Consider the following 144,179-nt stretch of genomic DNA (forward strand, 5'->3'; position numbering starts at 1 on the left):
CAGAGGAGCTGATCCCCTATACCTTGTGTTGAGCTGGAGGTAACATAAGGAAGTATCAGATGAAGTCTGTTTTAGTTTATATGAAAAGGGTGTGTATGTGAGTCTCATACCGTAGTGTTTGATGCTCATACCACACTCCTGCCCTCCTCTACCGCCATGTCTCCCCATCTTGTCTTCAAGAACATCCACAAGGATCCAGAGGGTACAAGAGTTCCATTTGTTATCTTTCTGCCATCTGGAAAGAGGAGATGGTATGTGGGTCTCCTCTCAATGTGGGGTGTGGGGGGGAGAGTTATTCTCGCTTGGGCAGTGCCCTTCTGGCTCCAGCTGTTGTGACTTGCTGTCCTCTTGCAGGACCTGAGGACTTGCAATGATCCCATGCCTCATCCAAGGGAACATTTCATATGAGAAACAAATAGTAGCCATGGCATTAAAAACAAAAAACAAAAAACAAAAAACAACCTCTACTTCTCCTGTATGATCAGTCTAGACCATGAAGATCATCAGTGAAGCAGAAACATCCCACAATGCCAGCCCAGTGAAGCTTACCTCTGTACCAAAGAGTTAAATCCTAACCAAGATATAGTTATACACTTATACACTTTATATACTTGTGCCCCTAGGTGAGCCGCCCACCACAGCAGGGTGTGGGCCTCTCTTCACAGACTGGCGAGAGGTTTCTCTGAGTCATCCTCACTCTTATTTGGTTCTATTCCAAGAACTAGTATGTGCACATTTGTTCACCAAGAGCTCTCTGGAGAAAAACAGCTTGTTCATTCTCCCTGTGAGATGCCAACTGGCCTCTGTGCGTATTCAAACTGTTCCACAGTCTGTCCATCCATCCATGTACCATCTTTGACTTGAGAGACCCTAAGCACTTCACATGGAGAGACTCTGTGGGAAAACCATAGAGATTTAGTCTTTGAATCATTCAGAAATACATAATAAAGTTCACATGTGTGGTCAGATCTATTGTAGATGAATCAAACCAACTTCTAGAGTGTCCAAAAGCTCACATCCTAATGGAGTCCTAATGGAGAAATAAGGCATTTATAAAACACATAATACAAAGAGGGAGACTTGGGAAGATACAGGTCACACAGTGACACAAAGGAGTCAGAAGTGCCTTCAAGACAGAGGGAAGGTGGAAGTCACAGAAAGCCTGGAGTGAGGGCGGGCACCTGAGGAGTACAGGTACTGGGAACTGGGCATTGGTCCCTCGAGTTACAGGGGCGGGTGAGTCAGTGGGAAAGAAAAACTACAATTCCCAGGTTTCCTTACCGCCAGGTTCAGGAGATGATTTTTTTAGGTCCTGTTCACCCAATATTCCAGTGGAACCCAGGAACGCTGTCCTTCTTTGGAAATGCTTACCAAGAACCCAGAGAAAGTTCTGGGGCCAGCCTCTTGGGCCTCTGTCCTTCCCTCCTAACCCAAGGATGATAGGCAGAATTCTTAAACAAACCTAGGCTGTGTTTCCAGGCCAGCAAATGATAGCAGACTTAGACAGCCTTCAAAGCATGATTAGAATTTCGCCTCTGGGGACCGTGCTAGCCTTTCTTCCATGAGACATTTTTATCAGTGTCTTCAGTGCATGGAAGAAAAACTACGGTCATGGAGAAGGAAAAACACAGTCAGCTGAGCAGTGAGGGTGTGCCCTCCTAAGTGAACTTCACGGTTCTCCTTTGAAGTTAGGTGGGCTGTGCAACTGTTTTGGCTAGTGCAACAAGAGTGTGGGCAAACTGTCCCTGACTTACAGACGCAGGCGTGCGGTTGCCACCCTGTGGACTCGTAACTCACCAGAAGTGCCTGTGGGAGCAAGTGTGAATGTGGAGCCCCGTCAGCCTCAGTCTGTCTCTCCCTAGAGTCCTTCACTGGCCTCTGTGGGCAGGTGATATGGACAAGACATAGACTCTACTCACTGGTGCCAGAGGCCTTTGCCACTGTGACCCCTGCTAAGCCTTTCCCTAAGGACAAAGGGTTGTTGGGAAAAAAAGGTTCTGGCCTCTTAAGAAGTGAAAGCACCTGATTCTAGAAGCAAAGATAATTTGGGCAAAGCTTCTCCATGCTTGACCCATGTTTTGACATGTTCCAGAGCTGCCTGACCCTTCAATGGGCAGCTGAGGAAATGATTGTCAGTCAAGTGCCTGCCACAAATGCAGGAGCACCTGTGTGCAGATCCCCAGCACCCATGTAAAGGCTGGGTGTGATATGTTACTGTGACCCTGTTGCCAGAGGTATGGAAACAGTCCTATTCAGTCAGTCTAGCCAAAGAATGAGCTGTGGTTCAGTGAGACACCTTGACTCAAAATAAAGATAGAGAATAATTGATGAAGACACTTGATGCTGACCTCTGGCCTACACACACACACACACACACACACACACACACACACACACACACACACACACACACGAAGCTGCAATTACAGCATGAAACTGGTAGGGCTGGCCTGGGCAGGAATGAAGTGTTGGGAACTGGACCTTTGTCTGCTAAGAGCTACACAGGAAAACAAAAACAAAAACAAAACAACAGATCAGTTGGGAAGAAAAAAACTACAATTCCAAGGCTACCTTGCAGGCTGATTCCAGAGATGGTCTCAGGCCCTACCCACCAGATGAACTTACGGGAAGCTGCTTAAGTGGGTCACTGGAGGTGAATCTAACAACTGTAACATCAACTTCCTGGCTTGGCAGCTTCATAACCATGAAGAAGTGAGCTGAGATTTTTGTAAGGTTAAATAGCCCAATGGACAGCATACTGGTAGACAGCACTGTGAAAGCTCACCAACCACCTTGTGTTTGCTACCTAACCCTGGGGGGCCCTGGAGGCAATGTGGGTAGGATGGTGTGTGCGTGTGTCTGTGTCTGTGTCTGTCTCTGTATATCTCTGTGTCTGTATATCTCTGTGTGTGTGTCTGTGTATATCTGTGTGTATGTCTGTGTGTCTGTGTATATCTCTGTGTGTATGTATATGTGTGTCTCTGTGTGCCTGTGTATGTATGTGTATGTGTCTGTGTATCTGTGTATATGTCTCTGTGTGTGTGTTTGTTTCTGTCTGTGTTTCTGTGTGTGTGTATCTGTGCATGTGTATTTGTGTGTGTGTGTATGTGTGTGTCTGTGTGTGTATCTGTGTATATATGTGTGTGTTTGTATATGTCTGTGCGTGTGTCTATGTATCTGTGTGTATGTATGTGTGTGTGTATTTGTGTATATGTCTGTGTGTCTGTGTGTGTGTTTTGGTATCAGCATGGGAGGGTACTCTGAAGTGGTTCTTACTGAATAGGTCAACAGGATCAGGCACGTCAAAGCTTTCCAGAGAGAATGGCACAGGAACTTTCAAAGGGTTGGGAGATGGTTCAATGTCTAAAGGGCTTGCCACACAGGCATGAGGAACTAAGTCTGGATCCCCAAAACCTATGTAAAAATGATGGTACAGTGATGTACACCCATGACCCCTAGCTCTGGGGAGCTAAGGGACAGAGACAAATATCTTCCTGGGGCTCACTAGCCAGTCTAGCTAGCTGGCAAGCTCCAGGTTCAGAGTGAGAACTTGTATCAAATAAGGCAGAAAGCAACTGAGGAAGATATCTGATGTTGACCTCTGACCTCCACACATATGTGTACATACATGCATGTGCACCCTCACATGCATGTGAACAACATGAATTATATTATGTATTATAATAGTCCGTTTCTAAGAACTGACTGAGACAGGACACTCAATACTGTAAAATAAGACATGTTAGAAACAGTGGCTCTATTTACTTCCCTTAGGATTTCATGAGATAGGGCCCTACCCTAAGCCAAAAGACATCACTGAAGCATCAAGACATTCCCTTCCTTTACCCCATTTACTGCCTATGCTGTCCCAGGATGCACCAGTCCTCTGCTATCTGGACCTTTTGTCCGGCAGGGAAGTTGAGAGATGTCGGGCTAAGCAGGCATCTAGGAACACCCCTCCCAAGGCAGCACTTACACGCAGAATTCCCTTAGGTCTTCACCTACTTGCTAAATGCCTCCTCAGCTTTTTTTGGCTGGAGGAAGCAATTCCTCTCATTCCAAAAAAGTCTTCAGCAATGTGTAATGGAATGAAAAGTCACAGCCCCCTGCAGGGAAGCCAGCGGGTACTCCGTGCCCTGAGCACAGTGACCGTTCTCCCCCCGGAGCAGCTGCAGCTCGTCCCCTCCATACCCCAGTATGTCCAGAGGCACCGGAACTGAGGCCGGAGATACGGATGGCCATGACCTCTTCCACAGTGCTTCCTGGAACTTCTGGGGGTAAAGAGAAAACAAGGACACTGATTCTGAACCTCAACACTTGGCCAGATGTCATCCCTTAGCTGTGGGGGCTCATTTAGCTTCCAGCCCGATGTCCTAATCTGGAGTTTCGTGTGAAAGAAGTCCTGCTTTACTCACTATGTATTTCAACTTTATCCTTTATCTGACGGATGACAAAGATCCTCAGGCTAAGCGTCTTCTAAGACCCAGTGCAAATGCTCCCCACGTGTGATGTCTTCACGGCCGCTATCCTGGCGAATGCCTGAAGTACCAGGCATTCCCTCCACCCGCCGGGTGCCACTCCAAGTTACATCACGTGCATGCTTGTTTAATTCCATCCTTGCTCCCTGCGCTCTTCACAGATGCCTGTGAGCACAGAACACACTCCGCTCAGGGCAGCAGACACATCACTGTGCCTTTGAGGCTCGAGAACGTCATTCCCCAGATGGCCCCTATCTTTGACAGCTGACAGCCCTCGACCTCAAACTGCCTCCAGAACTTTCCTGCAGAAACAGAGATCTGCCTCCTGGGCTCATGGTCAGGGGCAGTTATAGTCAGTGACTGCTCAGTGGAAGCATAAAAGACTCAGGCCCCTGCCTCATCATGGAAGGCTCTACCAAGTCCCATAACTCCCTATGGGGCCAAGCTGAGGCACTGTGACTGTGACCCAGGCACACTTTCTAGAAAAATTCCCAACAACTCAGCTCAGAACTCACTCTCCGGCAGCCCAACCTGTATAAAGTGTCTGGCAAATAGGAGATGCTCAATAAATACATGTTTGCATAATTGAAAAACCAGGAGCTTGGCAATGAAGCCACTCTAGGATGACCTCGTGGGAATTAGCCGACTATGCAAATAGGTGCTGGGACTTTGCCTGAGCGTGAGTGCTATATGGCACTGGATTCTTCTTGGAAGGTTGCTGTGAATTAGCAGGAGAGTTTAGAGTCGTGAAACACAGGAAAAGATTAAGAGTCAGAGAGTTTTGACCTGAGCAAGGGGGAGCTCACGGACACTAGACTGATGGCTGAGAGGCCAGCATGGGACCCACCCAGTGGGTGTCAGTGCGGAAGCCATGGCAATCTATGGGGCCTTGGGTAGTAGATCAGTATTTATCCCTGGCATACAAATGGACTTTGGGAGCCCATTCCATATGGAGGGATGCTTTCTCAGCCTGGACATATAGAGGGAGGGCCTAGGCCCTGCCTGGGATGAATTGACAGACTTTGGAGATCCCCCATGGAGGGCCTCACCCTCTCTGGGGAGTAAAGTAGGGGTTGGGTGGGGGATTGCGGAGGTTGTGGGAGAGGAGGAGAGGGAGAGGGAGCTGGGATTTACATGTGAAACAAGTTTGTTTCTAATTTAAACAAAAAGATTTAAAAAATAAGATAGATCTGCTTTGATCACATTTGATATTTAAATGAACGTCAAATTTTGTATTCATACATGTAAGCCAAAGCACTTGAAATATTATTCATTATGTATTCATCTGATTCATGACCATGACCACTGATATATTGTCCATTAGTATATGTTTTCTTCCAGAAACACTTGTAACCTTGACATTTTAACATCTGTGCCTGTTGTTATGACAATTCCGGCAAAACATATTTTATATGCACGGGGAAAAAGAAATTGTCAGTCAAACTATTGAATTTATTTAGAATAAAATGTGTAATAGCTTTCCAAAAAAGAAAAAGAGTCAGAGAGTTTTACTTTGAACAGCCCCAACCAAATCTGGGTTAACATTAGTGACTGAGGCAAAGAGCCACAGGACTCATACTCTGTGCAAAATGAGAATTTTTTCTCCAGATGTCTCAATATCTGTTTCTTTTCTGAGGAAAGCAAGACCCCACTTCTGAACCATGACTAAAAAAGGGAAAGGTTGACAGGTGAGAGGGAGTTTGCATCCCTAGGCTCAGCTTTACAAAAATTAAGCATTATAGCCTAAGGAGACTTCCCTGAGAGTGAAATTAATACTCTAATGATACTGTTCTTAAGCAGCTGTCTAGATCCACTTCATATAGAGACATCAAAGAAAAAGAAGTCAGTGCTGCACACTGAAAGGGGTTGTTTCTGTTGTGAGCTGGGGCTTCCAGGCCCAGACAGCTCATTAATTACCTGTAACAGATTCAACTGTATAATTAATTGTAGCTAATCTGGAGAGTGCCTGATTTCTATGTATCCAGCCCCCCACACACACTCTGTACCCCCACTTCAGCTCCTGCTGAGAGCCTGCCTTCTACCAAGGCCAAGCTCTGAGATCATTATGTCCCAGCATCTCCTTTTGTTCTCATTCGATCCACATGTGGAGAAAAAAAAATAACCCAGACTAACTTATTGTTGGAGCGAAAAGAGATAAGTCACGAGAAGGAGGAAGAGATTTTTTTTCCTACAGTTCAGGAAATGCAACTCTCTAGATAAGCTTTTAAAAAGCATACTCTTCAACTTTCTTCCAATGCAAAACTAAAAATTTCCTTGAAATTTGATGCATTATTCGCGTATTCCAAGGCACAGGTCATTGCTTTTCCCAAACTAAACAAATAAAGGGAAGAAAAGAACAGAAAAGTGCTGCTTTGCAATGGGGGAAGGTGGTTGGTTTCAGTCCACCCTCTTCTCTGCGAACATTAGTTAAACATGCATTAGTTAAGAAGTGAAATAAACCTTCCCATGTCCTTCTTCTGCCTTCCTGCTGCTATTCTATTATGATAGTCTCTAGCCCTACTCCAGCTTCTTAAAAAATATTGAGAACACTGCAATGTTTGCAGAACTTCTCTGTGTGCGTATGTGCATATATGTGTGCATGCATGTGTGTGTGCATGAGAGAATATATTTTGCATGTGTTCTACATATGTTTCTACCTGTGTGTTTGCCTGTATATCCGTGTGTGTAGTTTGAACATACTTGTGGATGTGTGTGCGTGTGTGTGTGTGTGTGTGTGTGTGTGTGTGTGTGTGTGTGTGTGTGTGTGTGTGTGTGTGCTTGTTGATTTCTTCAGTGATGTACCAGTTTTGGACAGTACCTGTAAACTACTTGGGAAAGAAACTCACCAGAACCTTCCCACCCTGTTTCTAGTACACACCCCAGCTTTGGAGTAGAACATTAAAACATGTAATGAATAATTTGAAGGTTCATAATATTGTACTGTTCTAGTATCATTGAGCAGCTTTCTCTCAAGGTCAAAAAGCTCGATACTAGTGTGCCTGCAGCCTATCGCCTAAGAACATCCCGGTCCTTTCTTTGAACCATGTCTACAACATGCAGGTAATGAAACCCACCAGGTTCTGATGAGAACGGAAGAGACAGTGCCTGTGATGCACCCAGAGCAGCTGAATAACATGTGTCCTCCTCTCCCTTCCCTCTTTGAGATCCTAGGATCTCACTTCCTCCAACAGTCTCCCATGAAGGGCAGGCCAGGAATGAACTTAATATGGCTATCACCATTTAACTCTTTCATTCAGTCCCACTCAAAAGTTCACAGTGAGCAACCTGTTTTCTGAACTTGGGAGTGAGTACCTACAAACTGAACACCAAATAGCATGAGACTGATTACTTGCTAAGGGTTCCAAGTGTCTTTATTTTGTCTACCAATAGGATTTAAGCTAGGGAAATCAGGCTAGTGTTTCCTGTTATTGATGTTTCCTCCCACTTGTCTAGAATAATCAGTAGTTATCTCAGGCTTTGGTGCAGGATTAACCTGCATAGGCCCTATAAGTGACAGCTCATAAGGTAGCATCAGATATACTCCCAGCCTTGCATGGCTGTGCAACGATTGTGGAGTGCTGGTGAATCTACGATTTGGCCTTTCAATAGAAGTAAATCTATCATCCTTCCCATTTCTAAGCGTCTGCCTTCCAACAGTGAGGCACGCAAGTAGAAGGCAAAAGTGTGTCTGGTGTGAGGTGTTCACCTTCAGCTTCTTTTCCTACTAGGGCCTCTCTATGCCCAAGATACCATGGAGACTTCATGTAACCTCAGCTTCTGTAGCCATCTCTTGCTTCCAGACTATTTCACAATCTGCCTCCATGTTGCAAGCACATGCTTGTGTGATGGGAGAAACAAGGCAGAATGATCAAGGAGAAAGTGCTTTATCTTTGGTATCTGCAAGCCCCAGTTGAAAGCCCACATTTGCCATGTCTTGAGTAACAAAACATGTTTTCTCAATCTAGAAATGAAGGTAATGTCATCAGAGACTTTTGTTGAGTATTAAGTTTACTATTTGATATTATTTTTCTTATTTAAAGTAGTCTTTTATTTTGAATGCATGTATTATATGTAAGTTTATTGTTTAAGTTATTAATACTCATATGAGAGAATGGCTCTGTGGTTAAGAGCATGTACCACTCTTGCAAAGGATCTGAGTTCAGTTCTCAGCAGTCATGTCAGGCAGCTCACAACAGTCTGTAGCCCCAGCTCCAGAGGATCTGAAACCCTCTTGCAGCCTCCACAGGCACCTGCACAAATGTGAGCACACACACATACACATGCATACACGTATGCATGCAAGCAATCGTGCATGCACACACATGAATAAAAATAAATAACTCTCAAAAATATTTGTTAAGTGCACACCATACACTTATCTCAGTTCCTAATGTGCTTTCTATTCAAACTTTTGAATAATCCTCTAAGGCAAGTATTGTCATTATGTTCCCATGGTGCAAATGAAACCTTGAAGAGACAGGCTTAGATGAGATATGAGAAATAAATTACTTGCCTGAGGTTATCATCCACTAAGCATAGACTTGGGGTTAACAACAGGAAGACATTTCCATTGCTCTTAGGTATATCTTGTCTTCCCAGCTCTAACAACAACTTATCAAGGACACACACTGCTACTGCCTTTATACCCAGCTACATAAACTTGAGAAAACACACACACACACACACACACACACACACACACACAAAACCACACAAGGGCAAGTCTTTAGGGAAATAATAAAAATTGAAGTATGGAGACTATGATGTTACTTACATATGCAAAACCAGAAGAATAAATTACTCTTCATAACTCCTTTCTAGACTTGTGATAGTTAAAACTAAAATAGCTAAGAGAGTCAAGTTGTTGGCCTTGTTCATGTCTTAAACTACCTCTTATCTATCTATTCATTAGCTGCTGACCCTGGGCTCGCTGATGGCTACACTGTGGCCTCTAATTGCAATGGAAAGATGAATGAATCTGTGTTGAGTGATGTAACCTTCATTGGCTAAGAGGACTTTCTTTTTAGCACATTAGAATGTTTCCAGGACTTAACCAGCTGATCCTCACATGCTTCCATCAAGGCTATGGCTGCTCAAAGATGACCTGTGTGAACAGAAACTTGCTGGTAATTCACTAAGAAGTGGGGAATGATACAAACAAAAGCCTGTGAACATGGAAGGCATTTCAGATGAAGCAAAAATGCCCAACAGGCTGCATTTTCTACCCAGTTCTGGAAGGCTTCTGTGGACACCAGTGAGAACATGGGAAGAACAGCTAAATCTTGAATGGTGTCCCGAGTGGACAGTATAAGAGAAGGGACAGTTCACTCTCCAGACTTAAGCTGTGAGGAAAGCATGTGATCTCAGAAACCGGTGGTACCAAATGTGATTGGGCAGTTTCCAAGAGAGTGTGTTTGTGATAGGGAGAGGGTCAGGAGCCATCAGGAAGACAAGGGAACACAATGACAATGTAGCCTATAACCAGAAGTTCAGTGATCCATACGTTTAAAAAAGAAGTGGATAGGGCCTCAGGGGAAGCAGGACTGTTTAATAAACAATTTGCTGACTAGGACGTGGTTGAGGGCTAAGAAAGGAAAAGACCTTTGGGATGACCTACTGTCCTCGTTTATTCATGATCTAGGGATGTGTTGGGACCTAGGACTTTTAGTGCTAAGACCGGTAAAGTCCCAGGCCAAAAGGAATGGGTAGGGCATTCTACCAAACCCAAAGACAAGAAGGCAGGCAAAGAACAAGATAAATTACCCAATCCTGGAAGGAGGTAGAAAGGTTAATCCAGGAAACAAAGATAGATTTTCATACACTCCTTTTCATTACACTGGCAATGACAGATGGGTTGATAAATTATAGAAACAGTCTCAGTTGCTCCATTAGTTTGGCTCAGGGACCAGTCTCTACTAGTGCTAACTCATGTTCACGGTCAGCTTAGTCTAGTTGTCTAGCGCCTTCTGGTCACTGACTTTCAGCCCTTTGTCCTTCAACCCAGTGTCAAGCTACCACTGTGCTGTCCACAAATTTACAAAAGTAAATGCTTCTAAAACCAGAGTCCTTGGCTGGCCCCCTTCTCCATTCCAAAGCATAGCCTCTAAATTCTGCAAGTCCCCAATGCTTATGCCCTAAATCTTCAGATTTTGCTTTTTCTTGGAGGGCATCTGGAGACTCCTCTTCTAAATGCATTTCTTGTCCTCCTAACCAGTACTCAATGTCCATGGCCTCACAAAGCCCTTTTCTGAAAACCTTCAGTCCTCATCACAACCCTCAGAGGAGGAAGCACCCAGATGTGAGGCTTATGCACCAGCTTCCAAAATGTGCCTCATCTTTTACCTCCTCCCACCAGCTACATCCTCTCTGATATTTCATCTCTCCTAGACTCGCTTATCCTGGGCCCACTATCCCTGGTGTTTCATGGGAGTTGAGGTGCACAATTACTTTTCTTTGAGTTTAGGAATTCCAAAAGCTGCCAAAACAAGTCACAAGCAAACAGAAGGCCAGAAAGTAGAACCAGATGACCATGGAATAGCCACTGGCTATTTGCTGGTCACCATGTGACTCTGGGAAGAGAACTGAAGTCCTCTAAGCTTCTTCCCACTGCAGGGGTCAGAGTGTTAGTGTCTTCCCAAATGTCACATGTTGAAACCTAAACCCCAAGTTTAAACAGTTTGGGGAACATAAGTCATGAGGGTAGACATCATTGAATGAAGTTTAGAGACTGGCCTTCCCACTTCTATAAAGCAATGACTATGAACTCAGAAACAGGCCCTTCACTGGGCATTGGATATACCAGTGTCTTGGTTCTTGGACTTCCAGCCTCCAGAACTGTAAGGAATACAGTTGTATTGTATATAATCCAGACAATCTTTGGGTTTGTTTTTTGTTATAGCACCCCAAATACACTAAGACAACCATATCATGCCTACTCAAAACATTAGCCCAAGGGTTGGGTTAGAAGGGAAAACAAAGAAGTTCATGAATTCTCAGATACACAAAAGAAAAAATGTAATAGAACATGATCAATAAATATTTGTTGAATACATAAAATTAGAATTAATTAATTAATGAAGGGTTACTTAGGTTATTCAGCCCTGTGATAAACCTAAAAACTAATCAATACTAACTATTCCAGGTCTGAAATCTAGACCCACAAGATACTGGTTTGGGAGTCTCTGGATGTAAAAACTTAAAGAATCTGTAGGCATAAAGACAGGCCAGGTGCTAGGATCTCAGGTACGGAGCACCACCAGATGGGGGCCTCTTCTGAAGGAAAGTACTCTGTTGGCTAGAAACCCCAATAAAGATGCTGGCCCGGGTGAGTGGACTTGATATGCTGTGTTAAAGTCACATATTCAAGGACTGTTGGCACTGGAAAAGCCATCTTGCCTGAAGATTTACATTCAAATGTAAATGAGTCAAGCAGACAAATTTAACCCAGTCATAAGCTCTGAACCTGTGATCATATAGAGCTCATGCGACCTTTTAGATAAAGACATTTTAAAATTAATTATAAAGAAAGTCTTCTGCTAGCAAAACAAGATACATGTGAACAACAGGCTAAGTGCCAGTGAATGACATTCCTGTTTACTGCCCCCCACCACCCCGCCTGCTCAATATACACATACACTCACACACATACACACACACAGACACACAGACACACAGACACACACACACACATACTCCAAAACACGTGATCAGGACGGGGGGGGAGGGCTAAGGAGTATGAACAAGGCAGACATAACACAGACTCTCACTTAGCATGAACGGCCTGTCCTAATGCAAGATCTGAGACAGAGTCCTATAGGAATTTAAGGCAATAACCTAAAAGCCAATATAAGGTTATTATACCAAAAAGATAATGAGAGAGGGAGAAAGAAGTAGCCAACCAGGAAGCCTCTGGTGACATCTAACCATCCCTCCATGCTTCCCTTAGACCTGTCATCTTCGGGTTTCACAACACTAGAATGATTGCAAGTCCTCATGGACCTGGTCTAGGAATATCTCGAGGTCTAGCACACTCCACTCTCACAACTTACGGTTTTCAGATAAAAACTGTTTTCTCAAGTCCCTCCTGCAGTCCAAGAAGTTGACCAGGTCACCTGCCAACACTGAAAGCAAACTTCTCCTGGTTCAACCCATTGATATTTATGGGACTTTGACCGGTGTGCTTAACCTCAGTGAGCCTCAGTTTCTGTATCTGTGAGATGAAGAAAATAATACCTGTAAGGAGATAACTCAATATAAATGTAAGGTCATAATAGACAGAATTCATATCTTGAAAACGTGTGTATCGCCCCTCGGTCCTATTCCCTAGGATTCACACACAAAAGCAGGTATTAAAGAGTGATACTTCTCAGGCTCTAATGGAACATCTTTGCTCCTGGATTTAGCACTTCCTATCCCAGAACAAGACAAAAACAGACTCATATGTTACTTGTGGACCTCGTTGTCAACAGAAATGTACATTCCAAGATAATGCAGAGCCAGCTTCCCAAGACCTGCTGTGTCCTTCCCTCTCCTGTACCAGTGGGTTGAGGAAGGACTGGCGCCATCTTGGACCATAAATCAATTCTAAACAGTTCCTGGAGGGTGCAAACCCTTGGGGCAGTACCTTCCATGCAGCTGAGGAATTTCCGGACAGAACAGATAAGAATTTCCTGTTTTGCTTTTCATTATTACTTTAAATAATCATATTCTGAGTCTTAAAGGAGAATCATAGCAGCAGGGACTGAAGGCACGTCAGCATCTTTTCTAGATTAATTTGGAGTGATAACAGTAGCTTTAGAAATGCACAAAAAGACCAGCTGGGACACGGGCCCTTGTTGGAGGGACAGTCTGGAGCCAGCCCAGTTATCCTGCGAGCTCTGATCGCTGAGTGTGTGGTTTTTAGGGATTCCCATTTTGTCAAATGGGGACAGATGTTCTGCCAGCCACTCATGCTGGGGACTTGGTAGATGAATTCATAAACTTCTTTTGCCACTTCTCTTTGTCTCTAAGGAGCATTTGGTGTCTCAGCATGGAAAGTAGAATGCTCACAAATAATTCTTAGAGAGATGGGTGACTGACATTTCCGATCTCCATCTTGGTTTGGCACTAGATGTTGCCTGTGCCTTTGACCAAGAGTCTGGACTGAGTAGAGTGTCCTCCTTATATCTCATCCTGGTTTGCACTGGGGATTCAGTAAGGAGCTCCCATAGACTATAATATGAGTAGAGCTGTCCCCTTCCTATTCTATGACCCTGGAAAATGCTTCTGTCGGGACTGCCTAGGCAATGCCCTTTGGGGATACCACAACCACTAGATTTGAGGTCCAATTTTGGAAAACATTGGCTGGATGTTTTCTTCTAGCCTTCCTGAGGAATTTCTGGCTTGAAATTGCGCACCTAAAAAGACTACTTCAGCCCCACTGAACACTCTAGTAACTAGCTGCCCTCTCCCTACATCCCCGTGCCCAGGGAAGGCCGCTAAGAGACTAACTCCGGGCTTCTGGAACAGAGACTCCCCCTCACCTCCTTACTCCCAAACAGCCTTTCTTTAAGTCCGTCTTCCTGTCAGTGGCAGGAATCTGGGGGAAAGTGGGCCCTAGACAAAATCTTGCTGTGCACCCTCCCATGCCTCTCCTCCTTCATAGCAACTGCCTTGATGCTTTGCACACAGCAGGAGCTGCTGTCCAAAGACCCTCTGGCACTCTCTCATATGCCTCATTTTACTATGGGAATAACCAATCCTACATTTCCAAAATGAGACAAAATCTAGACAGACTGATCTTGAACCAACTTTTAAACCTCTAAATTTGGCCTCTTCTTGTCCGAGGACATCTAAATTTTTGTCTGACTCTTGTTCATCCAGACCTGGGGTTTACTGTCACTTTATTCAATTAGTATACAGAGTCCCCAGCTGATTCCTTGAGTAGCTTGCCTTTGGCAATGACATTCACCCTCACCATTAGAGGTGTGAGCTGGGTTTTATGCTGTGCCCTAATTCTTGAGTATTTATTTTAAGAGCTGCCAGACTTTTGACTTGTTGTTGAGTTTCTACCCAGGAAAATTATGTCTAATTATTTTCTTTTGATCTCCTTTCCTTGGACCGATTTTGTGTGAATGAAATCAATTCTTTGAAGTTAAGGAATTTACTTATTGAGGTTGTAAAATGTGGCAGATGATCTCTCAATCTTGGACAGGGTCCTTCAAGTTGAAAATCCCAGTCTACTGGTGGCCAAAGTCCCAATTTCCTTTAGGGGTGGGTCAGCCCCACTGCAGGGATAATCTCAGAGCACAAATGTTAGTAACATTTGTTATGTTGATGACAGAGAAGATGGGAGCCTACGGTATTTAGATATGGGGTTGTCATGGACTGCTTGTTCATGTCCCAGAAAAAAATCACATATTAAAACCCTAAGGCAAAGATGGGACTTTCCAAAAGTGACTGGACCACGAGGGGATGGTCTTTATAAAGGGACTAATAAACTAATAAAAAGGGTCCCAAAGAGATCCTTAGCTTTCTGTTCACCATGTGAGAACACAGCCTGTTAGTATGGATGAAAAGACGCAATATATAACAGTAAATTTTGTAAAGAGCTCCACTGCAGAACAAGGTTCAAGTCCAGGGTTCCTGCAATTCTTATTTTCTTAAAAAAAAACTAAAATTACATTTGTTTGTTTATGTCATCCCCACACTACGTGAAAGTCATATTAAAGCTTGCAGCAGTAGATTCTCCCCTTCCACCTGTCCCAGGGATTAAACCCAGGTCACCAGGCTTGGTGGCCAAGGCCTTTAATTGTCAAAATGTACTGGAGTGCTGGTGTTTGTCTAGGGGCACAATCATAGAATTGAATGTCCAGTAAAGACAAAGAACCAGGTCAGAGAGAAAAGAAAGCAATAGGTTTATCCCTTTGGGATAGAAGAGGCCTAAAGTTTGAAATCTGCTAAGTGGACACTGGCTTTGGTTTGGTCCTGGGCCCTCCCCTTGCCCCCTATTGGTCCCGTTTAAAAACTCACCTCCATGCCTCCCTACTGTTTCTCCTACCTTACAATGTGTTCATAGAACAAAGCCACTTTCTCAGAGAGCTCCCATCACTTCTTTGTCTACCTATGTCTCTCTAACTATCCATTTCCCCCCTCTCAGAGAGTGACATCAACTGCTTTATGGGAGAGGAGCAATGGCCACTCTAGCTGCTTAATAACAACAAGGTGGAGGTGTATAGGGGTGTTAGTCCAAGAGAGGGGGGATTTTTGGGAGGCAGGCTGGTTCACCAGACAAGCTCAGAGGATTTGTGGTGAAATCCTGGTGGTGGGCAGTACATTTAGTGTTCTGTCTCCAGAACCATCTGTAGAAGTAGAGGGGCTGAAGAAATGCAGAAGGGAAGTCAGAAGCCATCACAGTATTGCCCAGAGTTGGATCACCATTCCTAGGAAAGTCTACAAAGTAACAATGAAAGACCAGTCTTGAGAGTAATGAACCCAGGATCTGCTTTGAGCCACTTTGGTGGCTACCAGGGTGACTAGCATTCCGATGTGAGATCACTCCCAGATGGCTTCTAGAGAAGAAATTCAACCATAATTTGATTTTAGGTTAAAACAATAGTGGGCCTGTCTCTCTTGGCTGAATATAGGTGCTACAGCACTTAATTGAGCCAAAGTCATGATTTAATATATCTGGGAAGTATTTTCTTTATCAAGAAGAATATCATTAGTGAGAAATAGTTGTCTAAGTAATGTCTCATGGTTTTGAGTCTAATATATCTAGGGAGTGTGATACCTTAAACTGTTAGAGAAACACATCAATCAATTTCTTTCTTTCCACTGTCAAAGCCGTTTGATGACCTGGCCTACTAGGGTCACTTGACTTGGTAGGGACCACTGGCTCCTTTAGCCTTCTTTTTTCCGAGGCATTCCATCTATATAAGGATAAGTCCAAGGCTTTACTTGGAAGCACCGTGGAAACTTGTCCCCTGTATCAATATTCCCCTTGGTAGACTGGACACTGGTTTCTACAGCCTCCCTGAATAAGAAAACAGATGACTCCCCACAGTTACGGAAACTTGAGAGATGTCCCACAGTTCCCCTGGAACCTAGCTGACTCCATTGGGAAAAAGAAGTGGATATTTGTCCTTTCAATTCCTCTGACACAGTAGTGTAGCCTCCAAGAAAAGTTATCAAACACCTAGAAAGTCATTAACACAAGTCTGGAACTTATAACTCCTGTGTATCAGATAAAGCTTGGACAAAAACCAAATAAATAAAATTTGATTAGATATAGTAACATTAACAAATCAACAAGCTTAGCCACTGGATATTTTGCCAAGTCAACATGGAAATATCATGGCCATTGTTTAACTTAAAAAATAATGCTATATAACACCATCTCACTAAGAGAAAAACTGAATTGAAACTGCATACATAGTAAGTCACTATTACCTATGTAGAGACTCTTAAACCGTGAAGCTCGGTAAGTTCCCAGGTAAATCTTAAACAAAGCAAGACAGACTTCATAATGTAGAGTGACTTCTATAACCACACTTTTGGTCTTGAATGAGTGTAAGTTGCAGATATAGGCAGAGCTTTTCATTGTGAGATAAACAGTCATGATGCCTTTATTCTTTGGCTGTTTTCTTGTTCTCTTTTATTCTTGACAAAGAGTCAGGGGCCAGCCTGACTCAGGAAATAGGACTTTGGAGGACATTTTGAGACAAACAAAGAAAAAAGAAAAACTTGCGTCTGAAGCTTGGGACATTCCAATTCCATCTGCAGAGCCAGCTTCTCAGTGATCTCTTACAAGTGACAATTTACATGAAAAGCATTTTTTTCTCTACAAAATGGTCTACACTGAGCATGACCCTTATTGTCTACACTGAGCAGGAGGAGCCTTACTGTTGAGTTCAGTGACAACTGACTGGACCCAAAGCATCTGTCTTCCTTATAACCAGTGCAGATTTTTCCAGATGAGTCTTAACTATTGGGTCATGCACTGGGAACAGGGATTCATAAGAAACAAAACATGTTTCTCTCTGTATGAGGTCATGGGTGAGTACAGTGAGACCCGTGATCAGGAAGGATTGAGGCAACAGAAGCTCCTGCCTTTCCAACCTGAGACTCTCCCTGTAGTGAGGGACTATGGTGAAAATCTCCCTCACATTCTAAGAAACTGAAACTCTTGCTAGCCTCACCACCAAAGGCAATAACACATCTTGAGATCACTTAAGAAGTAAGACTACGGTCCTATTGTGTCCACAGTCTTTTTGTTTAAGCTGCCTTCAAGATAACACTGTAAAAAGCAACCTTACTTTCCTTGGATTTCTCATGTAGTCAACTTTTGTAACTTGTGCTAATGTATGGTTGTGCCTTAAGATATGTACTCTTTTATGTCCCTGACCTAGAGGCAAATGTGTGTTTTCATGTGTGCTGTGATAATCATGTGCTGAAAACAGCAAATAGAGGTTGAAGCCAACCTTTTAAGGTTAATTGCCATAAATATTGCAGACAACATACAGATATTTCTTGATAAACAATGTTTGTGATTGTATTTGTTATCTGGGTTAACTGGGGTTAGTGGGAGTCAGTGACTTAATCCCACTGAACTGAACTCCTGGAATCCAGTGACAGAAAGGGAGAAGTGATGGGCAAAGGAGTTAAGACTGGGCTGGTTTAACCCACAGAAACAGTTGACCTGAACAAGGGGAAGCTCTTGGACCCCATAATGATGGCTGGGTAGAAAGCATGGGATTGACCCAGACCCCCTGAATGTGGGTGTCAGTGAGGAGGCCTAGGTAATCTATGGGGCCTTGGGTAGAATTTATCCCTGGCATACAAATAGACTTTGAGTGCCCATCCCACAATGAGGGATGCTCTCTCAGCCTGGACTCTTGTGGGAGGGCCTAGGCTCTGCCCTGGATGAAATGATAGACTCTGGAGATCTACCATGGAGGGCCTCACCCTTCCTGGTGATCAGAGTAGAGGTTGGGACAGGGGTTGAGGGGCCTGGTGGGGAGGGTGGGGGAGGAGGGGAAAGAGAGGGAGCTGGGATTGACATGTGAAACAAGCTTGTTTCTAATTAAATTAAAAAAAACTAACCAGAAAAAAAGATGTAAATTATCCCATTCCTTCCCTATGTGATGCTTTCTGGGCTGCTCAATAAAAGAGAACACAAAGCCCTTTGTGAGGGTCAGACACACAGAGACAGACACAGGGACAGATTCAAAAGACAGCCTTAAGGCTGGCACAGATTCAGACTTATACACCAGACAGGCAGGAGGCAATGGAGAACATATGGAGAGGAACACAGAATTCAAATCAGAGCCCACTCTTGGTTAAATGACATTGGGGGAAGTGCTATGATTTCATTCCTTAACATGACACCAATGTGCTATTGGTGACTCTGAGTTTATCATCAATACATTCAAACCAACTGAACCTCCCGGCTACAGTTGGGTGACCAAGTGCCTGGAAGCCTTTTAATACCCTCTGTTTTTAGGCTCTGCTAATCAGAAAACTTATATGACTATGAGTGTGTCCAAATTCTTCTAGCATTTTCTAAAAGAGAAATATTCAGGAGATATTGTGACCATGCCTTATGACAAAAGAAATCAGGTTTATTGTTTGATGGTTTGAATGTCTGAAACTGCCCAGTGTTTGAGAAGGCAGCTCAGTGGCAACTTTGGAAGCTTCTCGGAACCAGTTTATCCTGTCTACAACAAGATAAAGAAGAGATCAAGGAGTCTCAGGTCGGTAGTTACCCTTTCCCTACCCATCCAGCTGAGTGGCCATGTCCTATTTGTCAACATGGAGCATCTATTGTGGTCTAGTCTGTCCCAGGGAGAGGCCAGACTCAGTCCCCCACCATTCCCCAGTTTCTTCCTTTAGTCTTTCTTGAGACCATATTGCTGTCTTGTTACCAGCCACTGGGACACAGTCTCCACTTACATTCCAAGACATTCAATGCCACCAGTCCTCTAAACACTTGATTTTCCATTAGAGCTACTTTCTGTATAAACCACACAAGCTCCAAGAAGCAAAAGAAAACCTCACTCCCTGAGCACATGCTATATGACGGGCACACTAGGTGATGGCATGCTGTGTGATGGGCTTGCCAGATGGTGAGTGCTACCTTTTCCAGTCACCCATGACTTAAGACATTTCCTATACTCAGGAATTCATGCAAGTTCACAGGGCTGGAGAGAGATCCAGATGCAGAAAGGGGGGCAGGTAGGCTCCAGCTCCTCACCCTATTGTACAAAAGGCCAAGGTATACTAAGGAGAGCCCAGGAGCCAAGATTTATCTGCCTTGTTCTGGGACCCATCTACCTATCAGTTCAGAAATCCTTCAAGTGTTAGTCATTTGCAAAAATTCTACAGAACGATTAGAATTACATACTTTCTAATTCCTAGGGCATAGTTGCAATCAGAAATAACTTAGTCACATAACCAGCCCTGAAAGAGTGTTTGCTTCCCTCTGGAACTTCATAAGCCAGAGTTACGAGCCCATTGCCAACCACAGCTGACAGAAAAAGTTGGCCCTCTCTCCCAGGTTTGTCTCTTGTGCCCATCACATTTCTATCTGGTCCCCAGATGGGCAGGCAAGAGGCATTTTGGGGACCTGTGACTTGGCTCTGAGACTAGTGTCACCCAACTAAAACAGGCTACATGTAGCTCCTGGGCCCTTTGAGACTCTGACAGCAAGGTGTCAGACAGTATGCTGGGCTTGCATGGGGGCCATTGCTACTCTGCCCATTCATACCCACCTTTCCTGTCATGTCTCATTGGAAAACCATGAGACCAAAGGTTCAAGGTTGCAACAGTATACTCCTATCCTAATTAGGGCTACTCTTGCTGTGAAGAAACACCATGACCAGAAGCTACTTGAGGAAGAAAGGGTTTATTTCAGCTTACACTTTAGGTAGAAGTTCATCGCTGAAAAAGTCAGGGCAGGAACTCAAACAGGGAAGGAACCTGGAGGCAGGAGCTGATGTAGAGGCCATGGAGGATGCTGCTTACTGACTTGCTCCTCGTGGCCTAATCAGCCTGCTCTCTTATAGGACCCAGAGCTAGGAGCCCAGGGATGGCCCCACCCACAATGCACTGGCTCCTTCCCCATCAATCACTAAGTAAGAAAATGCCTTAGAGCCAGGTCTGATGGAGGCATTTTTCTCACAGAGATTCTCTCCCTTCAGGTGACTCCAGCTCATGTCAAGTTGACATAAAATTAGCTAGTACCAACCTATATCATATAAAGCATTCACAGAGAGTGGATCCTCAATGGGAAGAGGTCAAAAGCTATTCCTGGTGGGGCAGGGACTGTGTAATTAAGAGCAGAAGTGGCCATAGTCCCAGGGATCATCAGAATACAAAGGGTCCATGACACAACTAGAGGGCATCAGAAAGGACTCTCTTGACCGCTAAGATAATGGCATCCTCTCTGACCTATAGAGATCCACTGGCTACTGCAACCAGGCCCAAGGTCAGGCCAAGATGGAAACATATCACTAAGAGCAGTGAAACTAGACACCTCTCTTTTATCCAGAGAAAGACAATAGTGTATTTTTATTAGGAAGCACATGCCAAGCTCAATGTTAGTTGCATATTTTTCTCCATAGCACTGAAACTTAATGGAAAATAGAGGTCAACGGCAGACTGTGGTCTTTCCTTCTGCTATGTGGACCTCAGGAACCAAACTTGAGTGATTGGGCATGGTGGCAAACCCTCTTAACCATGGAAAGCCAGAACCGAAGAGACTCGGCCCAAGTGCTAAGAACATGTCAGTAGAACTCCAGAACTTCTTGCTCTCCTGACCCTGTAGTGGTGAGTGGATTCCTCTGTACCTAATGCTCCCCCCATCACCTCTGGAGCCTTTCCTGGGAGTGCTTCCTTTACACTTAGAAGAAACTTGATCCTGTAATAGTCCATCCAGCTTCACCCAGAGAGAAACTAGCCCACCTAGCTCTCAACCCCCGCCATGTCTACTTACAGCTGTGCAGATACTCTACCTCGTTGGTTCTCACATAGTCTAGTGGGTGTTTTCCACTAATGGCCACTTTCTAGGCCACACCAGTATACAGAAAATACACTGGGTGCTTCTTAAGTCCCATGGATGAAAGAGATTCCAACGGGCAAGATCACAGTCTAGGGGACCCTTTGATGATGACTACTCATCTGTAAGACAAAATAACATATTTGGGGATGTTTTCCAGACTTTCTTCATCTCCCTCTCCAGAGCATCCTCTGGAGATTCACTGACATGGGCACGGATACCTGCATCCCTCCTTCCTCAGTAGTGACCAAGAAATAAGGGGAGCCTATTCTTATCAATAAAACTCTAATTTAATACACCGTGACATCAGTGAATTCCTAATCATTTCTTACCTGTGCTAGATCTGTCATTCAAAAATCCTCCATAGTAAACATTCCCTTTGACCCTTCTTCAAGGCCCTCAGGGTGGATAATTTAGAAAATAATAGATGTTCTTTGTCCTTTGCCTTTTTTTGTCACAGCAACTGAAAAGTGAAAACAAAAGCAGGTGTCCCAACATGAGGGGCAGAAACAAAAGGGGGAAAAACTAGATTAAAGACAAAACAGGTTTGGAGACACAGGGCAGAAAGAGCAGGCATTGAGGCTGGGAGTCTGCTAAACAGGCACATGGTGCTTGGGTGTCCCACAGGGTTCACGGGGGGCTCCTTTCCCCCTGTTGGTCCCATTTAGAATCCCCCTCCCACACCTTCCCACCATTTCTCCTTGCACTGTCTTCTGAAAACAAGAAGCTGCCATCTCAGGGAACCCACTTTCTCTCTTTGTCCACCTACGTCCTGGAGACTCTCCCTAGCAGCCATCTCTCCAGCCCCTATAGTGGATGTTGTGTTTGTTTCACCACAAAACACAGATAGGCAGAAAACACTCAGCAAGTAAGGTGTTGGTTTACACAAATCTCAGACCAAAGCTTAAGGATCTATTAGCAGGTTTGCAAGAAGCTGTCATGTGACTTACAAGTTGAAACCAGCTAGGCAGTGAGGGAATTTCTTAAGTACAGTCTAAATGTAGTGGTGATTTGTGCTGTGGTTAAAGCTTGCGAAAGCAGCTGAACTTGTAAACACATCGGTGCACTTTGCAAGAGAAAGGATTCGTAGCAGACTGTCAGCCATTGGACTACTACTGTCCACACTAGAAGAGCCTGGAGCCATTTCTTTGCTTTGACCTAGAGCAAGATGAGAGAGAGAGACAGAGAGAGGGAAAGGGTGAGGAAGAGAGGGAGAGAAAGGGGGATAAGGAAAGAGAGCAGAGGGAGGGAGGGAAGGAGGGAGGGAGGAAGGGGGGAGGGAGAGAAGGGGGGGTCTATAGCCAAGATGGCTGGGGCCAGGGTGAAGGTGCAGGGATGTGACTCAGCTGGTAGAGACCTTGCCTGGCCCTGCAGAATGTTATACGACCTGAGCACTTGGAATGTAGAGGCTAGAGGATCAAAGTTCAAGGTCAACCTGTCTTCCAGTCTTGATGAGAAACCTCTGCATCTAACTCTGCAGATTAAGAAAGATGCTGACGTCACCAGTGATAACTCCTCCTGGGTGTCTGCTATCAAGAGACAGTGGCTTAGCTCTCGGTAGCCAGTATTAGGCACACTGTCAGGGATCGGTCAGCTTCATTTTCTCCTAGCAGCTTGGTATAAGAACCAGTTTTGGCCAGGGAAGCCGTGAGCACTTGAAGTGCTGCCATTGGTGTTGTCTTGTTTCCTCAAGAGCAACTCTGGAGCCGTTTTCCAAGCCCAACCTTGCCTCCCAGGTGCCATCTTCTTCTGTCCCCTTCATGAGCTCAACAGCACTGCTCCTGGAGTTAGGAAGAAACAAAGATGAGGTATCCAAGTGCTTTGTCTCCTCTGCCATCGGCGGCCGGGCTCAGAGGGAGCAACCCTTCATAGCAATAGTTGGGAGACAGGGCTTTCTAGTAAGGGATAAATTTAGTGCATGGCTTTGATAGAGAAGATCTCTCTCTCTCTCTCTCTCTCTCTCTCTCTCTCTCTCTCTCTCTCTCTCTCTCTGTGTGTGTGTGTGTGTGTGTGTGTCCATGATATTTTTAATTTGAACATCAAGTAAAAATAGAATTTCCTGTTGATCAGATAAGAAATTCCTGTTTTTCCAGGGAACAGGGCAACTTCTGTTTGTGGGCACAGACAGTGGGGGTTACCAACTATTTCCGAGATAGAAGAGTTAAAGAAAGCAGAGGCCGGGTGGGCCTGGCTCACATCTATTTATTTTTGAAGTGCAAAGGCAGCTCGTCAGACAGGGTGTGATGAATAATTCCCTACGTGCATTATTACACAGAGAACTTGGGCTGACTTCGGAAAAGCTCACTTTGCTGGTTCCCTGGAGCCTGGATATTTTTAGTTGTTAAATGCAGTTGGTTTTAGACTTTTGAGGCCTGAACTGCTGGGCCTAAAGTGTGCAATGTAAAATGAGAGCATCTTACAGGGACATATAGTCATGGGCCCTCAAACTTGCCCAAGTCCCTTGTCACTCCATCTTGAGCTCTTCTCTTCTGGTTGGGACCCAATGCCCTAGACTCAGGGTACCAGCCTTTATTTGATTCTGCAGATGGGGATTCAAAGAGCACATCTTCAGTGGACCACTGAGGCTTTGGAGTCTCTAGCATCTGAAAAGCAGCCTCCTGAATTTGGGTAAGGCAATCATCTCTTCCTCAATATGTAGTTTGATGGAATTGTCAGTCAAGGCTTCTCAGTTTCTCCCTAGTTAGGCCTGCCCATCAGTCAGCCCTTCTCCTGGAATTTTGAGCTTGGGTGGAGTGATGCAAAGACAGGAAAAGGACCACAGCTTATCCACTACAGCAGCCAGTCCTGCCCTGGGGCCCTAAGCCTTGTTTGGTCCCTGCCCTTCTGGACCAATTATTCATATCCCCACCAATTTCTGAGGCCTTCTGGCAGATATCCACTTAGTAACACCCACCGCAAAGAAAATACACTAACACCAGGTGACTAACAGGAAAACCGTTGCCATAAGTCAGATTTAGAAGTAGCACGGCATGACTCTTCATGGGATTAATAGTCATAGCACAGATGTGTGATCTTGTGGCCACTGGAGAAAACACCCACACATGTGACTGACTGCACCTTGGCCCTTTTACAGCTGTGTGAGAAAGGCAACATCCGGCCCCGTGAGAGAAAGAAGGAAGCTGGGATCTAGAGGCCTACTCTGCAGCCTGCGAGCTCTAGCACTGTCCCTTAAACTCCAGCGTATTCACTGCTCCGACCCAGAAGGCTCTCGATCAGATCACACTGCCTCTCAGGCTACGAGAGCTTGGCGCAAGCCTGGAGTGAGTTCCCTGGCTTTCGGGCTATGCTGTCTTTAGCCTATGCTGTTTATGGAGACTCATGGTTCACCACTATCCAAAAGTGGGATCCTGACTGGTCACGTTTCAAAAAGTTTGACTTGTCAAAGCATCCAAGGAAGGAACATTCAAAAACATGAAAACATTTAAATTTCTCTTTAAGATGTCACCAGAACAGTGTATACAAACATATATGTTTGTCCTATTTAAGTGGCCAAACATAGAGAAAACGCCCATTAAGATGTTCATGAAATAACCATAACGTGGTATATCCACACAGCAGAATGGCTTTCAGTCATGAAGGGGGATGGAGTATTGATGCATACTATAAACTCATTCTCAACAACGTCATACCATGCCAAAGAAGCCAGAGACAAAAAACTGCATATATTATATGGGCCCATTTATATGTAATGTTCAGATTATATCATAGAGATCAAAAACAAATTGGCAACCTCCAGAGCCTGGAGGGAGGTATAATTAGAGACAAAGTATGTAATGACAAAAATTTTACTCTCTGGTAATGTTTTGGAGCCTACATAGTGGTGATGGTTGCCCAACACTGTGCAAATGCTAAATGTCATTCAAAAGGATTGATTTTATGTTATATTAATTTCACTTGAAATTGTGTGTGAAATTTAAGTCAATGATTCATAAGACAAACTAAAAACAAATCAAAAGGATGCCATCAAGGTCTTTCCCACAGAGTGTATAGAACATCCATCCAGGCCCTTGTGGCTTTTGGAGTCCCTGTTGATCAGTCAGGTGTTATTCTAATGGGCCTGCCTTTATAGATGAGTCGGCTCTTTTCCCTTGTAGCTTTGAATATACTTTTTGTTTTGTGTATTTAGTGCTTTGACTATTGTGTGCCATACATAGGGAATTTCTTTTCTGGTCCTGTCTACATGGTGTTCTATGTGCTTCTTGTACCTTGATAGGTATCTCTTTATTTGGTTTGGGAAACTTTTCTTCTGTGATTTTGTTGAAAATATTTTCTGTGCCTTTGGTCTGGGTTTCTCCTCCTTCCTTTATATATGCTATTCTTATGTTGTGTATTTTCATTGTGTACCATATTCCTGGAATTTTTCTTTAGATTTATCATTTTTCTTTAACTGAGCTATTCATTTCTTCCACCTTGTCTTCAACCCCTCAAATTTTCTCTTCCATGTCTTTTAATCTACTGGTGAGTATTACCTCTGAGGTTTTTATTTGACATCCTGAGTTTTTCATTTTCAGGTTTATTTTTCAGTTTGAGTTTCTTCTGACGAATCTTTTTCTTTGTTAAATTCTACTTTCTTTTGAGGAACATTTGTTTAACTATGCAAAGATTGCTGTACTTGTTTAATTATGTAAAGATGTGTTGCTGTTTTACCTTGCCTGCCTAAAGCAGCTGATTGGCCTAATAATAAAAGGCTGAAAGGACAATAGAGAGGGAGGAGGTATAGGTGGAATTTTTGGGCAGGGAGAGTAAGTAGAAGGAGGAGGAGTTTAGGCTGAGAAAAGAAAGAAAAGGAGACACCATGTAAATGCCAGGGGCCAGACAGACAGACAGACACAGAGGAAGCAGGAAAGTAGGACATACAAAATGAAAGAAAGGAAAAAAAGCACTGAGACAATATGTAGATTAATATGAACAGGTTAAATCAAAAGAGCTAGGGGAACAAGTCGAAGCTATGGCCAAGCCTTCATAATTAATTAAAAGTCTCTGTGCCTTTATTTGGGAGCTGGTTGGCAGCCCAAAGAAAATACCAGCTACAACTTTCTTGTCTTGAAGTGTTTTCATTATTTCATTCAACTGTTCATCTCGTCGTGATCTTCACTGAGACATTCATTCATATCCTCTTTAAGGTCTTTGAACATATTCATGGCTGCTATTTTGAAATCCTTGCATTGTGCTTCAACTAAATTGCTTTTCTCAGAGTCTACTGAAACCGGGCTGCCGGCTTCTGAAGGAGGTGTTTCTCTCAGCTGTTCCTGATCGCGGTTTTGCCCTGGGATCTAGGCAGCTGGAGTTACGATATTTGAAGTGCCTTGAAGTATATTCCTGGTCTCATCTCTATTGAGTGACTCTTTCATTCTTTGGTTGCTGCTCACTTAGGTTCTAGCCAAGTGTAGCAACTGTGAGATTCCTGAGTCCCAGCCAAGTGTCATAGCTGTGGGTTCCCATATAGAGAGCTATACTGCAGCTCAGTGGTAGTCACAGAGTGTCTCAGTTAGGGTTTCTATCGATGTGAAGAGATACCATGACCACAGCAACTCTTATAAAGGAAAACATTTCACTGAGGCTCAGCCCATTATCATCATGGCAGGGAGCATGGTAGTGTGCAGGCAGACACGGTGCTGGAGAAGTAGCTGAGGATCCTGCATCTTGCAAGCAACAGGAAGTAGACTTGGTGTCATACTGAACACGGCTTGAGCACAGGAGATCTTAAATCCCATTCCCACAATGGCACACTTCCTCCGACAAAGCCATACCTCCTAATAGTGCCAATCTCTATAGGCTTATAGGGGCCAATTACATTCAAAGGACCACACAGAGGACTAGGAGATGGGTTAAAAGGAAAAGTCGAAAGGGACAGCAGGGGAAAACTAGGGGGACCCCAGGTCCACACCAAGAAACCAAGTGCCTAGGGAATGGAGATGGGCTAGGAGAAGGCACCAACATTGTTTGTTCTAACTAATAATGATAGCTATTTTTCAGTGCATGGATCTGTCCATGTGAAACTAAGGAGTTCCGGGGAATCCTCTGGACCTGGTAAGACATGGCAGTGTTAGAGTCCTTCCTGTGAACATTTCCCCCCTCCTCTTTACAAACTGTAGGAATCAAGCAGAACTGAACTCACCACTTGTGAGAAGGGCCAAGCATTCATTCTGTTCTGGAAACTTCTTCCACTTTCCCTTCCATGTCAGGTCTCTTTTGCCCTACGTGTCTGCCAGAGATAGCCTTTTGACTTTTATTTCCCTTTCACCCCCCCCCCCCAGTAGATATACAGATTCCTACAGTTTGGTTGTCTGTGTGTCCTGCTAAGACTGGGCAATGACATGGAAACCAAGATCCTAGGACAGTCACCCACCACAAGAACTTAGCAGGGGTGGTGCTGTGTTGTGTGGAAGCCAAGCATCCTCAGAAAAAACAAAGGGAGTTCTCCCATAGCAAACCTTTCTGACCTGAAGATAAAGGTCCCAGGAGTGAACCAGCTCCAACTCCCTACCACTGGACTGAGGACATGCCTTAATAGAGCTATGGAGGGGCTGGGTAGGAAAGGCTTTTCGTGTGTTGCCATGAGTTAGGGGGTCATTTGTATGTGTTTTTTTTATTTTGGGATTCTTACATGGCTGTTTTTTTTTCTTCCTGATTTACACACTGTTTTGGGGCATATAGCTTTTAAGCCAGCCTGTAAAATGCCCAGGTGTGGTTCACAGGCAGTCTGGACTCAGTAAGAATGGAGATTCTATAGCCAAATTCCCAAGGACTGTGGCTGCTACAAATAAATAAATGAAAGAACACTCTGGTATTTATAACAGCCATGGTTTGTCAGATTTACAGCCATCCCTGTGGTGCAAATGAAGAAACGGAGGCTGGGGGGTGGCTCAGTGGTAAAAAGCACGAGCGCTCTTGCAGCGGACATGAGTTCAGTTCCCAGCATCCAGCAGTTCTCAACGGTCTGTAACTCCACTTCCAGGGGATTTCCCGACTTTTCTGGCACCAGAAGCCTACATGGTGCACGTACATACTGGTAGGCAAAATATTCGCACATAGAAAATAAAAATAAACATATTTTACAATTGAGGAAATAAAAACATAGAAGATTTAGTAAAGTTGTCCAAGTCACATAGTTAAATAGATGGGGAATTAAAATTGAGTCCCTAAGTCCTACTTCTCTCTCCACTCCATCCTTAGTTTCTCTTCTCTCCTTTTATTTTTCCTCTGTGTATGTGTGTGCGCACACGCGAATGCACATGAGTGCAGGGAAGAACACGTGTGTACACGCATGTGCAGGCCATATGGAATGACACTGGGTGTTATTTCACACTGCCCTCTTTGAGTTAGTGTCTCTCATTAGCAGAGACCTTGCTAAGCAGGCTGGACTGGCTGCCCATCATTGCACCCTGAGGATCCTCCTGCCTCTGCCTCCCCAGCACTGAGATTTCATAAGCACACCACTATGGTCAGCTTTTTATTTACAGGAATTCTGGGAATAAAACCCAGGTCCTCCTGCTTACACGGTAATCACACTACTAGGAGAGCCATCTCCCAGTCTCCCTCTTCTCTTCTTTCTCATTCATCCATCCCTGGCGGCTCTTCTAGGCATTATCTGGCCTTACACTACCTCCATGACTCGGGCTCCCTTTTCTGAATGCCCGTGGAACCACCATCATTTTTGCTCACTTGAAAACTAACATTGTGCTCTTCTAATATTTGCTATCCTAGTCTAACGTCTAACATCTTACTACTTTCAAGTTTTCATTTCTTGAATCTTCAAAGACAACACAAATTTCTTAAGGGAACACAGTTGTCCTGTTCCCTCTGTCCCAGCCTAGCCTTGCAAAACTCTGGACAAAAAGGAAATAGTGAGGGAATCACCCATTACCACAATTGGGGAATTGAAATGGTTCTTAGAGATTTTCTCACTCAGGACTAAGCCACCTATAGAAGTCCTCCTAATGATGAGGCAATGAACAAAGATATGTACTATTTCAGTGGACTTTACTCTGCCCAACTCTTTCTGCCCTTAGGCAGCATCTATAATTTCTTAATGCAGATGAAGCAGCATTCATTCTTTGAGAGTTTGGGGCCCTCACAGTTCCTAAATTGATAGATACTACCTTTAAACTTATCTGGGGGGAGGCATGACACTATGCTTTTTCAATTAAATTTTTATATACCATATATTCTGATCATATTCTTTCCCCTCACCCTCAACTCCTCCAAAAGACTGGGAATTCCAAAATTTTCATATTTTATATTTTATATATCCCATAATGACCCAGCAACATCAATAATAAGACCACACCATTAACATTTCCACAGTGAAACATGTGCATTCATATTGCCAGGGATAAATAAAATCACACTACAGCCATGTGCCAGGACAGGATTTTACTTCCAAATATGTTTGACAAGCACACGATTTCAGAACTTTTCCTCACCCTTAACCAGGCAGTAACTATAACATGCTCTAACATGCTCATGTTATGTCAGGTGCCCTGCTCAATGCCTACCATGACAATACCTCTAGTAACCCACCACCAACACTGTAAGGGTCTTGCTTGACTCCTACATCACTAATGATGGAACCAGATTTAACAGGCTTATGGCTTGTCTGAGATTATATCAAGAGGAGCATTGAATCAAGACTCCACATACACATTAACCCTCCCCATCTCTGTGATCCCGTCTGGAGGCATTTAGATGGCAGGCTGAGAGATTCGGGTGTGGTAAGTGACCCCATAACATTTCTGGGCTTTTGATCTGGACAGAGGCCTTTCAAGAACAGGAAAAAAAGTCCAACCACCTTTTTGAATTAACTAAATGACAGGTTCCAGGACCAAGCTCAGACAAACTGTGACAAAGGCTCTCTTGGAACGAAGGGCCTAACTAGCACAGCTGCTAAGAATTAGGCTCAGGCAGTGAGGACCCAAAATTGTAACAAGTTGGGGTGTCCCTCACAAATGTATTTCTGGCCAAGTTTCAAGTCCTTCTGAGGAAGGCGGTTTTCTGGTGCTTCTCTTCAAGACCACTTTGAAGACTAAATAAACGAGCCAGGTTAAGCTCAGAGCCTGGCAAAGAGTGAGCTCACTATGCCAACTCTCAGAGAAATCATGCCACAGAGGAAAACACGGTTGCAGAGGCAAGCACACAGAAAGACTGGCAGTCTGACCCTCCAGGGCCCTTGGGTATAGATGTAGGTGTGTCATCCAGAGGTAGACATTGGGTATCTTCCTCAATAGTTCTCCACACTTATCTGTCTATCTACCTATCTGTCTATCTATCTATCTACCTATCTGTCTATCTATCTATCTACCTATCTGTCTATCTATCTATCTACCTATCTGTCTGTCTATATGTCTAGAGACAAGGTCTGTCACTGAACCTGAAGTTCACCAAATCGGCTAATCTGGCTAACCAGGAAGCCCCAGGAATCTCCTCTCTATGGCCCCCTCCACCTGATATTACAAACGTATACTACTTTATCACTTGCATGGGTGCTAGGGATCCAAACTCAGATTGTCATGCTTGCACAGCAAGTGCCTTACCAACTGAGCCTGGGTTTTACAGCTCAGCACTTGAGCACGCTAGACAGGTGGTTTTAGGAGATAGGATATGAGTGGAGAAAGTCAGATGTGGCCAACACAGGCCATCAGAGGGATGGCTGTTTTGTGGGGGTGGGCGGAGGGTATCTTCATCTACTTTCTGTTACTGTAACAGAATACTGAAAACTGGGAACTTGCATATAAAAGAGGTTTGGTTTCGGCTCATCTTCTGGAGGCTGGCAAATCCAAAAACATGGCACCCACATATGCTTTGATTCTAGCAAAAGCTTTATGTTACTGTAACTCGTGGCAGAATATGGAAAGGTAGGTGGATATGTGTAGAAGACAGAAATATAAAGGATTCCTGGCCCTGTACAATTCACTCTTTGGTGATTATCCCAGTACTGAAAGAGTGAGAATTTCAAAAAGAAACACAGTGACTCCCACTAAAACTTCATCATTTCTTAAAGGCTCCACCTCCCAATACTGCCCCAGTGACAATCGCATTACAATACGAACTTTAGAGGGGTCGGCCACTTAGACTGAAATATGGTGGGTTAAGCCAGCCTCCACCAAGACCTTGGTCTTGATCTTTTAATACAGATGGAAATTCATTTCTCTTGTTGGTTGCTGCCTGTCAAAACTCTCGGGGAGTTACTAACTGCCTGGGATTTTACTCCCACACTCCTGAGACTAAAGTAATTGTACATGGTGTCAAGAAAAGCCATCTTGTGCAGCCAATATGATCTAAAGAGGATACAGTGGAAGACACACATCTTCAATGTAGGCTCCAGGATCATCCCTAGGACTGTCTTAGGCCTGGGTTCAAATTACACATGATGCCCATGGAGTCACAGTGTCTGTGGAACCTCTATAGACTCCATAAACTCAGGGCCAGCCCGAGTACCAACTAAGATGAACAGAAAAGATCCACAAAAGACAGAGCATTTTACTAAATTACCATTGTATCTTCCTCCTCCTCCTCTTTCTTCTCCTCATCCTCCCCATTATCCCCATCATCCTCCTCATCATCCTCATCCTCATCATCCTCATCCCCCTCATTATCATCCTCATCATCCTCCTCATCATCTCCATCCTCATCATCATCATCCTCATCACCCTCATTATCATCCTCATCATCTCCATCCTCCTCATCATCATCCTCATCCCCCTCATTATCATCCTCATCATCCTCCTCGTCATCTCCATCCTCCTCATCCTCATCATCCTCATCCTCCTCATCCTCATTATCATCCTCATCCTCCTCATCCTCATTATCATCCTCATCCTCACCCTCATCATCCTCATCCTCCTCATCCTCATCCTCCTCATCCTCATTATCATCTTCATCATCCTCATTCTCCTCATCTTCATCATCCTCATTATCCCCATCATCATCTTTCTCATCATCATCCACATCATCCTCATCCTCATCATCCCCATCATCATCCCCATCCTCATATCATCCTCATCCCCTGGAACTAGAGTTACAGGCAATTGTTGAGTGACCTAATATGGGTGCTGGGAACTGAACTCGGGTCCTCTGCAAGAGTACCAGGTGCTCTTAAATGCTAAGTCATCTCTCTAGCTGACCCCACACCTCAATGTTTTAAGCCAGCTCATACTTTTGTGTTGGGTTGCATTTATAACTATCCTGGCATGCACAACCTTTGCACACTGATTTGAACACACCTAGAACTTAAGTTCCCCAAGGTTGAGGACAGCACAGTGATGCTCTCAAATGATGCTCTGAGAGTTTTGTAAAAGTGGGGTAACATCCCAGAGTTTGTGAGAAGCTCTGCTGCTGAGGTCCCCTCTTTCTGGTTCAGCTTGGCCAACTCTTCAGCATCCTAGCTTAGGCAACAGCCTGGAGGAGGCAGGAAGAAGTGTCTCTGTGCCCAGGCTCCTCAGAAGAGAGGTCAATATGTCACTTTCCTTTCTCAAGACACCCCGCAGCTTTCCGTAAATACATACAGCCTGCAATTCCTGTCCAGTTGGCTGTCAGGAAAAGAAAAAACAAGCAGAGAACCCCCCCTACAATCCTCACTGTGTTTCAGGTCTCATAAACAACAGTGCCCTTGAGGGCAGCTCACTGGAGGTCTCCAGTCTGAGACAAGCGAGAAAAGCTCCACTGAGGTAATCATCAGCCCCAAAGGGACTGCCAGCAGTCTTGGTAAAAGATTCTGGAAGCAGAATTGCCTCCACAAGCTGGAAAGAAAATCATATAAGAGGCCTGGGAATGCTAGAATTAAACCCATCCAAGGCCTGTCATGTCTCCTTGTAGCTGAGGCATGGAATCAAAGGATGCATGAAGAATGGCCTGCTGCTATTACCAAGTGGGAAAGCAAGCTGTATTTCCTTCTCTAAATGCTCCCTTCACAGCTCTGCCTGCCAGGCTCTACCTCCTGGGTGCTTTCTGACCTTTCGGCATCCTAAGGAATGGATAGTTTGGGTTCTTGTGACGTGGCGTCAGAACAGAAGAGTGGCACAAAAGATGGACCTCTAGAAACACAAGGGTGAGCTGCCCAGACCTGCCCCGACCCCTAGAGCTGAAGGACTCTCTCTGGCTTCTGGAGGTGCTGCTAACGAAAGCCCCTCCAGAATGGCTTTGACAGACGAGAGTTACCTGCCCCCAAAGCCACAGCCCTATCCCGGGTGACCTCCGTGCAATGAGTGGTGGCACAGAGCAAAGCCCTATACTCTGAACTGCGTCAGATTCAACGGTCCAGCCTCTGCTCACGCAGCCTCCCCCTCTGCAGTATTCCCAGCCAGTCTGGCTCAGTTTGTTCATTTTTACAACTAATGAGCTTAAAGTTACACATCATCACTGGCCATAGTTGACATTAGGGCTCATGCTTGGAGTTGTGTAGTCCGTAGGTTTCGTTAGGTGTCTAACACACACCCCACACTATAGTGCTACACAGGACTTTCCCGCCCTGAAAATCTGCCTCCCCTGGCTTCGCTTGTGTGTCCTTTGCTGCCTCCAGGCCTCTAATTGCCAGTCCTCATGTTGTCTCACAGCGTCGCCTTTTCCAGAAGGCCACAAAGCTGGACTCGTGCCACAGGTAGCCCCTTCAAATGCGTTTTGCTCGTTTAGTGACAAGCAGAAGGTTTCTCTGTGTCTTTAATGGACTCATAGCTCCCTTCTTTATGGTGCTGGATGATATCCCATTGTCTAGATGTATCATGATTTCTTTATCCGTTCGCTTACTGAAAGGCAACTTGATTTGCTGCCAAGCTATGGCAAGTGCTGATGTTTCAGCAAATATCCCTATGCAGGCTTTTGTGTGGGCCCAAGGCTTCTCAGTCGGTCAAACAGCAAACACCCAAATTTGTGTTTACATTTACTATAGCTTTCCCGACCTCCATCTTCAGGAAAGATAGTAACCCTATAGGACAGTTTTGAAGTTGACTTACGTAATGCACATGAGCCTGTATCCTGGTGTGCACAGAGATGCTTTCCCTGTAGCAAGCAGGGTGGAGACACAGCCAGACCCTGTAGTACATGTAGCTCTGTCCTAGTTTCTTTTCTGTTCCTGTCATAATATGCCCTGACAAATTGCCACTTTGGACAGAAAGGGCTTGTTTGAGTTAGTGATTCCTGCCTTGACTCCCTTGCTATCCTGACCTGGAAGCAACTGGCTACATCTCAACTGAGAATGCATACATGCACATTTGTGCTCTCCATTAGTATAGCCCATGACCACACGCCTAGGAAAGGTGCTGTCCACAGCAGACTGAGTCTCTCTACATTGATTAACCTAGTAATTGAAGCAGTCCCGACAGACATGCCCACAGGCCAGGCTGATCTAGACAATCCAGCACTTCCTTCTCACGTGACTCTGGACTATGTCAGACCGACCACTAAAACTGCCACAGGCCCCATCCCTTGTCAGCAGCTTCGGAAATGACCAAAGGGCCAAGAAAGGTCAAAAAGCTGTACCATCTAGCTACAGCTGGAAGGTGTGAGGACCAACTCCACGTGATGCAAGTCCCCTGAGTTTCTAGATTTGAGAAGAACAGGGAGATCTGAGTCAGTTTACCTGGGTTTCTGTCTTGCTCAGCTACTAACCCACCCAATTCATGCTACACCTCTCTTTGCCTATGCCCTTGTCCAGCAGACAGGATTGATGCTTGGATCACGAAATTACTGTGAGATAAAGCTGCTCATTTAAAAACAAAAGTATTTGTGAGGTTTAAAAGATTCCAATGGGGGAAAATGATGGGAGAACATGGTATTCACCATTGAAGAGCCTTCAGCTACGAGTAGCCTTCCTTGTTGTTCTGTTAAGTGTAGTGACAATTTAAATGTAAGAGCAATAAACCTGAGTATTGACCAGGGGGTGTAATATATGGGATATCATAGTCACAGCTCACCTGTCCACATCCCAAGAAAGCACAAGGAATAGGAAATGCTCTCCATAAGGTAGACTCAAGTGTCTCCTGTGAATCATTCAGTCCTGAGCAGCCTAACTTAGGGAGAGGAGGTAGAGATAAACCCGTTGTCACACAGAGAGGCTTACAGTGGAGGCCTATTATCAAGACAGGGTGCTGGTGTGCCCCCAAACATGCTCCTTATTTCCACTGTCTGTCCATCTCCCAGAGCTGCCTCTACCACTCACTCACATGAAATAAAGCCATGCCCCATAACTGAAGCTCACAGGAGTGGAAAACCAGGCACACCTGTAACCATGGTGATGGCTAGATGGGAGGAGACAACAGGAAGGTCCATAGAAGCTTGAGGGCCAGGTAGCCTGGCTTCTATGGCAACAGTCCAAGCCAATGAGAGACACTGCTTTAAACAATAGAAATCCTCATGGAACAAAACTTAAGGTTACCCTCTGACCTTCACACGTGTACACCACCATGAACGTTCACACGCACAATACAAACATGCATGTATATACATATGTCAAAGTTAATTGGCATTCAGTAGGAGTGGAAAATCCAGCTCCTCGGTCACATTGGACATAGTTCAGTAGCCACATGTGCTGTGACCATCTGATTAGATGGCATGATACAGAATGTTTCCATCATCGCAGAAGATTCCATTCGACGGCCAAGTTCTGGAACATTCTTCCCCTGCTTTCGTATCCATCCTTCAAGTCTTCCCTTAAATATCACATTCCCAGAGTTCTTCTCTGACCCTCCAGGCTAAATTAAGTTTCCCTGCTTTCTTTCTCAAACAGCCAGCAATTTTCCTCTTGAGATCTTACAACTGTTTGTCGAGTGATGGTTGAGCCTCCGCTGATTTCCACGTCCAGAACGTACTCCTTCCCGGTGGCTACACCAGTGGCAGCCCCTGGCTCCGTGCACTTAGTAAGGGCCGATCATATGGTAGATAAGTGGAATACTTGTGATTACACAGCAGCATCTTGATTAAGAAGTACCTGGTAAGAAGCAAAGGCTTGGAGACTGCGTGCTCCTGGACTGTAACCCTGACCTTTGGAAGGCAGCCTTTGGAAGCCAGCACCTCCTTCTGTGGAGAAACAGAATGTTCTTACCTGTCCTGGAGTGCTGTGTGGGAGTGAATGGGACGGCATATATACAGCCCAGGGCACGGAATCGGTGCCAGAGGTGTGTGCACCCCCCCACCCCCACATGCTGGTCATGTTTCCTATGCCCATCCATCCTTCCCCCAAGGTCACTTCCATGCTCTCTATGTCTCTGTCTCAGGCTAAGTCTCACTCTCCATGCCCGCCTACGTCCAAAGGCCTTCATTTCCTTTTAAGTTGCCACAACTGAAAGATCAAACCCCAAATTTCCCCACTACAGACAGCCCACTCACACTGTCTAGACCCTTTTTCTTTCCGTGGCCTCCCTGTCGCTATGGGAACCAGCCTAACCCATTTTCTCACTCAGAATGGGCAGAGGCAATCTTCACTCCTGGGCTTGTTCTCAGAATAGCCAGTACCCACAGCACCTGGCCCATTCTCCCTAGGCAGTTTCATCAGTTTATATTTGTGAAGCCCCTGGACCAGCACCCCAACCAATGCCCCCTTAAAATGCGGCCTCTCAGACCCCAGTAGACTCATTGGATCCGAATCTCTGTAACAGGACCCGGGAGCAGGGTTTTCAAACATGAGCTCAGCTGACTCAGCTGCTCTCATCAAAGCTTCTCAGAATACATTTAGCCCCACAGAACGCTGTAAAGATTCCTTTAATAAAGCACTGATCCTTCCTCCATTTTCATTAAGAGATCATTTGCAAAATGCCTCTCTAGTGGGTTTTCAAATTTGTTTTTATTATTCGGAACTCACAAGCTCCCAGGCTGGATATAGTCTCCTCTCAAAACATCCTCCAAAGGTTTGACCCCAAAGCTGAGGCATTATGGGAAGATGGCAGGACCTTTTAAGGGGTGGGGCCTAGTTGAAGAGAGTTGGTCCTTAGTGGTGAATCGGGGATGTTGAAACCCCGATGAGGAGATTTCCTCTGCTACATGACCCTGGCACATACACACATACGTGGTAGCCACAGGCCCAGCTACCATGTACTGAAACTATGAGCCAAACTTAGCCCTTCCCTTTTAAGTTAAGGATGTCAGGTGTTTTGTCCCAACAGTGGGCAGACGATATACTACATGAGGGATTTAGCTAGCTTTGCAGTGGACTCCAGCTTACTAGGAGAAAAGGCGGCAGCCATGCCGTGTCAGGCCCGTCTGTGAACCTCCATGGAGGCACGTGTCCACAAAACTCACCGCAAACCCCCTTTAGCATTGAACGTCCCAAGGTAATGCGAGGGCCCTCACTGCTGTCCAGCACCCTCATTCTTTCTCGATGTTGCTCTTCTTGATGGGACCTGATGGCCTATGGCCAGTTCCTCACTGTGGAACCCTTAACATTATAACAAACACAGCGAGTGGACTTGAAGAGAGACAGCTTCCTCCTTGTCTTAGTAAGGGTTTCTATTGCTGCACTGAAACACCGCGACCAAATGGCTCAGACTTTCACATCACAGTCCATCACTGAAGGTAGTCAGGACAGGAACTCAAGCAGGGCAGGGACCTGGAGGCAGGAGCTGATGCAGAGGCCATAGAGGAGTTCCGCTGCTTACTGGCTTGCTCCCCATGGCTTGCTCAGCCTGCTTTCTTATAGAACCCAGGACCACCAGCCCAGGGATGGCCCCACCCACAATGGACTGGGCCCTTCCACATCCATCACTATGAAAACACCCAACAGGCTTGCCTGCAGCCTGATCTTAGGGAGGCATTTTCTCAGTTGAGGGTCCCTCCTCTCCAGAGACTCTAGCTTGTATCAGGTTGACGTAACACTAGCCAGCACAATTGACCCCTTGTCAACCTGACATACAAATGCATCACCATTAATCCACAACTTTTTCTTTCTTATTCATCCAGCAAGATATCACATGAATATGAACATGACAGTAAAAACATATTCTTTTTAAAAATGATTTATTTTTACTTTATGTATACTGCTGCTGTTCTTGGTGGTCATCCCATGACACTGGCATCTTCAAAATGCTGGGGTCTCTGTGGCAACTGGGCTGCACTTTTACCAATAGCCTCTCACAGGCTCCCTTCAGGGACTCCAGCCCTGCCCCATAGTGCCAAGCCTGCTCTCCATGATCCCTTCATGCTTTCAAAACTAGCACCACCTGGGTGACCATTACACGTCATGAAGTTCAGCTGACAGCAAGAGCGGCCTCCTTGGCCTCCTCAGGAACCCAACTTCTGTGTGCTGACCCTAAGGAAACATTTTCCAGAACATTTCACCTCAGTGACGTTTGTCTCTTCTTGGTCAACTCTAATTTCTTATCCCCAGCTGACTAGCATCTATTGTCCCAATAAAGCAAAGGTTTCACTTCAGTAGTTCTGGTCTCTTATTAATCACAGCTGATCCTTAGCCCCAGCTGACCATAAACCACAGATTATCAACTCAAAATAGCAAATGGTCCTGATGGAAGTTTTTAACGGGCTCTCAAGCCTTCCCCGTGGAACATCACAAGCCAGGCCTCCTCTTCTGCACCACCGTCCACATTTTTATCTTCCAAAGTCCATCAGAACACAGCACCAAGCATTGAACACTTAATGGTTTCTCTTGCTCAAAGTTCCAAAATCCTCCCAGAGTCCTCCCCAGACCACATGGCCAGGTCTATCACAGCAATACCCTACTATCCTCAGGCCATTTTTCTAAGTTAGGGTTACTACCGCTGTGGTGAAACACCGTCACCAAATCAAGTTGGTGGCAACTTACACTTCCCATCTATAGTTCATCACTGAAGGGAGTCAGGACAGGAACTCAGGCAGGGCTGGGACTCCAGCAGGTCTGGAACCTGGAGGCAGGAACTGATGCATAAAACTAGCCAGCACACTGCTCAAATACAAACAGCACCAAAGCTACAGCAAATGAGTGTGTGCACGATCATTCCAAATTGCCTTTACATTCATGGTTCATTACAGGAATCAGCCATTTTCTACAGGGAGCTATACAGGGGGGAACAGAGGAAGCAGACAGAAGCCTTTTAAGTAGTCCTGAGTTGGATTCTGAGTGTAATTATTGTCACTCCTTTCTTTTAATGCCCTGGGAAGAAAGAGAAAAACAAGCATGTTTTGTTCCTTAGGCCAAACCTCTTCCTTCACTGCTCTGCGCTGTCCTGGCTGTCGGAATGCTCTATCAACTCTGTCTTCAGGCACCACGCTGGACAGGCACAGCCCACTGAACTGGTTGAGGTTTCTCTGGTCCTCAGAAATGAGCAGTTACTAGCAGCCCCAGCCCCTATCTCCTTTCCCTCCTTGCCCAGAGCTGGTTGACTCACTGCCTCCATACTAGGGAAACCACAGAGAGCAGTGGCAGCCAACCACTGCCTGCAGAGCTCCTGGAATGTTTCTTCAGATCCCGGCTAGCTGCCATGTGTCACTCTTGGTCCCTAGTCAGGTCCACAGGGGACTTTCACACATGGAACTCTCTATGAATTCTGCTCTCGGGCTCCACGATGGATGGACAGAGCCCACTGAGCTGGCTGAGGTTTCTCTGGATGCAGGGGGGAAGAGAGAGGCAGGCGCTGGGATAAAGTGGGCACAGGAGAGACACCGTCTCCACCGTCTCCACCGAATCCACCTCCGCGGCAACATGGAAGCAAAGTAGCCTTTAGTGTTTATTTTATCTTGTGAGTCTGACGACAACCAAAGCCACAACCTTGCACATCCTGAACAAGTGCTTCCACAATGACCCCCCCCCAGCCCTGCAAACATGCCCATTGCCACATCCTTCCATTCCAAAGGAAACAGCCTCCCAGCAGTCTGCCAATCTCACACCCCGGGCCGGTCCCAACCTGAACCCACTGCACAACCGTGCCTCCTCCTCCAAGGACCCCTCCCCCTGATAGCACAGCACCCCGAGACTCAGCACCTTCTCCTTTTGTACGCCAAGGGTCCCACCTGGAGCCTGCAAGAGTCACTGGATCAAGTTAAAGACAGAACAGTATGTGGTGGTTCTACCAAAAGCCCTCTGCCCTATGGAGGCACAAGGCAAACAGCCCTAGGCTCTGACTACCTCCAGGCACCTCTCCCACATCCCTGCTGAGGGTCTGAGGACATCCTGCTTCACGTGTCTGTAAAAAAAACCACATCTTTGTTATGCTCATCTCAGTCTTGTTGATGATAACAGGACAACTTGGGAGCAAGCCAAATGTCAACACTGGGAGAGTTCATTAAATAAACTATGGTTCAATCTATACAATGGAAAATTACGTACCCATTAAAAATAACATTGAGGAAGCGTATAAATAGGCATGGAAAGCTAGGGAGATACACTGCCAAGTTTTAAAGGCATCTTACAAAGCATCCCGGGGTTAACAGGTTTCCTCTCTGAAGGAATGTCCACATCGCGGGTCTCCATCTCATTCATGTGATAGACTAGCGCTTTGCGGGAGGCATGAGGGTTAGCAAATGAAAGTTACTTGTGGGAGGTGTCCGGCTCGATGCTGTAACAGCTCGTGGGAAGAGGGAGCGCAAGCGTGTGAAACGTTATGACAGCAATCCCCATGCAGAACTGACCCCAGTGTCTCTGTCGTCCGAAGCTGCCCACGTCTCCTTGAAGTCTTTCTCTGTCCAAGGGCTTGCATGCACAGCTCATTGTTTGGAGGAAGGCTGATTGTTCTCTTTGCCTCTCAGGGACGGCTTCTCACTCCACGGTTTTCTATGTTCCCCTCCCTTTCCCAAAGAGCCCTTCTTCATGACTCAGCGGATGTAATCCGGCCATCCACAGCAGGCAAGTGAAAAGCTCCTCAGGGATGTCTGGGCCCCAATCCTCTGGGTCTGCTAACTAGATTGCACAGTGTCACAAAAGTGACTTTGCAAATGTGATGAAGGTAGCAGGCCCTCAACTACTTGAGGCTCTTGGGTTGTGTAGATGGGTTCATGAGATCCAATCACGTGAGCACAAGAAAGCACAGAACACTGGGATCAGAAAAGAAGCAGCAGCAGGGGGCCAGGGAATCGAGAGAGAGAGAGAGAGAGAGAGAGAGAGAGAGAGAGAGAGAGAGAGAGAGAGAGAGAGAGAGAGAGAGAGAGAGAGAGAGAGAGAGAGAGAGAGAGAGAGAGAGAGAGAGAGAGAGAGAGAGAGAGAGAGAGAGAGAGAGAGAGAGAGAGAGAGAGAGAGAGAGAGAGAGAGAGAGAGAGAGAGAGAGAGAGACTGTTGATGGGGAAGTCCTGTGTAAACGTCAATAAAGCACTGTTGGCCAATAGGGAAGCAAGATAGGTGGGACTAGGAGTCTAGGAGGATTCTGGGAAATGTAGTGAAGGGAGTCGTCGAGATGTGATCTCTGGAGGAGAGGGCGCAAGTCTGGCGTTCTCGGAAAGTTAAGTTCTTATAAAAATATATATTGGTGATTATGGGTTAATGATTAAGTCAGGGCTAGCTGATTAGAAACAATAGCAAACGCCCAACAGCTTCATAATTAATATAGCGTCTTCTGTGTTATTTGGGGGCTAAAGTGTCGATGGGACCCAGGCGGGAATGACACAACAGACTTAGAGGGGCACAGGGACTGTGTGTGAGGATTGTGGGTAGCCTTATATGATAGGCAGAAAGGAAGAGGGACTTTTAGTCCTACAGCCACCAAGATCCAGCCAACAACCTAAATGGGCTCAGGAGCATTCACAGAGTGTTCCACAAAGGAGCACACCCCCACAGAACCTGGATTTCAACTCTGTGAAGTCCTAAGAGGGGGACCAGCTGAAGCTCCACTGCATTCCCCCTGCAGATAAGTAGGTACTGTGTTCATCTGTAGTAATATGTTACACTATTAATTAAGGGAGGAAACCTAATGCGCTGTGATAGTTTAGGTCCCTGTCCCCTAAAGCCGTGGTTCTCAACCTGGGGGTCAAATGATGCTTTCACAGGGGTCACCTAAGACCATTAGAAAATGCAGACATTTGTATTACAGCTCATAACAGTAGCAAAATTACAGTTATAAAGAAGCAGTGAAAGTACCTTTATAGTTGGGGGTCACCACAACATGAAGAACAGTGTTAAAGAGTCACAGCATTAGGAAGGTTGAGAACCACTGTTCTAAAGGTCTGTGAAAGCTTGTTCCCCAGGGTAATGGTATTATAAGTTCTATGGAACTTTAAAGGATGTGTCATGGAGGCTGAAGAGATACTTCAACCATTTAGGGCCCTTGGTACACAATTATGAGGATCCAAGGTTGGATCCCAACACCAGCATAACAAGCTGGGCATCTCTTGAACACTTGCAACCTCAGCCCCAAGGTGTGTGAGGACAGGAGGGTCACCAGGACTTGCTGGCTTCCATTCCAGCTGTGGAAACATGAGCTCCAGGTTCTGGGAGAGATGCTGTCCCAAAGGAATAGATGGAGAGTGGCAAAGGACAGTCGGTGTCTTCTTCTGGCCTCTGTGTGGGCTCCTAGGCCTGCATACTCACACACACACACACACACTCACACACACTCACATACTCACACACTCACATACACACTCACACACACTCACACACACAGACATATACAAATACATAAGCAAACACAAGTTCTAAGATATTTTTAAAATAAGTAGGTCATAGTAGGAGGTCCTTTATCGTTGGAGCTATGATAATGGGATCCCCTCTCTCATCCTTGCACCTTGAATGCTGACATTTGCTCCAACACACATTCCATCCACATCCCCTGCCAGAGTCCCAAAACAGTAACACTGCCCAGTTCTTGGACTCCAATCTCCCAAACTGTTAATTAGACAAACTGCCTCAGGTATTTCGTCATAGTAACCTGAAGGTGATTGAACCACAGATGTCAATTAGCATCAGTACAAGTGCCACTTCCATGAGACCTCCTCAGCCCTTCACCTACAGGGGAGGTTTTCTCCCTCCGATTTGTTTGTTGAGACAGGATTTCCCTATGTGACCAGGATGTAGACCAGGTTGGCCTCGAACTGAAGAGATCCACCTGCCTCTGGCTCCCAAGTGCTGGGATTAAAGGCGTGCGCGCCACCACACTCAACTTTCCTCCCAATTTTTCAACCAGTCAGAGCTCCTGAGTATCCCCAGCCATTGCTATAGTCTACTGAACTTACTACTTCTGCACAGGACATAATTCTCCTGGATGCTGTGATACTTTGAGAGATATATGCAACTGGTTCATCTTCATTTTCCTTCCAGAGCAGAGCATAACAGCTAGTATTCAGTCAGCGCTAGATTTTTCACGGGAGGATGGCTGGCTATCTGGATGGATGATTATTGTTTAATAAAATGAATCTCTGTGGCAGTTAGGAGTGGAAATGTAGACCTAAGGATATTACAGGTGTAGGAAAGAATAGCTAATTTGTGATGAATTGTGACAGCATACAAAATAAATGGAACAGGAAGGAAAAGAACCTCTGAATGTCCCAAAGGAAGCTAAAGGTGCTTGGAATTTCACAGTGCTTAGGTACCTGGCCTTATGATGTAAGTTAGTACATAAGACAAATAGGACTACATGCTGAAATAACGGATTTTGAAACTGAACAGGTGAGGCCCATGGGCTCCTTGGTCCAGTCTCATCTGTGCCACTTGGCTGTGTGGATCTGAGGAGGTGTTCCCTCCTACCCAGTGTGCTGAGGAAGTCACTGGAGCTAGCATGTGATCATCCATCACTGTTTACGTCACAGTCTAGTGACAGAAACCAGTCTCACCTGGCTCGAGGCCCCAGTTACCCATGCTTGCCTGTTCTCCATTCCTGCACACCTCCCGACGCTCAATAGTATGCCTCCCTCAGCTGGCAGATTCCTTTTCACCCCAGTTTTGAAAAGCTTATTCACGATTGCCTAGTGGTCATCTCTTTGCAAACCATGCTCAAAGGCCTGGAAACCACGAGAATTCTGCTCCCTACAAAGTGTGTTTGGCTGGTGGGTACAGGGTTGTCCTGGAGATCATAAGTGTAACTTTATACGTACGCCAGGCAGATGTACTTTACCACAGAGCTATAACCCCAGCTCCCAAAATGCCCTTTGACCTCACTCACTCCTCACAATGAGCAGGCAAACCTAGTGACCTCATGTTACTCTTTCACATGGGGAGACATTGTTGCAGATGAGCAAACAAACTTCTCATGTGAGAGAAAGTCAGGGGAAGGAGAAGGGCTTAGGTGGCCATGGATGTTACACCAAGTCCCCAACACCAAAGCCAGCGATCTTGCTGTGTCACTGCCCAGGGACAGGTGCTCAGCCTCGCCCAGGTGAAAAGGAAAACAAAGACGTGCCTGTGACAAGTCTTCTGTCCTACCAACCAGCTCCCAAATAATGACACAGAGACTTCTTATTAATTATGAAAGCTCGGCCTATAGCTTAGGCTTGTTCTTATAACTTAAATTACCCTGTATTTTTATTAATCTACGTTCTGCCACGTTTTACCTCTATCTCATTCTGTGTGCCTGACTCGTTCTGCGTCTGGCTGGCTTCTCTGCCTCTCTTCTTCCCACAGTCCTCTCTGTCTGGAAATCCCACCTATACCTCCTACCTGACTACTGGCCATTCAGCTTTTTATTATATCAGTCAGGGCAATACATTGTCACACGATGTACAAATATCCCACAAGTGTCCACAAAAAATGTCACCAGCTTGGAGGACACCTGGAAATAGGTTACCTGATGGGGACCACAGGCACACACACTTGGGCCAGTTCAACACTTAGCAAACAAGGACATGCTACTCCCATTCTCAAAAAGGCACTCCAAGGGGAGAGGGGAAGTGGGAGACTGGGAAGAGGGGAGGGAGGGGAAGCTTTGGCTAGGATGGAAAAGCAAGAAAAAAAGGCAGTCTGGGATGTTGGACTCATGCAGGAGCATGTCAAAACGGTGTCACAAGGTGAGAACCCTTGGCCTTGGTCTTGTTCATGGAGCACCAGGAGAGAGAGAGCTGCTACCTTCCTCCAAACTAAAAGGGAACGGGACAGGAAGGGAAGGCATCAAGTTGCAATAGAGGACACAGGACATTCCTAGTGGGTCACAATGGAGTAAGAGGCCTCATGCAGTGTTCCCACCGGGATGACATTGAGTCTCAACATGGTCCTCCTGGAAGGCCCCCTCCACCATGGAGTGCTCCTCACCCCCGGCCTGGCGCCTCTCACCGTCCTGATGCCTCAAGCTGACCTGACCACAGCCCCCCAAGCAAAACATTTGGTCTGGACTTCCAAATGGTCCACATGACTCTCTCTCTTCCCTCCATGGTTGGAGAGATAGCCCCCCAACACACACACACACACAAGCACACACACACACATGCACACACACACACACAAGCACACACACACACATGCACAAATACACACACACCACATGTACACGCACACACCCACACCACATGCACACATAGAAGCACACATATGTACCACACACACACACACACACATGCACACACGCACGTGCACACACACATATGCAAACACACACATGAATACTGACCTACATATTGGGGCTCTAAAATGTCGTAAGCCACTGCTTTATCCTCTGATGTGGATGACGGAGTTACAGGAGGCAAAAATCCATTTCCTGCAACTCCTTCCACAAGTCCTTACGACACTTTGGCGCTTCGCTTCGGGAATGAGATCATATTTCTGCACTTAACGTTTTACTCTCCACCTGTGGCTCACAGAGGAGTCCCATCTGAGCATCTCATCCCAGGAGGCACAAGCACAGAGACACAGAAGGCAAAGATCCCCTTGTCACAGTGCTCGGTCCTTCACCTCCCCCTGAGCAGGGCAACCCGGATTCTGTCACCAGTGAAGGCTGCAGAAGAAAGCACATCTGACCAGCAGATGCATGGTTTTGTCACAAAAGCATGGACTTGGAGCAGAGAGGCTTTGCTCCAAGCCTGGCTCTGCCATTAAGTGGCTATGGGGACCTAGACAAAGTCAGTTACCCTCTGTGAGCTTGCATTTCTCATCTCATTAGCAAATGAGTGAACTGGATGGTCCCCAGCGTTCTTCCAGCTTGAGGATGCTAGGTTGGTCTGGGGGATTGTGCAAGGCCAAGGCCTTGGTAGGTCAAGGACAGGGACAACCTCAGAATCCCCTTGGGCAGAGGCTGCCACTTCCAGACTGTACCGGGCCTGTCTCCTGACTTAGGGACATGTCCTTTTCTGATTCAGGACAGAGACAAAACAAAGGGGCAATTTCCTGGGTCTGGGGGCATCAGGCTGATCACAGGCCTCAGCCATTGAAGGGAGCTGCAAGCTATGAATAGGCTCATCCGGGGCTCCAAAATAGACAGCAATGGGAACACTTTCCAAGTGCTCCCTCAGCTAAAGATAAAAATACCCCGGGCGCGGGGATGTTCCCAGTCATAAATCAATCAGCCAGAACTATTTCTGTCTTTCTCCTCTGCCCAGGGTTCCCCTCCGTATGACCTCCACCCTGTCCTGTCCACTCTGGCCCCAGCCACCTCACCCCTGGAGTAGGTGAGGGTTACCAGCTCCCTTACCACAGGTCGCCATCTGGTGCCAATATGGGAGTCCTTACCCCACCTACGAGTGAGCGGGTAGGGATTCGTATGCCTCCGTCATTCTGCACACCAGAGGCCATTCTGACGGGCAGACTGGCTCCCCCAAGGCATTCAAGAACTCTCAGCCCTCAAGGCAGAGGAACTGCTCCCAGGTTGTGCTGGGTTTCTAGGAGTAAGCAATCTCGACTTAGCCCCTTTCACCCCCCCGCATGGCTACAGGAAGGCTCCTGGTACCTGTGCCTACAGGGCTCAGAGTGCCTACCCCTTAGGGCCACTTGGGGTATTAAATGAGGCTCTGTAGATAAAGCAATAAATTTGGCACATGGCATGTTGCAGATGTTCAAAAACCAAGAATTGCCTTCCCCTGCTGGCCTTCCATCTGGCTCTCATCCTCCCACGGTTGACCCACGTCTTGAAAAAGCTCCTTTGAGAAGATTTTGTCAGCCTGTCAGGTTCAAATCCAGCTCCCGGGGAGGCCCTTGAGGATATCTGATCTACTCTAAGAGCCTAAATCAGTCTCCTAGTAATAATCACAGATGCCATGCTGCTGGGCCATCTGGAGACGTCTGTTTAAAGTCAATCTCCTACCGCCCTCTGCAGGCTGCAGTGCCACAATGCAGGCAATGTTTGCTAGCCCCAGAAAGTCCAGGGAACCTCACTCCTGCAGAATTGAGGCACCCTGTGGATTAAGATAAGAACAGCAGGCAAGAAAAGATATCTGGGGACATCAACACTTCAGAGTATCATGGAGATTTCTAGTTCACAAAGCACTTGCTGGGTGAGTCTCCATGAACACTGTCCTTGCTTCAACCAAAGCACACAAGGGAATTCCCAGTCATTCATCGCTCATTCGGTAAAACCTCATTAGCAAGTGGTCCTACCTCTATTCCAGAAAATCATCTGAAACAGACCTGTATAGTTCCCTGTAAATGCCAGATTGGTGGTTAAAGCGTTGTCAACCATACCCATGCAGCAAATGACAGCATATCTAGAATACACTGAAGGGTGTTTTTAAGAATGGTGGGGGGGGGCAGCCCCGTGGGTAAAGTGTTTACCTGGTATGTTCCAGGTTCTATGCCAGTATTCCACAGACAGAACAAGGTGGCAGATTCCTGAAATCCTAGCAATTGGGAGGTAGAGGCAGGAGGACCAGAAGTTCAAGGTTATCCTCAGCTACACAAGTTTGAGGCCAGCCCAGGGCACATGAGACCTTGCCTCAAGCAGGGAGGGGGAAGAGAGAGGGAGGGAGGGAGGGAAAAGAGACAGCAAGGGAGGGAGACTGGGAGGGAGAGACAAGGAAAGGAGGGAAAGAGAAGAGAAGGAGGAAGGAGACAAGGAGAGAGGGAGACAAACAGGAAAATGGAAAGGGAGGAAAAAAATATGGAGAGTGGGGGGGGAGTGCGGGGGGGGAGTATGCACACGTTTCACATTTTAGGAAACAATGACTGACAAATACAGAAGATGCTAGCATTTGATGTGATAACTCAGGCATTTCTCACATGCCAACCAGCTAACAGTTTGATGTAGCATCAAACATAACTAGACTGCACCATTTCTGCCTATCTTTCCATGGCTAGAAATGCAGGTTCTGTCTGGCAGGCTGGAGGTTTGAAAGAAAGCTCCTGATGAGGTCATATTGTCCACTCAGTACTGTGTGGCGCTGGAACCTCCTGACAGGACAATGAAAGCGGATGCTTGTCTTTCTCCTGTTCTCCTCACAGACTGCAAGCGCACCAGGGAATCTACACAGGGTTCATTAGGCTCCGACGTTGCATAAGAGCAGAGGAAGCCAAGTCTTTGATAGCTGCAGCTCCCTTATGTAAGTGGAGTTTTCAGGTCATATATATATATAGACTTCGAGCAGGGGAGATCTTAGGGATTGCTGTAGTCTAACCCTTTCACTTCCCAATAAGATGAAGCACAGGAAGAGAAGATAACATTTGAGGGCCCACAGCTGTCACACCCGGGCTTTTCCCTCTGACTGATATTGATTTCAGTATCATCATTTCCAAGTGAAAATGACTCCGAGGAAAGCTCCTAAGCCCAATCTTCTATATATACACGGCGGCTAGAGAGACCCAGCACACTGTCCATACTCAGTAATTGGACTGGTTGTAGTTTTATATCGGGAAAAATCTTACTTTTAATAGTCAACAATACCAAAACTAACCTCGAATTCATTTCATTCTTTATTGTCTTCCATGACCCAAAAGAGGTGGAGGTTTTAATCTCCTTCCACCGTCTCACTGCAAAATATGGGTGTGGATGTAAGGTTACAACGTGGCACTCACTGGTTTGAGGGAATGGCTTTTTGAAGAAGGCATTTGGATCTGGAGAAACTTTGGTTTTAAGCTTCAGGAGCTGTGTGAGAATCCTGGCAACACAGGACATCTCTTGAGTAGGGACATAACACAAATACTTCCTAAACCCATTTTAAACATGTCATCAAATGGATTCGAAATGGCTCAAGCTTCTTATTCACCACTTAAGCCCAACATCCCTCCATTTCTTATCCTTTTGTTCACAACTCTTATTTGGACCCAAATTGTCTTAATGCATTCCATTTTCTTTAAAACGCCATCCGTTGAATCACGGCCCTCCCATGCAGCATGTGGGAATCTGGATACTACAAAATGTGCTTCCGGCTCCACAGAGGCCCCACCTTAGCACAAAACACTGCTGAGGACTTTCTCTTCAGACCCTCACAGACCAGGGTTTACAGTTTTCGGATGCTCCAGTGACACACTAGGAAGAAACAAGAGAATTCTGGTTGTCACATTTTTTTCATGGTATCTCTCCCACTCTGTCCCAATATATGCCACCTCCTATGCTAAGACCAATCCCATTTTACAGTCTCAGCCACAGGGAACACACCCAGCACAAGGACCCTTCATTCATTTTTACTGGGCACTTGCCATGGAGCAACCATTACAGTGGGCTCTAGAGAGACGGTGATTAACAACACAGAAGTGGTCCCTTTACACACGGCACTCACAGTCCTTAGAAAACACAACTGACATGTGGAACCAGCTGTTCTTACAAGTCCAGTGCAGTGGTTTATAGTGACTGCTGTGTTGTTATAGAGACAAGAGTCTTTGTTCTAGGTTGGCAGCCTCTGCGGACCGCTTTGTGATTGAGTTCACGATGCTGACTTTGCATCCTGTGCATAGGTACCACTCTTATTAAAGATACAGGACTTGGGTAACCATCAGCAGTGGGGATCATGGTGGGTTCTGGCTCACAGGAATGAAGGTGCACCACTGTGGGACTTCACTGCCTAAGACCTCACACATGCTCTGTGGTTCTCACCTCCTAGCTAAAGCTATCAGCAGGCACGGCAGTGGCCTGGCTGGGAATGCACCTGACTCCTTCACTCTCTGTATTGAGGTCTAGGTGGAAGATTTTCCTCCCTTGAGGACTCTGCTACCCATCCCTCATGCTTGGAATGTTTAGAAACAAGTATTCACTTTGCCACCAAACCCAAAGGCTGTGAAATTTCAAAACCTTACCTATCTGCTAATCTGACAGAGGTTTTGAGGAATACTACATTGCACAACTCAGGCTGGCCTGGCTCTGGGATTCCATGGAGGAAAAATATGGCCCTAGCATGTTCTCCTTTTGCATGGCATCATCCACCAAATATGAGATAAGGGGACTTCCCAAAGGGATTCTGAGGACCACAGAATTCCTCTACTGCAGTGGCTCTCAACCTATGGGGCATGATCCCCCTTTGGGGATCACACATAAGATGTCCTGATCCTGCATATCAGGTTATAATTCATGCACTTCCATTCATAACAGCAGCAAAATTGTAGCTATGAAGTAGCAATAAAAATAATTTCATGGTTGGGTCACCACAACATGAGGAGCTGCATTCAAAGGTCACAGCATGAGGAAGGTCAGGAACCATTGTTCTACTACATGCCCTTCCAGTACGGAAGTCAGTCACCCCATAATGCAGTCATCTGGCTTCCCAGGGGCTGCAAAGTCCTCGAGGGTACTTATGTTCCCAGTGTCAGGAAAGCAAATAGCAATGTTGAAAGAAATGTCGTTAATCATATTGCTTCTTTCCCTTTCCCTCTCCACGGCACCTCACGTGGTGTTTTTAACCGAGGAGTCCCCCAGATGATAGTGATTAGCAGCCAAAACTGGGCTGTTCTGGAGATTTCTCCATCACCTGTAGCCAGCTGGAAAATAATGAAATCTGGGGTAACGGCTAAACAACACGCATCCCTCCCGCCTCGAGAGAACCCCATCTGCAAGCTAAAGCGTCAAAGCAGTGCTCATTATTCTCTTACAAGTCCTACCCAGTGTCCCGCCTGGCTCAGTGGAGGCAGCCATTGACCCAGGGTTGCCCAGGTGAAACAGAACCTGACATCCCTCCTCACTGCGGAACTTCCCACCCAAGTTGGCCAGTCAGCAACTGTCCTCCCCTGGGTGAAATGGGAATTTCAGAAGTATCCTACCAGGGTGGTGAACTGGTCCACACAAGCATTCCGGATCTTCTCCGGAGTGGCAGGGCTGTTTAGCTGGAAAAGCTGTTTTGCATTATCACCTCCGTGCTGCGCGCGAGCTGCGCGGATAGCATCCTTGATGGCAAAGAAGATAGACGCAGCCAGGAAAAGAGGCGGCTCCCCAACAGCCTGAGTGGACAGGACACAGAACAAGGAATCAAAGAGAGGGGTTCCAGACTCCACGTCATCCCACAGGCCTAGGAAGCCAGGCTGTAGTCCTGCACCAGGACAGCCAGTGGAGACCCAGCACTAACGGAAACACACCAAATAAGGCAAGAAGAGGCAGCCAAAACTAATAAAGACCGGAGAAACTATTTCCTAAATGACTGTACTTCATAGTTGTTTTTTCAGCTCATGCTATGTCATTTTCTCTGATGATAACAAAATCCCCATTAATTATATAATATACCATTGAAAGTTATACTAAATAATTATTTTTCTTACTGGAACCAGGTTTGGCTATGGAAACTCCTTCTCATCACTGTGATCTCCCATCCTGGAGTGAGAAAATGGCACAGACTCAAAGCCACAGTACCTTGGAGGCATAGATGGCCTTCTTGTTGGGACAGTCACGGAGCAGGGATACTCTGAACTCCGTGGGGATGCTGCCAAATGCAGGGATCTTGTAGGTACTGGGGCCACGAGTATGCAGACTTCCCTCAGGGGAGTAGTGCAGTTCCTCCATAGTGAAGAGACCAAGGCCCTGGACAAAGGCCCCTTCAACCTACAGGACCAAAAGGTTGCCATGGTTACCACATTCCCTCTAGCCCCCCCAGGACAGATACCGGCAGCTTCAATGGATGTAAATCTGACCTATAATGGGGCCTGGGAGGAAGCTGAAACAGCCTTCTATAACCTGTCTGACTCTTGCCTCCATTCCAAAGCATCCCTGATGGCAATGTCTCTGGAACTGGTCTTAAGCAGAACAGAGGCTCACAACATGTCAGCACGGTGACAAGTACCATTTCTCACCAAAACCTGCCACTGTGTAGATGGAGATGCTGTCCCCATGTCATCACTAGTGATCCAACACTGAGAAACAAGCTCAGAGGAGGGATTCCTTGAGTAGTAGATTCTTTGAAATTTGCCTCCCGCCTTGTTGGGCTCCCACTCCTGACTTCTTCTGGAAGTGTCCCCTCCATGGCTTACAGATCTAGGGCCCCCTCTGCACTATATGCTGGTACCCATCTGCTCCCCCATCACTGCAAAGGCTGGACAAACACAAGAGGAGATGCTGTCAATAATCTTTGTATCCACAGTACTTGATGCAAGGCCTGCCTACAGAGGGCATTCCCCAAGCGGTCCATTGAGAGAAAGAGAGAGAGAGAGAGAGAGAGAGAGAGAGAGAGAGAGAGAGAGAGAGAGGTGTGTGTGTGTGTGTGTGTGTGTGTGTGTGTGTGTGTGTGTTGACAAAAGAGTAGATTAGTGCCGGGTGGTGGTGGCGCACGCCTTTAATCCCAGCACTCGGGAGGCAGAGGCAGGCAGATCTCTGTGAGTTGGAGGCCGGGCTGGACCAACAGCCTCCAAAACAATACAGAGAAACCCTGTCTCGTAAAACCAAAAAAAAAAAGTAGATTAGCTTGTTTCTTTGTAGAAATACACTCATGTTTTCCACCAGATTCTACTATCTCAAATGTGACCCCTCCCTCTGTCCTCTCCAGCTTGGCCTATTTTATTAATTCCATATTTTCAAAAAAATGGTTTTCATTGGGTCATCTTTTCCTCCTCATGGCTGAGCCCATGTGTTTTGGTGGATCCCTCCACCCTTCCAGTCTTGGTACCATTTGCTACCTAGAAAGTAATCTGTCTACCGTCCTGGGTCAGTGAGCAATGGGGAGACCGTCCGTCCTTCTGACCTCAGAGCCCACTGCCTAGAACTCAGTCCCAGTCTCTATTTCCCTGCTTCACTGTACTCATTCCCAGAGATTGAGCGATTCCTTCCCTCCTTTTCCCTCCACATCTTCCCCTTTGCCCCCTCTGTCTGTCTGTCTGTCTGGTTACATGTGCACATCCAATGTCTCCTCATGTACCACACTGGTCTCCCAAGTTAATCGATATTTCCTTGTTTTCTGATTTGAAAGTAGGATGGATAATCATCAATCTAACTCTTACTCAGAATGGGTTCTCCACGTGCCTGCTCTGGCCTGCTTAAAAATGACAGCATGCTGTGTCACCACCTGGTCCCCCACAGACCTTACCTGTCCAATATCAATAGCAGGGTTCAAGCTGGAACCAACATCCATGACAATATCTGTGCGGAGATTCTGTGGGTGGAAAACAGTTTGAGAGGGAAGGAATGTCTGAATTTGCACGGGTGTGTGTCTTGAAAACACTTAGATTTTAAGTCCCAATCCAAATAGCACTTTCTCAAGCTCAGAGCCCTGAGACAGAGGTTCCTGTCACATCTTGACTGCCACTATCAAAGCTGATGTTAAAGATCTTAGCAGCTAGGTAAGGGTGGGCTCCAGTCTGATCTCACGCACACACCCACCCATGAGTGGCAAGAGAGGGTCTCCAGGGAGTGGGACTTTGAACCTGGGTTGGATCACGTGAGAAAGCAGTCAACAAACTTTATTGTGACCAAATCCAAAGCATTCTGGTTTTATAGCACCTATAAGGTAACAGTTACATTATTAAATAGCTGAGGAGTTGGGCTTCAGACACAGCTTAGTTGGTAGAGTTCTGGCCTTGTATGCATGAGGCCTGGGTTTGCTTCCCCAAATAAGAAAACAATTAAAAATAAATAAATGGTTGAAGAAATACAGGAAGATTTTGTGCTGCGGGGGGGGGCATGATCTGAGATTTAAATTTCTATATCCGGAAGTGGAACTTATGGTAGACATCCCATTCGATGCAGCTCTCACTACAGCAACAGTCAAAGGGCTCAGGCAGTAACCATGTGACTCACGGCCTAACGTAAGTGCTCTCTGGCCATCACCGGCCATTCACCCGCCTCTGATGTAAGGCCTATTTCCTCACCAGAGAGCATGCCTCCACCAGCAAGTCAGGCGGCAATTCGGTTGGTTCTGTTCTCTTCTCTCTTAGGCTAAAGCTTTGCAAATGTCTTACCTTATGATCCCCTGTCAAGCAGTCAATTTCTACTTCAGAGCAAGCCACCCCATAACTGAAATAGTGGAAGGGATTCCCAGAGTTTGTCTCAAAGCTGTAGCCAAGGTTGGGTGTCCTGTCAGAGAAAAGAGAAAAAGGCTTGTGTGTTAGGCATACCCACATACTTCTTGCCCCATAAATCTGTAAATCCTAAAGATCTTCTTTTTTCCATTCAGCTATTTTCCTCCAAAGAGCCCATGCATCTCAAATACCCTGAACTTTAAATGAAACCCAGATATTCTAGAGCATTTGGCTTGTGCTTCTTTTTTCCAAAACCCACATTATAATTATTCGGCACAACCTGGCAGCAATTAGCACAAACATGTTGGTTTCTACGTGGTAGTGACAACAGTGACAGATATGCCACTTCCTAAAAGCTTGGGCAAGTCCTCAGCACTGCGGCTCTGCCTGGGATGGCACTGAACTGTTCTCACAAGTTCACCTGCTCACCTTTCTCCAGGTGAAAGGTCACAAGGTCACAGCCTCAGAGCAGCCTGGGTGCATCCCTAAGCAGCCACTCCCCATCTAACCCTTTGGAACTTCAACAAGTGATTTGAGAAGAGTATCACTAAGAGAAACAGATGTTGCATTGTGTGTGTTTCCGTCTTAGAGCCTGAGTGCCCTTTACAATAGTGTATAAACCACATAAATGTGTATTTAGGCTCCGGAGCTTAAAATATGCTGTCCCTATGGTATTATATATTGGACATATATATTTACTATATAATGTGTGTTTACTTATGTGATCATATGTTGTGGAATAGTCTTTTTGTATACTGTGGAGATTTATCGCTCAGATTGGTTTAATAGAAAGCTGAATTGCCAATAGCTAGGTGGGGTTTCCAGGACAGAGAGGATGCTGGGAAGAACAGCAGAGATGCAGGGAGTTGCCAGCCAGATGGAGAGGAAGCAGCATGGGCATAGAGTAAAGGCACTAAAGCCACGAGACAAAAGACATATGGATAAAATGGGTTAATTTGAGTTGTAAGAGCTGGTTTGTAACAAGCCTGAGCTATCATAATTAATAAGAAGTCTCCATATGGTTAATCCGGAGCTGGCAGGTGAAACAAAAAAAGTCTGCCTACAGTTATATATAATATATGCATACTTATAGACATATAAAATATACTACATAGAAATAATGTGATCTGACATAACCAGAACTCACCCTCAAATCAAACCAGCACAGGCCTGCCTGAGGGACAAGACTCCTCCCGGAGAAACTTCACTGTCTTTGACCTCTGGCGTCACCTTGTTTATCTAGGTGGTCATTTAGAAACCCTACCTGTGCTCTCTACTCCAAGAAGTAAGAGGCCATCTGCATTAGTTTGTATTTGTGAGGATTACTGGGATGGATGACCTTCATTGTCATCAGCCTAAGTGGATTTAGAGTCACCAGAGGCTCAACAGAGGCTCAACAGAGGCAGGAAGGCTCTCCCTGAACATGGAAGCACTGGCCCATTGCCTGGGGTCCAGAACTAAAGGAAAGGGAAAGTGGGAGGGGCCAGCAGAGCCTCGGCCTCCTGACTTGGGCTGCAAGGTGACCAGCAGCCCCACACACGCTTGCTGTGCAGCCTCAGATTTGCCTTCTCTACAAGGAGAAAAGTAACCGGCACAATTATACCGCCTAGGTTATGAACACACCATCCCATTCATATATGAATATATAGTGCTTATAATAACCACACACCCATAGAAGACATTCTAAAACAGGCATGAAGAGTCTTCAGTTACATTTCCCAGAATCATCAGGATGGACCCTTGTGACATTTAATTTTAACCACCAACTTGATATAATCTGGAATCACCCGGGCAGAGTCCTGGTGAGGAAATGTTTGGATTGGCCTGGCCTGTGGACAAATCTGTGGAGGGTTTTCTTGGTTGGGTTACTTGGAGTGGGAAACCCCATCCTGAATGTGAGCATCGTCATGCCATGGGCTGGGCCCCGGACTGCCCGTGAGGGCTGGAGACTAGCTGAATGCAAGCATGCTTGCATGCATTTTTTCTCTGCTCTCTAATGTGGGTGTGATGTGACCCACTAGCTCAAGCTCCTGCTACTACAGTGATGAACAATAACCTGGAGTTACGAGATGACCCTTTCTTCCACACGCTGCCTTCGTCAGGGCATTTTATCACAGCAACAGAATAGTAAACAACCGTGGCGTTTTCTTACTGATTCCACACTGTGACATAATTTTAAGACTGTAGGATGTGCAAACTTCCATCTACGCCTCACACTGAAGAAATCCAGTGTCTAGCACAAGGAAGCTCACAGGCTGCTCTAACCCTGTCATGGTGTGGCTGGGTATCATACAGGCTGCTCTAACCCTGTCATGGTGTGGCTGGGTATCATATAGGCTGCTCTAACCCTGTTATGGTGTGGCTGAGTATCATACAGGCTGCTCTAACCCTGTCATGGTGTGGCTGAGTATTATCATACAGGCTGCTCTAACCCTGTCATGGTGTGGCTGAGTATCATATAGGCGCCTCTAACCCTGTCATGGTATGGCTGAGTATTATCATACAGGCTGCTCTAACCCTGTCATGGTGTGGCTGAGTATTATCATACAGGCTGCTCTAACCCTGTCATGGTGTAGCTGAGTATCATATAGGCTGCTCTAACCCTGTCATGGTGTGGCTGAGTATCATACCCTGCAGAATTCAGGACAGGGTCGTCCTCCTCCTAGGATATAGCACTCTCAAAGCCCAGAACTAGAACTGGGATCTTCTAATACAGCAACTCCTGCTTTTGTTCCCTCATACATACTTGATAACTGAATTAATGAAGCATCTTTAGACTGAATGAAATCAGCAAGAGTCCCATTGACTCAATGAGGGGTTTGGGGACACTCTGCTTTTTCCTGGCTGTGGACTAACCAGAGTTCAGAGCTGTCAGCACACGGGAATGCACAGGAAGAGGATCATACTTACTTATAAAATCCAGTAGCAGACAAACTCACTGCACTTGTGTAGGCATCCATGACCTTGAGGAAGACAATGGCCATCAGGAAGGGACAATGGTGGTTTCTAAAGACCCAACACACCACTAAACTATCATCATTCCCATATTCCACACAACAGACGAATGCTTAGAGAAAACAATTTTTGACCTAGGATCTTACTGGGCACATAATATAATGCAGGCACTAGTGACTGCGGATAACCTATTAGTGGTATCTGCTCATAATGGGTACTGGACACAGCTGTCAGCAGAGCACAAAGCAAAGAACAACGGGTTGAGTGAGAAAATTACCATCAGGGCTGCTGTGAAAATATTACAATTGCCTGACAAACCTATGCACAAGCTACCAGAATTAAGGTAGAGTTGAGCAGTCTTCGTGGATGTGGTACTTAATAAAATGAGTGTAGAAAGGGAAGTTAAGATCTCATGAGACATGGAAAGAGAGCAGATGTGACACAATAGCTTGTATTGTCTAAATCTGTTGAGATGGGGCTGTGCTATCACACGGTCCATGGACAGCCCCACTTTGTTACTGCTCCCTCCTTGTCCCCTCCCGTGTATGTGATGTGTGTGTGGTGTTTGTGGTATGTGTGTGTGTATTGTGTGTGCATGCGGTGTGTGTATGTGTACATGTGTGTGTGATGTATATGTGTGTGTATTGTGTGTATGCATGTGGTGCATGTATGTGTACTTGTGCGTGTGGTGTGTTGTGATGTGTGTGTGTAGTGTGTGGTGTAGTGTGTGTGTGTGTGTGTGTGTGTGTGTGTGTGTTCTTCCACTGAGCTATACCCCCAGTCCTTGGCTTTTTGAGAAAGTATCTTTCTACATAGCTCATACGGGCCATGAATTCATAATCCCCCTGCCTCTACCAAGAATTACAGGCACACAGCACTTCTGAGAATTCTTAGCATGTAGACATCTAGTCTAGAATTCAGACAACTAGGTTCATTCTTATTGGAAGTTTCTGTTTTATCACTCCTGGCATCCAATGGTACATCTTCTAGCTCTCTCACAGATGACTTTACAGTAGCTCCCAGACTCAATAGTTGGGTGAGGGGAACGGAGTTTGGAGAAGACACCCCTCATTAGGCCTGCTGAACATCTGTGTGGATCCAAGCCTGAATGAGTCAAGATACCACGAGGAGGTGCTTAAGGCAGACACCCCACCTTTCCAGGCTGGGGGCTGAACCCTAATCTAAACGAACATCAAGATCTTGGATCAGAAACTTTCCTCAAGGGACTCCCATCAAGGGGCTCATGAAGCATGAGCTTGTCCCCGCCCTGAACTCAGGCATAGCTCCTTCTACTCATGTGACTAGGTCACCGTCTACATGTGTTGGGTAGGGACAAAGGCCCCACTGTTGTTGATATGCTGCTCCTTTGCAAAAAGCAACTTGAACCAGCTCAGACTTACCCAGTCCTCCCAGGAGCCATCGGGTTTCTTTTTCTTGAATGGTTCCAGCCTTTTCAGTATGACCTGGCAAGCTTCCTAGAGGAACCCCACCACACACCAGACATGTCAGTGTTATGCCCTCCATTGCCCTGTAAAACCCAGTGCCCATACCTCAAACAACCCTGCTGACCCTGATAGTAGGCCATCATTGGCCTTTGCCTAGGGAACCCTCTTGACACTAAACTACAGAAAGGAGACTTCTGAGGGACTCCCAGAGAGGCACCTTCTCCCATCATGCTTCTTGTTTGAGTATATCCTCATGTGACAAAGAATCAAGTAGCTGATTCCCAGCTGACCCCATAGTCAAATATCAATTTCAGCCCATTATCTTGTGAGCAGTTCCAATCCTGGGTAGCATTATTTCCTAGGAGCCTCTGCTTGTCTTCCAATCCCCCTCCCACTCTGTAGCCAACTCTCCTGGCTCCAATGGAAATGGTGATGCTGGGGTTTCTCTATTGGCTGAGCATATGGAGGAATAGCATCCTCATGGGTAGCAGAGTGAAGTCATGACGACAACCAAAGAGCCTACATTGGACCAGTTCCAGACCATCAAGGGGACCTCTTGAGACCCCACATCCAGAGCCCGTCCTTAGCCATGCAGGCTGTCCGAGGCTCCTCACTTACGTAAACAGCCTGGCCATTGATATCAGCACTGGCAGAGGCAGCCGTGGGAGAGGTGTTGGGGACAGTGTTAGTGCTGGTCTCGCTGATGTGAATCTTGGAGGTGGGGATTTTCAGAGCTCGGCTGGCCACCTGCAACAAAAGAGACGTCACTCTCTGAGAAGCAGTTATCATAGACCTTGGCTGCCTTCTTCCTAGGGCAAAGTTCTGTTTTACTGCCGGGGGCAAGAAACAATCTTGTAAGCTCCACTCTATTGATTCTGGAATGTTGTCACCTGGTTGAGTTTGGAGGAGGACTTTTTAGTGGGGTCTGGTTGGCTTAGACATTCAGAAACCCATTGTGAGCAAATACTGGATTTTTTTAAGTCTGGATAAACCTCAATAGTCAAGCAGATATTCTGACTACCATCCATGGTCTGGCAGCATGTGAGAAATGGGCTGTTTTCATAGCTCAGAGCCTAGGATGGCAGTGATGGACATGTCCTTGGAGAATGCACAGTCAATCCTTTAGCACAGATAAGGAAATAAGCCAAGATGGGAGAAGACTTGCCCAAGGCTATGTGTAAATGTGCTCTCAGGTCTGCTGCTTCTTCTGGCATAACCCCCCCCATCTTCCGGACACCAGACATCCCAGACGCAGTCCCCAGGCTTCTCACCTGAACCATCTTGGTGTGAAGACCTTGACCCATCTCAGTACCCCCATGTGTCAGCAGCACTGAACCATCAGTGTACACGTGGACTAGGGCACCCCCCTATGGAAGGAAGAGGTCACATACAGCATTTGGTAAATCTGACTCAACTCAAGCTTTGACACTGAGAGGACAGAGCCCAGGAAGGAGAAAACTATCACCCATGCTTTAGATAGAAACCTGGGTAAAACCACACAGTATAAGCATCGTTAGCCCTTCAGGAGTATGAGAAATGTCTCTCTCTCTCTCTCTCTCTCTCTCTCTCTCTCTCTCTCTCTCTGTGTGTGTGTGTGTGTGTGTGTGTGTGTGTGTGTGTGTGCGCGCACACTATACTGAGAAGAAAGTAGGTCATTTCTCTCTGTCCCAATACTATTCCTGAAGAAACAGAATGAAGAAGCCGAGTATCTGTGCATAGTCTTGCTATCATAAAGGGCAAGAACTAGATGTTACCCCCGGATCCTCGTCTCACTGCTCCTTCACATACTACACCAGCGGGGCATGCAAATTTCATTTTATTTCAGCAGCAGAAAGCGCCCTAGCCAGGTCTGCTACCAGTGATGAGGGAGTCCTCTTGTCATCCCCAAAGCAGGGTGGAATGGTGTCCCAGGCCAGAGGACATGGTCATAGAAAGCCATTACCTGGTTCAGAAAAGGAAGTGTGAAGCTTATTCCAAACTTGGTTGGGATTATACACAGTCCTCTCTTCTTCCAACAGTTCTCCCTGGAGAGAAAAGAACATTCAAGGTCTCACTCTGTGGACCTGTCCGGCCTGAACTCACAGAAATCTGTCTGCCCCCGCCTCCCATGTGCTGGGATTAAAAGTGTGTGCTACCGGACTTGACCCAAAAAGGGCCTTCTTATAGAATACATATTTATGTCTGGCTGCGTACATTTCAGTTAACATCTTTGTATTGAATCAGAATAGGACCTTGGAGCCATTAACACAGTCACTGTCTTAACTGAATTGTGCCCCTGTAGAGTAGACAGAAATGAGAAGTAGGAATCTGGGTTCTGGATCCTCCACTGAAGGTGGCATAAACTTCAAGGTACTACAGAATCATCTCCCTAAGTGGATTTGCATTTAGACAGTGTGCCCTAATGACCTTTGATTGTCCTTTCCAAGGAGGAAGATAATGATGTTTTTTCTATATATTTGTTCAAATAAGTAACTCTGTGAAGAAGATAGAGCCAATATAATTATCCCCACTTTAGAGATGGATTAACTGATGCCCACTTCAGAGAAATGGAATGACTGCCAACATCAAGTGGTTTTGCTAATTTCAAAGGTAGGCACATAGCTGTGGTGATTTTGGTGCCCAGCCAGCGCTCTCAATAATGTGGTACTCTCAGGAAGTACACAAATCGATACAGATGAACCTCAATTGATGGGCTCTGATGCTGAGTGAAGGCTGAAGGTCCCTTGTCCTTTGGCTAAAGAGCTTCACCTGATATTAAAGAGGAAGCTACCAATGAGCTGTCAGGTTCAGTAGCCTCATAAGTTGTCCATTAAACCATCAGCTTGTGATTTGGGGATCGGTGGAAAGCCTGGACAACAGCCATGCAAGAGGGCATCACAACAGCAGACTCCCCACGCTTCACTTACTTGTTGAACTTCTCCACTTCCTTCTTGCGAGCGAAATACTGAGAGCTTGCTATGCATTCATCCCAGCACCTGGGCAAGGTGAACATCTCCAGCTTCTGGTTGAAGTGAGTCAGGTCCCCTTCTTTGTACATGTTCTTCCTCCGTACCTTCCCAAGAAGAGAGACACTTGGGTCTTGTAGCTTCTGGGTCCCTCCGCTGTCTATACTCCCTGCCCTAGGAAATGCCCTCGGCAAGAGTCGCCCTCCCCGGGAAATAGGCTTACCCACTGCTAGGCCACTCACCTCCTCTGCAGGCAGTCCACAGGTCACGGCCACCTCGCTCATCCAGTGCTCTGCAATTAGCATCCCCTGAGGACCCCCGAAGCCTCGGAAGGCTGTGTTGGAGGGTAGATTGGTCTTACAAATCCTTCCAGTACCACGAATGTTGGGGATCTTATAGGCATTGTCCATGTGGAATAGAGCTCGTTCCATTATCTGAGGCAGAGGAAATCAAAAGTATAGGATGTGGAAATTCACTGACTTCTTCCATGTGTCAGGACAGGAAATGTACTCATGCCTGTGTTCCCTAAGCCAGAAGGGAATGTCTCTATTTTGGGCCTGTGTTATTTCTCCCCTAGGATAACTTATCCTCCTATGAAGGTCCCCAACACTGCCTCCTTCAAGGGAATCCTTCCCAAAACTACCAGTTGGAACTGTTTGCCTCTTTCAAAAATAAATGTTGAATTTTTGTTTGTTCCACTGTAGATTTGTTTTCTTTTTAAAATTTTGAGTGCATGAATACCTGTGTATGCCCATGTGAGGGCATGTGTACATGTGTACAGGTACCTGTGGGGACCAGAAGAGGTTGCCAAAGCTCCCAAAATTGGGAATCACCTGACTCAGGTCTGGGAACTGAACACTGGTCCTCCGGAAGAACCAACGTTCTTAATCACTGAGTCACCTCTCTAGTCCTGCAAATTTGCTTTCTCTCCATTAAAATTTTACTATAGTTTAAAGAGTCAACCCATCTCTAAATCACGGTCTGTGACCGTATTCCTCCACTCTCCTGAAGCAGCCACCTATAATGTATAAAGCTGTTTCTTCTACAAGGCGTTTGGCTGGCTGGCTGGCTGGCTGGTTGATCTCGTGTTTGTACATGGGTGTATATACATATTTGTGTATGTGTGCATCTGCATGTGGAGGCCAGAGATCAATGTTGGTGTATTTGTTCCTCAGTCACTCTTCACCTTATATTCTGAGATAAGGCTTCCCACTGAACCAGAGTTTCCCACTGAATCAGGAACTCATGGATTTGTCTAGAAGAGATGATCACTGAGTTCCAGGGACGCACTGGTCTCTCTGCTCACTCCCTGTCCCCCAGTGATAGGACTGCAAGCAAGTGCTGTTGTGTTTGACTTTTATGTAGGAGCTGGGGATTGAACTCAGGTCCTCATGCTTGTGTACCATGTCCCCAGGCCCTTTTTCTTACATATTTAGTTCAACTTTCTGCATATCTAAGGACTTTTATATTTCAGTGTCTTGCTTTTCCAGTTTTAGATTCTCTCTCTCTTTCTCTCTCTCTCTCTCTCTCTCTCTCTCTCTCTCTCTCTCTCTCTCTCTCTCTCTCTCTCTCTCTCTCTCTGTCTCTCTCTCTCTCTCTCTCTCTCTCTCTCTCTCTCTCTCTCTCTCTCTCTCTCTCTCTCTTGGTTTTTCAAGACAGGCTTTCTCTGTGTAGCCCTGTCTATCCTGGAACTCATTCTGTAGACCAGGCTGGCCCCAAACTCACAGATATCAGCCCACTTCTGCCTCCTGAGTGCTGGGATTAAAGACATGTGCCACCACCACCCAGCTTAGACTTTCATATTGTCTTTCCAATTTGGAAAAGGGAAGTTTTACCCCTGCCTTGACCCCTTTCCCCACAGACATACCAGCTTCTTATCTCTCAACATAGTTGCATTTTGGGTGAATCAATACTCAATTTGATATTATAAATCTGTATACATTATAGCTCAACCAGTTACATTGTGATCTCTCTCTCTCTCTCTCTCTCTCTCATTTTCTCATTTTCCAGGTACAAACTACTATCCCTTGTAAAGTTTCTCTTGATCTGTTCAGTTGTATCAGACTTTTCTCTTTGTTTCATAGAATTCCTGGAGCTGACGGGCCCACTCTAGTTTAAACCAGCTACCTGCTAACCCTACCATTCGGCTGCTGTCTTTAGAGTCTCCTCCCAGCACCCCTGGCTCCCTTTGCCTTTGTATTCGTCTCTTCCTAGAACGCATGTCTGTCCCTTTTAGTTCCATGTCCTCTTTTCTTGGAGTACATTTGTCGGCATTTTCTCAAGAGGGTTGGTATGTCCAAGGTTCGGCGAACATCAGAAAAGGAGCAGGAAGTTTGCTGTGGGACTGAATATCCTAGAAACATCTGAGATGCCTCGCCAGCATGGTGCCTAAGCAAGGCCAATGACAACAATAATAGACATGTGGAAGCTGGAGATCTCATGGGGCCTCAACCCTAGGCCAAGCACTGTTGGCACCTAAGGAATGCTGAGAGCAACAGAAATAGCCTTCCCCAGGGAAGTGCCCCCATTGGGTATGTAACATAATACAGACTAAGTTGTATTTATATATTTAGGAATTTGTGTGTGTGTGTGTGTGTGTGTGTGTAAAACAATATTTTTTTAAAAAAAGAGACCTTTAATTTGAGAGAGAGCAAGGGAGGGGCTGAAAGAGGAAAGAAAGGAAATTATGTAACTCTATTTTAATTTAAAAAAGAAGAGTGGCTGTACGCATTTACTGTGACCTCACTCTTACCCAGCTCTAAATAGGATTGTGCATCAATTTACTGATTTCCTGCTGTATTTTGAAAGAATTTACTGGTACATCCCAGTTCTCTAATACTGAAGAACAATAAACCCCTTTCCAACTCTGGGAAGAGCTGTGTTTTTACCTTCCTAAAAACACTAAAACTCACTTTCCAGGTTTCTAAATCCCATGGGGAGCCTATTTTCCTTTAATATACTCTTTATAAATGGCCTTAATAAATCTTGAAATCTGTCCATTAGTTTGGGGATACATTTTTTAATTGCTTCTCGATAGCCTCTCCACTGTTCCCACTCTGTTTTCTGAAATGTCAATCATTTGCACCTCCTGGACTGGTCCTCAGTTTTTCTTGTATTTTCTTTCTTACCCCACAGTGTTTTCTCTTTAGGGGAGAGCTATCAGGTTGCTTTCAACCTCTCTTACAGTTTTAATTCACAATAGCCCATTTTCATTCTTGGGCCATCTGGTGTTACAGCGTGCTGCTCTCTCTTTATGGTGCAAAGCCCGATCTTCCTGAGAAGACAACTACTGCCTTTCACTGCTTTTGCTTGTCTGTTACACTTTGGTTCGAGTTTCCTTCCCCATAAATAAGTTTTTTTTGTGTTCTTCTGTCTCAAGTCCATTTTTACTTCCTTTTACAATCCTATCAACTCTGTTCTGTCCTTCCTTCCTTCCTTCATTTCCTTCCTTCCTTCCTTCTCTTCCTTCCTTCCCTCCTTCTCTTCCTTCCTTCCTTCCTTCTCTTCCTTCCTTCCTTCCTTCCTTCCTTCCTCCAGTTTTCTCTTTCTCTGTTTCTCCCACCGATTGTGTTTCTTATTTAGCGCAGAAACAATGCCAGAGTCTCTTCACGCCACCACCTCCAGCTAGGTACTCACAGCATATTTATGGGATTGAATTACAAGTTTTTACAATCTTTGGGGATAACGACTGCATACTTGTCACCCTGATTTACTCTAAAACACCAAAACATGCTACAGATGGTGAGAACACCAGAAATACTTTCTGTTCTGAACAGTTGCAACGGTAGGGAGGGAGGGAGCGTCAAGTTTTATAACTAAACTAATCAGCCCCTAGCATAGAGGGAGGCCTAATGGGCATACTGGGACGTCTGCCTTTTCTGAACTGTTACTTCAAAGACTAAGAATCTATACAGATGTAACTAGTCTGGTCATAAAATTAGGATAATGGCTTTTAGAAAGTGCTACCAGCAACGTACATGTGATAATTCTCACAACTGATTTTATTTCACCTTCTGCCTCTACTTACTTACTTTCTTTTTCTTTTCCTTTCTTAAGCTACATTTATTATTTTACATTTACATTTATTGTTTTATGCAGGATGTGTCACAGCATGCACATGTAGGTCAAAGGACAACTTGTAAGAGTCAGCTCTCTCCACCGTGCAGGTCCCAGGGTTAGACTCAGATGGCCCAGCTTGGTGCCAAACACCTTTGCCTACTGAGTACTACCTTGCTGGCCCTACTGTTCATTTTACTTTAATACCCAAGTATTCCAGGCTCGTCTGCCAAAACTGTGGCAGTAGTAAGGAATGTGCATTTCTGCTGGTCTTACCCTTGCCATTTGTATGACTCAAGGAGCCTTGGCAGAAGCTAGATACAGAACTACCCAAGGACCATGTTTGACATTACTCAAACCCAGCATTAATACACAGTATGAGAACTTCTCCCATCCCAACAGGCATCTCTAAGATATTGCATAGATATATAGGTAGGATAAGGTAAGATATATGGATAACCCAAGTAAACAACAATGCACAGAGCATGCCCTTGGCCTCCCAGTCAACCCTACAGGCATAGTGATCCTACTTACACTCTGAGAGAGATCCTCAGTGTTCCCACCATTGCTGAAGTGAGCCACCTCCAGAGCCACTATATTCCCATTCTTCATGAAGCCAACCTGATGGAAAGACAGTCGTCCTCAATAGTACCCATATCTGTCCAGACGTCTCTGATCCATGTCTGTCTGTCTCTGGTCCATCCCACCTGCTTACACTACCCAAGGAAACAGAAAAGACTAAGAACCTTGTATTTAGCCAGGAAGGGATGTCTGCCACCAGTTATCAGCATGTCCTCATCACGGTCCAGCATGCAGCGTACAGGGCAGCCTTTCCTGGGGCAGGGAGAGACCAAGAGGGTTAGACACCTGTAAGCCTCCAGCAGCCCAGCCCTATGAGTCTCAGGGGTGCTAAACAGGAAGGAGGACTTCCTTTTCATCTGACCATCGAGCTTCGCACGAAGGTACTGTGCGAAACAGCACGAGGAGTGCTAGGCTGAGTCCTCTCCGCACTCCTAGGATTACAGCCAGTTAAGGAAAATAAGGCATGGACACACAGGGAAATGTGCAAAGAAACTAGCTAGGTTACCCTTGCCCTTGTGTCCAAGGATTCAAAACACGGAAAACTGAGAGTTCAAAGCAGGGACAATTACTTTCAACAGGGGAAGACTCTAAAAGGCCTCCCTGACTCAACTGCCCTTATTTCCTGCTTCCCAGATAATCTAATTGTAGGAGAAGGAGGCCTAGAAACTCACTTGTATGCAGCCAAGGCCACGGCCGTGGACACCACAGTGCTCCGGGTCTCTTTTCCTCCAAAGCCTCCTCCCATTCTCTTCACTCGGACTACAATCCGGTTATCTGGAACGCCCAACATTTTTGCAACAAAGCTCTATGCAAAGGAAAAAAGTATATATCCTTGCATTGATGCAACCTCTGAACTTTTTCAAGGCCTAACCTCAACCTGCCCAACATGCCTGGGCCTAAGCACTGCTATAAATTTTAGTAATCCTGACCCGAAAGTCATCGTCACCTCCCAGGGTTGTGTGGTGCGGGTTCCAGCACTAAGTCACCGCAGACTGAGCTCAGGCAACTCACACACTTGCATTTAACCACAAGGGCAAGATAGCCGCATACTTCCAGAGCCAATCATCATCTCATCTGGCAAGAGCCTATAGGTCAGAAAGGTAGGAGCAGATACCAAAAATCCTGGCAACCACTATGATGTTACAGTCCATCAAGAAAATTCCAGCTGTGGCTACTAAGCTTGCAGTATGGCTATCACTTAACCCCGCACTTGATTTTAAAAGATGAGAAATGTGGGCAGGATATGCCCTGACCAAGGCCATGTAGCATCAACATTATAAAAATAAAGACTTAATTGGGCTCTCATGCAAGTATTAAAATGCACCTAATTGATGCTACAAGACTCGCAAGTTCCATATTACTCATGAGAAAACTGAAGCAGAAAAAGTTAAATGACCAGTTCAATGACACTTTGGTGGTTCCAAGTGTCTGGTTCCAAGACTAATACTCATGTTTGTTTTAGGACTTCTTCCTGTTCCCTACCCAGTCCTCCTGGTCTGCCAGGGGCTCTCTTGTCACTGCCACAACTACTCTGAGCAGACCTGGGTTTTCATGGTGTTCTGTGTGCCCACAAAGAGCTCCATCTCGCCTGCCTCGCCTTTCGGGACAGCGATGGTACAGTTGGTCTCCAGATAGAAGTGCTCCTGGCCACCAATATACAGTTCTCCTAGAAAAGCAACGAGAGACCCCCGATGAGCCCAGTTTTGCAGAGGGGTGTGCCTGCTGTGGTGGCTAATCTTGGTTGTCAACTTGACACATCTGGGAAGAGGGAACTTCTATTGAAGAACTGTCTCCATCAAATTGTCTTGTGCACACATCTGTGGGGCGTTTTCTTCATTGTTACTCAACAGAGGAGGATCCCCCCCCCCCCCGTGAACAGTGCCTCTCCTAAGCAGGTGGCCCTGGGATATATAAAGAAGGCAGCCGAACCAGTCAGCAGCATTCCCATGGCCATGGTTGCTGCTTCAGTCCCTTGGCTTCCCTCGATAATGGGCCTGTAATCCAAATAAACCCTTCCTCCCAAGATGTTCCTAGTCAGTGTTTTATCATAGCAGTTGAGAAGCAAACTAGAACATTTGCTAAAAGAAAAATTCAGCCAAGGTACCACCTGCTGCCAGGTGACCTCTGGGTTTCCCTCTGGGAAAGGGTCTTAAAGTCCTCGCACTCTGGGAGTTACGTCTGTTCCTCCAATCCTCCTCCCCGTCAAAACCGGAAGAGCATTAAATACAGTCTTCTCATTGAAACCACGGGGCACCTGGGATTTCTAATGCGATCCTTGTAAAGTTTTGGGAAAGATAAGAAAGAAATAGGCAAATATGATTGAAAGCAATCAGTCCTGGTGGAGAATTAGTTAGCCTGCTGGTGACTTAGCAAGGCCCAAGAGTCAAAGTAGAAAGGTATTCCAAGGGGGCTATTGGATAGCCTTGCCTTGCTGGGATCTGTACCTAATTCGTAGAGTCAGAGTTGAGGGAAGAGGGAGGGGCAGAAGCTCACAGAGGATGGGTAAGAATCATCTTCAGGCATCTGAGGAGAGCGTGGAATTTGTTCCAAAGCTGGACACATCTGTGGCCATTGTCCTCTCTACATAGTCTTCCAAAGACATAATGCAGGACCACTTAGGTTCATCCAACCCAGAGGTAGGAGAATGGAGGGAAGAAGAGGAGGCTCCCTCCCTGCTAACTGTCTACAGTTCCATTGCAAGCACCAAAGGCACCTTACGCTAGAAAAATGCTACCAGCCACTTGCCTTCTCTGGGCCTCTGTGTGTATCTCAAGGATTTAATTGACAAACCAAGGTCCCCAACCCTTCTGCCACATGCTGCCGCCATACCTGAGACCACGTTGTCAGCTTCAGAAAAGCCTTTCTTGAGATCACCCTTCTCAATTTTTAGCTCAGAGCCATAGAAGGAATTGTTCTTTACAGCATCCTGGGGGTCAAAAAACAAAACTTCAGTAACATGGCTTTTGGGGGTAGGGGGTGGTGGGTAAGTGGTTCTGACCAGAAAGAGAGGGGCTTTCTGAATTGCTGCCTCTCTCATCACAAATATGCCTCTATGCTTTCATTCATACTCTTAAAGCTTGCTCTACTGGAGCTCAGGGAATCGTGTTCTGTCTGTCTCCTTGGTTGGAGATGGACAGCTCTGAGTCTTCTGGAAAAGCAAAGAATACCCAGGGGAACCAACTGCAGCTGAAATGTGAGGCAAGAGAGCTCAGTTTGGCCATTAGTGGACTGAACCCAGGATGGTGAAATGTAAGGTTTCCCCGGAGCATAAACTCTAAGGCTGGAAGGAAATATAAAATCCATTTGCAGATGCCTCTTCACTTATGGTAGAATTACATCCCAGTAAATATGAAATATTGAATATGTCATATGCTAACATGAGTGAGCAGCATAGCTTCATCTAACTGACCTTAAACAAACTCCAAAAGCCTTTATTAGCTTACAGTTGTGAAAAACCATCCAGCACAAACTTGGCTTTCAAGTGCAATGTTGGATGTCATATGTGACTTGAATGTTGTACTGGCGGTGAGAAGCTGTGTGTTTGTGGGTATGCTCGTGCACCGTTGGAAAGCTGAGGAACTGACATAATTTAAACAGAACCGAGGGAAGCTGGGTGCCAGCTGTAGGCAGACATCCATGTGCTGCTCACACTGAACGCCCTTTGTCTAGAGGGTCCTCCGAAGGAATGCCTGGAGATAAAAGATGACTCCGCTACAGGAGCAACCCATTCCAGTTACCTCAATTGTGATGATGGCTGGAAGGTCTTCGTAGGTGATTTTCACCGCTCTAGCGGCTCTCTGGGCGTGTTCTGGGGTGTCAGCTACCACAGCACCAATGATGTGCCCAACACAGGTGACCTGGGACCAAGACAAGCTGTTCAAGACCATGAAGTTCCTCAAGAAGCAAAACTTTAAGGATAGTCTAAAAAGGGCAAAGGCGGCCCCCACGCTTCAGTCAGAGCACATTTTGGGAATGCCCTCATGCCTTGCCATTCCCTGACCCTCCTCACTGAGGCCATGCGCCTCCTCGCAAGATAGATCAGTGGCACCACCATAGAAAGAGATTCCAGCTCGGTGCCCGATTCTTATATTGTCACTCTGGTAGCTTGTTGAAAAACTGCGGAGGAGACAATGTGGGCAACGGCTGCCATTGTCTGCCATGAGCCAAATGGAAGGAATGGTCCCAGCATCTGTCTGTCAATGGAGAGGTGGCTTGGTGATTAAGAGCAGTGGTTGCTCTTGCAGAGGACCTGGGTTCTAGTCCCAGCACCCACATGGAGGCTCACATCCATCCACAAATCCAGTTCCAGGGGATTTCCTGACCTCTGCAGGCACCAGACGAGCATGTGGTGCACAGATATGCAGGAAGGCAAAACACTCAGACACATAAAATAAAAATAAGTAAATTTTAAAAAAATTAATGATGAAAACAGACTCAGGATAATGGCTAGATCTCAACTAACTAAATATTGGTCTTGTCTCTCAGCTTCAGTATCTTTCCTCCAGACCACTTTCTTTCATGTCAAACATTCTCAAAATCCACACTTGTGTCTTATAGCTTCATCTAGAGGGCTGGAGAGATGGCTCAGCTGTTAAAGGCTAAACTCACAACCAAAAATATACCTTCATCTAGATCAGCAGTTCTCAACGGGTGCATCTCAGCCTTTGGGGGTCATATATCTCAAATTCTGCAATCAGATACCTACACCACAATTCAGGACAGTAGCAAGATTATGGCTATGCAGTAGCAACAAAATAATTTTATGGTTGGGAGTCACCACAACATGGGGAACTGCATTAAAAGGTTGCAGCATGAGGAAGGCTGAGAACCACTATTCTAGATGTTCCTAAGCTGCAGGTCATAAACACTGGTTTAGACATGATGACACCAGTTTTTCAGTTTATAATTGCTTCCCTTTAACGACCCAGTGCCTTAAAACTGTGTGTTATATGTGCTTGTACACGTTCATGTGTATGTATGTGCACATGCTTGTGGAGGTCAGAGGTCAGCATCAGATATCCTCCTCAGCTGCTCTACGTAGACCTTATTTTTGAGACAGGGTCTCTCACTGAATCTGGAACTCAGAGATTGGCTGGACTGACTGGCCAGTGAGCTTTGGAGATCTACCTGTCTAGATTATACAGCTGGCGTTTTACATGGGTGCTGCTGGGGATGTGAACTCGGGCCTTCATGTTTGTACGAGTGCATAGAAGACCAAGCATCTCCTACAGAACTCATGGTGGATCTCCTTCGGGGATATTTTTCATCAGATACTCATCAGAAAATAATTGGGACGCCGGGCGGTGGTGGCACACGCCTTTAATCCCAGCACTCAGGAGGCAGAGGCAGGTGGATCTCTGTGAGTTCGAGGCTGGGCTGGACCGATAGCCTCCAAAACAATACAGAGAAACCCTGTCTTGTAAACACCAAAAAATAAAAAGATTATATAGCTTATCATATTCAGATGCAAGATTTTCTAACAAGAAGCAACAGTTGGCCTGCAAGCCTCTGGAAGTTCCCGCTGAAGGACCCATAAGTATGCTACCTAACTGGTTCTGCAGTATGAACCTGCTTGTACCTAGTTGACTCTAAAATGTTTGCAGTACTCCTGGGCTCTAGACATTGATAAAGTAATCCGTTCTTCTACCAAAAACTTTATGTATTTTCTTCCATAAATGCCATTGGAGTCCTTGTGTTTGCAGGTTTTCATTCTTTGCTTCACCCTCACATTAATATTTAAAGAAAAATGGTGATTGGCCTTCAGCAACACCTACTCGACTCTAATTTGCAGCCTTTAGTCAGTATTGGAGTTATAAAATGAGCATCTGGGAGCTATCTGCGACTGAAGCATAAGGAATTTTGTAGCAACTATCTTCAGGCCTTGGAGACATTATTATTGCAGATTTTTTTCATACACTTGAAATTAGTAAATGAACTCTAATAGGAGTGGATTGTCTACACTTAATGGTGGGATTATGAGCTCATTCCTAGTTAGCTTATTTAACATATTCTTGTTTTCTTTAGTGAAGGAGATTAGTGCTAGACTTATATACCTTTGTTCTCCTGCCATTCTGGCACAGTCTCCCATTATGCCAGAAGAGCAGTCATCAATTAAACAACCAAATAACATAGTCTGCCCCTTTGTAGATTATCCCAAATACTGACCAATTACATGATGGCCACACTATATGCAAGATTAGGAATTTGGAACAATGAGTACACATTAAAACCATGTCATTTATTCCAGTTATTTCTGATGACAAGTTCAAATATACCTTATCCTTTGCAAAGACAGTTTCATCGTTGAAAATGCCAGTTTCGTTACTACCAGGAATATCTTTTGCAGTGAAGAAGTCACAGAACCCTGGCACCTTCTTGGCTTCTGAATCATCTATGGACCTGGGTAATGAACAGAGTGAGGAACCAGGTCAGCACACTGAGGCAAGAGACACATCATCTGGCCTGGACAGCCTGTCTCATTCAATTATCCTTCCTCTGCTCTCATTCTTCCCATCTCGGTCTTCTTCACTGTTAGATCCTAACTCATTTCTATCCTCTTCTGAAAATGGTGATTGAATGCCTTCCACAGCAAGGCTATTGTGCCAAACGCTGTTGGGGACACGGGGTGGACAGGATAACCACATACCAGATGTTAGTCCCAGTCTGGATTCCAAGTACACGGAGCCTTATCCAAGAGAGCAGCAATAACTCTGGAAGGCTCTGGTTAAAACATATTTCACTGGAACAAGCACTTTGGGGCCTTTGCTATGCCATGGGTACAATGGCCCTGATCACAGACCAATTCCATAAATTAATAGTGCTGTGCCAAGAGCAGGGTATCCTACACACAATTAGGCAATGCTGACCTAGAAGGAGGATGCTGGAATTGGCTAAGTTTAACAGACTACAGAGCAGAGGCAGCTTGGGGAAAGTTCTAGAAAGTGTCTTGAAAGAATCATCTCTGAAACAGTTAATCCTCATTTAAAAGAAAAACAAAAATAAAAAAGGAATTACCATTATCCCCATATTACATTTAAGGAAATGAAAGTTTGGGGGAGTCAATTAGCTTGTCCAAAGTCACCCAGCCAGAAAGCAACATATCTGGGATTATAACCAAGTGCAGCCATGAGGACACCACCAGGCAGTGAAGCTTCACCCTTCCCACCCATCCACTCACACATCGATGGGATGGAGGGTGCTGGAGTGTAGACAATATGAGTCATGACACTGTTAGCATGGGCTCTGGGCAAGGACCAAGCAAAAGGGCTCACCTCTAGCCCTGGCTGTCAGTCAACTGAAATACTTCCCCCAAGGCCTGGAAAAGTTGATTACCTTGTTAGGCATTTTGTATCTAGCTCCCCATGCTTGGAGCCTGTCTCTAGGTTAGGAACCCCAGCAAGGAAAGGTTGACAGGGAAGCCTGGGTCTGCCCCAAGGCAGAGCCTGAGAGAGAGATTCCTGGGTGTTCTGCCCAGCCACAGGCTATGTCCAGTGCCACCAGAGGATGAAGCTCAGGTGTCATGGCGGCAGTTCCCAAAGCCGCTCAGTCTCAAACACAGCCCCTACCACCTGCCAATCACACATCCAGGCCAGGAAGCTCCTCCTGCTTATGCCTCAGCTCTTCTGCAGCATCTGCCTACAGGGTGGTTGTAAGGAGTAAGTGATGGGGGATGTCCTTCTGCATGCTATGAGTAGATGTTTCTCTTATTGGCTGATGAATAAAACACTGATTAGCTTGTAGCCAGGCAGGAAGTATAGGCAGAGCTAACAGAGGAGGAGAATTCTGGGGAGAGAAGCTGCAAGAGAGATGTCATGAAGCCACTGAAAGAGTAACATGCTGGAGCATTCTCCGATAAGATAAGACCAGGTGGAAACACTTAGATTAATAAAAACGTGTTAATAGTTAAGAGACAGCGAGCTAGCCAATAAGAAGCCTGAGCCATCAGCCAAACCGTTTATAATTAATATAAGTCTCTGTGTGTTTAATTGTGGCTAACTAGCTGTGGGACCAGGCAGAACAGAAACTTTATCTACAAATGAGCCAATATATGTAAAATGTGTAAAACCAGGCGGCAAGCACCAGGTGCTATGTTGAGTGTTAAGCACTATGCTTGCCACTACCATTGCCTTAGTGGTAACTGTTGCTGATCAGCTCTTAGAATCTAATTAACAGGTATGGCTGTTCTCTGCTAGGTGCTGTGTGGACACATTTGGGGACCCTACAAACACCCCTTTACAAACTCCAGAGCAGATAGGGTTCTCAGCAGCTACACCTGCCCTGTAGCTCTTTCAGGGTCCAATACCAGCTTTGTGGGGCTAAGGCTAGTTAGGTTCCTTCCTGCAGTGTCAGCTAGCATTTTTTTTAACTTCTGTGTCGTGTGTTCGGCCCAGGCTCTGAATGTAAGTCTGACCTGGTCCTGTTAGGAGCTTGCCATCTACACTCAGGGCTTTTCAGGCCAAGGGTGACCACCCTGCTCATCTCTGAGACTGTCATCTTGCCCTCTTCCCCTCCCTCCAGGAGAACTTCAGGTACCATGCGTGGAGCCCGAGTCTTCCTGCTGATCTGGTGGGTTTAAGAGGACTTCCTGCCTCCGATCTAGGATGGGGGATCCTCAAGGGGCCTCCATCTTCAGTTCCGCCAGAGCATGCCTCTCACTGACTCCCTGGGAAGCAACACTCACGTGATCTTAGCATGGGCCCGGGTGCTGGTGACCAGCTTGAGAGACAACTCGTTCTCATAGCGGGGAATATCGTCACAGTACACAGCCTGCCCGGAGGCCTGCATTTCAGCAGCCAGGTGAGGCAGGGGCCGGCCCACCATGTCCTCCTCAGACTGATCCTTCGGCACCTCCTGAAATAATATGGTCACCAGTCAGGCTTCTGAGGACACTGTTCCTCTATGGGCCCAGGGGACACTGAGAACTAGGGAAGGCCAGAGGGCACCTAAGAAGTCACTGACAAGGTACTCATAGTATCAACACATCAAGAAACAACAAAAGAAACTAAATGTGCATTAGCTGCAAACTGGGTTATACTGTATTAATGCGGCAGAATAGTATGCAGTCATTAAAACATACTTTTAAGGAATTTAAAACAGAAGAAAGAATGCTTATATTAAGCATAAAACTTTTCATATGTGTGTATGTTGATTGACTTTATACAAAAACAGCACATGCTGCTAACATCAAGTATGTATAACCACGTAAGGAGAAGAAAAATAGAAATAAATAAAAACACAATGACTTTCTTTTGGAGGTGAGATTTTGGGTGACTTTTATTTCCTTGTTCATACTTTACTGTAGTTCCCAGAATGTTTTATTAACCTTATAATCAATTTCTATCTTATTTGTTTTTCAGAGTAGTAAAGAGTCTAATACTTACTGAGCATTTTTACGAGTCACAGACTTTTAAGTGGTCTGATTTTATTTTTCATTACTAGAGATAGACCCAAGGTCTTATCCTTGCCAGGCCAATACTGTAGCACCAGGCAGGCAGCCTGGCAAACACACTAACACACTTCAATCCTCTCCCTCCCCCATACTGTTAAACAAGTCCATCATTAGCCACGAGGGAGGTAACTGACTTTCCTAAGAAGCACAGAGGCGGTTTGCCCAAGGTTACAGAATAAAGACAGGACAAACTTTGGAATCTGATCAGGCAGCCCTGCCCTAGAGTTCATCTGTAGGCCACCAACTTGGGGCTCATCAGATTGCAGCCAGTGTTTGATTCTATAAATAGTTACTGAACTTATTCATTTGAATGGTTTGTGTTGTTTTTAAAAAGAGAGAATCTCCTGTTTCCTGGGTGGTACTCCAATTTTCTGTGTAGCTGAAGACAGCTTCAAACTCCTCCTGATCCCCCTGCTTCTACGTCCCAAATGCTGGGACGGGAGGGATGCCCCCCTGCAGCTCTTTTCTGCCCACTGAGCTCTATCCCAGCCCCTCATTCATTTATAAGTTTACAGCCATTTTGTGCTACAGTGACTGAACTTACACATGGCAATACTCTGTATGGCTTGCAAAATCTGAAATGTGCTGACATTTTACCTAGTACATTCCCCAAACTTGTTAGAATGATGTCCTTTCTTGCATATGCTCATCTATACATGCATCTTCAAGAAGATTTTTGGATTCACACATTAGGGGTCAGGAAAGACAAAATACATTTTTCTTTTTCCTAAGTAACAGATGCAGTTTAGCATCCAGCCCTAAGAGAGAAACTGAGGCTAACGAGGACAAGAAGCTGCACTGCGGCAATATGACCCTGGTGTTCTTCCCTGGATGCTCAAGCACCGGGTGAGGGGCTTTAAGCATCTGCACTCCATTCAAGTCAGCCATTTGCCAAAGCTCAGCCACAAGGCATCACATGTGTCTGCGGGGCCCTGATATTAAACATGCCACGTGTACTCACTTGGAAAAGCTGGGCGTTAGCTGGAGGGTCCTTCTGAAAGAGCAGAGTGGCACTGGCAAAGGTGGGGTCCAGGTTACCACACCCCTGTGGAAGTGATGTAACAGAGGAGGCTAGGACTATGCCATATCATTTTCTTCCCCCATCCACAAGTAATAAAAACGATGAGTCTTCCCCCATCCCCTCATGCCCCCATCCCCTCCATTCCCCAATCCTCCATCCCCTTATCCCCTCATCCCCTCCACTCCTCAATCCCCCATCCCCTCACCCTCCATCCCCTCATTTACCCATCCCCTCATCTCCCCATCACCCATCCCCTCATCTCCCCATCCCCCATCCCCTCATTCCCCCATCCCTTCATCCCCCCATTCCCTCATCCCCCATTCCCTCATTCCCCCATCCCCTCATCCTCCATTCCCTCATTCCCCCATCCCCTCATCCCCCATTGCCTCATTCCCCCATCCCCTCATCCTAGAGTTTTGAGGACTATGGTAGATCTTTCTCAAAATTCAAATATGGGCTCTTGGGACTCAGTGTTCAATAACCACACCAACTACATCCCCGCTCACCTTGATCCTGTGCCCTGAATGCTCACTTCCTTGCCCAACACCTCTGACTTTCCACACGTATGCAAGCTGCTCTTTGTTGGAATAACACCCTACCGCAAGTCTTCCTTACTCCCCATCACTCTGGAAGTATCTAATGATATGGAAGACAGTCTCTACATGATCTCAAGAAGAGCAAGCTGGGGTATAAATCCCTTTACTAATCATAATTCTAAATCTGTCTACAAAGTGATACCTACAGCCCCAAAGGCAGGCATTGGTAGATGAGGTGCTGGCACTGTCCCAGGTTGTCCTGACCCCTGCTCTTCTGCTCTCAGATGATGAAGGGGAGGAGCTACTTTGCCGCCAAGCCCACTCTGCTGAGTCCCCAAACACAGTGCTGAAGAGACTCTGCCCCACACTCACATTCCCAGGGTTCACTCTGCCCAGCTTCTGGAGTACTGTCAGGTAGAACTTGAAGAAGAAGCTGAGGGTGAGGGTGCGTCGGAACTCCACCATACCACCAGGGGCGTTGGGGGCCAGGTGCAGCTCCTCTGCCAGGCCAGCACACACATCCTGCAGCAGCTCCTCATCCCAGGACCTGGAAGAGGGCAGAATGTGGGTTTGCTTCCTCCCACCCAGCCCCATCACTCAGTGTGGAGCGTAACCCCCAAGGCCTCTGCCGAAAAGGCCTGGGTTCAGGCTTTGGCTCACATGTCATGAACTGCACAACTGCAGGCAAAATACTCTACCTTCTGGTGCCTTAGTCCCCTAATCATACCTACATAGATAGATAGATAGATAGATAGATAGATAGATAGATAGATAGATCTAGATAGATATCTGTATAAAGAGATTATTTTTAATTTTTGAGATTATAATATAATTATATTTCTTCCTTCCCTTTCCTCTCTCCAAACCCTCTCATATAGCCCTCCACACTCTCCTTCAAACTCATGTCTCCTTTTTTTCATTGTTATTGCATGGATATATTACTAAATATAACCTGTTTCGTTTATATAGTATTACTTGCGCATATTTTTAAATCCCCAAAATAATAGTTACTTAGGGTTCTTATAATGTACTAGGCAATGCCCTAAGTACTTTATATGAGTTGTTAGTTTTTGTTTAATTAAACACTATAGTAGGGAGAAGTCTGATGCCCATTTTATCACTGAGAAATATTGGCACAGAGGGACTAATTAATATGACTCCTGTTCCTCATCTGGTTAGTGGTGGAGCCAAGGAACCGAATTTCACGTTCCCTCTTCTATGCGGCCGTTCTAAGGATCACACAAGATAATGCTGGTGAAGCACCCGGCACAACTGCTACCGTGTGGCAGCCCTCGTTGTAGTAGAAGTGGGATTAATAATAAGAGTGTGAATACCAGGGGTAGTGGCAATAATACTAGTAGTAGTAATAGTAATATGGTAGTAGAAATAATGGTGACACCCTCAACAGCAGCAGTAATACTATTAGTTGTAATACTTTCAATGGCAGTGAGAGGCATGGTGGTAAACATAATAATGGTAACACTGGGGAGGGAGGCAGTAACAGTAGAAGCAGTGGCATCACTAGGAATGGCACCAGAAATACTGCAACTATGGAACTGGTAGTGGTGATGGCAATAATGCTGCTGTCAGTAGTAACAGTAGCAGCAGTTGTGACTGCAGTGTAGTAGGAGCAACAGTGATGGCAGAAAGCAGCCATAGTAACAGTATCCGCATGCTGCTAGCAGCAATAGCTTTAACAGTACCCATAGCTTGTAATGGTGCTGGCAGGGCTAGCAGTGGTAAGAGGAGCAGCAGCAGTAATGCTAATAAAGATAACCCCGACTATAGGGTTACCAATGTCTGTGTTCATAATAAGAGACTGAGAATAGAAGGGCCAGTGGCAGGAGCAGCAACAGGAGCAGCAGATACTACCACTGCAGTGCTGCTAGCCAGACCATGGCATTGGAATGGATGACAGCAGCTGTGAGACCCCAGCAGCGGTAGTCATGGCTGCAGAATTAGAAGCATTGCCAGAAGGAGCAATGCAATAGCAGATGCAGGAGCAGCAATAGTAACATCCCGGCACCCGGCTTACTTGGAGAGCTGCCTGGGAGTGGTCTTGAGGGCTGAGATAGTTCTGTCAGCCATCCCTCCATAACAAAGGGACAGTTCCTGCACTTCAGTGGTTCCTGGCTTGAACAAGACTCTCATGCCACTAGTCACCTTGGCGATGTCATCTTCTCTCCGGGAGGCCTGCTTGAAGGCTGAGAAAAACTCACCCTAAAAAAAGAAAAGAAAAAAAAAGAGAGAATTGGCATTCCCCACAGTTTGCAAGCATAGCAAATGGCCAGCATGAAACATAGGGACTACTAGACAGGAGGTAAGAGAGATGGGGAGGGTGTGTCTGTGCTTTGTAAATCAGTGGGAGCACAGATGAGAAATATTCTTGGACTACACATCTGCGAGTTCCGGGTCACATCCCCAGAATCTGGAAAGGGTCAGGACTCCCCTGCCAGTCAGGTGACTCGGGGATGGGATGGTGTCTACAGAGCAAGCAGCTGAAGGAGAAAGATAAGCCCAGAAAACCATCCTGGAGTCATATCAGAGTCCACTGGTCCCTCCAGAGACCTCAATGAGAACTCCTTGGCATGCTGCCTCTCCAGCTGGCACAGGGAGATGTGGCACAGGCTCCCAGATGTCTGTAATGTGTCCCTCCCACCAGCACACTGAGAATAGAGACATCCTGGTCCCTGTGAGCCTGAGTCCTGCTATGAGGCAACTGTTGCTTCATGCTGGAAGCATGCCTCTGTCCTGCGCCTGAACCATGTCTGTTTCAATGGAGAGGAGGGTAGTATGAGTCACTTTCCAGGAAAAATGATAACATGTGATGTCTGCCTTCCACGTTGTGTTGCTCCTCGGGTCACCCCACTTTGTGGTCACCCTGGGTCTGCATATTTATATTAACACCAAAGGTCCTTTGTTCTGAAGGAGCCATGGAGACTCCCAGGCATCATTCTTGCGTGCTGACATGGCTTGGAGCACCTGGCCCAGAGCTTGAACTGTTCTGAGCAGGCCATGGTTCCGTGTGCTCACACTGGTGCTACCAGCTGTCAGGGTACCAGTGTCCTTTCTAATAAACTTTCTAGTTCACAGTGTAACATCGCCTCTCTCTTATCAAATGATAGCTTTTGTTAAAAGTAAAATCTCTGGGAAATAAAAGCAGAGCCATATAAACCTGACTATCTCCTGTCCCTCCTCAATTAAAAAGAAAATTAGTGATCTGTGAAATTCAGAATTCCAAGAGTCGTTGCTGAAAATAGTCTATAAACACAAGCTGGAAAATCATTAGGAGGCCACCTCAGGGGCATAATTGCTCAAATTGAATTAGCATTCTCATTAAGGAGGTCAAAATCTGCAAGGACGAACCCTTCCCACACGGGCTGAGCACTTCCTGTAACCCGTAGCTGTCCTGACAGCTGTTTTGCTGGCCTTGCCTAGAACATTCTTGTAATACGTCCACTGTGGCTGTGCTCTCAACTGGTGACTGCTGAGAGGAGAGAACTACAGCAGGCCAAGCTCCCCAAGGTGCCACATCTGCCCAAACATATGAGTAAAGCTGCTCGCAAAGCCAAAACCCAGCAGTGGCCAGCCAGAGTGAGGTCGGAGCCAACACCCTAGCAAGCCCAAGGTCAGCCGTGAGGGTCTCACCTTAGCAGCTCCTTCACTCGGCATCAGGACCTATTCGCTTGACGTTGGGAAAATGATGTCCCTGGCACAAGGCAGGAATACCCAAGAAACAAGGATGTGATCCACTGCTTGACGATCACCGTTGATGTCCATACATCTACTTTTTATGGTTTTTACCTCATGAGTTCAGCCCATCAGTCTTCCCTACAGTCTCTACAGTAGGTAACACTGTGCCTACTTTACACGGGGCACAGGGGCTCAGACAGGTAAGGCAAGCCCCTCTAGGCCCCAGGTCTGACTGTTGAGTCCCATAGTCTATGCCCTGCAACTTCTCCTTGTCCAGAAACGGTTGGTTCGCCAGAGGCAAAGTTAGCGAGAATGCATCAGTGTTGAAGTTGAGAGGTGCTAACTATGGTTCTGAGAGTATCTTTTGGCTCCTTATCTGAAGTCCAGCAGTGGTATAGTTTGGGCAGAGCCTGGAGTGACTCCCACTGTCTTACCTCCCGGCTGTAGGGGATCTCAATGGACAGCAGTATCTCCTCTGGACTGAGCAGAGTCTTTCTGTAGCCAGGGAAGAAGGTGTGGTCCATCCGAACAGTTCTCTTGGTGCCTATATGCAGAAAAGATAATGACAGCCACATGCCAGGATACACTGGGAGCAGGGGACAGTCATGGGGAGGGGGGAGTTCCTCTCTGTGCTCTCTGATGCCACCGTCAGAGGAAGCAGCTGGCAAAATTGGAACCGAGTCCCCTTCTGAGGTCCTTAAACAGTGTGTTCTCATCAGTGTCTGTCATCTTTTTTGAGGGAAGGATGCCCTGGTCTGTGGTACATGTCATTTTATGGTATAAATACACCTGCCATGGCCAAGCTCAAACAACCATGCAAAGCCACTGAGTCTGAAATCAGAGTAAGAACAAGAAAGAATTGTGTCACTCCCCTGTTCACTACCCTCCACCAAGGTAGCTGACAAGAATTGCCTTTGGTAGCTGGCATCTAGGAACTGGATTTCAGAAGGGTTCCTACCATTTGGATAGTGTGGCATATGTAACTTGGGTGGTAAGTATCTAACAAGCTTCTCTGGTAACACAATAGTTCTCCCATGTTGTCACAATTCACTGCAGGGGGAACTGTCATATATTCTGGTCCCAGCCCATGCTTATTCAGGTGGCCAGTCAACTGTGAATCCCCTACAAAAGGCTACAGAAATGAATGTTGAGGCTTCAAGAGAATGAAGCTAGAAGCAGTGTGACGATCTCCCTTCTGGTCAAATACCTAAAGGACCCTACACCTATAACACCCACGTTTATCACTGCTCCATTCATAGCAGCAAGAAGACGGAACCAACCTCGATGTCTACCAACAGATGGATGCTTAACAAAAATGTGATACACAGAGAAATTGGAACTTCAATTGGCCAAAATGGAATTACAAAATTTGCAGAGAAATGGGCAGAATTGGAAAATATCATATTAAGTGAGGCAACCCAGGCTCAGAAAGACAAACACTGCAATTTCTCTCATCTGAAGTGCCCAGCTTCTAATGTTATATATATGTACTTTGAAGAGATGAATGTGAGTAGAGGCTTGGAAACTAGGAAGGGACCCATGATGAGGATCAAGGGGCTTTAAAGTACAAGGGTAAGAAGAGCAAAAGAATGCATGTGATATAAAGTAGAAGAGGAAATACTGGGGGCGGAAGGGTACAACCAGGACAGGGTAGGGAACAGGAAGATGGAGTGGAGGCCCAACTAACCTAATATGTATGAAAATGCTGCAAGAAAATCTGCTACTTTGTAACTAGTTAAAAAGATTAAATTAAAAAAATAAACAAAAAGGAAGAAAATGCTTAACTCTCGCAGCCCTCACCATGGATAGATTCCATTGCAACTGCTATAAATCCAAATCCTAACACACTGGGGACCACTGCGGAGGCTTTGTTTCTCTAGAAAATTACCAAAGTTGCAAAACTTTCCTCCCCCAAGTCATTCTTTCTGGGTCTCTGCCTCAGGCGCTCACCTCTAGACACAAGGGTCAGTTTGGCTCCACTGGCCATGAACACTGGGTTGAGATCAGAGATGGGGCTGGCGGTGATGATGTTCCCTCCGATGGACTGGTGAGGACAAACAGAGAGTGAATGAGAGCTTCTCTGACTCCTGCCACAGGGCATGAGGTGACAGTTGCCACAGGGGGCACTGGAGGACCAGGCTGCCTGAGCAGCCCAGGGAGACACGCTCGTTCAAGGAAACACACAAACCTGGGATGGGTTCTCAGCTCAGAAACCTGTGTATGCATCAGTAAACTGAGGCAGGCTCTTTCTAATGTTCTCCCTCACCCCACTTTTTAATGCTGGAAGGATCGAGGTGAGTTATCACAGAGGCTATAAAGAGCAAGTGAAATGAAACCCAAGATGGAGATCAAGGAAGAAGAGGACAACTCAGAGATGAACAGTTGGCTGCTTTCAGGTCTGAACTTTCTGGCAGTTTGACAAAACAAGCAAATGGAACAAGACTCAGACCAAGGAGGAAAAACAGTGTGAACTGAGAACAAGCCTTCTCAGAAGCACTTTTAGGAGAACTGGGGGACATAATGGCACTTTCGGCATCTGCGTTCCTCAGAAACCAGAGGTGGCACGTTCTTGGGCAGGGTAGAGGGTTTGCAAGTGTTCTGTGCTATTCTGTTCTCTTGTAACTTTAAAGGCAATCTTCAAAGAACAGAGGGGATATACAATGCTGTCTCCCAATACCATAAACTATGTGAAGCCCAAACGAAACCAGAACATGAATGTTCCCATTACAAACTAGAAATATTATGACTGCTCTGAAGACTTGACAGAATGGTCAACAAATGGACCCTTCCCTCCTCCTCCAGAGGGGGCTCTGCCTTTGGATCACTCTGAAAGGACCTACCTAGATCTGGCTTCTCTCTAACATGTCTCTCATTTACTTGCTGAGAATCGAGGGCAACTTAAGGAAGAGGGAGGCAGGACACTGTCTCTCCAGTCTGGAGGGAGAACTGCGAGTGTTTCTCAGTGGCCCACAGTCATCCTCCATTACTGGTACCCAGGGACTTACAGAAAACCTAATCTCAGGCCCCAGCCCCTCCCCTCTGTCTATGAACAAGGGACTTACCGCCACCGACTTGACCTGCTTGCCAGCAAACCAGCGTAGCTGCTCCAGCACGCCTCTGAGTACCTCTGTCTTATGTTCTTGAAGATTATTGACTGCCTCTGTCAGGACGTTTTCTACCAAACTAAGGGGGCAAGCAGCTCCAAAGGAGATTCCTGGGGATACATGCCGGAAATAAAGTCACTCCTACTCCTACCTGGAAAGACCCATCATAGGCAGCTCCTGTGAAACCTAAGCCAGGTTGAATCCAGGCTTCCATCTTTGCAGGGCCCAGAGAAGGGATTTTACTAATGGACTATGCTCTTATCTCTACATCCTATAATCAACATATTTTCCTGTAATCCAGTATTCTCAACTCAAAAAAATAATAAAATAAAGACCTCTGAAGGTGAAGCTCTAGCTTGAAGGAAGAAAAAATGTCTCACAAGCATTGTAATCCCCACCTCTCCATCTCCATGTGATCCAATGTCATCAGGATCAGAGACAACACCAGGATTCTAGAAGCCTCTTGCTAACACTGACCGCATGTACTCAGTGAGGGAAAGGTGATGAGGGCTACCTCCTTCCCAGCTCGCTCCTACCCCTTACCAGGTGGACTCCAGAGGAAGCAGAGGACAGCCTTACCCTCAGGCCCATGTGTCACTGAATTCAGTTCAGGGATCCAGGCTGGGCAGACGATCAGAGGAAACAACATGTTCTTAAACTTCATTTCAATGCCTTTGAGAATCAAGAAACCTGGGTTAGAGACCCTAGCAGTTGTCCCACATCACACACAGGGTGCTCGGCCCCGTTAGCACCAGGAGAGGTGCGGATTTAGGAAACAGAACAGACGAAGGGGCACTGTTGGTCATAATCTCTCCCTTTCTCTCAAAAACAGATACGAGGAAATGAACTCAGATTCACTGCAATGCGATGACGTTCAAAACCACGGGACATTAAGGACTGTCCAAAATTCTTCTAAGCACTTTATATTTGAACTTACATGATGCTCCTCACAGCACTGTGAGGGACTGTAGGCTTCTGTTTATAGATGTGGAACCCGAGGTGCCGAAATGTCCAACTTTGTAAAGAATGGTTATTTATGTATATGCATGCAATGGAATCATGTGCATGCCTTGATGTGCATGTAAATATCAGAGCACAGCTTTCAGGAGTTGGTTCTCCCCTTCCATCAAAGGTCCCGGGCACAGAACTCAGGTCATCAAACTGATGTAGCCAGTGTCTTTTCCCCACTGAACTATCTCACTAGTCCCAACCATTTTGCTCAAATCCACAGCTAAGAACAAGCACATCTCAGTCCTGGAGACATTGTTAGGGATGGGATGTCATGACAAAAAACATCTAATCCTGAAGTTAAAACAAAAGAGGAAAATGAGACACAAAATGTCAAATCTGTCTGCCAGTCTCTAGTGTTTCTGTGTGGGTTCCTCAAGGTGAGTGGCTGTGCGGGGCTGCGTCTTTGTCCAGCTCTGTGTCTACCCCAACTAGTCACTAGAAGCCTCCGCTGATGCTGCCCCTCCGTTTCCTGGGGTCCAGATGATGCGCTGTCCCTCTCAATCTTGCCAGTAGGATTGCGGACGGGGAGAGTTGAAACAGAAACCCCAGACTCTCCATCTTAATGTGACTGAGGACTTCAAAGGGCAACCCAGCTTTAGGAGTCCACCCCCAAGACAGGACATGGACTGATGCTGTGAGCTCCATCTTAGGAAGGATTGTTCCGCCCTCGCTCCCCTCACACCCTGCACTGGCTGTAGGTAGGTGCTTACTTTGTGTGGTGTGTGTATAAGGAGGAGGGAGTAGAGCAGCTGGAAGTGGTCTTGAGAAATTATCTCTAATTCTAAGCTTAAGTTGTCACTATATGTAACCCAGAGCACTGGCTGAGTCACAGAGAGGAGTGTGTCCAAAGTCAAAACATCCCCAAAGATCCTTGTAGCCACTTTCAACCATGCTACCCTGGGCCGCTAGAGCTCTAGTTAGAGAGACAAAGGCCTGAGAGCCACACCCACATGGACAGCAAGAGCACCAACTACCATGAATGCTGCTGAGTCCAGCCTTCAAAAGCACACCACAGAGACCCGCCTCGTTCCCTAAACACTGAGTGTCGCACAGCTACAGATGTCAGCCTCTGTATCCTATTCGTGCTTCTGAGGACAGGGTCAGTTCTATGCTCCATCACTGATCCAAGCAAGGCTCTCCTCACTGGGCTGAGGATCCAACCAGAATCTAAGGAATTGAGCTCCTTCAGAAACCAGAGCAGATTTCAGACAGCTGCTTTGATTCTCAAGCATGGTGTGTCAACCACCTCAACACATACACTACACTACACATACATACATGCACACACACACACACACACACACAATACATACATTCATACATACATACATACATACATACAAACACATACACCAAACAGAGATCCTCTGAGCTAACCTTCACCGTGCTGTGAACGTCTTGGATTTCACTGGGTTTGATATGCAGCAGAACAGATACCAGCCAATCGAGGTTTAGAAGTAGAAAGAGGATAACAGGAACCTGGACCCTCTGCCACTGCTCTTGCCTCATGGAATACCAGGGCTAGGAGTACACAACCTCAGCCTCCCTGGCTGGTTCAGCTATTGTAGTCCTAGACCCAGATAGTGGCATGGTCCATACAGCATGGCTACCCTTGAACATCTCTTCTGCCTTATTACATTTATAGATCCTAGGGTGATTAATCAGCAGGTAAGAACACTTAGTTGCAAGCATGAGTCCCTCGGTTTAAATCCCTAACACTCATGTAAAAGACTAGGAGTGGCTACAAACACCCATAACCCCAGTACTGTGTGGAGCTTGCTCAGTTTAGCTCCAGAATCATTGAGGATCCTGTTTCAGGGGCATAAGGTACAACATGAAAGACCAGGATACTCCCTATCTTCCTTTGGCTACCACATGTCAACATGTATATCACACACACACACACACATACACACCATTTAGAGATCTCTAGCATTGATCAGACATTGGCCTGGACACTTGGCCAGCATTTTTCCCACCCCTCTTAAACCAGGAAAGCTATGAGGGAAGGAACTTTTCCTCTTAGATCTTTGTGTTCCTAGTTCTTCCCAGAGATGGGAAGGGTCAAAGGAGGCACTCCAGGGATGCTCATGGAGAAAATCAGCAAGTGTATGGATCACACCTGGTATTCAAGCAGCCCTTTGAGACATGATACCATCCTGTACACAGAATGAGAAGTCAAGGAACCTTTCCTGTGATACACAGGAAGGGACCGAACCAGGTCTCACTGGCTCCAAAGTCAATGTCTTGGGAGTCCATATGCCCTGAGCTCAGTGGGTTCTCAGAGGGCAGTCAGTGGGGCAGTGAGTAGAGAGCGGAGGGGATTCTCAGGGAGAGAGCAGAGGTGCCGAAAGAACCCAGCAATGCCCAAAGGTTCCCAAGCAGCCTTACCTATCTCCGTGTTTCCCACCACCAGCTTGGCATCGGGGTGCTGAGCTTTGAGGTCGAGCAGTTCCTCCAAGGTTGAAGCCTGGATCCAGGTCACACGCTCCCCTTCAAAACGCAGCTGCTTCTGCGTGGTGTCTTTCAGCCTCTGAGAAGTATAATTAGTTTGCTGTACTGTCTCCTTCCTACCACCATTCCCCAGAGGAATCATTAAATCTGCACTGGGGTCAGTCTATTTATTGGCTTGTCTAATGCTGAACTGAGAAGGAAAAGGACAGGCCGAGGGCAAAAGTGAGGGGGATTACATACAGCATCTGTCGGCCCTATTCAGTACAACATAGCACCCTTGAGAAGAGCTTGGTAAGAGAGGCGCTTCCCTGCCACAGCTGAAAGAGCAACCTGAAGATGGAGGTTATGGTACCTCCCAAAATCTACCTGCTATGAGGAGCCCAAACCAGAAATCTCAAGTTCCTGACACCACCCTGCACTGCCTCCAGGAGGCACAGTGGACAAGGAACGAGAAGGGTTAGAGGTCAGGAGGTCAGGAGTCCAGAGAGCAGAGAGCATGCAGAGGAGGGCTGAATCTACTAGATACGCATGACTCAGTGGGAAAAGAAACTCCCAGGTATCAAACGGATGGTGTCTGCAAGGGTTCACAGTCCACAGAATGATATGCTAGTGGTAGCCCTGGTGATCTATCCTCTGGCCTGTTGCGCCTCCTGAGGTCATCTTCAGGAGCCTCTGTCCCCAAAAGCATGTGCCCAAGAGACACTGGAGGAGGCTCCATTCTTTCCTTGCAATAAATACAGATGAAAATGAGAAAGTGGGCACGAGGATGTGTCTCTAAGATAGACCCTCAGGCCATGCTCGGGTCCTCTTCACGCAGCCATGCTTCCTTTAAAGAAGGAAGCTGCTTATAGATGACTTGGTGGGCTCACACATACAGATAGCCAGGAGGTCCACAAATTGACACAGAGTGGATGCAGATATAATAATTAATCAACAGATGATCATCAGCGACATGGGATCTGTAACTGTATGACACATGTAATGAGAAGGGAAGGATACTAAGAGAGCACGGGATAGAAGGTCTTCACTTCCTAGAAACGGCAGAGAAAGGAAGGAGAGCTAAGCTGAAATCTAGGATGAAAGGGTACAAAGTTCTCAGCAGCCATGGAAACAACGCAGAACTCAAGGGCTCACGCGACAGGTATTTATTTGGCTAGGCTTCTCCCAGCATCACCTACCAGCAACTCTGGGGGAAAGATGGGGTCTTGGGTGGGATCTAAGGGTTTGAAATCCTCTGGCTTGAATAAAGATGGTGAGGGAGCAACCTGCAAGGAAAGAGAACAGTGAGCGGCACATGCTCAGACGACTAACCGGCTCTTCCTCGTCCCAGGGAGAGGACAGTCAGCTCCAGAGAAGGGACAAGGAGGCCAAGCCGGGGAACCCAGAAGTGTTGAGCACCACTGCATCTTCAGCATCTGAACACCACGCCCTCCCATCGTCCCTTCTTCAGCATCACCGAGGGGCATGGGAGGAGCGGAGCCACTCCCCCAGGTCTGAGACTGCCCCGCCCTCTCTAGACCTCTGGAAACAGAAAGGCGCCATTACCGTTTGGTCTTTCATCTGGTTCATGCAGCAGTTTGGGTTGTTCCCACTCCCGCCACAGCACCCACCATCCTGAGAAGATGACACATTCACATTAGAATATTTTCAGTTTCGCAGAACCTGAGGAAACTCAGTTAGTCTTATCTACTGAAGCCCAGCTCTGGAGATCCCAGCCTGTATCCACAGGAGACGCATGGCCTATCCCGTCCAGTCTGCACCCAGTTGGCGAGCTGAGGTCCCTGCCGCATGCTCACTTCACTAATGTGGATTAAGGAAGTCTTTGGAGCAACAGGGAAGTTTCATTTTCAAGAAAATTTCCCCATGAAATCCAGGTTCTACTTTATAAGAACATATGTTTTACCCACTTCCCTTCTTCAGCGTTGCTTCCTAAGGAGGCCCCTAAGGGGGAAAATCCTGCCACTTCTTATAAGACACAAGAGGCTCTACCTTTAGACCAGCTGAGATTTGAATCTCAGCAGCCGGGGACTTTGCTGGACCCTGTCACAGATGCCCTACATCAGCACCAGCCTCAAAGATGCATCCCGCCCATGTGCCCAGCAGCCTCTGCTATTTGCTATGCATTTCCCACAGAAAGCTAAACACCACAGTCCTCACTGTGCTCTGGGGAAATGGCATGGGTCACCCATCACTCAAAGGGAAAGTGCTTCCACAGACCTCTCAGGGTGTCTGTGGCAGAGCATAGAAGAGGTAGAGATTGCTGTCTCCCCCAGCTGAGGGATGCACATGGTGGGTTAAGTGTATGTTCACCTGGCAGACCCAACTCAAGAAGGCAGGAGAGTTTCCAAAATCATGAATTGGATGCTAAGGGGAACTCAGTCTTCTAATGCAGTAGGTCCTGAAGGGGCAAGTAGGAGCAGGCAGCCTTTCTGTATGTGAGTAAGGAAGGATGACTTCCAATTCTGGCCTTTCCCCAAAGAGAAACAGCAGCCTACCTTTGCCTCCAAATGTTCCCTGAAGGCCATGGAGGTTGAAGGTGTGGCCTTTGAGAACACATAGCATGGCCAAGAGAAGCATTTGCTGGTTCCTGCCCTGTGAATGTGTAAATACCTCCAGCATCACAGGTGTGTCATTGCACACCAGACCGGCACACCAGACTATTACACACACACACACACACACACCCTCTCCCATCCTGTCCTTCTCTATGCTTAGACAGGAAGAGAGATCTCTTTCAGCTTTCTTCTTGGAGAAGGAGTGATAAAGTTGCATCCTCAGACTTTCTGGAAGCAAGAGGAATTTGCATATAGTGAAACATCAACCTTACTCACCGGGCCTCCTTGAGGAAAGACATATATTCTACAAGCCACTTTTCCCACACAGCAATGTGCCAACATGATGCCACTTAGATCATTTCCTTGATAACTCATTGGTATATTTATGCTATAAATTATTGTGATGTATAATAATGAGTCACTCAAGGTCTACTGAGGTAAGTCTGACTTTTCCATCCACACCCTCCCAGGCTCTCTGCTTTATGAAGTAAGCAAGAAGAGAATTGCCTAAAATACTCAAAGTCCCGAGAGAGAGAGAAAAATCCTACCAACTTAGAATCTGTACTCCATGAGACTAGTTTGTAAAAAGTTAAGCAGGAGAAATGGCACACATGTGTGATCTCAGTGCTTGGGAACAGAGGCAGGAGAATCGCTGTGTGTCAGAAGCCAAGGGGGAGGTGGTAGCTGCTACAACAGTCAAGGCAAGAAGACATGGGCTACCTTCATGTGGGAGCTGGTCATAGTGGTGCATGCTTTTAATCCCAGCACTCAGGGATAGATGCTAAATAGTGAGTACCAGGATAGCTAGGGCTCTAATGGAGAAATATTATCTCAAAATATTGTCCCCCCAAAACAAAATACAAGCCTTAATGTGTGTGTAGGTAACAGTAGGGCATCAAAAATTCCAAGATAAATTTTAAAATGTTTTAAACTGAACAGAACTAAACATAGAGAAGTCAAGGACAAATGTCCTAATTGGAGACTGCAACAATTTTCCATCAAAAGTGGTTAAATCCTGTAGGTAGAGAAATCAGTATGGACCTAGCTGAACACAATACCACCCTCCTGATGCATGTTACCTTGAGAATTCTGAAACTGAAATAACACTTGTGCAAAGGTAAGTCATACTACTTCCTGACAGGTACTAATTATAGGATGCATCATTAGTGCATTCTTTGTTCTAAAGAAAACGGTTTCCCACTTTACAGACATTTATTCACATTTTATGGGGAGCAAGCTTTATTGAAGTCAATCTATTGACTATTTGTTGGGAACTTAGAGATCAAACCTCAGATTCAGTATCACAAAGGTTTAAAAGTCAGGGCGAAGTCTGATTCAGAAGGGCCCTTCCAAGTCACATCTGATTATTTTTCTTTGGTTTATATACATCTCCAATCAAGCATAAATGCCTGTAATGAGAGCAGTTACACCCCACTTCAACAACAACCAAAGCTATGAAATAAAGATGAAGAGAAATTGTTGAAGCTGAAGTCATGATGTTACGGTCTTGAAGGCTGAAGTTTCCGTGGAAATGGTATATAATATTCCACTGATTTGCAGTATTCACCGTCTGAAGTTTCAGGTGCTAAGGGCAAGAGGTTACTCATGACCCTGCTGTCCAGGAAGCAGCAATGATGGAAATGACCTGGAGATTTTCCTAGGTCCCCTTTATTATCCATTTGATGTTTATTTTTCCGTAGTCATAGCCTTTCTTTCACTTTGAGCGAGCAATCTGTATCATGTTATTCCTCAGACAGCCAACTCAAAGCTTATTGCTTTCATTGATTTTTTTTAAGAACCAGATCTTGTTTTGTTGATTTTTCTCTATGGAATCCCTGGTTTCAATTTCATCAATTTTCTGCTCGAAATATTGTTTCTTTCCTTCTGCTTCTTTTGGATTTAATTTGTCCCTTTTTAATTTTCCTAAGGTGGGAGCCTATGTTATTGATTTTTAGATCTTTTTTCTCTCCTAGATTTACATTCTCTGCTAGAAATTTCCCTCTAAGCAATTTGACAAAATATCTTTTTCAATTCCATTCAGTTCAAAACATTTTTAAATTCATTTGGGGATTTCTTCTTTACTCTGTGTGTTATTTGAAAGTATGCTGCTTTATCTCATAGAAAACATTTGTGGAATTTCCCAATTATTGTCCTGTTGTTGGTTTCTAGTTTAATCTCACTCTAGTCCCCAAACAGATATTGTGTAATTGTTATTATTAATTTGTTTTATAGTCCAGAATGTGATCTATCTTGGTGAAGGTTCCATGAGAGCATTAAAAAATAAGTCTTTTGTCATTTCTGGTTGTGGTGACATAGAAATTTTAGCCATATGTAGCTCATTGGTAGTACTATTGAATTCACCTGTGTCTTTTCTGGTTTTTTTTTCTATCTGCAGGATATGGCCATTTCTGATATAATAGTGATGAAACCATTTAAAACATTAGAATACTCTGTCTTTTCAATTCTATAATTTTCATTTTATTCAGCTTAAAGTATTTTACATTTTTTCATGGAATTTCTTCTTACAGTATTCTGCTCTTAGGTGCATACATGTTAAGGCTTTCTGTGTCCTTAACATGTTGGACCCATGAACTCACAGCAGAAGTGGCTGGGTACCTGGACATGACCTGCACTAGCCTGGACCCACCAACTTCCCATGCTGGTGAGAGGAATTCACAAAGCCCTATCCTTCACCGGGGGAGGGGAGTCATAGTTCCCAGTGGTGTTACCTCTGTTAAGTTGTAGTTTCTTGATTAAACCCTCTCCTGTGCTTAAAACGGAATTTGTATGTCTTCTTAAAGCATCAATCCCTTTATTGATGTCCTAATGAGTGGCCTGGAATTCTACTCATCTCTTCTCTTTGCTCATTGGCTCCAGAAATCCGCATTTTCATATCCTCAGTCTCAGAGATGCTTTCCTGAGCCACATCCAGTTCACAAATGAGCCCACCAAGAATATTCTTCATTCTGTTACATGGCTTAGACTCTAGTGTTTCCTTATAATTCCTTTATAGAATTCCTATCACCCTGTTTACATTATCCATCCATTGTTACTTGTCTATTTGTTTACATTAAAACCTTTTGCATAGTGATTATATTATTTTTTAAAAATTCATGATTTGGTCTAATGCCTTTGTCATATCAATTCCAATTCTGCTGTATGTTTGGTCTCTTCAAATTGTGTTTGTCTCTGTGTATGTCTTATATTTTTTTAAAACTGGAATGCAATTAGTTGTACTGAATACAAAGGACCGCTGTCAATATGCCTTTAATGATGTGTCAGTGTCGAGGAGCATTACCTAATACCCCTAGGATTAATGAGTCTGCCAATTTCACAAGACCCTTCCTGTAGCCCATTCTTCCCTTAGGTGGGTCAAGGAGGGGTCTGAGATTGACAATGCTCAATAGCGTAGGCTCCAATATGAAAAGACCTGAGAAGGAGAGGCTCTGGCACTGCTGCTATACATGTTTCTTCTTTTTCAATCCACTTTTGAGATCGTAATAGAATTACAACGTGTCCCCTTCCCCGTCATGTGTTTCTTCTTGTGCCTGCGATTGTCTGCACCATCCTATCTGTCTTTAACTTGAGGAGCAGCAGCTGGTCCTTTAACTTCTCTTCCCCCAAAGGATTGGAGAAGAGCTATTACCTTTCCATTTTCTGGCTTTGTCTTTGTGCTTAGCATGCAGAGGAACAGTCTAAGCTCCTCGCACACCAGAGTGAGAAACAGAAACCCCACTTCTGCCCGTTCTAATCGCTCGTCCATTCCCTTTCTCTCTGGTAGATGGACACAATCATTCTTGATGTCAACCATGCACCCAGCTCTGCCAGACCCCTGCTCATGCTTCAGTAGCAGTATGCTGGAGGGGGGAGAGCAGGAAATTCAAGCTCAATGTGGCCAAAAGTAAACAGGCTCTATGTAAGAACCCCCGGGCACTTCTGCATGCTTGCTTGGCGCCAGGCTTTTGGGCTGCTTGGAGCTCTCAGCTTAACCCAAGAAAAACTGGGTTGAGAGGGGTAGAGTACTAATCCATGGTGGAGTCATGCACCATCTCAACTCGATGAGTCCTGGGAAAGGGTATAGTTGTTGACATCCTTGGCTTTTGGAGCTCTCTCAGGGCTCGTTAGACTGGACATCTTTGAGCAGGCTCCTAAGATGGGCGTGCAGAGGCAAGATGAACAATCCTGTTTCCCACAGAAGCCTGGGCAATTAATGAAGACCAGATGGCGGATAAAGGAAGACATATGTCAGCACTGACACTGAGAGTGCCACTTGTCGAAGGCCTAAATTGTACTAGGTATTGTCCTAAAGCTCTGCAAGAGGCCCTTGATTTTTTTTCAGACTCTGACGATTTATTTGATCTGCCTCAAAGACTTATTTTTGGCTGGACTCAGACATAGTGGAAGATCTCAGCAAGGATGGCCCACATCTCTTGGCAATCTGCTCCTGGTGTTTTTCTTTAGCTTCCTTCATTCTCTTGACCAACAGTTTAGCATAATCTGCAGCCTCCTCAGGGGCTTGCTGCATTATCTCTTTGGTACAACATATCTCTTCGACAGTCGTGTTGCAGGATGCATAAAACAGCAAGATGCTGAATGGTGGGTACTTTGGTTCTGGGCTTGCTTTCTTTGTTTAGGGGATTTCTGACAGCACATTGGTTGACAGCGTCTTCTTTAGAGAGATGAAAAGCTCTCAGACTCCACCAGCGCTCTTGGGCCCCAACTACCAAACCACAGTGGTGTATGTCAGTCCAGGAATACCCTTCTCTCCTTTTCTCTCTTCAACAACCAAGTTGAGACCACTCAGACTGGCATCCACAATGCATTCCTAAACCATCTTGCACTCCCTCCCACCAGAATCCCCTTCCTCCACAGTAAATGTCCTCTGGCATGAGTCAAGACACAATGCTTCATGGGGAAGCCTTATTCGTCATTCCCATCACTGATTCCTACTGTATAACCCTTCCATTTTGCAGCAGCAACAAGGAGTACTTGAGTTTTAAACACACCACACAGTAGGCGTTATAATTCCGGACTCAGAATCTGTCATTTCCTTCCTTTCTACTTGATTGTATAGCTCCTACCTCGTGATCAGTTTCCCGGGTGTGGTGTGGCATTTCCTATCCTTATGAGGCTTCGCCTCTACCTCCACCCAGCTGTCTTGGGTTATGTAAGCCTGACACTTTCTCCCAGCATGCCTGCTCTCAAGGTGAATGAGAAGCTCTGGGTGTCTAGCTTGCCTTGGACCCACAATCAAACCTTGACGAGAAGGTCTGACTGAAGTCAGGATTCTCTTAACCCGGAGTCAGGTAAAGAGCCAAGAGCAGAGGTGCCAACATTCTGTCCTCACCATACGGCAGGTATGTGTCTGTGTTTACACAACCAGTGACCACACACTGAGCTATGGTCTCAGACTAGAGGTTCACGAACTCCGCAGGGGTTCACAAACTGTCTGGAGATCTAATTAGCAGCTTCACGGGGCCAGCAGAGTGCCAACTGTGACAGCAGCTAAGAGAGGGAAGGGGGGGGGGTGCGAGGCTCAGCCAGGCAGGGATGCTGTTAAATGCCACATTCAGCACCTGTGCAGACAGAACCTGCCAGTCTCCAGGGAAAGTGGCCAAGCCTTGAGGCGCTGTGGGAAGGTAGCACTTGGGCAGTGCGCATCTTCCCAACAATGTGAGCTGCTGCGGGCCTTCCCACAGCAGGAAATCCCACACTGTGAATAAGACAGCACATCAGCTTGCCTTAGCACATGTCCCCAGCAGGAGGACTCACTCACTGGCTTGCCTCATCCTTCTTCCCTGCAGACCTGAAATCCTTGGCACCCTTCCCAATTGTGCTGTCTGCAGGTTCCTGCTTTAGGGGTAGGCCGCTCCTGTTCCTGGGCTCCACTTACCCTGGCGAAGGTCCGGAATCCCTGGAGGATGGGTCTGTAGCCTGTACAGCGGCAGAGGTTTCCTGCAGGTGAAGGGGAAAGTTGCAATGTCATCGCTGTCCCCATAGCAAATTACAGTTTTGAAGTAGCAGCGAAAATACCTTTATGGTTTGGGGCCACCACCGCATAAGGAACTATGCTAAAGAGTTGCAGCTCTTTTAGTGGCTTTGCTGTGAGAGCTTGACCTTTGGCATTCTACGTCTGCTGCCTAGGAGGTCCAGCTCATCAACACACCCACCCTGATGCTCTCTCAGAATGCCCAGACCAAACACGCACTGGCCTTGCCAAGGTGTCTGACCTCCTTCTCAGTGAGTTTCTCAAACTGTGTCACCAGTATGCTTCCTCTTCAGAGTGGGAATCCCTGGAGGAAGGACTCCATCTTTTATCCCGTGTCCCTCACACTTCAGATAGTGCACAACATAGGACTCAGGTGAAGCTTGACCACATGTTCGACTGGGGTGCTGAAATGGTGGGGGACATTCTGGGTTCCATTCTCTAGAGAGACTCAGTCCACTCACTGGAGACCAACAACTGTGGCGCCTCAGCATCTAGTCTGTCTTCCTCCTGAGTGGCAATCACCCTGCTGAAGGCTGTTCTGATGATAAAGGTCGAGTGAACAAACCGTGTTTTATGACACTCTAGGCCAGTGGCTCTCCTGACCCCTTTGGTAAGCCTCTATCGCCCAGAATATTTATATTATGATTCATAACTATAGCAAAATTACAGTTTTGAAGTAGCAGTGAAAATACCTTTATAGTTAGGGGTCACCACTGCATAAGGAACTATACTAAAGAGTTGTAGCATTTGGAGGGTTGAGAACCACTGATCTAGGCAGTTTCCCAAATGTCAGTGGTCCTCCATACTAGCTGTCCTGGGTCAAGTCTGCACCATGAAGGATGGGATGTAGACATCCCAGGATGCAAAGACCAATAAAGACAGCCAGGATCTTCCCAGTAGATCTTGGCCACCACTGTTTGCTGGCCAGAGCTTTCCAAAGAGCAACACCTGGCATTTCTGGCCCATTCTTGGCTGTCACCATGTTGTCCTGTTCAGGACCCATGTGCTAACCCACTCCCAGGGCTGTGCCTGAAGGTCCACACCTTGGAAGGCATTCTCAATCTCTTCAATGGTGGGCTCTGGCTGGTTTCGGAGCAGTGTGTACATGCTCATGACAATGCCTGGGGTGCAGAATCCACATTGGGAACCATGGCTTTTGGCAATCCTTTCCTTAAAAAAAAAAAAGACAAATAACGCATGCTTGTGTTGTCAGGAACCCCACCCCCACCCCAGCTCCTTTACAACTCACATAAAACTGTGGGGATCACCATCAGGGTACCAAGTGCCATCCCACTACTTACAGCCAAGGATTTAAAGACACAATTCGCTTTCTAAAAACTCTTTTCATCCTTGCTTTCTTTATTCTTCCCTTTCTTTCTGATTGTTACTAGTGATTGATCCTAGGGCCTTGAACATACTAGGCTGGTCTCTCTAACTCAACAGAGTCACAGTCTTTTTCTACCATTTGTTTGTTTGTGATGGTGTCTCACTGTGTAGTGTAGGCAGGCCTTGAACTTGAGATCCTCCTGCCCTAGACTTCCAGGTAGCTGGATTACAGGCGCCAGGACCTTAAACTATCTTAAACTCCTGGCATTCCATAGGCATCTGTCAACGTTAGCTGTTATTGGATGAGTCCCTTCAGGAAACAGTAACTGTTCACACTCAGGGGATTCGGGAATTTACCAAGGTTCGTGTGTCTCAAATAGAAGCACAGCACTGTATCCCTTTGGCTACACGAGTCTGCAGTGCAATTCAAGTACCACTCCTGAGGGACCAGAGTGTGTCCTATCCCAACCTGCCACCACATTCTTGATTGTTGAGTGAATGTACCTTCTGAGCACAGTAAGGTCATGAGAGTTGGAACATGAGCTAAAGTGAATTTACTCTCTGCATGGGGTGTCACAAAAAGCCCACCCACAACTGGTAGGTTTTGACCACAAGGTGCCTTTCCTCATCCACGTGATCCCATTCTTTTTCTGCCTCCTGGGAATCTCTCTTGGTACTTATGTAAAACTCACAGAAGTTATAATATCTATATCTATAGCCTATTCATTAATTTTGTAAACCCAGACTATAAACCTAGCATGCACTAGGCATGGACAGGTCTTATAAACAGAGAAGAGAGATGGGGAGAGATTATACGAAGCCCACACTGTAATAGGGTAACAGTGATTTTTAAAAATGGAGTGAGAAAAAAAATCCATGTAGAGAATTTGTACAAGGTGACTTTATCCAGAGAGACTGGTATCTACTGCACCTGCTCAGAAAAGGCCACTCTAGGAGGGATCCGAGTCTGGCTTCAATATCACAGTTTGGATCAGGGAAAGAGAACAGTCAGCAAGAAGGCTCGGCACAGAGTGAGCTTGGCGTGCCAGAGCTGCTGAGAGACTATGGGTGGAACCTGCTGGTGCTAAACACCTTGGCTGGGAAAGCAGCTCCTCACGGGCCAGGGCAGGATGTGGAGCTGTCTCTGTGGGATAGGAAGCCTTGGAAGTGGCAGTGATGTGATTCATGGCTTGAAAATAATCTGTTCCAGGCCACTGGATGGACCAAAAGTGCATTCTCAAAGCAAGCACGGAAATGGTGCTGGGGTATGGTATAGCCAACCAGACAGAGATGATGATGCGGACCAAAGAGCAAGAGCGGAGACAGATGGGGCAGGTGCCTCAGTTGGTTTGAGTTGGAGAGTAGAGAACACTTCTGGATGGGTAGGGTGAAGTGCATATGAGAGAATCCATGTTTACTCCTAGGTTCTTATCTTGAAAAACAGAGTGGATTATTTTGTCATTGGTTTAGGTAGAGCAATTCCCAACAAGGAAGATGTTGTGGGCAAAATGGGTTTTTAATAAGGCTGAGATTAGGCATTTCTACAGTGATATCAAGCAGACAACCGGAAATGAGTCTAACTTCTGAGATGTCAAGCCTGAAAGTACAAATGTGTGCACCACTTGTAGGTAGTGGGTCCTTGACTTACTTAGGGAGAGTGTGAGAATGGAGAAGGGTGGGGCTGAGGCCTCAGTCTGGATACTGTAGCAGCCTATGACTGAGCCAAGGAGCCACGTGATACCAATGGGAGACAGGAGGAAACATGGGAAACCAAGAAAAACAAATGGACAAGGAGTAGACTCTGGCCCCGTTGTTTATAGAGACAAAATAAGAACACCAAGAATAAAGAGTTTGTACTGTTGGAAGGGAGGGTACAAAACCCTACATTCAAACTACTCATTCTTTATTTAGCTACAAAGGCCATGACAAGCTCAAATTAAGCTCACACTTCCCACAGGTTGGGCAGGTTTAGGGGTGTCCCCTTTTCCTGCCTGCAAAACAACCTCACCCTGCTCTGACCTCACAGACTGGGTGAGATGCCCCTCCTGTGGAAGAGAACCTGTTTGCTCATGTGGAGGCCCCGTGCCTGGTGTCAAGGGAGGAGACCGAGGAAGATGTGGTCAAGAGAGGGCTAAGGCCTGGGTTTAACACTGGAGCCACCTCTGGTTGTAATTTTCCAGAGAACTCTTGCCTTAGTTACCCCAGTTGGGGGGGGGCAGTATACTGTTCTCTGCACCCACCAGTTTCTTTCTTTGTTTTTTTTCTATTTATTTTTATTTGAATTAGAAACAAGCTTGTTTTACATGTCAATCCCAATTCCCTCTCCCTCCCCCTCTTCCCCTGCCACCCCACTAACCCCCATCCATCCCCTTTCTGCTCCCCAAGGAGGGTGAGGCCTTCCATGGGCATCTTCAAAGTCTGTCATATCATTTGGAGCAGGGCCTAGGCCCTCCCCACCCCCATCCCCACCCCACCCCGTGTGTCTAGGCTAAGAGGCTATCCCTCTATGTGGAATGGGCTCCCAAAGTCTATTCATATGCTAGGGATGAATACTGATCCACTACCAGAGGCCCCATAGATTCCCAAGGCCTCCTCACTGACACCACATTCAGGGGATCTGGATCAGTCCTATGCTGGTTTCCCAGCTATCAGTCTGGGGTCCATGAGCTCCTCATTGTTCAGGTCAGCTGTTTCTGGCTCTCACCAGTTTCTACTTGGCCTAAGAACATCCAGATTCTCTCTTCAAAACCCTAGATTTGTGCATAGATTCTCCACTGTCTCTGCCTTCAAACCATTGCCAAATAGTCCAGTTCCACAAGGGAGGAAACCACAGTCAGGCATTTCTAAGTCTGTATGGCTGGCCTTAAAATTGCTACAGTTGCGGATAACCTTGGACTTGAGATTGTACTGCTGCCTTCCAAGAGCTAGGATTACAAGCAGGCTGTGTGCCAACCCCGCTTATATGGTGCTGGAGATCTAATCCAGAGCGCCAAGCACGGTAGGCAAGTACTCTGTCACCTGAGTCACACACCCAGCCCTCTTCTTTATCTTATCCTTTGTTCTCAAGAGAGTGAAGGTCTGGCAGTTCATAACTGTCATGGTTAATATTGATTGATAACTTGATAGGTCCTGTAATCAACTGCGAAATGAGCCTCTGGGTATAATTATCTAGAGGAGGTTTGCCTCTAGTCAAGGCTATGGGGCTTATCTCAATTATGTTGAGATGGGGAAATGGCTGAAGCTAGGACTAAATCGAAGGGAGACGGGTAGCCGGACATGAACATTCCATTGCTCTCTGGTTCCTAACTATGATGCAGTGTACCCAGCTGCCTCAAGCCCTTCACCACTTTATCGAGTACCCCCAATAAGCTCCTCCTTCCTCAAGTTGCTTCTTCTACGGGGCACTTTGCACCAGCAATGTGTAAAATAACTAATTCAACGCTTTAACTGTTCAAGCGTGGGACGTGAGTGGTACAGCTGGAGTTAGCACTCCACACAATAAGGAGAACATGGGCTTATGACAGAGGGAATCTGGGAGACTGGCGGTTGTCAATGCATACTCAAGAACAAGGTGTCCTTCACTGCCTTCCCAGGTCTGGAGCAAGGACGCCCCTGGACATTAGATTCAGCTGATTTTTTTTTGTTGTTGTCGTTGTCATTGTTCCCTTGGGGTCACACAGTATTATATCATCCTGACCCTAGTATGGGAGAGCTTTGGGTTTGCATGCCCACTCTACCTTGTAGCACTAGAAGAGATTTGGAGAGAGCCCTGGAACAACCTCCTTTGCTCAAGCAGGGAAGTTTCTCCCAACAACCCAGAGCAAAGCTGCAGGCTTGGCCGAGGCCCCCCGGAATTGTTCTGGCTTCACATTGACCACCCACTCACCTGTACAGGATGCAGCTTCTGAATGCTTCCTATGCCTTCCACAGTTGTCACAGCAACATGATGCAAGGAGCAGATGGGGGCCAGGCAGGCATTGACGGAAAAATGACTAAAACCGCAGATTAAGGTCATTTCTGAGTCATCAGAGCAGTGCAGGGCCTGACAGGACCCGCGGGCTTTGCACGTCTCTCTGATCTATGCTACTCTTGCGTCTGCTATTGCTGCCATTGCCTCTCTGTCTAGGACCCTGAGACAGGAACAAAAGGAGCTGGATTCCAGCTGAGACTGCGCCTCACTGTTTCATGAAAACAGCCAGGATCTGTTTCTAATGGCATCGGATGCCAGCTTTCTGTGGGTGCTGAGGGAGTAAGGGTGAGGAAGATGAAGGCCCTACCCCGCAGTAGCGTGCAGTCAGCATGGGAGAACAGAAGGGGGTATGAAGATGCAATGTATAAATCTGTCTAGAGAGCACTTAGAAACTGCATAGACATGGAGGACCTAACTCAACCTTGGGGATCAAGGAGCTCTTCTTAGAGGAGATGCTGTTTGGGCCCAGTATTTCCAGGTAGAGTCCCGGATGAGAGGACATGCAGGACAGGGGACAGTTTACAGCAAGATCAAGAAACAAGTTGGCCTAGGCCATGAGTTCTTCAGATCGCTCAGCTTGAGGAGGATTAGACCCTTGGTGGCAAAGGAAACTGGGGAGGGAATCGGGGACATACTATGGAGAGTTAGAGAAGGATTTTTATGGGACGGCATGCTGTAGAATGAATGTTTTATCAGTAGTTCAGAGTTTGGCCCCCATTCATCAACAATAAGACATCATTCACCCTTTGTTCATGATTGGAGTCTTCTCAGAAGCACACATCCTCACACACTCACTCACAAGGTAACCCTACATCCTACCCTCCCATGGACCGCCAGGCAGCAGGCAAAGGATACACGATCTTGTTCTGGAACCGGTCATACTTAGAGATCATCACTGTGCATGCCCCGCAGCCGCCTTCTCCACAGCCAAGCTTGGTCCCGCTCAGCCTCGCTGAGCAGCCACTTGTTAAGGACACAACTCCAGAGAAAGGACAGATGGATGGGAATGTTGGGCAGAATCTCATAGACAGAACTTACTCATGGCTCAAGCCCTTGACCCAGGAAGCAACAGAGCCATGGCCCCTCAACCCTCACACTATGAGGTGGGACTGTGTCCTACAGATGTGAGAACAGGTAGTCAGCACCCGCATAGCACCATCCAAGACACAAGTTCAAGGGTCAGGGCTCCCCCAGGGTCTGAGCAAGAGAATCATGAACCCCCCAAGACTGAACATGTGGTGTGTGTCTGAGTGCGTGGTGAAGTGCCTCAGCCAGGAAATATGTTCTGGGAACTTACCAAGTACTGGATTTTTACTCAGAAATTTTCAACCTGATAAAGCCCCAGAAACCAAAACTGAAGCTAGTCTAGTCTTTTGATCTCTCACAAAATATATACAAGTGAAAAACAAGAGGGTTTGGTTTTTTGTTTGTTTGTTTGTTTGTTTGTTGGGGGTTTTGAGACAGGGTTTCATTGTATAGCTCTGGCTTTCCAGGACCTCTCTCTGTAGACCAGACTGGCCTCAAACTCACAAAGATCCTCCTGCCTCTGCCTCTTGAGTGCTAGAATTAAAAGCATGTGCCACCACTACCTGGCAAAATAAAGTGTTTTTAAGACTGGAACCCAATAATGGGCCCAGTTCTTACATACACTGTGAAAAGATAATCCATTACATCGATAACTAGTAGGCTGTTTCAAACCCCCAGAGGTCCTCCCACCTTCCTGGAACCACGCAGGTGTCTTCGCTGGGTTTCTGTCAGTCTCTAAGCCCTCACATCTCTTCTGCAGATGGGAGACACAGATGACTATTAGCAGCTGACCCTCCATTTTCAATATAAAATTAACAAGGAACAACAGTATCACATCTTACACTTAAAAACTCTTGATTTTAATGGGCCAGGCTTTGCTGACCCTCCCGTGGGAGCCCTTACCATGTGGGAAGAGTGGATGGGGGGTGGGCTAAGGGGGGAGACAAAGGGGGGCAGGAGGAGATGTAGGAGGGAGAACTGTGGTTGGAACGCAAACTGAAATTTTAAAAAAATAAACTTAGAAAAAATGAAAACCAAAAAGGTCTTGACTTTTCACAGCAATTTGCTTAGCAGGCAAGAGCAACTATTTCTCTGCAGATTGAAATGCAAAACAGAAACAGGCCAAGGCATAAGCCGTCATCTGGTATATTACAGTCTTGTGACTCAGAAATCTCCTGACTCCAGAGATGTGTGATCTCCTCCTCTTGCTACCTTTCTTAAGCCAAAGAGGCTCCCTGAGACCTGAAGTTCTTTCATTCGCTTGTTTGTTCTCACTAGCTGAGGTATGCGATGCTATCTGCAGTTGATACACCTAGGAAGTACACGCACGGAGAGGGTGGCTGTCTAGTCGTATCTTTTAGCCCTGACGTCTTTCTAGAAAGCCCGGAGTTGAAGCAAGGCTAGGAACACTTCTGCTGCTCTCACGAATTAACTACCAACCCAGACTGCAATAACGAAACGGACTTTATACTTTGCATGGCAACTTTCCATTTGAAATCTCATTTGAGCTTTGCTCTTCAAATCAGCCTGCTGTGATCAGGGGTTCCTAGGGTTCCTGGGCTTGTGAAACTGAAACTAAAACTAGTAGGGAACTACAATCAGTTTTGTTTTCAGAATACTGAAATTCGTCTCAACAATCTGCTGGTGGAGTTGAAGGGAGACAGAGTCCCCTTTGCAAACCCACTGAAACTCTGCCACAGACGAGCCTTCAAATACACCCACACCAAGTCATCTGCCATGCCGCCCGATAGGGTCGGGGTGAAGCAAAGGGAGACCATGGCTCCCCGGCTCTCTTCTGTGAGTGCTGAGCAAATGGTTCCCTCAAAGGCACCTCTGGGAAGGGAGGAGTACACACAGACAGATGTCAAAGGGAGCCTCATCCTGACAGCAGGCCCCTGGAGGGCTCCCAGCCTGGGAGAGAAGTAAAGCACATTGCTCTAGGCTTCCCTCCAGGGTCTGCCAGAGCTTGCCCAGACTACACTCAGAAAAAAGCAGGTCACTTGATCAGTGTCTGCCTCCCTTCCTCTCAGAAGGGAAATAATGTGACGCTTCCATAGAATTTCTGTGACGAGCATATGGGATCAGCTATACAAACTACTTGGCACTTTGTCTGTACGCAGTAAGTGCTCATTAAATATCAGCACCTATATTTTCTGTCTCATTCAATCCAGGGTCCCACAATATTTCAGTAACCTGAGTGAACAAAATGTGTAAAGGATCCTACAAGACTTCCCCATGATGGATGAAGAGCAGCGACCCAGGACACTTTGCCAGGGCAGTGGGGGGGGGGCATCAGACAAGCCTTCCCCAAGGGTCACAAAGCATTTATTCTGCATATTAGATATTTTCATTACAATTCATAACAGTAGCAAAATTGCAGTTATGAAGTAGAGATAAAAATAACTTTATGGTTAGAGGTGACCACAGCATGAGGAGCTGCATTCGAGGACAGCAGCATTAGGAAGACTGAGAACCACTGGTCTAAGGAGTCTCCTTGGTGTCTCTAAAGTCTGTGCATTAAGCAGTTGGTACCTCACACAGTTCCTACTGCAATCATCCTTTCCCAGTATTCAACTCTTGTCTGGGAACACCCAGTAGCATAGAACTTACCTAGTATGTGGAAGGCCCTAGGTTTGATGCCCAACAATGCAAGAAAAAGAAATAGAAACCCCTTCCCTGGTCTCTCTGGGCCTCTACGGAGCCAGAGAGGCTCCTGGGTAGTCTTCTATAATGTTAAGCAAATGTCAACTAAAGAATATCCAACTGTTGTCAAGGAGAATGACCATGAAACTTACAGGGGCTGGTGAGAAAGGGCCTTCTAGGCACAGAATCAAACTCTGGAATTTCACTGAAGAAATTGGAAAGATTGTTGTTAACAGTCTTCTCATTTGAGAATTGAGAGTTTATGATGTAGGGAGCCAGACTCCTTTGAGGCCACCCCCTGGTCACCTGGAAACGATGTAAGCTTCAGAGAACAGTCCCATCGACCCCTCATCTCACCCCCATTGCAGAGTCAGGATACATTTTCTTCTCAGGTAGACCAGAAGAGTCATTTCTGGATCCGCATTTTTCTCCACCACCTACCAAGAAAATGCGAGAAAACACATCAAAGGATCGCCTAGCCATTCTTTTGAAGTTGGCTTCCTCCCTTTCGTATCTCACACCACAATTCGTAGGGCTAACGGGCCCATACTGGATAGATCATGGCAATCATGGTATTTTTCTCGACAATCCCATAAAAACAAACACATGAACTATAAGACATGACCATGACCATGCCTCCAATGTCCTAGAATTCCACCTGGACACACCACGGAACAATCAGGTTGTGTGCTGTCGAGAGCGTGGCAGTCCCTGAATCCTCCCCCGGGCTGTGTGGTTCTCACTCCTAAAACAGCTGTGTCTGGGGGAAACCCAGGTTCTCTTTGCCAGCATTGCCTGACTTAGCTCTCTGCTGCCCTTGGCCATTCTTCCCCCTCTGCAAGTCGAATTATGATGCTGCACTTCTTAATACATTTGCTTGGCGTGAGTCATCAGTTTGTGCAAGACCTCCTAACCCCAGCCTTTGTCTTCTTTATTTCTTGATCTATTTCTTTTCCTGGTCCTCCCTCGACCCATCACCATGCAGGACACTTATCCCTGCAAGTTCAGGACAGCACAGGACACAGAGTGATCTGCCATACCACAACTAAAGGCAGGCCTAACGAAATGCTGCTAACTAAAAACGACGTTTAAACTCCTACGTAAGCTCAAAAGGAAGAAGTGGGAGTATTGGCTCGAATCCCCAGAATTTAATCAGGCCAAGAGTTTTGTTAGCAGGGAACATACTACAAACCATCCATAATGGAGACAGAGTTGTTTTGAGTGTGTTTAAATCAGTCTCAGGAAGATTGCCTAGAGGAAGTGATGGGCACTCTACTAGAAGTCTTCCTTATACAACGAACCCGTGTGTTGGAGACTAAGAGAAGGCAGAGGGTCTGAGAAATGCACATCACTTGCATTACAGGATGTGTGAGCAAATGCTCCCTGCAGTGGCCCCTGAAGAACCCATGAAGCCATCAGAAGAGTTAGCTCTGAACGTTGACAGGCCACCTTAAAACAGGGCCAATTAAGTGAAATCTTTCTCGCTACCCCATGACATCATTCTAAGTTGAGACTGTTTGGGGAAACTTTACTAGAAAATAAAATTGTGAGTATACATTTGCATGTTGTATAGTGTGTGGCACATATGTATGCAGTCCATGTATGTAAGTGTGCGGGTGCATGTATGTAAGTGTGTGGGTGCATGTACACAGACAGAGACCACAGTAGGACATAAAATGCCTCCCTCTAACTCTCGGTCTTACTTTCTTCAGTCAGGGTCTCCCCTGGTGGAAGCGCACCAAAGAGGCTAGACTGACTGGCCCATGAGCTCCTGGGGTCTGCCTGTCTCCAACCCCCATTGCTGGCATGTACAACATCCCTGGCTATTTTATGGAAGTTGGGGATTTATGGAACTCTGGTTCCCGGGCTTGCAGAGTTCAGTGTTCTTACCTACCAAACCATAGCCCCAGCCCCAGTAATAGTATTTTTGGATTGATTCCAAAAAATACATTCTGAAACTTGCAGAATCTCCTCTTCATTGAAGTGGGAGATACGAATTAAGATTCTTAGACAAATGCTCTATTTTCTCTCATTTGGGACCCATAGATTTTATCTGTACATGAAAGCATACACATATGACTTGATGGCAGAAGTGAAATTATGCAGAGAAAAAAGGGAACTAACAGGAGGGAGGAGGGGAGGAAGTGGAGGGTGGGGCATATATGGGTAATATGATCAAAATACAATACAAACTCATATAATTTTAAATTTAAATTTAAAATTGATGCTTTTTAATTAGCTTTCTTTTATGATAACACCCCAGGAGTCCAGCTTGCTCAGTATTCTGGCTATTGAGTCCCCATAAGGCAAAGCTCCTTCTGGAAACGAGATCATGAATGCGAACACTTATCCCCTTCTGGTGGGCATCGGTGACCTTAAGCAAGCCACTTCTCACCACATTGCTTCTCTATAGTGTCACACTAGTCCCCACCCCCACACACACCTGCTGCGCCCACCTATAAATCCAAGATAAGTTCCTCGGCATCTCTCAAGACCCTTTTAAATATGTCCCCGGTCTTCAGTTTTAGCTGACCTGCCTCCTAGTTCCCTGGCAACCTGGTCTGACTGGACTGAAAATCCATCTCATATCTCCCAGCCCCATGCCTTGAGCATGCCTCCCTCTTTCTCACACATCTCCACTTGTTGGAAGACATCCCATGCTCCCCTAGTCAAGGCTTTCTCCATCACCACAGCTGTAGGCCCACCCTCCCTTCAATATCTACAAACAACAGCCATGCTACTTTCGAGGTGTGGCTCAGAGCTTGCCACAGTGTGCCCTGTGGAACACTCTGTCAGCGGAAACCCCGAGGGAAAAACCACTCGGCAGGTGTGACACAGACTGAACCTGAAGGGTTCTCTGCAGGGTCATGTTTGGAACACTTGTTGCCCAGAAGATGGGGCAGAGCTGGGGTAACTGGTAAAAGCAAGCCGTGGTGGGGGCAGGGTAGGTTTTGAAGGCCATACCCAGCCTTTGGTTCTTCTTTCTCTTGGACTCCTCATCTGCCATGCTGTTGATAACTGTCCTGCACACTCTCATGCCATGATGGCCTGTCCGTTCAGGTGTATCTGTGCACTAAGTCCTCCTCTGAAATCGTAAGCCTAAACAAAGTCTTCCTTCCTTAAAATGATTCTGCCGGTCATTGTGGTGACAGTGATACAAAAGTAACTTACACTGTGGGGAAGCAGGGTTATAAAAGATTTGGGTTGATGGGCCAGCAACATGGCTCAGGCTGTAAATGTGCCTGCCGTCAAGCTTGAAACCAAGCTCCTTAACTTGATCTGAGTTTCATTCATATTCTCTCTCCCTCCCTCCCTCCCTCCCTCCCTCCCTCCCTCCCCCTCTCTCTCTCTCTCTCTCTCTCACATACATGCAAACAGAGAAAGATAAAAATGCATAAAATGTAGTAATAAAAAACTGAAGAAGAAAATGAGTGAGTCAACTGCTCTGAGAATTTGAACTTTAAAAGAAATACCGATTACTGAATGGGGTAGCAAGACAGCCTGGTCTGCACAGTGAGATCCAGGACAGTCAGACTACACAAGTGAGACTCTATCTCAAAAAATGAAGGAAGGGAGGGAGGGGTGAAGAAAGGTAGATAAATCTTAAGGTATGATAGCATACTATATAATTAAATCTATAACTTTAAGATGATAATTAATCAGTGAAAATCAAATAGATGCAAGGGGAGATCATCTACCTCTGACACTAATAAATACGACTGGTCACCTAGTAACTGGCACAATAATTGATCCAGTTAATAAACAGTGGTGCTGATCAGTGCATGGAAGCTTGATGAATGAGATATTACCTCAAAGTACCTGTTCATAGGTTATTAATTATGAAGGAAAAAAGTTGCCTTTGGGGGAAGAGAATTAATGGACAACGCCTTAGCCTAGAGTTGAAAGTTCAGGTCACTAAAGGCAAGGCTGAGGTGATACATTCCTTGATAGAATATGCCACAGAAAAAGACACGTTTCTTTTAGGGTAGTCCTGCCCAAACATCAGACTGAGACCGGAATTATAAGACAGCACGAGAAAAACTCAGAATTAGTGTCACCCTAAGGAATAATTGTCTGTTCTCTCCAGAAATGCCAATGTCACTAAAGACTAAGAAAACACAAGAGCTGCTGCAAGCTAAATGAGATGAGATGAAAAAGCCATGACAGCTGTGGTCTAACCCTGCTGGAGGATGATAAATGACATTAATGGGAAATTATAATAAATTTGCATGAGGCACGAAGATTTTCTATCAAAGCTATATTTTCTGAACTTCGTAAGTGGACTGCCGGTCTCTAAGAATGCCTTTATTCCTAGGATAAAAATAAAGGCATGTGCCATCTGCAACTCTCAATTGTCCAGAAGAGTATATGCTTCACATATTTATTACATCTATAAAATAAATTGTATGCTTACATACATATTTTCATCTGTGCTTGTACATATATATATATATATATATACATATATATATTCAATATACTTACCCTGGAAGAAAGAGATAGAGAGAGGGGCAGGCAAGATGTCTCAGAGGTAGAGGCACTTGCTACCCAGCTTAGCTTGAGTTTAATCACGGGGACCCACAGACTGAAAGAAGAAACTGACTCCTTCCTACATGCTGCCCTCTGCCCGCCTACTCCCAGATAAGAGTGGGCTGCCATCTTTCTACAGCTTCTTTGGTAATGTCTTTGCACAACATCTATGGCCCAATGCCCAGAACATTTTGAAAAAGGAAATTAATCCAAACTTACTCAATCTGCCTCTACTCACCCAGATCCCCCCCCACCCCCCACCCCCCAACCCCCCCACCCCCCCACCCCCACTCGCCTTGCTTGTCACTGGAGCTTTTGCCTTACTCTCGGCATTTCCTCTTCATCCTTCTGGCAGTTTCCCAGGAGCCCACATCTTTTTAAATGACAAACATGGCCGACTATTCATCATGAGAATCTGACAGGACCAGAAGCTTCCAGAGATAGAAGGGTCTGATATGATGCTACTCTCTAAGAATCTAAAAAAATCACTCCTGCGTGGTGCAATTCCAGCCCAGCATGTCCGCCTCAAAAGCACACCTCTCTGGACATAGAGGCTGACAGCGAGCCGCCCCTTCAGGGGAGCTGTGGGTCACATCCAAATCAACAGCTTAATATATAATAAAACCTTAGAGTAAGACATGACCTTAGGAGTCCTTGGATCCTGCTACTAACTCTCTGGAAAACCCATTTATGAAGGCCCCAAAGGAGATGTCTTTGTGTACACAGTATTTCCGGGAAGCCAATTTAATGGCTGTTTCTTACACCTAGATGATGTTATTGTTGAATACAAAAGAAGTTTCAAATTTTGGATGCCAGGGCCTTACTGCCACCAGCTTGGGCATTTGACCTAGCTCTTGCCTTGGTACCAGCTGCTCAACTCAAAAGCAGAAGCATCTCAGAGAGGATCCTGGACCCAGGGACCCAGAGATGGGATCACTCAATCTGAATCCAAGAGGCTTGACAGTACTGGTATTGAAACGGCTCCTAAGGCTCCCATGCCAGTTACCCAAACATATCCTGGCAGTTCAAGTCCTCAGGGATTCTCCGAAGCACATGTTCATTCTCTCAAATCCCTCGGAGGTTACCCGGTTTCCCCCATCAACACAGAAGTAGACACAAAACAGGTGAACCCGCTCTTTTTCAGGGACCCTTTACCCACTCATCATTTACACTGTCCATGCAGCCAGTTGCAGTGAGGCGTGATGGGTGAGGCACTGGAGTGCTGTGAGCATCTTGCAGAAGTGGAGACAATACACTTCTTGTTCCCTTCTCCCTCCAGCACAGCCTTGGAGTAGCAAAGATTCTCAGGCTCTTGGGAATTTGTGGTCCCTATGACACTTTTCCACCATCTTCATGAACCGGTGACATTTAAGGGGTTTGCAATATTTATTTAAAGAACCGAGAAATGGTGGGAGGGGATTCCTTTATGAAAATAATAATAATGATAACGGCTTGCCACAAGGTGTCAGTATATGTCCCCACACAGTAAATCAGTTCCAGCTGTTAAATCTACAATACGGGATACATCAGAAACATATGTGTGTTTCATATCCTGGCATTTGCATAAAAACACATTCCTGCTGCTGTTCTCAGTAAACAGAGCCATCAAAGCACTAGGCTGGGTTTACTTAAACACGGAAATAGAGGGGTGATGATGACACCCCACCTCACCTAATCTGTTTCCTGCCTCTGAGTCAGAGTGTCCACTACCACAGAGTGGACACCCTTCTCTCCTCCCTCTCCTTCTCTCCTCTGCCCTCTGGGTGTCTTGCCTAAAGTTACCTAACTACAGCAATATCTTTTAAGGGATAAAAACGAGACCAGGGGGACCAGGTAAGAGAGATGACACAGTCCCTTCCCAGACAGCAGGAACTCCAAATCAAAAGGCAACCCCTGCTTACCTTTTTGCCATTCACAAAGAAAACCAACTCGTCTGCTGTCATCTCGACTGGCGGAGTCACTGAGCTCCTAGGAGGTACTTGCAGATATCACTGCCCTGCAACTTGAAAGATACGCCTCCCAGCAAAAATGAAACAAAGTCAGCCAATGGGAAAGAGCCAGCCCCAGGCATGAACAGTTCTTGGCAATAGTCACAGGTTTACATAATCCAGGAAGGACCAAACAAACACACAGCAGATCATACTCTCTACTCGTATGTCAAAGTGCGCAGAGGAGAGTGTGTGCATAAATTAGTGGGGACTGCGTCTTGGCACCAGGTGACTGTGGACTCTGGGCTCCTGCCCTGTGGAACCTGCTTCACCCTCCTCCCACTTGCCATACCAGGAAGCGAGGGGAAGGAGTCACTCGTCAGTCACTGCCAATGGAGCTGACTCACTCCTTTCCCGTCTACACTTGTCATTTCGCCAGTCTGGCTTACACTAACGCACACTCGGCACTGGCATGCTTAACGCATTCTCTCACGGCCTGGTGAACCATGCAGGACACAGGAATGGAATTTGATGTCCAGACTCTAGCCCTGACCTTTGACTACAGCCTGATCACCTGAAGAACTCAGCTGTTGCATCCCGGAAAAGGGACATAAAAATAATACCAAAGTCAGAAAGTTGAGAGACAAATGGTCTCTTGGATGTGCCTTAGAAACTTGCAATCAATCAATCAATCAATCAATCAATAAATAGCTGCCACTGTTGCAAAAGCACCCTCATCATAGCAACAATCCTAAAACAAAACAGCTCAAAACTTTCACAGAAGCTATCAAATGAACAGAGGAGCTCACAAAAGTAAATAAATAAATAATGCAATATTTCAAACCCCAAATAAATAAAAATGCTTATACAATAGAATCACGTTCTATTAATAGAGCTGAATCGCAGCCCCCATCAAGTACCACTAACTCCTTGTATAAGGTCTATGCACCCAGGCAACACCAATGGACTCTCCCTGCTCTGCCCCTCCCACTGCTCCATTCCACCCCACCTCCCCATCAGCAGCCACCCTGTCCTTCCCCAGCCCTGCAGTCACTCAGCCAGCCCACGAGAGGACACATTCAGTGCTCCTGGAAGACCGCAGAAAAGCAGGAAAGGAACATGAGTCAGATGTGTCTGGCACAGCAACATCTTTAAGAAACAATACTACTGGAACAGCCACATGCCTCCTGGCCAGCACAGCCTGGACAGGACCAAGAAATGAATTAATTTGCCAGTTGATCAATACCCCAGTGTGCTGGGTCTTGTACACCAAATCCCTGTAAGTTTCTCATCAAATGGGGTATAACAGTGGCTGTTAGCCAGAGTGGAACTCTCTACAAAATGGGTCATTTGGCTGTCTGGGACATGTCAGTGACATGATTGGTAGGGTGGTGGTGGTGGTGGTGGTGGTTGTTGCTGCTGCTGCTGCTGCTCCTGAGACCAGGAAATGGGACTAAACATTCCAAGCCCAGGACAATCCCTCACAACAAAGACTTGTCAAATGTCCATCAAGAACAGACAGAGAAACCCTGATCTGAACACAGAAGGGCGGGGAGAGGCATTAGGGCTAAACCTAGGGTGTGTGTTTCCAACTCTCCCTGTTTCTCATATTCCTATGACTGGCTCGTCTGTTCACTGACTCACCCATTCTTACGTCTGCATGAGCTCTGCCCTTCCACCTAGGCTGTCCCGCACAGTCCTAAGGAAAGTTATGTAAGCCATATTTAGTGTTAGCTCCGTCACCTTTGCAAAAGTCACTGCCTTGGGTTCAGGGCCCTCATTTACAGATATGGCTTACCATGCCTACAAAATCAACTCTGCTGAAAATTAAATAAAGAAGCTAAACTGTCCCCAGAAGACATTGGGCTGATGAGGGGTTCAGGAATGTGAAATTGTGGGGGAGGGCGCGGATTCTAATGCCCACACTCACCCTCCCCTGCCATAGTTTGAGGGGGAAAGTAGCCTGACTGGGTACTGCAGGGATAAAACTAACTGAAGGGGGAGATGAGAGGTCAGCTGTGGCTAGTCTCTACCCTTGGCAATTTCCACAAAGGGAAAGAGACAGCTATCCACAGACACAGCTCCAGAGAAAGGAAAGTGGACTCTGAAGTTGCCCTCACCCCGTGGCCGCTGCTGCCTCGTGGAGCAAGGGACCCCTTGGAACCACAGGGAGCAAACAGGCAGGGTGGTGAATGGGTTGCAGCTACGAGATGGGAGCAGCGGAACCCAAGACACACGGACTGTGTGCGGTGTGGTAAGGAAACCGGAAGCTGAGAGACTCTCAACACTCCCCACCCTGACCACAGCAGAAAGAAACTGAGTGGATAACAGGAAGCCGAGCTTTGCGGTGGAACTTGGTGCAATGCCCTGATGAACCAGGAGACACAGAGTTGGGGCTTTCTCCTACCCAGGAAGAAACATGGACAGAAAGCATATTTGTCTCAGTTTATTCTTCATTTGTGTTCATATATTTTTTATTTTATTTTTGTTTACTGTATATCTTATTTAGTTTTTCTAATTCTTTAATTTGAATTTTTCTCTTAGTATGTACACTTTTGTATTTAAGTGTTCAGGTGATATGATGTAACTTGTATTTTGCTGGGGAACGCTCTTACGTCTTCCCATCTCTCTAACCCTAATATAATATTTTCCCTACTGTTTTTCATGTATCTAACCCTTATACTTGATCTAATTCTTACTCTAGCCCCTCCTATCCCACCCCCCACACTCCTTCACTTTACTATTTAAATGTGTGTCATTTTCCCCCAGCAAGAACCCTAGTACTCCTGTCTTAAACTTTATAGGAAACACAAGTCAACAGCATAATATCTTCAGCAGATAACATAGGGACTTACGTTGAATCATCACAGTTGTCTATTGTAGAATATTATTTTAACTAGGCAAATATGTGTTGCATTGTTGATGCTACAGAATATTACTTCAATTGTGTAAAGTTGTATTACTTTTACTTATGCTGCATTTGCTTAACTATGTAAAGATGTGTTGCTGTTTCACCTTGCCTGCCTAAGGTACCTGATTGGTCTAATAAAGATCTGAACAGCCAGTAGCTGGGCAGGAGAAAGGATAGGCGGGGTTAACAGGCAGAGAGAATAAATAGGAGGAAATATCTAGGCTCAGGAGAAGAGAAAAGAACGAGAGAAGAAGAAGAGAAGGAGGAGACACCTGGGACCAAGAAGCCAGACGGTTACCAGCCAGCAGACACAAGAAGCAGTGAAAGTAAGATACATAGAAAAAAGTAAAAAGCCAGAAGCAAAAGGTAGATAAAAGAGAAACGGGTTAATTTAAGTTAAAAGGGCTAGCAAGAAACGAGCCTGAGCTAGACCAAGCATTCAAAACTAATAAGTCTCTGTGTCGTGATTTGGGAGCTGGTTGGTGGACTGAAAGAAAAAAGCCTCATGCAGTTTTCATTGCAGCTTGGGTGATCATTGTGAAAACAAGACACCAAAAAAAGGGTTACATAAAACAAAGCAGACAGAAGCAGTGGGTAAGCAGGGAGGAGCTGCAACCAGGGGACACATACTCCCCAAGAGATGCACAGAGCACAACCAAGAAACATGAAGGTCGTGAAATGATATTCCACTATGACAGTTCACAAGCTGACAGCTTCTCAACCATGAAAACAAAGATGGTGAGATGCCAAACTGCAAACACACACACACACACACACACACACACAACACACAAAACACAACACACACACACAACACAACACACAAAACACAACACACACACACACACAACACACAAAACACAACACACACACACACAACACAACACACAAAACACAACACACACACACACAACACACAAAACACAACACACACACACACACACACACGGATTGCAGGGTTTTATCAAAAATACATTCAAAGCCCAAATAGACCCAAATTAACAGATAAGAAATCTAGCTTAAATGATGAAATTGATTCAAAACACAAAAAGGAGCAAGCAAAATTCTGGAAATGAGACAACCAATCAAGTAAATAAATAGTACAGCAGAAAACACCATCAACAAATAAGAGCAAGCAGAAGAACAAATCTTAAGAGGGAATGAATGACAGAGTTGAGGGAGGCCATGATGCATACAGACGTACAGGAGGAAAAAGTGGGTCAGGAAGATTTCTCAGTGCTTAAAATGCTTGTGTGGAGTCTGCAGTTTGGATTCCCAGAGCAAGTGGACACGGAAGCCCACCTGTAATTCCAGCCTGAGACAGTAGAGGCAGAAAATCTCCAGAGAGCCATACTGGGGTTCTGGGTTTGCTGGAGAAGCATTGCCTTATTGGACCTCAAATGAATGCACATACACTCAGGAGAAAAACCCAAGAGCCTACATGGGATAGAGAAGATTGTAGGAAATCAAATGTCTTAGGCAACCTAGTCAATGAGATTGTAGCCAAGGATTGCCAGGATCTAGAAAAACAGACATCCACATAGAGGAAGTCTTCTAAACCCAAAACAGTTATGACCAGAGAAGAATATCTCTAAGCTGTATCATAGTCAAGATATCAAAAATATAAAGCAAAGAAACCATAAGAGGAAAACGCCTACATACAGAGGCATAAAAATCACAATAACAGATGGAAAGATAAGACTATCTCAAAATAACATAGGCATATAAATACAATAAATAAATAAATAAGATAACTCATAATAGCTAAGCCATCTCTAAGAAAAATCTTCAAGGATTATTATACACAGAGGAAGAAGAAAGATAGTTTCATGCATAAGAACACAGGAAAGAGTATATTCTATGAAAGCAACAGACACACAAAGGAAACCTGAGAAAGAGTCAGTCATGTCCAACACTACCAGGAAAGGAAGAAAAGAACTGCCAGTCAGCCAACGAACCAGACCAGTGAGCAGCAAAAGCATAAACACCAGCAAACCCTTCTCAATGATAGCCTTGAATGCAACTGTTCTTAAGACAGTAATTAAGAGACACAAACTAATGGACTGGATTGAAATACATGACCCAGTTATCTCCAGGAAACTCACATAGCTGGAGAAAAACTGAGAGTCAAAGGTTGGAAAGCAAACTGTTGAGCAAATAAAAGTCACAAACAAGCTGGCAGAGCAATTCTCTGACCTGATTTGGTAGATCTCAAACGAAAACTAGCCAGAAGAAATGAGAAATGAGGTGGTCCACTGAGTATTAATCAAAGGAACAGTTAATCCAGAGGATACAACTACCATAGATATTTATGCACCAAATCATGAGGCCCCCAATTTCATAAAACAGGCTCTGAAAGACAGGACCACACAAGTCTAGATACAACAATAATGGAGGATTTGGTACCCCACTGGCATAACTAGATAGACCTTCAAAACTAACGATCAGCAAAGGGACCTCAGGACTAATCTACATCATAGACCAAATGGACCTAATAAATCTATAGAACAGTCCACCCATCCGGTAGAAATGAACATTCTTCTCAGACACACTTGGAAACACCTCTGAAATTAACCATATCATCAGCCCACACACAAGCTTTAATAAATACAAAATTATCTCCAATATCATATCAGATTACAGTGGATGAAAAAAGAGACTAATATCAAGACTAGCCTCAGAAAAATATACAAATATTTGGAGACTGACCAATATGTTGTTAATAGAAAATTGGTCATTGAGGAAACCAAGAGGGAACTTAAAAATTCCTATAAACAAACAAAAATGAAAACATTAATGAAGAGAATCCCTGGGATACAGGGAAGCCAGTCCTAAGAGTTCAAGCACTCACATTAAAAATTCAGAGGGATCTCAATCAAATAACCTACTGAGACCCTTCAGGACTCCAAGAAAGCAAAAAGAAGCCTCATCCGACTATGGCAGACAGAAAGTTGTAATAAAGACCAAGGCATAGATTTATTAATTCAAGACTAAGAATGCAATATATAGAATTAATCAAAGAATTGCTTCTTTGAAAGTATTAAAGTATAAAATTGGCCAACTTCTAGACAGACTTACCAAAAGAGACACAAGTTAATAAAATTAGAGATTTTGCAAAGAGTATTGTTACAGCAGACTCTAATGAGAGCACATAATCAAGGACTACTGTGAAACTTTATATTCCAAAGAAAAAGAAAAATCTGGAAGAAATGGATAAATGTCTAAACTCATATGGCCTACCAAAATTAAAGCCAGAAGATATAAATAACCTGAAGAAACCCATGATAAGCAAGGAGACTAAAGCAAGATTAAAAGTCTCCCCATAAAGGAAGTTCCAGGGCTAGACCCATTTATTGCTGAATTCTACCAAACTTTCAAGGACGATCTAATACCAACACTTCTCAAAGTGTTCCATAAAATGAAAATGGAATGAACACTACTGAACACATTCTACAAAGCCAATGTAACCCCAATGCCAAAATCAGGCAAAAACACAACAAAAATAGAAAACCATAGAAATATCTCCCTGATGAACACACATGCAAAAAAATCCTCAACAACAATAGCAACAAAGAAACTGAAAGAACTTCTTTGTCTCTAGATTGGCAGAATTAATATTGTGAAGATAACTTTATTATCTAAAGCAATCTGCAGATTCCATGAAACCCTCATCAAATTTCCAATGACATTCTTGACAGAACTAGAAAAGAATAATCCTAAAGTGTATAGGGGAACACAAAGAATATGATGGCCAATGCAACTATAAGTAGAAATAGTACAACCAAAATTATCAAGTTACTTGACTTCGAACTATGCTACAGAGCCATAGTGTCAAAGACAGCATGGTACTAGCACAAAAGCAAACATGTAGATCAATGAACTGTGATAGGAGACCCAGAGGTAAACTCTCTCTGCTATCAACATCTAAATTCTGACAAAGGTGTAAAAAGGCATGCACTGGAAAACAATAGCCTTTTTCAATAGTGTTGACAAAACTGGGTTTCACTTGCAAAAGAAGTTAGATCCATTATCTCTTACCTTATACACACACACGCACACACAAAACTCAAATTGGATCAAAGATCTTCTTTTGAAACTGGTAATACTGAAATAATGGAAAGCACTTCAGGATACAGGCATAGGCAAGAAATTTCTGAACAGAGTTTCATAATAGCACAAGAAACAGCCCCAAGAATTGATAAGTGGGGGCTGGAGAAATGGCTCAGCCATAAAAGGCTAGGCTCACAACCAAAAGAATTGATAAATGGGATTATATGAAACTGTAAAGCTTCTGCAAATTACAGCAAGTGCGGGGGAGAACATGGGAAGAGGAATCTCATTCACTCTTGGTGGGTGTAAATTGGTATAGTCAACCATAAAAATCAGTGTGGAAACTTCTCCAAAAACTAAAAACAGATCTACCATATGACCCAGCTGTCTCACTCTTGAGCAATTGTCCAAATGACTCCACATCCTACCACTGAGACACTTGTACATCCGTTTCTCTTTGCACAACAGCAGGGAAATGGAATTGTCCTAGATGTCCATCAATGGATAAACAAGTTGAAAACTATCGTACATAGACACAATTGAATTCTGTTCATCCATAAAGGAAAACTAAAATGTGAAAATTTCAGAAAAACGAACAGAACTGGAAAACATATTAAGCTAGGTCACCTGATCTCAGAAAGACAAATACCATGCACGCCCTCCCATATTCAGATCTAAGCTTCTAGTTGCTAACTATGCTTATCTAGATGGAAGCAAAGGTGGTATCTGAGTTACCGGTCATTGCTGTGATGAAACTATGACCAAGGCAATTTATGAAAGATTGGTCACACTGCCAGAGGGATAGTCCATGGCCATCATAGCAGAGAGCGTGGTGGCAGGCAGGCAGGCAGGCATGACACTGGAGCAGTAGCTGAGAGCTCACATCCTAACCCCCAAGAAGATGGTTGGAGAAAGAGAGAAAGAAACTGGACCTAGCACACTTCCTCCAACAAGGCCACAACTCCTATTCCTTCCCAAACAGTCCCCACACCACAATGCCCAAACAAAGCAATATGAGACAGAAGGAAGCAAATGGGAAAGACAATAGAACACAAGAGCTATTAGTAGAATGGAGGATACTTGGGGTGAAAGGGAATGTTGGGGACAGGAAGAGAAGGGGAGGAGGAGCAGAGTAGGAGAATCGATGGAAACAAAGTACATATGAAAATGGCTAAGGAACCTTTCTACTTTGTAAGCTAATTTAAATAAATAATTACTTTAAAAGAAAGTTAAATAAGACACAGCTGAAATACGTTGCTTATAGTAGATGTTCAACACAGACCCTTTCTCTGCACTGGACTCAAAATTCCACTCTACACCTGTGGAGCACTGGGAGTGGAAGGGAAGTACATTTTAACTATGGGTTTATATTGCCATTCGGAGACTTCATTTCTGTGATTACTAGTTGGAAACTCCAATACTAAAATTTGATAAACACCTTGACTAACTTGATTAATTCATGTTTGGCAAAATATTTGTAACCACTTTCTCTGTGACTTTGAATTTCTTCAACTGACAAAATTGTATGTGTATAAAATGTTTCAAAATGGGGGTATATTTTGTAACAGCTCACTCAAGCTAGTTATGCAATAAGTCATTTCTAATATTTTTAAGGTTTGAATGCATCCTCTGATGGTTTTCAAAGTGCAATGCACCACTATTAAGTACTGTAAATTTCCTGAATGCGTTTTTCCTACATAACTGAAAAACAATGTGTATTGTTTTACTAACATCTCTTTCATCTCTCCCCTCCCAGCCTCAAGCAATGATTCTGCTCTCTACATCTGTAAGATCAATTGTTCCTATCCCACACAGAGGTGAGAACCAGTACTAAGTATCAGAAGAAATGTGTCTCACTTATGTCATTTCCCATAGGAACCTCCTGAAGTATCCATTGTTTCTTTTGTCATCCAGAAGCTTTTGAGTCTACCAAAGTCTTAGTTTTCTATTTTAGCTTTTGTGCCTGCACTTGTAAACTCACACAAAAAGTCAATGTTTACAACAGTATCATGGTTCACTCTGCGTTGCATTCAAGTGGCTTGCGTTTTAGACTTGTGTGCATTTTCCGATGATTTTTGTATGATGTGATATAGAGATATTGCTGCATTTAAATGTGGATATCCAGTTTCTCCAACACCATTTATTTAAAAACCCTGCCATTTCCTTATTGTACAGTTTCAGAATATTTGCCCCTCCCCCTCCAAAATGAATTTTCTGTACATGCATTAGGCTTCACTCTATTCCATAGGACTAGGCAGTTTGGATTTTTGGTCTTTGTTGATTTCTTTAGAGCAGATACAGTCTGATTTCCACAGCAACACAGTATATGCTGAAGTCAAGTCCTGTGGTGCCCCTGACTTCATGAGCTTTGGCTTTGCTATTATTATTGATTTCCTTCAGCATTTCTTTGCCTGTTTGGATGCCATATGATTGTGTGTGATTTTTTTTAAGTAATTCAAAACTAAAGAGATGCCTCAGAGGTTAAGAGCACCTGCTACTCTTCCAGAGGGCAGTTCAGTTTGCAGTCCCCACATTGGGCAGCTCACAACCACCTATAATTCCAGCTCCAGGGGATCTGACACCTTCTTCTGGCCTCTGTGGGCACCTGAACACACATGTACACACACACACACACACACACACACACACACACACGCTCAGACATAGGTAAATATATAAATAAAACCATATTTATTTAAACATTTATAGCTTCCATTTCTTTAGTTTTCACACAAAGATATTTGCCTTATTTACTTTCTAATGTTTTTCAGTCTTTGCACACACACACACACACACGTCTATATAGAGAGAGTTATATATAGATATAGATATAGCCAGGAAGTAGTGGCACATGGCTTTAATCCCAGCACTTGGGAGGCAGAGGCAGGTGAATCTCTGTGAGTTCAAAACCAGCCTGGTCTACAGAGCGAGTTCCAGGACAGCAGGGGCAACTCAGAGAAACCCTATCTCAAAACCAAACAAACAAATGCACGTGCGTGCGTGTGTGCATCCTATCTAATGTATCTCCCTTCTGACTTCAAGCCTTTTTTATATATAACCCACTGAGCATGCTTAGTGCTGCCTATACGTACAAGGTTGTAGAATCATCCACAAAGCATGGGCATTCTGTCAGTGACGACCCCACCAAACAAACAGGAACTCCCTCACCCATTAGCAGCAGGCAACTTCCAGTCGCCCTTCAGTTAGGAATGGGACCTCAGGAAGCCCACCCCACTCCATACTGCAATTTTTAAAGAGTTTGAACTTATGCAGGTCCTATGCAGATGATGACTGCTGCTGTGAGTTCATAAGTGCCACGGCCATGCCATGTCCAGAGGACCTTCACAGCTCTCCTTCCCAGAATCCTTATACCTCCTCTTCCAGGGTGTCCTTAAGACAAGTGCTGTTTAAACTAGTCCCCAGCATAGCTTACTAATAGAAACCGTTTCTCCAACATTGCTTTCAGTGCAGGGTGAAACCTTCCAATTGGGGAAGAAGAGGGAAATGAGCACTATAGTTTTCCTTGAATCACACAGTAGATCTAGTCTAGTGGATTAATTTCAAGAAAGCTTCTGTAGACCCAGACTCCAGGCTGTAACTTGTAGATTGAGCTTCCTGTCACAGTCAGAAACAGGTTGCATCCTCGTACTCAGCCAGTTCCTGGAGACTAAGGTTACAGTCTCATGCTGGCTCTGTGGATTCAAGCTTCAGGCTGGCCCTCACGCAAATAGGACCCAGGTCCACACTCTCATATTCAGGCTTCAAGATTACCACTTGCGATCAAATTAGAACCTCCATGCCTCGGACCTGGGGGTCAGGCCCACCCACCTGCTGGCCAAGGTATCAAGCTAGCTGATTCAAAGACATCAGCAACAAGCTCACTCACAGCAAACACTAGACAGCTTGCCCCAAATGTCTTGATGAACCGCATTTAACATTACATTAAAAAATCATTTAGTATGGCACGAACTCAGACGTTCATGCCTGCACAGCCAGGACTGTCACCCACTGAGCTATCTCCCCCAAACCATTCAATAGCATTCATTAAGGCAGGCAAATCGTCTTCTGAAGGAATTGTGTGGAGATTAAGAGTAAGCAATAAGCTTTTGACATTATAACAGGTTAAAGTGTATGTGATCTTTAACAATATATGTGATTCTGGAACCAGACAATGGTGGTGCATACCTTATCCAGCACTCAGGAGGTAGAGGCAGTCAGACCTCTGACTTTGAGGCTAGCCTGGTCTATAGAGTGAGTTCCAGGACAGCCAGGGTTGCAAAAGAAACACTGTCTCGAAAAGCCAACACATACACACAAACCCACATAGTATTTATTTTTTCAGCAGACTTCAGGGAACTGTTCTGCAAAAACATGTTTCTAGTTTTCTTTGCAGCCCTGACAGACTTTTTGAGGGTGGTGAATAAAAATAAGTGAATAAAATAACTTTGTAGCATCTGCTTCAGTTCGTCCCTTGGCTAAGAACATAAGACAACACTTGACAAAAACAATCACATTAATTAACCTAGAAATCAAATGCAAAATATATATGACTACAAAGTACATCTGTCTTCTTGAAGTGACTATTAACCATTATTTCGAGGATATATACGCATTTGAAGAGCTAAGTCTTCTTATGCCTAGAACAATTTCAAGTAGTTTCATTTCTCAGCTGGGGCGAACACTCAATGAGTCAGCAGCTTCACTGGCGGCTGGCTGGACAATACAAGCAGTTTGAACAGCAGCCTCTTGGGAGCTGCTGTTTTCCTACAAGGAAAACCTTACTAGGTTCCCTTAGGTTTTTGTGACAGTCTTTTCAAGCGCAGACCTTTGTCCAAATTGATGTTTTTGCCGGAGTATGGACACCGGGGTGTTCTATGATGTCATCTTGCAGATGTCAGTCCCCTCCCTCTGTTGACTCCTCAGGGTATCAAAACTTAGGAGCAGACAGCCTAAAATGCAGACTTGTTTCTAACTAAAGGCTCCAGATGTGCTTTCAATGTTGTCGCGAATCCCGACATCTGAGATGCATTAATGCAAAGTCAGGGTGTGAAAATGGCCCAACTATAACCTACACTGCACTTCATTAACTCTTCCCACTTTCTTAAGAGCCGTCTTGGCTCATAGTTCACACTGCTTTAGCACAGAGAGCTCCAGAGTCCACAGAAAACCCAGATAAAGCCCAACTCCTCCTTCAAACAGGCGCCTTCCACACTGGGGCGTCATTTTCAGGAAATCGAAAGTGATCGGAAATATCAAATGCTGCCAAACAGTACACTCTTGCTTCTGAAAACAAGACTTCCCTCAAGGTCAAGCACTCCCTGGAGAAAAGTCCATTTAGATGAGGCTTTAATTCTTTCCCCAAAGGCCAGAGTTGAACCAATGGCAAAAGTCTTTCCCAGTGTTGCATCTGTGCCATGGCCACTCATACTCCTGCCAGTCACCAGCTCCCTGTACAAGTCACAATGCAAGCCTTCGCTGTGGTCTGTACACTCCCTGTTTGTGTCTTGGTGTGCATTCTTGTCTGTAACACCGTGTTTGTTTTTCTCTGTTTGCTACACATTTTACTTGTAAGAAGAAAACCTCTCAATACGTACCATTGTTCTGAATTATCTTGTAGTGAAACTGATTACACTTTTACATACACTTCACTTTGGATAAAAGATTTTTCTGTATCCTCCAGACATCACTGCCCAGTGTTCCCTCTTGGCCCTGCCAGACATTTTTTAAACTGGCCTTAATAATAGTCCTTGACACCTAAATAGCATTTTTTCTCATCCCTTGAATTCATTTGATCCTTATAATAGCCCTGTGAAGTGAGCAGAGAGGTTATTATTATATTCCCTTTTTAGACAAAGAGAATGAAGATGGGCAATGTGGACCGGCCAGCTGTTGCAATGGAGAGTGCCCGTCTCTACATCTGCTACCAACTTCCCAATAAAGAAATCATCTCTTTGACGGAACCTCAATAATAAACCAGGATTCACCCCAACATTCATGGTATCCCAGTTGACCTGAATTGCAGCTTTATGGTTGGGGAGTGTCCTCCTCCATTGCCTACTGGCAAGCCCCTGGAACCAGGAACAGACTGTTTATGGATCTCTGCCTGGGACTAAGATAGAGCCACACGTACAAGAAGTCTCAATAAGTCCTCGCTGATTGGATCTAGCATGCAAGGGATGAACTAGGTCTCAACACTGCTTGAGCCTCCGCTTTCTCTGAGCATAGGGCTTCCCACATCCACCTGCCAGTGGCCATGTGAGAGGAGCAGCAGGTGGCAGCCCACCAGGAAGCAAATCCCTGATGGGTGAACCTCCAATAGGCAAGGGCCCGAAACCACAGACTCCACAATGCCTTTTGCTTCTGCTGTCTCTTTACATGTTTGCTGCTGCCATCTCTCTCTGGTGCCTGGCACGGTGTGAATGGGTGTTGGGGGGGATCCCCACTGCCTGTAATGCAGTGTGATCATCTCATGGAAGCATCCCATCCTACTGGGCATTTTTACCTGTGGATTATTATGAATACGATCCCTTCCTAAGCTGGACTGTCTAATTGATAATAATAACATTTGTTTAAGTAGAGTTTTAATGATAAAAAATATATAGACAAGGAAGTGTCACACAGCTAGAACACATGAGTTTCTATTGAGGAGCCTTAAAGACTTTAGCTTAGGTTAATGATTAAGTTTTTACAATTGAGTAGCCCAACTAGTTTAAATGCTTATAATCTTAATGTCAGATGTGTTTGCAGAGTGTCTCATTAGCTGAAACAAAGTCTTAAAATAACTTCAGGTTAGATCAGATATATTGAGAATAGCTTTGAGATGAAAACCTCCAGAAGACAATCTAAAGTTCACAAGGACACATAGCTGAGGTCAAAAATACAAAGGAGCCCAATTGTTACTAGCTGTCATGCACTTCTTGCTAGGATTGGTTGATGACCAAAGGTGGTTTAATTCCTTATATCGATTTCTGCCCTCAATCTCCTGAGATATATATCAATGTATGGGTATGTACCCTAAAAGTTTAAAGGAGAGCTGACTGATTCTTTTTCATATATAAAAGTTTAGGTTTGTGATTCCTTTAAGATTCCTTATAAGATTACCTTTCAAGACAGTAATAAGGTAATTGGCCCTTTCTTTGTAACTCAGCCTACTAGTAAAAGACCTGACTGGGAAGAATATCTTGCTTGCCTACACGGTTAATCTATAACAAGTTGCTTGGGTATGAATGTACATGGTTTCCCAGGATAATTTGTTTTTTTCCTGTAATGTGTGAAATGTTTGATCATGTAAGAGATATGGAAAATATATTTTTACTTATATGCATTCACTTGAAAACCAGAATGCAGTCACATTGTAATTTTTATATTGCCTGAAAAATTTTGCTGGGGTATATAAGTTATAAGGGAAAGAATAGAGATAGAGTTAGAAAGACTTAAAATGGGTTAGAAGGAAAACATCAAGAATAGCCAGAGAACACCAGGAGAGTTAGAAGGAGAAAGAAAACATCTAGAAACGGAAGGGACATTTCTGGATAGAGACAAGAAAAGTTAACAGAACACACGATGAAGGATACAGAAGAGTAAAGAAGGAAACCATCAAGAGAGTGTCTTTTTCCCCTAATCCCTCAGACAGAAAAGTCTAGTACAAGGCGACTGCTTGGCTTCTTTTTGAGCCCTATGCTGCTGGATGCTGGCCACAGGCAGGGTACCACCATTTAATATGTTCTTAGCAGCAGTTAACTCTCTCACTAACTTTGTCTACTTAATCAGCTAGTCTTTCCTAGTATGTTCTCTAGTGATATTCCATATCTTATTTTTAACACGTCATATAAAAATAGACACAGAGTAAGACTAAGTAAACTGTGTTGTCCCAGAGACATTAGTAGTGATGATGGTGTGTTAGTGACTAGCTGAAAGTCTCTCCCTCCCCCTCCGCCTCCCCCTCTCCTTTTACCTCTCTGCCTCCCCCTCCCCCTCTCCTTCTCCCTCTCCCCCTCCCTCTCCCTCTCTCTCAGCTACTCACACATCCCTCAGGAAGGAAAGTCCTTAACTTCTTCACTGATTCAAAGAATTAGCTCCCAGATACCCTGTAGACGATGCTGGCCAGCTGGAAATCAATGGGGGACATTATCTACACAACTCTTGACCCTCTCACTACCCCAGCTTGGTTTATTTTCCACAGTATCAGCTGAAATGCTACACAATGGATGCCTATGTATGTGAATCATCTCTGCTTCCATGCACCCAAGGGAATCCAAACATTTGAGGGCTGACTGACCTGCCCATCAAATATTCATTCTCTCTTTTCCTGCTGAAGAGTTTCTGTGGGAAAGCCACTGCACACACAGTGAGAGACTCCATTTCCTGGATTCCTCGTACCTGGATAAAGTCATGTGGTTGAGATTTGAGGGAGGCATCTGAGTGACTGTAGTGTACACACTGTGGTCTTCTTTGTTTTTTCCCACAGCTGGACAACAATATCAATGTTCATGATGACCTTGGAATGGAGATAACACTGCTTCTAGCCATCTCATTCCAGTTAAATGCCTCTCTTCCCCACTTGCACATATATGCATAAAGTTTTATTTAAAAGGATAAAGATCATTAACACGAACCATACAGTTGTCTCCCTCTCATCCGCAGTTTGGTTTTTCATAATCTCAATGTCTCATGATCAGCCATGACTTAAAACCATCAGTGGAAAATTCAAGAAATAAACAATTTCTAAGTTTGAAACTGCCTGCTGTTTGGAGTAGTGCACAAACATCTCAAGTACCCTGCTCTACTCTGCTGGAATGAATCATCTTTTTGTCTAGGATATCTGCACAGTGTGTACCAGCCTCACATTGTTTATGTTCAGATAACCTTTGTTTCAACGCTCCTACAAAGCACAAGCCTAGTGATGCTGAAAATCAAAATACGCCGCAGAGAAGCCAGAACACATGTTTTCTATGTGAAAAGTTTTGTATGCTGGGAAGACACATTATGAATACAGAATTGAGTACTACCTATGGTTTCAAGCACCCTAGAATATTTCCCCTGCATACCAAAAGAGTTAGTATAATGCTGTTGTGTTTATTAAGGAAATGTTTGATAACCACAGATGAAAAGAAAAATAGTGACAGCAATGGCAGAACCATGCATGGGAACCCTGGTTTGCTCACATGCAAAGGCACATAAATAAATGTTGTCACCAATGACCATGAGTTCCTAAGTAGGAAAACTTTGGTCTTATCCTTAGGTCCTAAGACTTAAGTGTCACAATCATTATACTTTGTTTTAAAAGATGGGTTCTGCACACCTTATACATCAGGCAACCTTCTCACATCTATTTATTATTGGCTTTCATGAGACTTGGTCCTTTGTCAGGCATTGTGCTGAATACTAATTAAATCTATAGTCAAAGAGGCTTAGGGGTGTTATTATTGTACCTTAGAGGTTATCCATGATGCTCTTGGCCAGCATTCCAGGAACTGAACCTTGAGCTTGTTACCCGGCTTCCCAACATCACAGCTCCCCCAGCCAGGATGCAGAACGCAAATTTGCATACTAACATATTTAAACAGCAGCTTCTGGGAAGTCAAAGGCACCAAAAGATGAGCTGCCTTCCCATTCTAAGTGCATTTGTTCTAGAATTCTCCAAGGGAGTGTACTGTTGTGATTGCCTTTGTTTTGCTTTTCCTTTAAAAAGGAGGGTCTCCTTCTGCCCTACAAAAAGAGGTTCCCTAGGGGCTGGATGGAGGATGGGCTGTAGTTAAGAGCACTTACTACTCTTGCAGAGGATGGGGGTTTGATTTTCAACATCCATGTCAAGGAGCTCACAACCAGAAACTCCAGTTCTAGGGGATGCAAACCTCTGACTTCCACATGGTACACATAAATTCACATGCAGGCACACACATGAATTAAATAGATAAATGAATAAATAAGTATTTAAAAGAGACCCACTGTGTATATTCCCAAGGTTCCCGGTGCAAACTGGCCATCTTAGACCTACTCATGTACATACAGTTTTTACAGCCCTCGGAGAGGGAACAGAACTTGGACAGACTTGCCCACCATCTCGTATTCTGTGCAGGGTATACACTGATGCTGTTTCTCATGCTCACCCATCCTGCCCTTGGAGGATCAGACATTTCCTTGCCTCCTGCATCACCCATTTGAAAGGCATTTACCCCTCTCTCCAGAGCCTTAAAGACCAGTTGACACTTGGCATTTGTAGACTAATGTGAGCCCATAGAGAGTTCGTTGGGAGGGCTCTGGTCCTTGCCTGGCTCCCTCAGACCTTGACCACTTCCATGGCTGATCCTGAGGCTGTGGTCATGGATGGATGGATGGATGGATGGATGGATGGATGGATGGGTGGGTGGGTGGGTGGGTGGATGGATGGATGGGTGGGTGGGTGGATGGATGGGAGCCCCACCCCCATTCCACCCTGCCTTGGGTGCCCATTTGTATTAGGGAAGATTTTAGCTATTCATGAACTTTCCTGAAGGTTTATTGGTCAAATTTCTGGAACATAAAATTTTTTCTCATATGCTACAGGGATAGAAATGCATCTTGGCAATAAGAAACTATCCTTGAGAGTCCCAAGTGGATGGATTAGATTTATAGCTTTGTTTTAAGATGTTAGGTAAGGTTTTGAACTTTGAGATCTTTCCTGATCTATCAACAAACTCCAATGTCTTTAGTATATAGCTCTTATAATAAATATTGAAGCTGAAGATCTCTAGCCCTGAGGTTTGGCTGTGGTCAAAGCAAAATTGTCTCCACAGTGAAAGGCATTTTAAAGAGAACAAAATCTCATAAAGCAACTAATATATATATATATATATATATATATATATATGTCTTATCCTTTCGTAGGCATTTCTTGTACATTTTACTTTTCTTTCCAAAAATCCCTAAAACCCAATGTCTTAGTTTGGGTTTCATTGCTGTGAAGAGACACCCTGACCATAGCAACTCCTACATTTAATTGGGGTGTCTCCCTTATAGTTTCAGAGGTTCAGTCCATTATCATCATGATGGAGAGCATGACGGTGGGCAGGCAGATATGGTGCTGGAGTAATAGCTGAGAGTTCTACACCTTGCAGGCAACAGGAAGTCAACTGACAGTCACACTGAGGGAAATGTGCACAAAAGAGACCTCAAAGTCTGCCCTCCCAGCCCAGTGACACACTTCCTCCAACAGGGCCAGACCACCTAATAGTTCTACTCCCTTTGTGGTTCATTGTCCTTCAAACCACCACATATAAATATAACTTTTATTGTACAGATAATGACACTCAGAGAGATTAACCTACACCCCAAAGTCACGTGGGTGATAAGGTGAGATTTGAACCCAAGTCCTGTGCTTCTAAAATCTCCCAACAGCAATAGAGAACTTAATGCTAGATTTTCTAAACCAGGGACTATTCAGAAAGGTCTTTTGATCCTTATAGGAGAGAGGGCTAAAGAAAAGCTATCTGCTGGCAAAGGCAGTGTGATCACTGAGTTGGCATCAACAGCGAGAGCTTGGCTTGAAAATAAAAATTAAGAAGGTAGAGAATGGAATAACAAAGACACCAGTGTGTGTTGTGGCACAGGCAGGCACAAGACCCTTAGGCTATTCTAAGGGAGAGGTTGTTTGAGTCTGTATCTACTCCTACAGTCACTATGAAGTGCTTTGTGGATGGAACTGCCTGATGATAAAATTCTGAGCGTTGACTCAAAGGACATTGTGAACTTTTGATTTCCAAGATTCTTGTAGAATGTGAACAAGTAATAAGGAAAGAAAAACCTTTAGTGGAGATCAGTATAGGCTTAGCTATCACTTGTGTGACACCTTGGCTTCTTGGGGACCCCTAAGAAGGCCAAGATCCCATGTTCACTCTCCTGGGAGGAGCAGATAGAACAGAGCTTGTGAACTGCTACCACTTCCCCAACTCCAGGCCAAGAATACACAAAGAGAACAGAAGAAAAGCACCCTTGTGTGGTCTGTCCAACACTTGGATTCGGTCCTCGTTCTCCAAGAAAGACAAGAGGTTTTTGGAAAGTACTTTTCACTGGTAGCTTGGAAGTTTCCAAGAACATAAAAAGAACATGAACATGAGTGGGGAAAGTTTTATTAATTTTTTAATTCTCAAGAATTTTGTACTCTTATACAATAAAATATGATATCTATTCTATTTTTCTCTCCTCCATATCCTTCTTAATACATTCTTCTCCCAACTTCATGGCTCATTCTTTCTTTCTTTTTGGATAACCACCTAAGTTCAGTTAGTACTGCCCACGTATGCATGCATGTGGGGCCATCGCTGGACCTTGGGAAACCTACCAGTAGCCACACCCTCCCCCCATATGTAACACTGTGGATCTGAGCAAAGCGAAGGTGATAGACTTAGGACTAGGCACATAAAGAAGACAGGCATCCTAAGGGAACACTAGAAGCAGTGGTTCTGAGAGATGGTGAGCACAGAATGGCAGCTCTAGTTACCTCGAGACAATTCACAGCTCCCTGATCCAACTTCCCATCCCTGCGACTCTTCGCTGTCTTCTCTCTCCTGTTGAGCAGCCAGAGCTGTCAACAGCCATTACTCATCTGCCAACTGTCATTTTCCAGTCCTGATTACCATCAGTATTTTCTCTATCTAAGAATGCCCCCATTCATCATCTCTATCTTTTTATCTTCATTGTTCTGAGAGTCCCACGGTTTTAACTGAGGCAATAAGAATCTGGGTGCTGGCTGCCTTGTGAATGGATCGCATAGCAGCCCCAGTGGTCATATCTAGGATTCCAAGGAAGAACTCTGTGTGTGTGTGTGTGTGTGTGTGTGTGTGTGTGTGTGTGTGTGTGTGTCCTAAAATAATGTCTTTCCACCTTTCCATGCTTTTACCTATACAGTGGTTCTCAGCCTTCCTAAAGCCGGAACCTTTCAATGCAGTTCCTCATGTTGTGATGTGCCCCACACCATAAAATTCTTTCACTCTTACTTCATAACTTCAATTTTGCTACTGTTATTAATACTGTTATTAATCATCATGTAAATATCTTACATGCCATTCCCCCAAAGGAGTCTCGAACCACAGGTTGAGAACCAATGGCCTATAACCTCCACACACCCTCTTATACATTTAAAATCATTTGCACATTATTTATAATATTAAATATAATGCAAGTGATACATGAGTAGTTATACTTCTTGCTTAGGAGAGAATGACAGGAAAATCAACAGGATTTTTTGGTACATATTTTGTGTCTAGAGCTTATTAAGTCCATGAATATACAGAACCATGGACTTAATAAGCTCTAGACAGAGCTTGAGTAGGATATGATGGTCAGTTTTAATTGTTAACTTGGCACAATCTAGATTTACCTGGGAAAAGTCTCAATGATAAATCACCTGGGAGGGCCTTTGAACATGTCTGTGGGGGATTGATTGTCTTGACAGCCATAACTGGTGTGGGAAGCCCCAGCCCCAAAATTGGCAACACCAATCCCTGGTTTAGGGTACTAGACTATAAGGCTAGAGCAAACTAGCTGAGAGGCAAGCGTGCACACATTCACCTCTCTGTATTCTTGACTGCGTATGATACAACTAGCTGCTTCGAGGTCCTGCCTTGACAACCCCTCAGTGATGCATTATAACCTGGAATTGGAAGCAAAAAAAACCTATCTCCCCTAAATTGCTATTTGCCTGAGTATTTTATCACAGCGACAGAATGAAACTAGTCAGGAAATTAGTATGAAGAGTGAGGTTACTGCTGTAGTAGACTTAATCGTGTTGTTTCGTAAGGGAGTGTGTGGAAGACTTTGGAATTTGGACCCTGAAAAGTTTATAGCTTAATGGGCCCATTCTAAAGGGAGCCTGGAAGATAAAAATGCTGAGAGAAATGCAGAGAGTCAGGGCCCAGCATGTGAGGTATCAGAGGGTAATAAGGACTCTATCAGGAACCGACACAGGAGCCATTTGTGTGATATTTTAGCCAAGACTATCATTTGTTCTGCCTGTGTCCTGAAAATCTGAGTAAATCTAAATTTGAAGATGATAGACTAATGTGTTGGGTCGAAAAATTTCAGGATGGAAGAGCATTCGAACTGGTGCTAAAGAAACAGCTATAATTAATGTTTTTCAATCAGCTCCATTGTAAAGAGTCTCTTTTATTGCTCTGGGATCATGGGAAACTGTTTCTTCAGGATCAGCACACAGAAATTGTATCTGTGATCCAAGGAGGCTGGGACACTTCTCAAGCTAACAGCACAACTTAGAGTCATTATTATATCATTAGACTAACAAAAGCAATGTAAGAGTCATCGGCTTGGTACTGGTTTTAAATGTCATAAAATACAAAGGATTGGGGGGGGTGCTTGAAGAACAGTTGAGGCCAGGTCCCATGTGGCAAGGTTGGAGTCCCTGGGAGAATCTCAGAGGATATTGCATGAAGCTGTGAAACTGAAGCCTAAGCTACAGCAAGACAGAATAGTGGGGATGCCAGGCTGTGGAATGTCACCAGGGAGAACTACAGGTAAGGGGTGGGGCTGTTGTAACCCTAAAAGAAAAACTCTATCCAGTGCAGGTAGCAGCCCGGGCCCTTTGGGCTCCAGAAGGTTTTACCCTAAGACCCAGATGCCAGACACCAAAGCTGCAAGACTGGCTGTTCCTCCGACTGAGCCTCAGTTTAGCTTGGTGGTCGTTCACTTGCTGTGCCCTTCTGGAGTAAGAGTGTTCATTCTGTACCATCCTGTGTTGAAAGCATCTAAGTTATTTTTATTTGACAGAGTTTCAAATAAAAGGATTTGGACTTCTAAAGTGTTAAAATTGCTAAAGACTGTGGGAACATTTGCTGTCGGCCTGCATTTTATGTTGAGATAAACATGAGGCTTCTGAACAAGGAGTTAAAGTAATGCGTTTATATATCAAGTTGACAAGAGGTGGGGCTGTGATGATGAGTTTTAATTGTCTACTTGACAATTAAAGGAAAACCAAGAACTATTATTTCCCAGACTTCAGGCCTGGGCTTGATAGAATCCTGTTTGAAAACACTGGTCTCTTCTTTCAAATGTCTCCATGGTGTCTCCTCTTCCTCCTCCTCTTCTCCTCCTCCTTCTTTTTACTCCCTCCTTCCCCCTCTCTCTCTCTCTGTCTCTGTCTGTCTCTGTCTCTCTCTCACACAAACACACACACACACACACACACACACACACACCCTTCATACAAAGGAAAGGGTTTCATTGTGATATTTTCAAGCAATTATACTTTGTTCCTGTAACTGAGTGGCTCACAGAGGCACTGACAATAAGCCAGTACAGAGATCCAACCAACACTGGATTGGAGCCAGTAGGAAGAGTTGGGGAGGAAACCCTCAGAGTCACAAAAACAAAACAGCCACTGACCTCAACAGGAGTCCAGGGACAAGGAAGTCAGTTCCCCTAAAAATAAATTCAGTCACCAAACGTGCTGGTTTAAGGGAAGCAGAGCTTTCCAGAAAGGGGTGGGTTCTGTGGGTGGGGTCAGGGTTCATAGCTCCACCATAGTGATGACTGGAGGAACATTGCTAAAGGGGTTTGGGAGTGACAGTCACTAACGGAGACAAAGAGAGCTAGAGCAGGTGCAGAAAGTGTAGGCAGGGGTGAGAAACAGGCAAGTGGGAAAACCTGTCCAGACAGAGGGTGAGGAAGGAAACAGGGTGGTCCTCTGTGGCCTCCTGGTCTCTTGTTGCATGAGGCCAGCTTAAGTCTTCATCAGCCCATGTGAGTCATTTATGAGAAAAAAAATAGAACTTGAGAGTGGTTGAGACCAAGGTCTGGTGTACCCATCTCCAGTGAAAGCAATACTTCCTGCCTGGGGGAGCTGCTGTTCCTGCAGTTAAGTATGCCTTCCCCCTCCTAAGACCCCTCTGCTTCCATTTGTCCCTCTAGGAAAACAGAATCCCTCACCAAGTCCCCTCCTGCAGGCAAAGGGCATGAAACCTGTCAACAACTTTTACACTGCATGGGAAACAGGATGCTCCCTGCGGGTATTCGCAGAATGAGCTAATATAGTCATACCCAAGTCCTCTCAGTAAGTGCGGTTTCCCGGAGCCTAGGAGCAAGGTAAGAGAATCAGACATCACTGCCAAGAAGCAGTAATTGTCGTATTATGATTTAAAGTCTCGTTTTCACAAGTGTGGCTCCCTCCCTCTCCTTCACTAGGGGCCTGGAGCTGTGTATCCTTTTGGCCAGCATCCACAGCAGTCACGGGTGGGAAGGGGAAGGAAGGGGAGGGGAGGGAAAATTGTGTATTGGGTGGGGAGACTACTCTGGACAAACAGAACACAGATAGCTACTGATGTTCCCATCACGACCTCCTCATGGCCAATTGCCACGGGTCCTGAAAGACCCAGTACAGCCACCTGCTGAGAATCCACCATCAAAAGTTGGGAGGTCAACTTGAGAGCAGACTCTGCTGCCGCAGGCAGGAGCAGGGGGCAGCACTGTCTGAGCTGTGGGGGCCAGTGGTTGCCTTGGCATGCTCCCTAATTATGATGTTCTTGCTGACTTGAGAAAGCAACAATTAGCTCTAGAAAGAGTTCTGGGGAGGTGGGTCCTGCAACTAGAGCATCCTAGTAGTTAGACAGACATTAGGCGATAGATGTGGGTATCTGAGGAGACTCCGTGAAAGGAAGATCTCAGGCCAGGGCATCATCTGTGAATTCTTGCATCAGCTCCAGGCTTGGTCCTGCCAGTGTGGTGTAATTGTGCCTCGAAGGATGCACATCCCTCACAGGCATGGTATGATTGGAAGTCAGGAGGCAGAAAGATAGCTGCTGCCGTGATTCCCGAATCTTGCCCCATCGCACTTGTAAGAACAAATTTTTTGTCACAAGGAAACTATTTCTAAGAGACTTGGGGGCGTCATTTTATTACCAGGCCAACAGGAAGAGCTATTAAGAAAAGGGTCCGTCACAGTTAGACCTTGGACCCACTGCCAGTGGCCTCATATGCTGTCTCAGCTGCACTGCTGTCACCTACATTAGGGAGTCTAGTTTGTTCTTATGCAGGTTCCCCACTTGTCAAACCAGAGTCAGTGATCTCTCACTAGCTTGGGTCAGCTGATTCTGTGGGTTTCCCCATGATGATCTTGACTTCTTTGTTCATGTTATCACTCCTCCCTCACTCCCATTGAGAGGTGTCTTGTTCCTGCCTCAAAGACATGATGGGACGGACTTAGTAGACTTCCTAGGGAGTCTACTTCTACAAGGAGCAGATGGGAGGTGCAGGGTGGGGGGTGAGTGGGGGGAGCAGGAAAAGGGGGTGGGGAACAGGGATAGGCATGTAAAGAATACATTAATAAAAAATATAAGCTTAAAGAAGAGGGTCCTAAGGTGAGAGTTAGAGAAAAGAATGACGCAATCTCAGTGGCAATAGCATCCTTATAGCTAACATGCCACATGATATGAGAGCAGGGAGGAGGGTGCAGGAAGCAATGAACTCAAATACTTGCAAATTCAGGTTCCCACTTATGAACTCTGCACCCATGGGCAAGATCCTTCTGCTCTCTAAACTCATATCGCAAGTTTTAAAATGGAGATAGTGATATTTTCCTTAGCTGTCAATTGCCAGGAACAAGAGACGCTTCTCTAAGCAGAAGCAGAACTTGGCAGCTGTATGTTTTAAGTCACTTTCCCAAGAACGCCCTGGTCACATGCATCTAATGACAAACCAATGCTGTTCTCTAAGCACTTCTCAGAAAAAAGCAGGCTGAGATACCAGTGGCCAGCCAGGTGGCAAAGGGTGTCAGCTCTTCATGCCAGGTCTATCTGGGGCCATGCTGCTCAAGTAAGAACATGGTGTCCATTCGTTTCGGTTGTTGGGAGTCAAGCAGAGACTGAACTGAGTGACCTCTACCAGCAGGGCTTCAGGACCCTTGGGAGATGAGAAGGACAACCACACTCTTTCCATTGACTGGGAAATACCTAATCCTCCTAGCATTGTGCTCCTGGTTCCTAACTGGCCGACTGCATCTGCAAGTCGTGGCACTGACTTCTGATACCCAGAGACACCTGCCTGGATGAGATGCACATTTCTTCTGGTAATACGCTGTATGCAAAGCCAGTCATCACGGGGCCACCTGCAATTTCAAAGAAATGAGCCCATCATCAGACCATAGGCTGGATCCGACTGTAGTCATCAGCCCTCAGAAATGCTGGTTGTCTCTGAAAAGTGCCTGAGGGAAGTAGAGAGGTGGGGTGATGGCTGAGGGGGAGTAGGAGAGCAAGGGGCTGGCAAACAGCTGAGCGTGTGTCCAGTGGTCCCCTAATGAAAGTAGAGACGGCAAAAATGGAATAAAACTTCTGTCTGGCAAAGATAAGGTGGGAACCAGAGAATCATTGAGGACATTGACTTCGTGGAGGGGAAGAAGGAACAGCTCTTGCCGGAATGGGAGGGAAGGAAATAGACTGGGTGGTATTGCTACCAAGTGTTTAGATTTGGTAGTGGGAAAAAACAACTAGAGTATTAAATCTCTGTTGGGGAAGTCCTGTGTATATGTCAATAAATTACTGCTGGCCAATAGGAATCTAGATAGGTGGGGCTAGGAGTCCAGGAGGATTCTGGGAAGGAGAAACACAGGAGAGTCGAGATGTAACGCCATTGGGGTAGGAAGCCCGGAAACCTCTCCGGTAAGAGACATACTTAGATTAACAATTATGGGGTAATTACTTAAGTCAGAGCTAGCCAGTAAGAAACAAGCAAGGCCAACAGCTTCATAATTAATAAAGCCTCCTGTGTGTTTATTTGGGACTGATGCGGATCTGGAACCAGGCGGGCGGGAAGGCTCCTCTCAAGGAAAGCTTCTCTTAACAAATCTCATGCTGGGTTTTGGAAGGGATGCTGTATTTTATTTGCAATGAATATGGGGCAATGAAATTAGCTGAAAAGCTTATGGGATATGATAAATGAAGCCAGAAAAAATGAAGATGCATATCTATGCCTTAAGGAGGGCAAAAGAGCTCACCTCAGCAGCGGGGAAACTAGCGGTGCCCTCCTTCCTGCTTGGTACTGAAAGGTTATGGTAGAAAAGAAATGCCATTTAGATCTACCCAGCTGGGGAGGCTTACCCAGAAATACTCATCTGCAAGCCTAGGTTTACTAAGTTGCAACAGGGGAATGTAAGAAGGAAAGAGACAAGAGAGTTGATGGTTGCAAGAGAGTGATAGCAACACAGGAGACTCGTGGGGTGGCTTGGAGAGAGGAAAAGAAAGAGGGGAAATGGTGTAGCTATATTTTAATTGAAATATATTAAATAAAGAATAATGGCCCACAAGCTCTAACCTCAATTAAAGGTCAGAAAGTATTGGTATATACACATACACACACACAGACACAAAATGATGTGATCCTTAGCATGGACAGCTTCATGAAACCAAGGAGAGTCCTCTGAGAATACGTAAGTGAATTCATGTTTAACACTTGAGGCAATGGCCAGTGGGTACCCCCAAAAGAAGAGCTTTTAGTTCTTTAACTCACAGACTCTTTAGATGCATAAATCTTAAGAGTGTAGTTCATAATTTTTGGTAAATGTATATACTTATTTTATCTCCACAATATATGTCACTCTGCAAAGTTCTTTAATGACTCTTTTTACTCAATTGTCACTCCCCCTGCCAAGTAGTATCAAACTCTGTCCCAGTTGCTGCCTCTGTAGATTACGCTACCATCATTTGAGAATTTCTGTGACTATAACCATATGGAATACCTTGTTTGGGATCTTGGAGCTTTCTGTTAGAGTAATGAAATCCAGCCATGTCGCTCTGCCCTTTAGCCATTTACGCTTTTTGCTCTTACTGCTAAGTGGTATTTCATTGGGAAAATACACCACAATGTATGTATCTTTTTCTATTATCTTTCTTTGAGCACTATCCAATTATATCTCAGATGTATGTTTAATTTCACAAGAAACATCTAGGTTATCCTCCAAGATGAGTGTCACATTTTATAGCCAATTATGTATGTTGTAAAAAGTCCTAGCTGTTTCACATCGAGTCCAACATTTAACATGTTTACCCCTGTTGATTTTAATAAGTGAATCGAGGGTGACTTTTTGTGTCTTGTGCTTTCCATTTGACCTCCAAGCTCCCGCTACTTTTGAGTAATCCCCATCTGCTTCTCCAGCCGTTTTCACGCCTTGTTTTATGCAGCATCCATTTTGAGTTGTTCTTATCCTCACTTTGCTGAGCTGAGGAGATTGTTCATTGATTTTTGTGAGTGATGAGAGGTATGGGAAAGATTCGTGTTCTCCTGTATGGTAACCTACTTGTTCCATTAAACTAACTTGCACAACTTGTATCACATTGGATTCTTCTGGCAACTTAACTTAAAAGCCAAGTGATCTCCAAGTGAGGAACTGTTTCTGGATTCTCCCAAGCATGTCTAACTTTCTGACATCGAGACGCGACACTATCATTATGCTGGGTAGCTTTATGTCAGCTTGACACAAGCTGGTCATCTGAGAGAAAAGAGCCTCAGTTAAGAAAAAATGTCTCATAAGATCAGGCTGTAGGCAAACCTTTAGAGTATTTTCTTAATCAGTGATGGATGGGGAAGGGCCCAGCCCATTGTGAGTGGTACCATCCCTGGGCTGGTGGTCCTGGGTTCTATAAGAAAGCAGGCAGACTGCAAGCAAAGATAATGTACTAAAGGGTAAACTGACTCAACAGGCCACACTAAGGTTACCACAAGACTCTTCTTTTTGTTGTTTGTTGTTTTGCTTTTGTTTCTTTGGTTTGTTTGGTTTTGGTTTTCCTTTACATTTGGTTTTGTTTTGCAGGGGAAGTTGCAAGGGCAGAGGGGACAGAAGATAAGTGGGATCAGAACGCATGATGTGAAATCACAAAGAATTAATAAAAGTTAAAAAAAACTCGGCTTAAAAAAATGGAATCTTGAAATCTGCAGGCAAATGAATGGCACTGGAAGAAACCATCCGGAGTGAGGTAACCCAGTCACAAAAAGACAAGCATGGTATGTATTCACTCATATATGGATTTTAGACATGGAGCAGAGCATTGCCAGCCCACAATCCCACCGCCAGAAAGTCTGGGGTGTAGGGAGGACCCTAAGAGAGACATACATGGTAACCCGGAGAAGGGTTAGGGGATGCGATCTCCTAATTGAATTGGGGGGGTGAGAAGAAGAGGGCAGAAGGAGATGGGAGAAAAGAGGAAAGGAGGACATGGGAGAGCAGGAAGGTTGAGCCAGGGTAAGAATAGAGGAGAAAAGGATGGGAGACATCATAGAAGAGGGAGCCAGTATAAGTTGGAGAAGAGATCTGGCACTAGTGAGATCTTCACAGATCTACAAAAATGATACCAACTGGCATTAAGGCTACCTTAAATGCCCTCCCATGATAATGAGAATGATGACTACCCTACATGCCATCCTAGAACTCTCATCCAGTGGCTGATGGAGGCAGAGGCAGACGCCCACAGCTGTGATGACCAAAGGAATCAAGACCAGGCTGGCAAAACCCACAGAAGCAACTGACCTAAACAAGGGGAAATGCATGGACCCCAGACTGATGAAGAGGGGCCAGCATGGGACTGATCCAGACACCCTCCCACCGAACCTGGGTGACAGAGAGGAGGCCTTGGCAATCTGTGGGACCTTAGAGAGTAGAGTAGTATTTATTCCTGGTATACAGAGGGACTCTGGGAACCCATACCACGTGGAGGAATGCTCTCTCAGCCTGGACACATGGGGAAGGGCCTAGGCCCTTCCTGGGATGATGTGACAGACTCTGAAAATCCCTCATGGAAGCTCTTGCCCTCCCTGGGGAGCAGAGGGGAGATGGAGCGGGGGTGGGGGGTGGCGGGTGAATGGTTGGGAGGATTGGGGGGTAGGGAAGGAGGGGAGGGAGAGGGAACTGAAAGTAATATGCGTAAAAAGGTAAATAAAAAAATATGGAAAAAATATTTCAAAAGCCAGTCAAGCAAGCCATGGGCAGCAGACCAATAAACAGCATCCTCTGTGACCTCTGCATCAGCTCCTGCCTCTAGATTCCTGCCCTGTTTGAGTTCCTGTCCTGACTGCCTTCAGTAATAAACAGTGATATAGAAGAATAAGCCAAATAAATTCTTTCCTTCCCAAGTTGCTTTGGTCACGCTGTTTCATCACAGCAATGGTACCCCTAACTAGAACAGTCATCTACAAAGTTCATGTATGAGGACCATGCAATTGAGCTGAAAACAAACCAACCAACCAACCAACCTACAATGTTTTATGTCAGTTTTCAAATCACATTGGGCCACATTCATAGCTATCCTGGGGTGCATAGGGCCAATGGGGTCTAGGTTGGACACTCCTGATTCCATTGTCTATTTGACAGTCTGTGTCCATGCTCCAATGTCTCAATCATTCTTGGTATATTAGGACTTGTTGCTAAGAAGCAAATGTCCTCTAATATCACCCTTTTCAAAATTGTTTTAGCTATTCTGTGCCTTTTGTAATATTTCCCGTGTTTAAACTCAGCTTATAAATGTCAACACAGGTGTCTAGTGGGATTTTGTTTGAAAGTGAATTCCTTTAGAACGGTTCAGGAAGGATTGACATCTAAGTATTTTATATTTTCGAAGCTATATTGACATTACTTTTAAATTTAATTTCCCAGTGCTTCATTGCTGCTATAAAGAAACATTTATATACTGTGTATTAATTATTGTATACAATTTCTATATTCTAAAATTGAATTCTCTAACACTGGTAAATACCAACGTTCTTTTACCTTTTGTCTTAGAATAAGAAGTTTTGACTCTCTATGCATGATATTTATGACTTTCATTTCTATTCATCAGTTTGCTTCGTATTGGCTGAATAGATGACCTTGCCATGCCTTCCTTATAGCTCATGGAAGGAATATATTTTTTTAATGCCTCTCTTCTTTCTCCACCTTCTGAGTAGGAATCAAAACTTGCTCATAGATACATTTGTCATCATCGCTGACATGGTAAAAGTCTTGACATTTCAGAGACATTTGATAAATGCTTGCTGATGTGTTTGTTAGGTGAGCTACAGATTGCAAAAATGCCTTGGGGATGCTATTTAGATTCTTGGCCACATATCAGCTCTTAAAATGAAGTGACAACTCATAAACAGGCAGCCAGCCACTGATTAAAAAAACCACTCTAAAAAATATTACTAGTTTAACATACTGAGTTTTATGTAAACATTATGATAGAATACCAAGGCACACCCACAGAGTACTCTTTGATGTGGTCTGGCCAAAGAAACTTAAAGGAAGAGGAAGGACACTGTTCGTCACCATGGAGAAGACTGGAGCTCCATCCACTGTGGCAGAAGCTAGTGTGAACAGCTGTTACATCAGTGGATCAGAGAGCAGAGAGCTGGGCTGTGGCCATGGACATTACCTTCTAGGTTCATCCCCCAGCCTAGTGGCCTATGTAACCCAACTATGCTCCACAACCTACCAAAACAGGACCACCAGCTAGGAGGCTTGTGATCAAACACATAAGCCTGGGAAGGGCTTTGTACATTCAGCCCATAGCAGTGACCATTTTGAACTAGATGTGAAGACCCAACACACTTTTCTAGGTCTGAAGTTCCAGCACACAAAGGGCCATTACAAGTAACAGGATTCAAGTTCACCAACAGTGATTCCTAAATACGTAAAACGATAAAGATTTTCGAGAAAAAAAATGGAATCATCTATTCAATACTCATACACCAAAGTATAGTACTTACCAACAATAATGTTATTACAGTAGCTGCTGTTGACTCAAAGCTTTTTGCAAAATAATAGGTAACAATAATCACTACCAATTATTGAGAATTTATGCTAACTGCTTCAACTATTGATGCTATATTACCCATCAACAGTTGTTAGGCATTACATCACACTCTGTTGATGAACAGGTTAAGGTTAAAATACTTACCCAAGCCATGCTACCCCGTGTCACAAATTCAAACTGTTAGCTTAACTGTTGTTATTTTCCCTTAGCTGTGGCTATGGGTGATGAAACACGAACCACAAAACTCACCAAACCCGTGCAGTGCTTATTGGAGGGATAGGTGTTGGCTAACTGGGGAACAGAGATGGAAGGGGGTAAGGGGTGGGGTATGAAGGGGGAAGGAGAGAGAAGGAGGAAAAAGAAGGGGCAAACCGATGAGAGATGCTCATTTAAAAGAGGAAGCTCGCTTGCACATGTGTACAGAGTCCTTACGCGGCCGTGATATAGCCACACAACACACGGCCCTTTGCGCCGTCTAAGCAGCTGCCTGAATGTTGGTGTGCTACTTTGCTGGCTGTCAAGGGGTGGAGTCAGCTTAATGCCAGGGTACCAGCATTAACTCGTGAACTATGGCTTTAGATGTCATCCTATGTTGAAGAGCTGTCCCAGTCCTCAGTGATGAGTTGTGTGACTCACAACTTCAGGGCCATATCTGTAGGTCACCACTCTAACCAATGTCTAGGAGAGGGTCTATCACTAAACAGGCACTCAGTCAAACTTAAAATAAGTAACATAAGTATCCATTAACCCTAATCATGATCCTAATATCTGGCTGTTTCACCTCTCCCACAACTGAAAACCTCCATTCTGAGACTGACTTTGTCCGTTTATCCTGGACAGTTTATTGGTCTTCTCTGGTCTCAGAACTATGTTCAGGCTTCTTTGTAATGGTTTCAACTTTTTAAATGTTGTATAATGGCATCATCGCTACTACAGAAACTTCTTAAAATACATTTTAACTGAACTTGACATCATTGTGAGATTTGTGTATTTTGCTTTTCTGGCCTTCTTCCTGTTACCTTAACCTCTGTCTTGAATTATTAGGTGTATTTTTTTTAAAAACCACACAACAGAATGTTATGGTACCATTTTCAAACCCATCCTATTCTAACTAGCATATTTGCTCCACTTATTTTATTAAAATATTTGAGCCTTCCTACCATTTTACTTTGTGCTTCATTTTTCTATGATTCTCTTTTCTCCTTTCATTGTCTTTTTTAGTTTAAAAATCAGCCTGGGTTCTGTTTTTCTTATTTTGCTTTTGTTCTCTGGTTTGAAAATTTTGAACTGTATTCTAATTCTTTTAATGCCTATCTTTGAATGTTACCTTTTACAAATATTTTTGAAACTTTTCTTTGTTTCATTTTTCAATGTTTTCTCTTTCAAATAATCCAGAAATTTGAAACATTCTTCTTTTCTAAGAACAATCTGTCAAGAACTTGGCAACAGAGGTGACTAAAGAAAAAGAGGACCGTTCTAAAGCGAGGTGTTTGTAGGTAGGATATATAAAGTGTATGCAGACCGCAAATGCTCATAAAATAGGAAATGTCTACACTTTGAAATTTCATGAGGTGAAAACAGAAT

General features: G+C 45.2%; 1 protein-coding gene and 2 long non-coding RNA genes across 5 annotated transcripts; 1 reads left to right on the forward strand and 2 right to left on the reverse strand.

Moving 5' to 3' along the window:
* Positions 1-38,458: 38,458 nt before the first annotated feature.
* LOC121133833 lies at positions 38,459-41,566 on the reverse strand. 2 transcript variants are annotated; one of them, XR_005870836.1, is made up of 2 exons: positions 40,861-41,566; positions 38,459-38,767 (listed from the first exon to the last, which is right to left on the reverse strand). It is a non-coding gene; the product is annotated as an uncharacterized LOC121133833 (long non-coding RNA). The 2 variants fall into 2 exon arrangements; XR_005870835.1 differs by having other exon boundaries at positions 40,778-41,566.
* A 7,617-nt stretch (positions 41,567-49,183) lies between these two features.
* Xdh (xanthine dehydrogenase) lies at positions 49,184-112,131 on the reverse strand. Its single transcript, XM_005073579.4, has 36 exons — positions 111,846-112,131; positions 105,794-105,851; positions 102,601-102,697; positions 101,662-101,767; positions 97,493-97,619; positions 96,354-96,415; positions 89,451-89,519; positions 89,084-89,170; positions 87,843-87,984; positions 85,020-85,112; positions 84,399-84,550; positions 83,287-83,380; positions 81,771-81,880; positions 79,679-79,863; positions 78,016-78,190; positions 77,048-77,131; positions 75,319-75,488; positions 72,914-73,037; positions 70,376-70,495; positions 69,468-69,564; positions 68,180-68,304; positions 67,310-67,443; positions 66,803-66,890; positions 66,591-66,677; positions 62,243-62,434; positions 61,962-62,107; positions 60,998-61,079; positions 60,327-60,422; positions 59,674-59,802; positions 59,011-59,085; positions 57,566-57,618; positions 54,596-54,710; positions 53,725-53,790; positions 52,062-52,250; positions 51,479-51,655; positions 49,184-49,757 (listed from the first exon to the last, which is right to left on the reverse strand). Exons 1-36 carry the CDS (start codon positions 111,885-111,887, stop codon positions 49,707-49,709), a joined length of 3,999 nt encoding a protein of 1,332 aa, XP_005073636.1. The 5' UTR covers positions 111,888-112,131; the 3' UTR covers positions 49,184-49,706.
* Positions 112,132-134,377: 22,246 nt separating this feature from the next.
* Positions 134,378-139,718, forward strand: LOC110341537. Of its 2 annotated transcripts, none has more exons than XR_002383507.2 (4): positions 134,378-134,565; positions 134,734-134,907; positions 136,705-136,885; positions 139,622-139,718. It is a non-coding gene; the product is annotated as an uncharacterized LOC110341537 (long non-coding RNA). The 2 variants fall into 2 exon arrangements; XR_002383508.2 differs by having other exon boundaries at positions 136,708-136,885.
* The last annotated feature ends 4,461 nt before the right edge of the window (positions 139,719-144,179 follow it).

Source organism: Mesocricetus auratus, unplaced genomic scaffold (genome assembly GCF_017639785.1).
Source record: "Mesocricetus auratus isolate SY011 unplaced genomic scaffold, BCM_Maur_2.0 Super-Scaffold_100024, whole genome shotgun sequence".
NCBI classification, from domain to species: domain Eukaryota; kingdom Metazoa; phylum Chordata; class Mammalia; order Rodentia; family Cricetidae; genus Mesocricetus; species Mesocricetus auratus.

Bases quoted from the DNA above. Each gene is read 5' to 3' on its own strand.
- Xdh (XM_005073579.4), bottom strand. From the start codon at position 111,887: ATGACAGCAGACGAGTTGGTTTTCTTTGTGAATGGCAAAAAG. The intron at 70,496-72,913 runs GTATATTTGAAC...TCTTGGTCCCAG, and splicing joins CTGTCTTTGCAAAGGATAAG to GTCACCTGTGTTGGGCACAT. The intron at 51,656-52,061 runs GTACTGTGGCTT...CTGTCCACTCAG, and splicing joins AGGCCATCTATGCCTCCAAG to GCTGTTGGGGAGCCGCCTCT.